The sequence below is a fragment of the Schistocerca americana genome, chromosome 1 (genome assembly GCF_021461395.2).
Source record: "Schistocerca americana isolate TAMUIC-IGC-003095 chromosome 1, iqSchAmer2.1, whole genome shotgun sequence".
Classification (NCBI taxonomy): Eukaryota; Metazoa; Arthropoda; class Insecta; order Orthoptera; family Acrididae; genus Schistocerca; species Schistocerca americana.
The window spans coordinates 1120581461-1120725639 of record NC_060119.1 but is presented as its reverse complement, the minus strand read 5'-3'; the positions used below and the strand labels follow the sequence as shown (position 1 = coordinate 1120725639).

General features: G+C 41.3%; 1 protein-coding gene across 1 annotated transcript; it reads left to right on the top strand.

The window, feature by feature from the left end:
- The first annotated feature begins 42849 nt into the window (after positions 1 to 42849).
- LOC124596861 (putative inorganic phosphate cotransporter) lies at positions 42850 to 128497 on the top strand. The gene is made up of 10 exons (XM_047135900.1): positions 42850 to 42889; positions 66551 to 66690; positions 76605 to 76835; positions 88679 to 88766; positions 91248 to 91471; positions 91556 to 91705; positions 111205 to 111337; positions 119995 to 120239; positions 124228 to 124363; positions 128472 to 128497. The coding sequence occupies exons 1-10, from the start codon at positions 42850 to 42852 to the stop codon at positions 128495 to 128497; spliced, it is 1413 nt and encodes a 470-aa protein (XP_046991856.1).
- The last annotated feature ends 15682 nt before the right edge of the window (positions 128498 to 144179 follow it).

Here is a 144179-nt window from a genome sequence, read left to right as displayed (position 1 = left end):
ATCAACTTTAAATTGCATAACGCAAACATTTTTAACAGACGCGAATTCCTACCCAGCATCTATTGTCCCTGTTAACGAACTACGAGAGATGTTAAATATTGCTTCTTCACAAGTAACTTACTTGTAATGCCGTGAGGTAAAGCTTTGTGTTGGACACGGATTCGAACCCAGAACCTAATCGGATTGCTATCTAAGCACAGTCAAATGTGACATACCGGATTTTCGCGGCAGTAGCTAAATGTTTTAACTGAAATGACGAGACAAAACATTAATTTTTTCCTTCCCAGGCACCAACCCGGCACCTATCGTTGTTATATTCTAGAGAAAACGAACGTTAAATATGGGTTTGTTGCACCAGCAGTGACATGTGAGCATGTTTGAACTAGAAATAATATGACGAAGAGTTCAGCGCTCACTGGGAATAGAGCCCCACACATATCTGGTAACCCGTGCAACGACAGAGGCGCAGCTGATTGAGATGTCGACGCACCTCACCAGAGGCTCCCAAAACCAGATACATAGCGCGGCCGAGGCAGCGAAGAATGCGCCCTTCGAGTCAACGCCATGAACCTCTATAGTTGCCATAGTATACAACGTCGCCTGGGGCAAAAGCAGGTGTCTGCCGCTGCACAGGAACCTGATGCGGCGGATGTAGCAAAGACATCAAGGTTCGATGAGGACGACTGTGGGGAAACCTAGCCGGCGAGCGACCATCTCGGGGCTGAGAGCGATACGAGGACAAAAAGAGCAATAACGCGTCCTCCCGAGAATGCGACTCTTTCAACTTCAACATCTGGGACTTGAAAGTCCTGACCAATCGTTCAGCGGCACCGTTTCACTGCGGCGAAAACGGTGCGGACGCCAGATGTTGAATACCATTTGCCTTGCAGAATGACTGAAATTCTGTGGACATGGGAATTGTGGGCAATTGTCGGAAACAATAGTCTGTGGAAGACCGTCAATGCAAAAGATAGCGAACAAGGCTTGGACGGTGGCAGAAGACGTTGTGGAAGACATCCGGACAACAAAAGGGAAATTACTGAATGAATCGACAACAATGAACCATCGAGCATTCCAGAATGGACCAACAAAATCGATGTGTAAGCGTTGCCAAGGGGAAGTGGCTTTTGGCCATGTGAAGAATTTCCGAGGTGGTGCGGATTGTTGTTCGACGCACGCCATGCGAGAAGAGCACATATTCGTAATCGCAGTATCGATTCCGAACCAAGTACATTGCTGACGAGCAAGTTGTTTCGTTCTCACTATACCCCAATGTCCTTGGTGGAGAAGCCGTAAGACAGAGGAGTGTAACGAACGTGGGACCACGACCCTGGACTGATCATTATCAGAACGAAACAGCAAAACACCACGTCGTACAAAAAGTCTCTCCTTGTGAGCAAAAAATCGGCGAACCAACGGATCCTCCATCCGTGACTTTGACAAGGGCCATTGCGTAGCAACAAAACGCAGAACGGTAGCAAGGACAGGGTCAGCCGTTGTGGCTGTGGCTACACGACGAAAATCAATCGGAAACGATTCGACCACGCCATCGGTTTCCGCATCAATGAACATGCAAGCAAGTTCGGAAGAATCGAATGCTCTATCCTCAGCAACAGGCAAACGGGACAACGCATCGGCGTTTCCGTGCTTAGCAGTGGACCGATACAAGATATCGTAGCGGTACTGCGAGAGGAAAATTGAGCAGCGAATGAATTTCTGCGCTCTACGTGGAGGTACAGGCTTGTTCGGATGAAAAAGGGATGTCAAAGGTTTGCGGTCTGTGATGATGGTAAAGTGGCGACCATACAAGAAATCATGAAACTTTGTAACACCAAATACGAGAGCCAAAGCTTCTTTCTCGATCTGTGAATAATTTCTTTGCGCAGACGAGAGCAATTTGGACGCAAAGGTAATAGGACGATCGTGCGATCCATTTTTGTGCGCAAGCACAGCACCGATCCCGAAATCCGATGCATCCACCATCAACAAAAAGGGCTTCCGGGGATCGAATGGCGGAAGGCACGCATTGGAAAGCAACGCCGATTTCAACTGGCGAAAGGCGCGTTCACATTCCGTCGTCCAGACGAACGGAACACCTTTACGGCGTAAGCGATGAAGCGGAGCTGAAATAGAAGAGGCGTGGCGCACATAGCGATGATAATTTATTTTTCCCAGCACACTCTGTAGCTGCTTCAAATTCTGCGGCGAAGGCAAGTCTTGTATGGCACGGAGGTGCTCTGGACTGGAATGTATGCCTTGGGCATTGAGTACATGGCCCAGATAGGGTAAGTCATGAGCAAAAAACACACATTTGTCCTTCCGCAAGCGAAGACCATTTTGTCGCAAGACCTGAAATAATGTTCTGAGATTGGCTAAATGTTCTTCTTCTGTCTTTCCGGAGATCACAATATCGTCCAGATAGTTTGCTGCAGTAGGGACTGACGCACAAACAGTTTGCAAATATTGCTGAAACAATGCAGGGGCGGATGCACACCCGAATGGCAGTCTTTTGAATCGGTACAAACCAAGATGCGTGTTAACCACCAAAACGCACTGGGATTCTTCGTCCACCGGTATTTGCAAGTATGCATCGGCTAGGTCCAATTTCGAAAAATATTTACCCGGGTACAGTTTGTCAAAAAGATCTTCCGGGAGGGGTAAAGGAAAAGTTGCAATCACTAGTTGTGGATTCACTGTGGCCTTGAAGTCCACACAAAGTCTCAATTTTCCGGAAGGTTTTGGCAAAATTACTAAGGGTGATGCCCAGAGAGAAGCCTGCACACGTTCAATTACACCTTGTGATTCCAAATCGTTTAATGTTCTTGCGACCTCATCACGCAATGCGTGGGGAACATTGCGCGCTCTGAAAAATTTTGGTTGCGCGTTTACTTTCAGTTCCAAATGTGCTTTATAGTTCTTAGCGCAACCAAGGCTCGGTGCAAAAATGTCTGCAAACTCTTCACATAGACGAGAAACACTGTCTGAAGGCACAGTCTGGTTCACTGATAGGACCTGATTGACTATAGACAAGTTAAACAACTGAAACAAATCGAAACCAAACAAGTTCACTGCAGAAGAAGAACGAAGGACGTACAACGACACAAGTTTTGTTTGTCCCTTGTATGTTGCAAGAAGGCTGCACTGTCCTAACACAGGGAGCACGTGACCTGAATATGTAGTTAGCTTAACATTTTCGGCATGCAACGGAGGTGTGCCCAGCTCTTTGTACGTGTCTTGATTGATCAGTGAAACTGCGGCTCCGGTATCGAGCTGGAATGGTATCACTTTGCCGTCAATGTCCAAGTCCACAAAAAGTTTATTGTCCTGCTGACGACAAGAGCGACTGTCTCGTGCAACGTGAACTGACACTGGTACAAAATCACTTGTGACATGACGGGATTTCCGTCGATGTCGACGCACACTATTTGTGGGACAAACACAGTCACTGTTAGAGAGAGTGGCACTGGGCGGAGTGGAATGAACTACATGAATTTCCATGGGCGAAGGTTCATGAGCCTGAGTATTCTGGGGTCGATTCCGGCGCGAAGCAAAGGGCCTGGAATGGTTGTGAGTGTCTGTTCTGAGCTTTTTCTGGCAAACACTTTGAACATGTCCTTTTTTATTACAGCCTGGCGTGAAAGGCAATTCTCACGCGAATGTCTAGTAGCACACCACGGGCATGATTTTAGCACTGCATTTGCTTGCTTGCGCGGCACACGTGTCTGAGGGCTTGACGGCAGCTGCGTGGACAGGCGCGAGGGCTGTTTACTGTTCTGTGCAGTGCTCCCGGTGGGCCAGTGAACCTGACACACGAGTGGCGAAGTTTGAAATGATTCCTGAGCAAAGTCAAGTGTGTCCTGCCGATCCAATATGTCCATCACTTGTTGAAGGGAGGGATTGAATAGTTTCAAAATTTGTTCCCTTGTACGAACATCAAAAACGTTCTGTGCAATTGCATCACGTACCATAGTATCTGAATAAGGGAGGCCACATTCACACTCAAAAGCACAATCCCTAGTAAGGCCTTGCAAAGTTGCAACCCACTCCCTATTAGTCTGACCGGTCGTACGTTTTGTACGAAAGAAGGTATACCTTTTCGCAACTACATTGACTGATTCTTTGAAATATGCACCTAATGCAGACAAAATTTCGTCGTAGGACAGAGTTGCTACGTCGCGTCGGGGAAATAACTTCACTGTCACACGGTATGTCTGGACGCCTACGGCGGAAAGGAGAAAAGGCTGCCGCTCATTACCTCGAATTCTGTAGGCGGCGGGATGGAATCCAACTTGGCGTGACCACTCCGTCCAGCTTTTCAGTGCCGCATCAAAAGGACGAAAAGTTGGTGCAACAGCGTGTTGTGGCTGCGGTAGCGGTGGAGCGGCGGCTGCCGCATCGTTTTGCTGTGCACGTTGACCCTGGACGAGCTGTCCAAGGGCATCCAATAAGGCCTGCGTCTGCTGATTCTGCAAGCGATAAAATTCGGACAGTACATCTGGAGATTGTGGCGAAGCCATGACACAAGTAAATTAGGGCAACAGCAAGACGAACGCAAAATCCTCGTCGTCAACTTTTATGGACTGGCAAGACAGCCAATCCACGAGGACGGGAGGCCAAAGGGCACGCGTTTAAGCTCACGCAGGCTGGCGTGAGGTCTGGAACTGGTCAAGGTCTTATAGTAGCAAAAATAGTACGTAGCTTCTGGAATACTTAACTTTAATCCATAATTGGTGAACATCGATCTGACGATACATGCATCACAAGATAAATAGCAAATGATAATGGCGCCTTGCTAGGTCGTAGCAAATGACGTAGCTGAAGGCTATGCTAACTATCGTCTCGGCAAATGAGAGCGTAATTTGTCAGTGAACAATCGCTAGCAAAGTCGGCTGTACAAATGGGGCGAGTGCTAGGACGTCTCTCAAGACCTACCGTGTGGCGGCGCTCGGTCTGCAATCACTGATAGTGGCGACAGACGGGTCCGACGTATACTACCGGACCGCGGCCGATTTAAAGGCTACCACCTAGCAAGTGTGGTGTCTGGCGGTGACACCACAGGAATTATGTTCAAAGTTCCATTAGATTAATAACTTCAGCAGACAACAGAATTGCGTTTTAAAAAATGTAGCACTGAATGTATTCGAACTCGCGACATCTTATCTACACTACTAGCTGACACGTAGCTGCAACAGCTCCAGAGCTCGACAACTATTCCTCCAGAACTTTTGGATTCCACAGAACTGTGAGATTATGCATATGGCCAGGTCTTGACTTTTGAGAGATAAACAGTTACAGCTTTTCTTTTGGACTGAACGACGTTTTCTACAAACAGACAGCGCAATAGAATAGCTCAAGTAGAAAGGAACACTTCCTATTTAAACTTCTGCATCCTACACTGTTGGCAGTTCTGTGTAGGTGGCAGTTACGTGATTTTATTTCGGTGATTACAAAATAGAGTCGAATGTATGCACTGGGTAGCCGAGGTAGCTAGTTCATGGTGATTCGGTCAACCAAGTAAATGAATTTACTGAACATGCTGCAAATTACTACAGGGAGCCAGTGTGTCAGAATTCTCATCCGGTGTGGCGCAACGGCGTTACGATAGAAAAATGAGGCGCAGAGAAGAGGATTTCGTGGTCTGTTGGACGGCGCCGACACGGTGGCTCAGCGTGTTCGGACAGAGGGATAGCTGCCCTCTGTAACAAAAAAAACTGAGTTAATAGATCAACAACGAACTTAAAAGGGTGTCTTACGACGTCCGCCCCGAGCAGATGCAACGAACAAAAACGAACAAAATGAGATTTTTAAAAAAAAAAAAAAAAAAAAAAAAAAGACGGATGGTAAATTGTTATACCTATGGTCTGGGTTCGATTCTCACTTCTATCAATGAATTTAGATAAGGAGAGACAGATTCCATTCTCTCCTGGCTACACCAAGTGAAGAAGATATAATGGCAGTGTGGTCTGAAAATTCACATTAAAGATGATATTCCTTCTCTACCAAGTAGACGGTAGGTTGAACCACAATAAAGTCTGGAGTGGCGACATGTAGAAACTCTATCACCAGTAACGTTTCTTATACTAGTTATTTATTTCAAGTGACGAAACAAACGCTATGTATGGTCACAGGACACTTATTACATCTTTTATCTGAACTTCTGTATGTCGATAAAATTGGTTCTGAACTGCGAATGCAACTCAGACCGCCCCTAACGCGGAATTTGATCCCTTCGTGACAATACAGCTCAGCTACAATTTGTTGTTTGTTCAAAACTGCAGATTCCTCAACATCTCCACAATGGGATCGAATCCTGGCCCGACACTAAAAATTTAATCATGCATTATCAAGCTCTAGCATGAGAACACCTATCTGCTGGTGGATAATTATTTTAATTTTTAATGTATTTTCATTCGTTGTCAACACTAACGATATCTGACGTTTTTAACTCCCAGTGAGACACAGAATTGTTTGCGAGATGACTGTAAGTTCAAGATGTTATTCTGAGCAGCTGGTGGAGAAAAATTCGGTAGCTGACGTCTCATTGTGTGGGGCTCTATTCCCAGTGAGCGCTGAACTCTTCGTCATATTATTTCTAGTTCAAACATGCTCACATGTCACTGCTGGTGCAACAAACCCATATTTAACGTTCGTTTTCTCTAGAATATAACAACGATAGGTGCCGGGTTGGTGCCTGGGAAGGAAAAAATTAATGTTTTGTCTCGTCATTTCAGTTAAAATGTCTAGCTACTGCCGCGAAAATCCGGTATGTCACATTTGACTGTGTTTAGATAGCAATCAGATTAGGTTCTGGGTTTGAATCCGTGTCCAACACAAAGCTTTACGTCACGGCATTTCAAGTAAGTTACTTGTGAAGAAGCAATATTTAACATCTCTCGTAGTTCGTTAACAGGGACAATAGATGCTGGGTAGGAATTCGCGTCTGTTAAAAATGTTTGCGTTATGCAATTTAAAGTTGATATTTGCTAACTGATACTGTCTAAAATCGAGGTATATCACTCTCTGTATGCCTAATCAGGAATGACAGTTTCCGTCAGTCACGAAATCTTTGCTTAGTCTGCATGAGCTGGGTTTGAATAAATATACGGAACAAGACGGTTCGTCGTGTCGTTTGAAGTTCATACATATTCTCAACTAGCTGCTCGTGAATAACTTAAGTTTTTAATGTCATTTTGTGTTAAATAGTAAGTACGGAATGTTACTTTGAAGAGGAAATCATTAATACGACTAACTTACCACGTGCATTACCAATCTGATGTAATAATGAGAGTGGTAACATTTCAGGTATGTCATTTATTGTAATAAATGTGAGCTTACAAGCCTTAAGGACAGTCTTATCTGTGATAAGGTGTTCCCTGATATTTGTAGTATCGTGGTATTACTTTACATCTTGAGTTATTGCGATACAGAGCAGTGTTTTCTAGTGGTGACTTGTTGGAACCATTTTCAATAGTCAAACAACTGTACCAAGGAGCGATTAGAATGGCTCTGAGCACTATGCGACTTAACTTCTGACGTCATCAGTCGCCTAGAACTTAGAACTAATTAAACCTAACGAACCTAAGGACATCACACACATCCATTCCCGAGGCAGGATTCCAACCTGCGACCGTAGCGGTCGCTCGGCTCCAGACTGTAGCGCCTAGAACCGCACGGCCGCTCCGGCCGGCCAAGGAGCGATTAGAGGACCTGCTAGACAGCTACGTTATACCGCTTGCATGCGAATCAGGCGAAATGCAATTCAGGTCGTTCGGATACTTTTGAGCACGACTGTACATCTCGAGGTGAAAACGTACGAAAGTGCACAACTGCACTTTTGCGAACTTCTGTTTTATTTTCGCATCAATACTGTTGTGAACCCACCATCTGGTATCAATGCATTACATTATCATCCATTATATATAATCATTTTGATAGTACACTTGATATTATAGATGAGTAGGACACAAGACAGGACATAGATAATGTCCGTTTGACGTCAACAGTGTGTAACATTTTACTTTTTTTGAATAGGACAATGTTCCTCTCCAATAATTTTTAGATTAGTTACAATAAGCTTACTCTGCAAGAGAATTCGCTTGTATTTTTCAATATGTGGTCTGTTGTCGGTTTGAAGGCCTTCCATTACATCGGCAACGTAGTGCAACTCCACCGAGGGCTGTCTGGAGTAGGGTGGAGATAGCAATGTGAAAGTTGCGAGCTGTCGAAGACGATCTTCATATTCCTAATGCGATTAGGACGTCGTGTACTCTTGACGACGTTCAGCACCTGTGCGGTCAGTCATCCAATTTCAGAATTCATGTTGAGTAATCCTGCTAAATTCCCATAATATTGTCTTTTTATATTGATGAGTAATACGGATAGTCGTCACGTTCATGTGCCGTCTACAACGCAAATTTAATGTTACTATCCTAGGAACTAACCTGCAATACGTTTTGTATTTCATAATCGGAACTATTTGCATTAACCGTCATCAGAGCAATGTCAGGGAACAGAATGCAGCAGTGCCTTGGTACCTACTTGGGGGCCTGCTTGAGTCGTGTTCTAAGGAAAGGGTAGTTGCTGGTTCACATTATATTACACTAGCGAGGAGTACCGACTTTTCCTTTTCTCTGCAAACATCCAGAACTAAATTTAGTAACTAAATGCTAAGAATATAGTTGCATTGTGCCAACTCAAAGATCAATAGATATGGATATAGATATAGATTTTTATTTTTAAAGCCATTTTCGTTCTGCGTTGGAATAAACATCATTCATTATTTGCTTGTTCTGGTTACGATTATTATTGTCATTCTCTCACTTTCAAGAGTTTTCACATCCCTATTTAGTATCGGTGCACATGAAGAGCGGCTATGAAAGAAGGGAATACTGAATGTTACGTCATGCGGAATACACTCATTTACTTCGGCTCCTCGTGATCAACGCTACAGGAGAAGTGAGATACATAAAGTTGACAGTGTGAGGACAGACATGCTGGCACAACTCTGCAACTACACAGTGTTACCAGATAAAATGGTGCTGCAGAATCGAAAGTGTAGTGCGGATTTTGCCACAGTAGCAGACAGCTGCAAATTTCGGACCATGACCGTGGATTACACTTCGGTTAGTGCTGGTTAGAGTGTTGCAACTGTAAATGGAAGGCTTTGTTCGATAGTTTTGTGCTGAAGCTGTCTGAATAAGTTATGCCATTGGATAAAAAGCGGTTTAGTTTTGAGACCTAACCCACGAGGGGGTAACGCACAGTGGTCTGCTTCAGGAATTCCAAGCAATAAAACCCAAAAAACAACCCAGGAAGGGTTCGAACAGCTACTTTCATGCAGAGACATGCATTTGGAATCTGTTCATCGTTACGGGGTCAAACAAGAGGGTAACATCACTGAAACAATGATCAGGCTACTTAGTATATAATAGAGCATACATATTTCAAGGAGGAAACGTATGAAAGCGCAGACTTCCTCGTTATCAATATGTGCGGCATATCTTTCGTGTTAACGAAAGTAATATCCCGCTTTACCTCTTCTTACGTCTCAAATGAAATGAATGTCACGAGAAATCGAAAATTTTTTGACTGCGTGTCTTCTTGCTTCCATCCTTACCAACATATTTCTTCATTCTCGTGGTAATCATGACATTCTATGTGTATGCTGCAAAAGATTGCACGTGGACAAATTCGACATAGAGGTGCAAAGCGTTTGGTAACTTACATTATATTCAATTCGAATAAGCTTCCGATGTATTTTTACTTCGTTTGTACTTTTAGATGATTATGAACGTTACGGAAAATTATCTCACGTGCTTTATGTTGAATGAGAAACATTGAATGACCCGTTTTGCTTTCTCTACGTTGAAATGGTATAATGTCGGAGTCAACAGCCTTCTTCCACGACGGCAGCGGAAACTTGTACCATTCTGGATTAATGATAATTGAATGTCTCAAATGTATACATAGCCCACAAGGCGACGTCAGAAACCATCAGGGGAGAACGCCGCATAAAAACCAAAATTACGCGCGCGTCTCCACTCTGAAGAACCGTATCGGAGAATCACGGCAAGCATTTAGCTAAGTTCACTTGACATTCGTTTTCCACGTCGAAGACTCGTACGATATAATCCACTGTAAGATGAGACACTTAGAAAGTACATTTAATTTCTGGACTCCAAGAACGGCGTTCTTCACATAAGTAACACCTGTTTGTGTGTTTTAAGGTTGCGTTTTGAGGCTCAGGCAAAATCGCAGTGACTATAGTCCGTCTGTTGTCGCCAGTGTGTCGTTAGCTCAGAGGTTATTCGTCGTATTGTGGCTTTTCTAACGCAGGGCATTCTGAATCGGAATACTCCCTTTTCATTATTAGTTCTGGGACGTGACTATTTTCCTCGGACAAAGACCAATGCTGTGAAATGGATTCGCAGACATGCCATTCACTACCTATTTGGACAAACTGTAGAGTGTGTACTCGATTTTTGGACATACCTCAACGACCGTCATTATGCCGTTGTCCATCACCCAAAATACACACAATTTTTCTCGAACTTCCTTGGGAATGCTTTCACGACCCGCCTCGCAGCTGGAATGTGTTAAGCCGAGAGTGAAGAACGCGTCCTATTTGAACCAATGAACATTTCTGAACTATTGAACGGAATACATCAATTTCGAGAATACGTGACTCAACATATTACCAGCGGGGCGCAGAAGGCGTCTGATCAATCACACAACAAAAATAAACAAACAAAAAAAATGAAAATAAAAATAAAATTCAGAAAAAGGAAGATTTTGTTTTGTTTGTATGGATAGCCCTAAGCTTGAATTCCCATATTTCCCCTGATATATAGGCAGCTCTCTGGGGTACGTTTAGTCAGGAGCCAACGCCGGAAGTGGACCAGATTTTGTTTTTTTTTGTTATAGGTTGAAAAGTGGCGGTGGCACTTAGTTTCTTTTTTTAGTGCCATTTACCTAAGGGGCTTTAAAATAAGAGAGAAAAAAGAGATAATCGTCAAAAAAAAAGTAAAAGAAAAAAAGCAAAATTGAAAAAAAAGAGGTTCCCTTGTGCGTTGCGGTGCTCGTACTATATGACATAGCAGTTCCAATCTCGGTGGAAGCCGCTGACTACAACCTTTTATTTTCCATTTTAATTAATGGACTTGCAAACTGCTAGTAAAAATTCCTTATCCGAAATCTGAAGAATGCCTTTAAACATCAATCTTCGTCCGATTTCGACTTAGTAAATTAAGTTAATATCATGGATGTCTGCTTTGCAAATGCCAAGGTGCTTCACTGTAAAATAGCTCCTGAAAAGATTCAGACCGACTGTCAACGATATAAATTTGAGCTTAGTTCGTCATATAGGTCTAACATGTCACGAGGTTGTTTATGAAGTGCACATGTTGATTAATATAGTTCCCTTCTTCTAAATTTTTGCAATAGCATTTAACTGTAGACGTTTTCTAACACTGGCGTTAGCAATTCCTTTCCGTTCTCTGAAACCTCCAAAACGACAAATTTTTCTGGTTTAAATCTGATGACCTTAACTATCACTTCCGATCAACATTAAATACTTCATGAACCCACACATGGAACTCCAAATGTGCAGTGTTCCTGCACTGCTACAGAGCATGCATTGCAAAGTATTCACACAGTTTATCGCACAGACTTACCATAAGGAATGAAACAAGCACTGTAATACACTTTACACCACAGACGCTCACTCTGGCTTGACACCGAGCGGGGTGGCGCAGTGGTTAGACACTGGACTCGCATTCGGGAGGACGACGGTTCAATCCCGCGTTCGGCCATCCTGATTTAGGTTTTCCGGGATTTCCCTAAATCACTCCAGGCAAATGCCGGGATGGTTCCTCTGAAAGGGCACGGCCGACTTCTTTCCCAATCCTTCCCTAATCCGATGAGACCGATGACCACGCTGTCTGGTGTCCTTCCCCAAACCAACCAACCAACCAACTGGCTTGACGAAAACATCCGAACATTGACCAAAAGTTGCACAAATAATCGAATTTGAAAGGAAAAGAAACGAGGTATGAAGCATTTATAAATTCATCGAATGTAGCGAGATGGTTTAATTTCATGCCAGTCTATAAAATTAATTTCGGGCCATACTCAGCTCTTGCCGATCAATGTAATATAATACCCGGCTACCAATCAGAGCGTCTGTCTCCGTTGCTTTTGAGCGTGAATGGAAATTGTAGAAATTTTCTGTGGAGCAACATTTAATAATAAAGCGTTTTAAATCATCAAAAGCGATGAGCGGTAGCAGGCGTTTTCGATAAAGAACGGGGGAGTGCAGCACCGCTGCTGTCGCCACGGCCGCTGCCGGTAGCCAGCCAGTGGATCCAGGAGCTTTGCCGCATACGGCGGCCAGAGGAGGACAGTCTGCAGGCAATCTGACGCAAATTTGTTACTGGATAAAATTTTGATATCGGTGTGTCAGAAAGCGAAATACATTGAATCTGCGCTACCATTAAATTCACGTCTCCAGCATTCAGACAGAAGAGGCTATAAAAAATTTTTGTGCCAGCTGTTTTCGATCCACTGGCGATATGAACAGAAACAACGCATGGTACCGCTAGACCACAGGCGTACTCAGCCTAGGGTTTCTCTATCTTGGGACAAGTTTTCCTCCAGGAAGTGCCGCAGTCTACAGTGTTGCGAGATTGTGCAGATCACCGGACTTAGAGAATTAGCGAGTTGGCCAGTTTTTTTGTCCCATGTCGCGATCGGCGCGGACTTAGCCTCTGAAGCGGCCGGCCGCCGGTCGAGTTTTATGTCAAAGAGTGTACATATTGACACACAAGAAACTTAAGTTTGTCTTTATAACTGAATATCCAGTCCTTCAATCCAGCGCACTGCATCTGGAGTTGCTAGCAGGAAGTCCTCTTTGGCGCTGTGATAGGCTCGAATCCTGCATTCACTGACAATGTGGTGAACAGTCTGGTATGGAGCCCTGCAGTCACAAGCTGGATCAGGCAGCTTCTTCCACTTAAAGAGAGCATCCCTGCATATCCCATGGCTGGTACGGATTCTGTTGAGAGTAGTCCAGGTCTTGCGTGGTAAGTCGAATCCACTTGGAAGTTTAGCACCTGAGAAGAAGTTATGCAGGTGCATATCTGTCACTGCTTCCCACCGATCTTTCCATTCTTCAAGAGATTTGAAATTCTTAGCAACCATGTCAGTAGCATCGCACAGAGTTTGATGGCGTGATTTCAGTCTCTTGCGATTTAAAAGTGGCAGGTCGCTATGCATGGGTAGGTTAGAATTCCTGGAGATCTTGTGGAATTCTGCGTGGATCAGCAGGCATTATACCGGTTAACAGTGGAAGCCAATAAACTGGAGTAGATCTGATTGCGCCAGATATTATGCGCATTGTCGTATTTAGCTGGGTATCAACAAGCCTTGTATGATGACTGTTCATCCAAACAGGTGCACAATACTCAGCACTTGAGCACACCAAGCACAGAGCTGAAGATCGCAGGGTGGTTGCTGAAGATTCCCATGTAGTTCCTCATAGCTTATGGGGGATGTTGTTTCGAGTCCTCAGCTTTCGAGCTAAGTTAAGAAGGTGTTGTTTGAAGCATAGTGTACGATCCAGGATGACACCAAGATATTTTGGGTTCCAATTATGACGAAGCATTCTGCCTCTGAAACTTACTTCCAGTTTTACGTTCGCCAACCGGTTATTTAGATGGAAGCAACACACTTCTGTTTTACTCACACTGGGTTGTAGTCTCCAGATTTTGAAGTAATTATCTAATGCAGACAGGTCATTAGCTAGAATCTCTTCTGTTGTCTTCATTTCCTGGTGTTTTACGGCTAGAGCCAGGTCATCGGCATAGCAGTATTTTCTGGACGAAGTGTCAGGTAGATCAGATAGATATAGGTCGAACAGTAAGGGTGAGAGAACTGATCCTTGAGGCAATCCGTTGTTCAGCTTCCTCTCCTTACTTATGTTGCTTCCACTGATTACCTGGAACTTCCGATCACTTAGCATGCTGTTAATCAGTCGAGCCATTGTTCTGCAGGGTATGATGCGGAGAAATTTGTAGATAAGGCCTTCCCTCCACATAGTGTCGAAGGCGGCAGTTAGATCAACAAATGCCACAGATGTTTTCTGCTTCATTTGGTATCCTGACTCTATGAAGGATGTGAGAGACAATACTCGGTCGCAGCAGCTGCGCCCTGGTCTGAAGCCTGCCTGATCAACTGGAACGTTCTCCAAGATACCGCTACTTATTCTGTTATATATTAGCCTTTCAAAAAGCTTGTAGCAGCAGCTGAGTAGGGAAATGGGGCGATAGTTTTCTACCCTGTTGCTGGGTTTGCCAGGTTTCAGAACAGATATTATCTTCGCCTTTTTAAACTCTGATGGAAGTTGACCAGTCAGCAGGATGTCAGTGAAGAATTCTGCCAGCCATTTCTTAGCTTTTCCTCCCATATGGATCAGGAATTCTGGATGGATACCATCGAATCCAGGTGCCTTAAGAGGTTTGAGGTCCTTCAGTCCAGAGTCAATGTCTGAAACTGTGAAGGGATGGGTATACTAAGATGAGGGAGATGCCTTCTTTTTCAAGTCACGAAGCTGTCGTCTGATATGCCTTTATGTTTCTTGTCATGAGGTACTCTTGAGATAGTAATGATATGGGAAGCAATTCGGTCTGGTGTTACTTCGGAATTTTTTCTGCGTGCTGGTGCACTTCCTCCCAGTTTTCTCAGGAGACTCCATGCTTTCCTCCTCGAGTGGGTAAAGTCCATATTTTCGACTGTTTCTGCCCATTTCTGCCTCCGAGACATGTCCAAGCTGGACAATAGTTTCGTAGCTATCTCTGGGTCACCACTTTGCTGGAAGTGTTGGTACAGTGTTTCACTTTCATCATCCATGCCAGATAGTCTGGCTGCCTGTAATCACTGTTGCTCAATTAGCACCACCCAGGAGGCACGTGTAGGGTATTTTAAGGTTAAACCTACGGACGTGAGCAACGCTACCTCCCATTGTTTTTTGGAATAAACTAATATTTAAAAACAGAATCGACACCGTTTTTTGTACTTACTTACAGTTAATACACAGGCATGTGTTCTACGAATAAATAAGGAATGGATGAGATTATACAAGTGAGCTTATATGTAGTACTACTTCCACATATTTTGCATTCTTCCTTTCCTTCTTCTGCCTTATAACCTGTTTCGGTCTCACCATCTCCTCATATTTTCCGTTCATCTGTGTAATTTTGAAAAATCCAATATCATGGTAAAATAACTCAAAGGCAAGCAAAACAATAACGAGAAAAATGTTCGTAACTTTATGCATCCAAAGTTTGATGTATGAGTAAGTATGTATTTCTATAAGCTTAGCTGTGCCTCGTTTAACGATATTAGAAAACTATTACAAAGGGGAGCGTGCTAATATGACCCTTGCTGAAGATTTCAGTGAAATTGTATGGAAAGAAAGGAATGTGAACATTGGGTAACGGGACAGAATCTGTATTGCATGGCTGTTAAAGCCACCGAATTTAGTCCATTAGAAACCTTTTTTTATTTTATTTGTTGTCATTCAATTTCAAAACAAAGATCATATCACTACTGCTAATACATCTTTCAAGAGTGCTCGAAAGTACGTTTTTCTATTGCAGAAATATAGTACAGAAAAAGTGTACAACACAAGTCGCATTGCAAGATACTCGCTCAGCTGCGTACTCGCAGTGGTCTGAGATCCTGTTATAACGTCTCTCGCAACCTTAGTCTGAGGAGTAAAAAGTTGGGTTTTGTACTGTTCATTACTCTGTCGCGCGAATATTATAAGAAAAAGTATAAATGATTATTTCTTTTGAATATTTTCTTTGAACCAAATTCGTTATTATTTCTTTTTTTAACATTTTTCTGGGCGTCTAGTTTAGTATCACTACTAGTCGCTAGCTTCTGCCATTATTCTTGCAAGTGGAGCAATGGGAGGACAAATGTGTACGTCTGTAGCTCTAAGCATTCAAGTGTAGCGAATCTGTGTGTCTTATGCTCCGCAATATGGCGAGAGTCAATCTGTAGTGAACACATCTTAGATTACTGTTCGATTACGTTGTCAAGTATTTGTTGGCAGAGTTTTAAAGTTAGCTTTCCTGACTTCTTGTTGATGTTAAATAGGGATACGTTGTGAGGTGATCTCAACACTCAGTGTTTGTTTGGATAAATCGGGTGCATGCCCTATTCTATCTTACAACATACTAACCAACGGCTAAGATGTCGTGGCTCCTCTTAGTACAGTCGGTGTCTAACGTTTCTGTGCCATTAAGCTTTGCTTAAAGACATATCAAATTACTGGCACACAGAAGGAGATGTGGCGTAGGTGACGTGAGCCAGCACTGTGACTACAACTGACTTTTGGTGCAGTACGGATAAAGCGGTGGTTAAATTAAGTTGCAGGTTAATGCCGCTCCTATTCGTTTCCCCCAACTGAGTATGACAGTGATACGTGGTTGAGAACCATACAGGCTGCATGAGTGGGCTATTCAGTTTTAAAGGTAGAACAAGGAAAAGGAGGAATCATACACCTCTGAGAGAATGATTGGTCATTGCAGGACCGAGCCAGTATCGCAAGGCCGGGTCAGTATTCCGGAATTCTACACTGTTATATACAGGGTGATTTCTTCCACCGTGTACAAACTCTAGGGATTGATCGATGAGAGGATGCGGAACAAAAAAGGTTTAGCGAATTTATGTGTAGAAATGCTAAAGACCATTTATTCAATCATACATCGTTACAGAGACTGCGGTCTAATACGCACTACACTTTGCAGCCACAGTTACAGCATGTGTTGAAAATAGTTTCCATGTGCCTCAACGAATGCTTGTTTGCGCCGTAGCCTGTTGTGTCTCACACGTTCACATCGGCCAGGCTGTAATCGAACAGTGCCAACGGTAGTATGAATACGCTGCTCCAGTGTCTCCAAATCTGGAATGGGCTCTGCATACACGATGCTTTTCAGATGGCCCCATAACCAGAAATCGCACAGACTGATAACCGGTGAACGAGCAGGCCATGCAACTGGACCCCCTCGTCCGATGCATCAGTAAGGGAAGATACGATTGAGGTGCGTCCGAACGTTTACGGCGAAGTGTGCTGGAGCAGCATCACAGCATAATGTAGCAGACACATAACCCTTCGAGTCATCAGTGGGACTTCTTACAGCAGGGGAGGCAAAGTCACCCACAAGAAATGCCGACAGTTCCGGCCTGTTAGGCGAGATGGAAGGAAGACTGTTCCCAAAATACGGTTGCCAGTTATCCCGGCCCACACATTCCGGCTGCACCTATGCTGGTAATTCGCTGTCACCATTCCATGGGGGGTCTGCATACTATCCTACAAACATTGCTGCTCGCCGCACTTACCGAGCGAGTTGGCGCAGTGGTTAGACACTGGATTCGCATTCGGGAGGACGACGGTTCAATCCCGCGTCCGGCCATCCTGATTTAGGTTTTCCGTGATTTCCCTAAATCACTCCAGGCAAATGCCGGGATGGTTCCTTTGAAAGGGCACGGCCGACTTCCTTACCCATCCTTCCCTAATCCAATAAGACCGATGACCTCGCTATCTGGTCTCCTTCCCCAAACAACCCAACCCCAACCCCGCCGCACTTCGTCATTTGTCTTTCTGTAAAGAAACACCACATCGACAAGCTCTCAATTCGAGTACAAAACCACTGTGTACAACGCTGTATCACATCCACTACAAGATAAGTCAGCAAGAGAAGTGCATCGTACACAACATTACCAATTATTGCGGAAGGAGAGGGTGCAATGGCATGACGTATGAGGAACAGTGCCACCCTCTAGGAGGAAACCAGGAATGCTGTATCTGTGGCTGCATCGTAAAACGCGTAATAGACCGCAGTCTCGGTAACAAAGTGTAACTGAATAAATGATCTCTAGCATGGAAACCATGCATTTCCAGACATAAGTTCATTAGACTTTTATGTTCCGTATCCTATCGTCGATCAGTCCCCAGAGTTTGTACACGGTGGAAAACCTCATGTAGTATAGCCCAGGTGGTCATAGCTGGATTGTGACCTCACACAGCCATGGCCTGTACCTCAATCTCGGATCATATGTCGGGAATTTACACTATTATAAATATCGCTACAGGTTTATGAGCTGCACTGAGACATAGAGCTGCACCAGTATGAATCGGTTACCATGTTCGATCGCCATCTTGTATTCCAGGTCGGCCATCTTGGATTCTGACATTATCGACTGGTGCTTGCATTCCAAGTGTGGGAATGTGACATCATATAGCCTGTCCGAATACTCCTTCCATATTAAACGCACTAACACAATTGGGGTTTTTTATTTTTAATTTCCTGCCAGAATTTGAGTTTACTGCCAGTTTATCATAGGGCAATTAACCTTTGTTAGGGGAGGGAGGGCTATGGTGGGTGGGGAAATCCCAAGACTCATTGTTAACATCATCAATGAAATTATCAGTTGTACACATACTGCCTGAATGCTCAAAACATGTCTAGTGGCAGTAAGTGTAGATTGTGATAAACTCCGTTTTCCTTAAGAAAGTGAGATAAGTATGTTAATTTACTCGTTTTATCACATGTTGGCTCTGGTTACTTAAAAGTTGAATATTAACAGAGAGCAAAGCACGGCGTGAATTAGGTCGGAGTAGTGTTGAATTTCACTGTGTTCTGGAGCTGCATGACTCGGTGGGTTCTTGTCAGTCACAAGACGAACAGGGAGTTTATCCTGCAGAGCAATCAAGCCCGGTAAGTGACTCACATGACGATAACGTAGCGAATAACAGCCAGTTTGCGAATAAACTCAGTTCAGCGAGCAGCAGTATTCGATAGAAACGGCTGACGTCAGACCACAACAGACGAGTCAGTAGTAATGATCCATAATTCGGAAGAGAGACGAGGATCGAACCAGGGTGCACAAGAGATTGATCCAATACGTTCCAGAGCAGCGTCACGAGAGTTAGTAAGTCAGGAGCTAATGAATTGAACATAACTGTATTTTTAAAAGCAATGAGGAAAGAAAATAGAGAGGTAGGTCAGATGATCGGACAGGAAATTAGACATGAGAAAAGAACATACGGTCGTGGGGGAGAGTTTACGTAACGAAATTCGAGAGATACGGAGCGAGACTAAGGAATTTATTAAATTGGCATAGGTTTCTCAGAAAAGGCTGTTAAAGCGATAGACAAAGCGGAGGAAGCAAAAAGGGTGGCAATGAGGCGATAACAGCAAGTAAAACAACCGACAAGAATAGTAGTAAGGCCATATCTGAAAGGCACCAAACAGCCGAGCACACTGAGCAACATATCAGTGTAAGGTTAGAAGAAGCTGCGAACTTCCTTGCGAACGAAATGTGGTGCAGAATGAACAGTACGTTTCAAGTACTAAGAGCGGGATTACATTCTACAAATCCGGCACCACTAGCAGAATCAGAGGAAATGCGTGCACTAGTAACGTATAAAAAGCAACAAGAGAAAATCGATTCGAAGATGAAGAAGACGATAAAAGAAGCGTTCATGAAGTAGATCCAACAGCATGGAAAAATAGGACGGTTACTGCGGGCGAAGTATTGAACGATTCATGCAACTGCATACCACTGAGTAGGAGCCATGATTAGACTATCAGTGATATTAGGCAGTAAGACCTGCAAAAGGCAGAGGCGAGCGTCTGGCCGAATGTGACAGCAGAAACACCGTTCGATTTCAAACATTTTCTGCCGGTCAGAAATTCCCAGAAGTACAAGGACGAGGGGAATTCACTTCACCCGGAAACATGGATATCCCTGTTTAACTTAGTGTTTGGCGGCTATGATATAAACTTTATTGTTATCTTTAGAAAACATGTACAAGAAAAATCAGTTTCTGGACGATATAAGCAGACCAGGGGAGATACACGAAAATTCCGTCTCACTACCTACAAGTATTAGCAGGGAGATGCGACATCGATATTACTATTTTCCAATACACGCTGTACAAACTGCGTTTGATATGAGTCATCGCTGCAATCGTGAATACCAAGGACACTTTAGCGGACTGCTACGTCATCAATGTACGACACTTGCGACAGAAACTGACGTTTAGGTAAGGGGCACCATTCGTCGAATACATCAGGAGGAGCAGGCTTTGGAACGAAAAGGCCAAATAATAGTGACTGGAACGAAGGAAGGAGAAATACTGACAGACGTCGAAACAGAGGATGGTACGTGAAAAGAAATTACGACAAAGTACCACAAAGTGACAGATGACACAATTCGGAAAATACTAACAATGGAAAACGTGTCGGAGCTAATGACCGTGGTGGTGAAGTCTCATCTATGTGGCCACAGCTCTCCTAGGCATTGACGTTCGGAAAGTGAGGTGGAGACAAATGTAAGGCCCCCGTCACCAATCAGACCTAGCCTCATAAATGTTATTCAATATGACGACATCTGAGAAGCCTTACTTAACGAAAGGAAACTAGAACGGCAGGGGACATCCATCTGGTACTAAGGTGGCCGTAGGTGACGGGGAAACATTCGGAATTATGGATAGTGAAAGCAAGATTTCGGCTATAGAGAAATGACGTTGGACAGATGTAAGAAGAATCATAGTTGACTGGGGCTATCAATAATCAAAATCAAGATTAAGTTGCAGTTGCAGTTGCAGGTGTAGGAAAAACCATTGAGGTGGACAGGTGAGACATGAATTAATGTCTCAGGGATACTTGTTAACAGTTGTAAGTAGGCTGTTTATGTTTTCTCTATGTAAGTAGGCTGTTTATGTTTTCTTATTGGCAACGTTACGTAGCGCTCAATATGAAAATCACTGGCTGTGCTGAGTGCAGTCTGTGGCTAGTTTACATTGTTGTCTGCCATTGTAGTGTTGGGCAGCGGCAGCTGGATGTGAACAGCGCGTAGCGTTGCGCAGTTGGAGGTGAGCCGCCAGCAGTGGTGGATGTGGGGAGAGAGATGGCGGAGTTTTGAAATTTGTCATGAACTGCTATATTTATATATGATGATATCAAGGTAAATACATTGTTTGTTCTCTATTAATATCTTTCATTTGCTAACTATCCCTATCAGTAGTTAGTGCCTTCCATAGTTTGAATCTTTTATTTAGCTGGCAGTAGTGGCGCTCGCTGTATTGCAGTAGCTTGAGCAGCGAAAATTTTTGTGAGGTAAGTGATTTGTGAAAGGTATAGTTTAATGTTAGTCAGGGCTATTCTTTTGTAGGGAATTTTGAAAGTCACATACACCTGATTATGACTACTGTCTCTCTAGTTGAGAGATTTTTCTACTAACTTATGAAATGCCACATGGCTATTGAACGATGTTCTTATGCTTTGCTGTGTACACAGTTGCTTATTTCATTTGATATCTAGTTTCTAGCTGCACTGCTGCATTGGTTCAAATAAAATTTTATAGATGTACTAATATAAATATTTTCTGTCTACAGATCCAGTAAATAATAGTTTTGTGATATATTTCAAAAAAATGAGGGAGCACAAAAAGATATTTCCCTTCACAGGAACTGCATACATAATTTTCTTTACAATATTTGGTAATTTATTTCATAGAGTAAGTTATCGTGATGCATCACCTTAGTGTTAAGATGTGACATAGGTATTAGACATGGCCATTTTTAGTGTAATATTTTTTCTGCTTGAGCTTTGTCATGTTTAGGTATATCATTTTCTGCTGCTGTTTGCCAGGCATAGTGTTGCTGAATTTTAATTTGTGTTACTCTGCTAAGCCAGATTAATTTTTTCTTTTTTTTTTTTTTTGTGCATTGCCTCATATTAGTTGTAATGTTGAATTGCTTGGTAATTTAGATTTACTGTAGCTTGCTTTGCAACTTTCCATTTTTTTGTCATTGCTGTTTGTGTTAATTGTTTTGTGCTGCTGCATTGCCTCGTCCCTTAGTTTAATATCTGAGCTTAGTAGATTTAAGTTAGCTTATGAGGGGGTAGACTATATAAGAACCTAACTATGGAGAATAGGGAAATAATGCTTTGAAAGTTATATGAAAACGATTTGGGCCTAAATGAGTATTGTACAATGAGCAATATTTATTTTGAAAGAAATATGGTTAGAATACAGAAAAGAGGTACAGATAGGACTTTTTGGGAATAATGATGAACGAAGGGAGATCTCCAAGAACAAAAAAGGTTTTGTTCGCAAAATACTGCAGTACCAAATGTTACACTGAAAACAAACCCTGTCCTTTTCTCCTGTGTTATTCTGGTATGTGTATATGTACCCTTGTGTATTTGTCTTTTTCCTGTCTTTATGTGTTTAGCTAATAAGATTTATGTTGTAGAATTTTTCAAATACTATGTTATTCTCTTTGTAAAGATGTTTAGACATTATTTATTCTGTTCTGATTTAATGCTCATGTGTGAAATTAATGTTTCGAAAACTATTCTCATTATTTTATATATTCACTTATGTCATAATTCCTGTAACACTGATGTATATGTTATTTCGATTCTTTTGTAAAGTTTGTTACTACAAATGTTATCTGAATTGTTATGTTCTTTAATGATGTATTTTGTACCTTTGTAATTGTATTCTTATGTTATAAAATTGTAATTGACACCATTTCATCATATTATTAACTTGTAAGTTCCATTTCACTGCACACGTTTCTGTTGGTCATAGTATATGGACAATATGTGAGAAGTTGGGACTGTTAGTGTTTGCACGTGTGTTACTAATTCAGCAAGGGACTGGATAACAGCATTGCTGGTTCTAAGGACAGTTCCGAAAACTTTGTGAGTGCACAAGTGGTGGTTTATGGACTTGCTATATTATCCACAAGACTCTGCAATGGTGATTGTGCACCTGCACAGTCACAACAGATGGCTGCTGGCTATCTGTACAAGGACTACAGTGGGTCTGCATCTATGATGACCCACCAACGCCATTATTTCTACAAGGACTACAGTGGGTCTGCATCTTTGATGACCCACCAATACCATTATCTCTACAAGGACTACAGTGGGTCTGCACCTCTGGTGGCCCACCAATACCATACTCTCTACCAGGACTACAGTGGGTCTGCTCTGTGATGACCTACCTACCAATATTCTTCCAAACTACGACTGACTCTGCTGTGGGTTTGCTCTGTTGTGGCCCATTATCTGTCAGCATGTCAAGAGTCAGCACTGTCTTTCCGTTGGAAGGACAACGCTACTTCTTCAAGACTGCATGGAAATCCACTACTTCCGTGTGCATTTTCTTTTACTGCTCAGACTTTGAGAAAAACACTGCTATTCTACTGTTATGTACGATTAGGACTGTCTTTATGGACTGCGAGAAAATTTGAGCTTTTGACCAACGTTGTATCAATAAGTGTGTGCATTTGATATCTTTGTTATTGTAATTATGAAAAATTTTTTCAAATCTGTATTGGGCACTGCCCAAACCAATTTGTAAAATTTTTTGTGGGGAGCATGGGGCTATGTAAGTAGGCTGTTTATGTTTTCTCTATGTAAGTAGGCTGTTTATGTTTTCTTATTGGCAACGTTACGTAGCGCTCAATATGAAAATCACTGGCTGTGCTGAGTGCAGTCTGTGGCTAGTTTACATTGTTGTCTGCCATTGTAGTGTTGGGCAGCGGCAGCTGGATGTGAACAGCGCGTAGCGTTGTGCAGTTGGAGGTGAGCCGCCAGCAGTGGTGGATGTGGGGAGAGAGATGGCGGAGTTTTGAAATTTGTCATGAACTGCTATATTTATATATGATGATATCAAGGTAAATACATTGTTTGTTCTCTATTAATATCTTTCATTTGCTAACTATCCCTATCAGTAGTTAGTGCCTTCCATAGTTTGAATCTTTTATTTAGCTGGCAGTAGTGGCGCTCGCTGTATTGCAGTAGCTTGAGCAGCGAAGATTTTTGTGAGGTAAGTGATTTGTGAAAGGTATAGTTTAATGTTAGTCAGGGCTATTCTTTTGTAGGGAATTTTGAAAGTCAGATTGCGTTGCGCTAACAAAATATTGTGTGTCAGTTTAAGGACAGTCGTGTAAGAATTGTTCAAAGGGGACGTTTCATACAGTGAACATTTTGGTACTTCCAAGTACTGAGTCTATAATAGGTATGGACGTGCTGAATGATTATGGCGCCTTATTAGACCTGGAAAAAGGTGAAGTAATCATGCAAAAAGCAAAAGATGCGTCACCAAACACCTCATATGCAGATACTGGGGAACTGTTTACGACTCTATGTGTATGATGTAAAGAGGGAGATCGAGAATACAATGGGGAGGAAGATGATGATGCTGAGCAAAGAGACAAGGAAGTGGAATGGAGAAGGGCAATCGAAGTAGCCATCCAAGAATGTGGGAGCAGAAGACAGAGAATTACACAGACTCCTAAAGGAAACCGTGATATTTTCCTGATGAAAGGAGATGCAGTCGACAACTTCAAATTGAGAGAATGCAAGAAAATCTTTGTGCCTTCATATGCTATCCCACTGATTTATTGCTAAAGAATGGGACAGGAAATTGGTGCATGTTACGAGAGGGCATAATAGAACATGTGACGTCGAATTCTGTCAGGCATTGTTGGGAAGAAAGGCAGATCTGTACGCCTGGTATTGGACTCTAGACAAATCAGTTCAATAACAAAAACTGAAGTGGACAGGATCCATGAGGCTGGATATAACAGCGAGTACCGGCAGAAAAGAAGGGCTGAGTGAGGGAGTACCATGTAGCACAGAAGGCTGTGGTCAAGTCTTTCCATCTGACAGATAAACAAAAGAAACTGTGCCATTATTTCTTTTCTGTCTATAACGCAGCTATACATATGCACAGCATCACACACGCAAATACAGGGTGTTTCAAAAATGACCGGTATATTTGAAACGGCAATAAAAACTAAACGAGCAGCGATAGAAATACACCGTTTGTTGCAATATGCTTGGGACAACAGTACATTTTCAGGCGGACATACTTTCGAAATTACAGTAGTTACAATTTTCAACAACAGATGGCGCTGCAAGTGATGTGAAAGATATAGAAGACAACGCAGTCTGTGGGTGCGCCATTCTGTACGTCGTATTTCTGCTGTAAGCGTGTGCTGTTCACAACATGCAAGTGTGCTGTAGACAACATGGTTTATTCCTCAGAACAGAGGATTTTCTGGTGTTGGAATTCCACCGCCTAGAACACAGTGTTGTTGCAACAAGACGAAGTTTTCAACGGAGGTTTAATGTAACCAAAGGACCGAAAAGCGATACAATAAAGGATCTGTTTGAAAAATTTCAACGGACTGGGAACGTGACGGATGAACATGCTGTAAAGGTAAGGCGACCGCGTACGGCAACCACAGAGGGCAACGCGCAGCTAGTGCAGCAGGTGATCCAACAGCGGCCTCGGGTTTCCGTTCGCCGTGTTGCAGCTACGGTCCAAATGACGCCAATGTCCACGTATCGTCTCATGCGCCAGAGTTTACACCTCTATCCATACAAAATTCAAACGCGGCAACCCCTCAGCGCCGCTACCATTGCTGCACGAGAGACATTTGCTAACGATATAGTGCACAGGATTGATGACGGCGATATGCATGTGGGCAGCATTTGGTTTACTGATGAAGCTCATTTTTACCTGGACGGCATCGTCAATAAACTGAACTGGCGCATATGGGGAATCGAAAAGCCCCATGTTGCAGTCCCATCGTCCCTGCATCCTCAAAAAGTACTGGTCTGGGCCGCCATTTCTTCCAAAGGAATCATTGGCCCATTTTTCAGACCCGAAACGATTACTGCATCACGCTATCTGGACATTCTTCGTGAATTTGTGGCGGTACAAACTGCCTTAGACGACACTGCGAACACCTCGTGGTTTATGCAAGATGGTGCCCGGCCACATCGCACGGCCGACGTCTTTAATTTCCTGAATGAATATTTCGATGATCGTGTGATTGCTTTGGGCTATCTGAAACATACAGGAGGCGGCGTGGATTGGCCTCCCTATTCGCCAGACATGAACCCCTGTGACTTCTTTCTGTGGGGACACTTGAAAGACCAGGTGTACCGCCAGAATCCAGAAACAATTGAACAGCTGAAGCAGTACATCTGATCTGCATGTGACGCCATTCCGCCAGACACGTTGTCAAAGGTTTCGGGTAATTTCATTCAGAGACTACGCCATATTATTGCTATGCATGGTGGATATGTGGAAAATATCGTACTATAGAGTTTCCCAGACCGCAGCGCCATCTGTTGTTGAAAATTGTAACTACTGTAATTTCGAAAGTTTGTCTGCCTGAAAATGTACTGTTGTCCCAAGCATATTGCAACAAACTGTGTATTTCTATCCCTGCTCGTTTAGTTTTTATTGCCGTTTCAAATATACCGGTCATTTTTGAAACACCCTGTACATATGAGCTGGAGACCACAAAATCTGAGAAGTCAGGCGGTGTGCATCGTATCTGCCACATCTAACCCTTTATTGAATAAACAGGCAAGAACATTGCAGCAAAAGTGAGAAAAGACAGAGTAACTTAATATGGACTGGGAACAGAAGATCATGTAGTATAAGCAGTGTGCATGCATACAAGAAGAAGGACTACTTACAAAACATCAACAAACAGCACGGAAAAGGAAGTCCGTAGGAATTGGTGCTGTTGGAAATAGCGGCCAATAAAACACACTAACAGTATACATTACAAAAGGAGCGACCAGTCACGAAATACATTATAAATGTTGAGATGACAATGTCGGATAGCTTTAGTAAGGGGTGAAAATACGGGGACTGTTCCTCTAGTCATGCACACATTTCTCTATTGTCGTTGACACTGTGTAGTTATCAATTTTTGGGGGGAATTTGTGGTTGGTATTTGTGCTCGTGTTTATTCCGTCGACACAGACCCGCGTCGTAGACGATGATTATTTGATTTATTGTTATCCTTACTAGTGAAGTGAATGGACTGTTTGAGGAGGTTAGTGTCCTATATTGATTTGACGTCAGAGAATGTTCAAGGGCACTGAATGTTCAATGTTTTTGTATTTTGTAGAAGCAGGTGGCGTCATGTTGGTATGACAGGCAATGTTGTTAGTTGACTGAAGGATAACTCGGATAAGAATGACGACAGGAACACGCTGTACAATACAGACCTTCCAACTGATGAGCGATCAGCAACAATCCCATAGCCAGTAACAGTATTTGATAATGTAGAAGTTGTGCTTTTCTTAGTTCATCTCTCTGTCAACAGCATTCAGGTGAATGGAGATTCCATGTACCAATGAATCACCAGGGAGGAAGTGATGCATTGAATAATTAAGAGGATGATCGAAAATGATGGGTACGATGGTATGAAAGAGTGGTGGACAGAAAGTAATTATAAATTCTGCATTTAGCTTTGCAAATTACTCAATGCAAAGAAAATCAATGTGCGTATACTAAAGTGTGATACACAGCGGTGCGTGAATGCTTTCTGCCCATAGGAGATGCGAGAAATTCGTGATAGAGAAAGAGCCTCTGTCAGGCTTATGGGTACCCGAGATATCAGAAATACTTATGCATTCGGTGTAGTGTATTTGCATGTTAAGATTTATTAGGTATATTCGATTGTTAGGGTTAAGTTAGATTATTCACATGATCGGATTGGTTAGGAATATCTGCATAATGGGAATGTGCATGTAAATCGCCCTGAATAATCTAGATATAAGGCCTGAATTGTATGGCATGATGACTAAGTATGACACTATGGGGAGAATTAACAAGAGATTAATCGTTTCTTAAGTGGGACTATTAGCATTAAGCAAATGATAAATTTTGCCATAATCAGTGTTACAGTGTGCAGAATCTATCTATCTATGATCTATGAGATATTAATTCGGATGCGAACCAAGCGCATGAAAGCACATCATGAAAGGTAGGTGTGGCCAAGTGGTTATTATCAACACATTAATTTTGATAGCAACTGCGCTATGTTAACTATGGTGTAATTCCCTGCCGTCTTGTGATGTTGCATGACTCTTAAATCATGTGATGAAGTTTCTTACCTATTGGAAAACGTAAACGTCACACGGCTGTCAAACAGAGATACATTTCCGTGGTACCACTTCCACGGTGCAGGTCGGTTGAGCATCATCGTCTACGAAAGTCCCATCTAGCGCGTCATGTCTTATGATGAAAATAACTTATATGTAACTATTTCATTATTAGTTACATCTTCCACTGTTTTATTTCAAAAAGGAAAGGTATTCCCAGTATCAAAATTTATCAGATACAATGAAAAGATATCGAATGAAAAGAATCACCACCAAAAATCGCACATGGTCCATCGGTTTGGAATCCTAAGTACTTGACCACTTTTTTCTTCCTCCAACTACGCTGATCACTTTTTTTACTCTTGATCAGTACTAGTTCTATACATACTTTTCACAAGGAACAAAATAAAGAACATTACGAAATACAATAAAAGGCAGGAAATTATAAAACAAATACGATACTTTTGTTAATTTTTTCACAAACAGAAAACCGAATGTGTCTGAAGCTTATTCCACATTTTAACAAGGAACCACACAACAAAAAATTAAAAATACTGTAACGGAACAAATTTGTAAGACGAATATGATTTTTCCATGTTTTACAAACAGAAAGCAGAAAATATCTGAATCGTTTCCACACTATTCACAAGGAAGCACAAAAATATTGAAAGGTCTCTGTTGGATTCCTTTCATGTTAATTTCTTAAATCTGTTTTCATTTACGGCATAAATTCCTCTTCTAAATTTACTGTGGTGTTTCGGGCTATCTGGGAGAAGACTGAGCACTGGAACCTTTTACTTTTACACGTAAACAAGAACGATCTGTCACACTACTACACTTTAAAACACAGTTTATATTAATTCATGTCACACAGTCTCATACGGAACCTACATCCGCTTTCTTTTATATACTGTATATGATAAGATACTGTCATCCCCCTTCCCATCTGTGTGAGAGGATGAATGAGCAAATGTATTTCTAGTTGCATGCTTGATGGTAGCAGACAAGCCTGTCTGCTAGAGAACAGTAGGACCAACGTCGAAACAGGTAACTACGCTTTCTAAAAGCAGAGAGGTTTCTATTCTTAGTATGGTCCAGTCTGTCCCTTGTCATGTTGGTATAGGAAGCTGCCTCTCTGGTCACTTCCGTTTGTATCTGTTAAGCACCTTTGGTAGGGGCCCAGGCAGTCTGTGCGCGGCGAGCGTCTGAAGTTGTAAGATCTCCGGCTAAGCGCGTCTCTACTTAGTCCGCAGGACAATGGATTTCTTAAGTTCAGCCTAAATGAATATTTAATCACCTTTATTTCAGGTTTGGATCTAAAATATCTAATGTTATCTTAAATTGCAACGCAGTGTAATCCGAGTGTGAATTTCAGAATATCTTCCGGGGGTAGTTGGTTTGTCACTACTTTGTGGGTAAAGTGGAACCACGTGTGGATGATCCATAACTCTAACTAAGATCATCAATCTTAAATGCGAACGTGCGTGAGATTATAACGTCTCGTCTTGACAATATTTTTCAATATAGCAACTTTTCCTTATGTTCAACCCACGTGGGGTGTACTTTGTGAGACCCGTACCACGTTCTTATACAGTTGTTTGACCCATCAGGTTAATAGTAAGACGATAGTAACCAGTTCGAGGTTTTTCTTTTGTAATTTGTGTTTCGATGTAATTTATTTTAATTATCAAAATTATTGTGGAGCTACACTCTTTGTGTAAACCAAATTGACCACGTGAAGCATGTAGTGTAATCATCAAAGTAGCCCTCAGCTTTTCTTTTCGGGAAGATTTCACAGAGAGTTAGTATGAATTCAGAATACTAGTGCGTGGCAATTTCATGACGGACAGGACTGCGCTACAAACGTAACTTCTTTGGGTGAAAATTGAATCGATTGGTTGTGGTTAATTTCCTCTTGCATATGTTTCAACCTTCTTTGTGTGTTGTTTTATGAATGCAGTGTTGTATGCAGTTTCCCAATCTTGGCTCCATATTTGATGTGTTCCGTAAGACTACAAACTCACATCTTCACAATCCTAAATAAGGCACTCTTCAGTTATGAATCAAGTTTAATATGCTGAAATTTCAATGATCAATGTTAAAATAAATGTCCAACCATAAACTGATTTGTTTCTCTTTATTTAAATTCTCTTTATATATATATATCACCGGTTGTCGTATGACTATTAAAAGATTATAATTAATGTTAGTCTGGTAGGGGAATTTGGTAAGCTAGACTGGATACCTGGTGAAACAGTTGCTCAGTAATTCATGGTTAACTTCCCGAGATAGCTCACAGCTTTTAACCCGCTTTTATTGTTGAATATCAGCACCGCTTTCAGAACCAATTAATGCATCAACATTACAGATGGCGACCCTGTTCTATGATTCCGCTAGACTCTGTAATATCTGAAGCGTTAGATTGCGAGCGTTGTATAATCTTAATTTTTCCCCCTGTAGCACTCAAACAACTTCTGCATTTTTTCTGAGCAGACTTTCAAAAGATTCCCGATGTTGTTCAGCGGTGTTGTGTTGTTTGTCTTGTTGTTTTGTTTACTATATTTGTGTGTTTTATATGTGTGTGTGTGTTTTTTTTTTTTCTCGCTTGTAAATTGCACTGCTTCAATCAAAGATAAAAATTTGTTTTGCTTGTGAAAAATTGCCTACTAGGTTGGGTACCTTTCGTGTAACTGTCGTAATTTTTGGGGGATACATTTATTGTGATTGGTGTGTTGCGTACCGGGTATAAATTGAACTAATGCAGGCACGTAACCAAGCTAAACACAGGCGGTCCAACAAGCAATATGGACCAAGGGGATAATTTGATTTCGAAAATTAACGCGTCGGACGTTTCCGAAAATGCAATGAGGAATACTTCAGACGAAATGCAAAACAGGATGAACAGGCTCACAGCAGAGCCAGAAATTAATTTGCCTCCTACTAACCAAATTGATTTGGCAGAACTCATGAAAGCCTTATTGCAACAAAATAAAGAAAACGCAGAGAAATCAGAAAAGTCGTTCTGAGAACAAAAAGAATCATCTGAAAAATCGATCCGAGAGCTAGGCGAACAAATGACGCAGAAATCTAAAAAATCGATCTGAGAGCTAGGCGAACAAATGACGCAGAAATCTGAAAAATCGATCCGAGAGTTAGGCGAACAAATGATGCAGAAATCAGAAAAATCGATCTGCGAGCTAGGCGAACAAATAGACGAAAAACTAATCCAGCAGACCAATAAAGTCTACAAGTCGATGCAGAGAGTGTCCGATGATATCTCACAAAGAATAAACCATCTGGCAAGTGAAATAAAAAGTGATATTATGAAAGAAATAGGCCGTACATTTGAACAAATCGACGATCGTCTGCAAGCCTTAGAACAGGGCAAGCGGAGTCGCGATGCGTAATCGAAAGAGAGAGAGGGACAGCTACTTAGGAATTTCTAAGCGCCGAGAGAAGAATGCCAAAGGGAACACCAGCAAGTACTCTCCAGGGTCCAGGAGGTGGAAACGCATTGTCCCGCGTCCGTTAGCAACACAATAGCGGACAACAGTCAACCGATTCACGCACTCGAACAGCAAGTAGAACAACTGAAGCAGACTGGGGCGGAGGACAACAGACAAATACATGATAAGATTGCGGCATTAGCGGACATCGTAGGCACGATGAAGGTGATGGAGAGCGATAACAATACTACACTGGTAGTGGTCACAGAGACCGAAGAAGTGCGTTCGCTTCTTAGATTTGAGAAGGGACAGTTCAAAGTGAACAGGCGGCACAAAACTGTAATAGGCGAATTACAAGAACCCGTGGCGCATCTGGAAAGCCGCGTGGGATGTGATTCAGAACTCGCCAATAGCACTAATAAGAGCCGTACAAACAGTGCAGAGGGGGACTCCGGCCACGAGGGAGATTTTGACAACAGGAAAGAATCTATTTTGAGGGACAGACATGAGGAAATGCGGGGATTTGATTTCAAACATTTCCTTACGGTGAGAAAGTTTGAGATATTTCGAAATTCGCAAAAAGGAATACATCCACGAGCATGGCTCGAGCAATTTGAATTCTGTCTTCCCCCCAACTGGGCAAGTTTACATAAGATAGAATACATGTGTGGCTATTTGGAAGGCAAACCGGCGACTCGCATGAGGTCGGCAGCGCGTCACTGCAACTCCACTCGGGAGTTTCGACAAGCCTTTTTGTCCGCCTATTGGTCGGAAGTGGCACAAGATAGGGTCAAGCATGGCATAATTATGCTGCCAAATTTGAACCAGTCTGGTTTCGGCAGCCCAGCACGCCTATTCGACCACATGCTGCAGGCAAATCAATTTCTATACGATCCATACAGACCTGCGGAACTAATTAGGATATGCATCACCAAATTGCCGATGCACTTGCGCCACGAAATTGTTGTGGGGCGATGCAGAGAGGACGTGGAAATGTTGAAGACACTTGTCCAAGAGTTGGAATATATTACAGGAGGATGCTCATCTAATCAGGCACAAAGTTATTACAGGGCACAGCAGCGCGACCACAGTCGTGGCCGTAGTACTAATCAATGGCGTGACTGGTCGTCGCGACGCGAACGGAACAAATATCGGGACTGGCCGTATAGAAACTGGGGTAACAGTCGCGAACACAGGTGGAACAACGGAAATGATCGAGGACGTGGACAAGATCGTGAACACAACAGTTACGGCAACCAGAATCGATACTATGGTGAACACGGTGGGAATAGGATTGTAAGTGAAGCACCACATAATGTTGAAATTCGGCCGGCTAACCCTAGACGTAATCCAGCAAATGGAAATGAACAAAACCAGCAATGACAAATGATCAGCGCAGAAGGCGCCCAATCGGAACAAATGAGCGACATGGCAAATGAATACATTGAGTAGAAAGGACAGTGAGGAGAAAGAATTGATTAGTTTATATTTGTGATATATGCATTTTGAATAATGTGTGGGTAAAAATAATGATAAAGATGTTTCTATGTGATTGACTGAAGTGCTGTTTGTGGGTTTTTTTCCTTTCCTTGTGCAATTAGGATTTAGGCTGGTTCAAATGTGAAGATAAAAGGTTTCTTTGTGAACGAGTGAAATGCTGTTTATGGTTTTTTTGTGCAAATTGAAAAGAGTCGCTCCTGAGGGAAGCAAGATCTGTGTTGAATTAATGCAAAACTCGGGGGAATATCCGATCTGTGGGTATTATAGGTCTGGCAAACCCAGGTCCCCAGCTGTTAGCAGCCTTGTTTCCGATTTTCTGCTTTCAGTGCTACTATCTATCTATTACTATTATATATCTGTCAGTATAAATGAGGGTCTCTTACTATAGTATGCGTGCTGTATGAATATTTTAAGATAGGAGAACTCTGAGAAAGGAATGAGTAAGTTTAGAGTTTTGAAAACAGGATGCAATAATACGATTGTTTAACAATGGCTTCCCAATATGCGATGATATGTTAATATTGATGATATATGTCCTTTTTGTTCTTCACAGTTGAGTACGTAAAGTGATATCTGTGGATTTCGTAAGTGGATTGATTCCCTTCAAGGTGAAAGAAGAATTGTGGTTTGTGTAATTTACGTGGCACTAAAATATTATTGTGGAAGTCAAATACGAGCAGTTTTTTCAGCAAATGGAGAATGGAACAGAAATATGGATCCTTTCTGTAGTCTTGACTGATGTTGAGCCAGAGTCTGAAAAATTGTTCTGCGTTAATACTTGTCCTAGAAAAGCGACGTTTATGTGTTTTGCTGATGCTGTGAGCATTACAGCTTACTGTTTCGCTGGTGCGGGATGCACTGCTGCCTATATGAGTTGAACTGAAGAAATTTCCATCTCGAAGGTAGAGAAAGATTAAATAATTTTGATTATGGGACCGAAGGAAAGTTTGGTTTAATGTAATAAGGATGGTGCAAAACATTTGTCATTTAAACTACAGGAGGATTCGGATCTTTTGTGTCTGTTGTAAGTTCAATATGTTAAGATGAAACTGTTTTGCAGAATAGAGGAGACCACAATTTTGCCATTCGTGAGAAATGATTCCAGAATAACCACCACAGGCGAAATAACTGATCTGGAAGCAAAAGGTAACTTAAAGAAGGAACGCAATTGGGGCAAAATGGGTATGAAAATGTAGTATAATCTGTATGATAAAAATATTTTTACCCTTCTCAGAATCATCTGCGTGATTAATTCTTGTGATAACGTAATTTTAGATGAAATTGTCTTACTGTTTTATGTATAAACATATGAGTATGATAAATGTATAATTGCGAGTCTCTTATCAGGTTTGTCAACTGGTATAAATGTTTTAGCGTGTAAATAAACATTGTTCTTTTTACTATGCATGTTTAAGCAAAGTTTCTCCATATTTATCATGTGACAAGACATATGCCGCGAGCGTCAAGAAGAGGACGAATCAGAACAATGTTGCAGTGGTATAAACACTGTGCTGAAGTAGCATTGAAGTAGCTTGTTGGATTAACTAGTAGTGGATTGAAGTAAAATTTTGAGTAATTCATGTTTATGGGTAGTTAGTTTGTAGAATAGACGACAGGTGTGCATGTGTGTGTAAATAACATGTGAACCCTATGCTGTCCTGACCTATACTTGCACAAGGCATAATCCTATTCATTTTAGTGAATTAATAAGTAGCATTTGAATTATTAAAACGGAAATGAATTCTCTAAATTTGAAGCATACCACATCAGTTATGTGGATTTAGATATTATATTGTCAGTTCATTTAACTTTTATTTTTATACTGTCAAGTCATTTCACTTTTATTTTTTTTATATTGTCAAGTCATTTAACTTTTATTTTTATATTGTCGATTCATGTAACTTTTTTACAAAAAAAATTAAGTCTCACTTTTGTTCTTAAAATTGTGAAAGACAGTACTAAGTGGTATTATGTATGACATTTTGTAATCACTTAACCAGGATGAACGTTTTCTGTGAATGCAGTTGAGAAAGTGAAAGCGAACCGGCTAAACTCTTACAAGACAGTGGGAGCAGCGAGGAGGACTAGTTGTACACAGGCGGGTTTCCCAGCAGGACACACTGTCAGCGGGGCCACTTCTGGAGCGCGCTCGACAACAAAAGAAGGGTGCGGGGCTAACACTTTCCCTTGCACCCGGAGCTAATGGCCGGCCACACCAGTGAAACCCATCATGGAGGCGATGACCTAATATGGCCGAGAGGTCCACCGCGCGGAAATCTATCTGTTGGCAACGCACCACCCGCATGTGACCGTGATGAGACGGCTGCGGTGAAACGACAGAAGACAGGGGAAAAAGGGGAGTGGAGCTTCGTGACAGGTACTGTCTAGAGTAACCTGCAGGCGTCAACGACGACTATCAACATATCTTGGCGGAAGCCCATTGTCAAGCGACAGTAAATCATGGTTCGGTGTTCTTTGGTTGCTAAGGTTGGCACAAAGTAGAGCCACTAAGTGTCATCCTTGCCCAGGAATATCAAACCAGTGAGCCAGTTGAGGATAACTCAAGAATTTAACAACACAAGGGGTTTGGAGCCTTTTGACACATACTGTCCAGAGAAACTGGCGGACTTCAACAACTTCTGTCAACATTTCCTGGCGGATGCCTACTGTCAAGCTACAGTAAATCGTGGTTCGATGTTCTCTGGTCGCTAAGGGTGGCGCAAAGAAGAGCCATTAAGTGTCATCCTTGCCCAGGAATATCAACCTGGCGCGTCAAACGAGGATACTGCACGATTTGACAACACAAACATGGAACCAAATCGAGATGTACGTGAAATGGGCCACTAAGAGAAACTTCCTGAGAGGGCAGAGACGGCGGGATTGCATGCAACAGATGGACAAAAATCCTTACTGACAGCTGCGGCGAGGACCCCCCCCCCCCCCCACTCTTATATTGTGCCTCGTTGAGTATTGAACTTTCAGAGCTGTTTTATTTATCAATGTTTGTTTTTGTGTGATGTATTAGATTTGTGATTTTGATTCGTAAATTCATTCCTGTGGCATTGCTTCTTTTTTCAGTCAGATAGCTATCCATTCTCATTGGACTGTAATCGATTAGCCTTTGCATGGGGCATATTTATACTGAGGAACCCCATAAGGGTAACAATCACATAATTGATTGTAGTTTCAGTATAATGACAAAGTAATCATTGTTTGCTAACTAACTGAAATATAGTGGAGTGACTAAATTAGTGCCACAAACTTATTTGAATTCCTGAAATTATTAGTTTTATAAGACATTGAATTTTTTTGCGATAACCACTTTGTAATATACGTTTTTTCTCTTATCATTTTTTTTTTTTTTTTTTTTTTTTTTTTTTGCTTTTGCGGATTGTGCATTGTAATGTTCTACTTTATAATACAAAGTCTATTTTCATGGATTTTTTTTTTAATTGCTGTGGCACCTTTGCTATTTCCATACATGTTACTTGTTAATAAACAGTCATAAATTTTCCTGTGATCAGTTGGCTCTTGCAGTGAGCAAATACTAGTCAACTCCATAATGGTAACAAACAGAAATTGTTTTAATATTAATGACACAGGGACCATTGTTTTTACTTGCTGACCGAATTAGGTCTACACTGTCTTTTAAATAAGTGTCACAGATTGTTTTTTTCTCAGCGAAATTGGTAGATTCTAAAGATATGTTGAAATTATTGTGTTTTAGCAAGTAGCTGGTGACTTTTTGCCTTTTCTTTACATTTTTGGTTTAAGTTGTGTGTGAGAAGCCTGCTTGGGAATGTCCTAGCATGGCCAGAAAATTCCCTGCACAGTCTTTTCCCAGAGCGTTGGGGTTATGAAAGGTCTCTGTTGGATTCCTTTCATGTTAATTTCTTAAATCTGTTTTCATTTACGGCATAAATTCCTCTTCTAAATTTACTGTGTTGTTTCTGACTATCTGGGAGAAGACTGAGCACTGGAACCCTTTACTTTTACACATAAACAAGAACGATCTGTCACACTACTACACTTTAAAACACATTTTATATGTAATTCATGTCACACAGTCTCATACGGAACCTACACCCGCTTTCTCTTATATACGTATATGATAAGATACTGTCATCCCCCTTCCCGTCTGTGAGAGAGGATGAATGAGCAAATGTATTTCTAGTTGCATGCTTGATGGTAGCAGACAAGCCTGTCTGCTAGAGAACAGTAGGACCAACGTCGAAACAGGTAACTACGCTTACTAAAAGCAGAGAGGTTTCTATTCTTAGTATGGTCCTGTCCGTCCCTTGTCATGTTGGTATAGGAAGCTGCCTCTCTGGTCACTTCCGTTTGTATATCGGTAGGGTCCCAGGCAGTCTGTCCACGGCGAGCGTCTGAAGTGGTAAGATCTCCGGCTAAGCGCGTCTCTGCTAAGTCCGTAGGACAATGGATTTCTTAAGTTCAGCCTAAATGAATATTTAATCACCTTTATTTCAGGTTTGGATATAAAATATCTAATGTTATCTTAAATTGCAACGCAGTGTAATTCGAGTGTGAATTTAGAATATCTTCCGGGGGTAGTTGGTTTGTCACTACTTTGGAACCACTAAATTGGAACCACATGTGGATGATCCATAACTCTAACTAAGATCATCAAACTTAAATGTGAATGTGCGTGAGATTATAACGTCTCGTCTTGACAATATTTTTCAATATAGCAACTTTTCTTTATGTTCAACCCATGTGGGGTGTACTTTGTGAGACCAGTACCACATTCTTATACAGTTGTTTGACCCATCAGGTTAATAGTAAGACGATAGTAACCAGTTCGAGGTTTTTCTTTTGTAACTTGTGTTTCGATGTAATTTATTTTAATTATCAAAATTATTGTGGAGTACACTCTTTGTGTAAACCAAGTTGACCACGTGAAGCATGTAGTGTAATCATCAAAGTAGCCCTCAGCTTTTCTTTTCGGGAAGATTTCACAGAGAGTTAGTATGAATTCAGAATACTAGTGTGTGGCAATTTCATGACGGACAGGACTGCGCTACAAACGTAACTTCTTTGGGTGAAAATTGAATCGATTGGTTGTGGTTAATTTCCTCTTGCGTATGTTTCAACCTTCTTTGTGTGTTGTTTTATGAATGCAGTGTTGTATGCAGTTTCCCAATCTTGGCTCCATATTTGATGTGTTCCGTAAGACTACAAACTCACATCTTCACAATCCTAAATAAGGCACTCTTCAGTTATGAATCAAGTTTAATATGCTGAAATTTCAATGATCAATGTTAAAATAAATGTCCAACCATAAACTGATTTATTTCTTTTTATTTAAATTCTCGTTATATATTTATTTATCACTGGTTGTCGTATGACTATTAAAAGATTATAATTAATGTTAGTCTGGTTGGGAATTTGGTAAGCTAGACTGGATACCTGGTGAAACAGTTGCTCAGTAATTCAAGGTTAACTTCCCCAGATAGCTCACAGCTTTTAACCCGCTTTTATTGTTGAATATCCGCACCGCTTCCAGAACCAATTAATGCATCTTCAGTACAATATTACAAAATGCCATAAAGGCAGAAAATTGCACGAAAATAATCAGCTACACGCTCTGGCAATAAATGAAAGTAACTGTCTTGCAAGTTTACTTCAAATAAAGGTAAATCTGAATCTCCGACTTTCGAACACAGGAGAGAGGAATTCTCAGAATCCACTGTCCGTAAAGTTCAGAAGTAATAACTCAATGAAACTCCTCAGAACTGGGACGTCCCAGTTTTTCGGAAAACTTATGAATACCTTTCTTAAGAAACTGGCATAATGTGTTTCATACCTCGTACGGCGATTAACCTTTTTGTGTTGTTCGAATTCCAAAATTGCAGCACAGCCATTCCATTGCCGTCAAAGATGGGACTATCTAAGTGGTACGGCTAGGAAAGGCTATGATATGACGTGTCAGAGTCCATCACCTTTCCACACACTAAACAGTGTTGATCTCTGTCCATCAGGGCGCAACATGTGCAATCGCCGGCCGGAGTGGCCGAGGGGTTCTAGGCGCTACAGTCATGAACCGTAGTTGTGATTATTTCGTTTGGCAATGGATAAATATGTTTCTTGCTTTGTACCTGCGGTAAAGTTTGTAAAGTTCTCTTTTGGAATATTATTAATTGTGAAAAATGCAGTCAATAACATTTATAAAGATTTATGTAATTTACGATAACGATATATCTATAGACAGGGGACAGCGATAGGGATATCGATAGTCGAAAGGTTGTTGTGTAGTAGAGGGGATGGTGGATGGTGTGTCTGTGAAGCGTGCGCGGAAAAATAGTACTGGGTTTTATGAAAAACATACGTAATTGTATGGACAGTGATACCGAACTATCAGATTGTTAATTCTCTTTACCACTGCGGTATGTAATGCCATCGCCAGCGAACTTTAAGAGCAAACAAATCGGACTGTGAAAGTGCCGCTAACAATACCTTTTTGTGGCCGACACGAACAGTGCTTTTATGCGAATGAACTTTGCTGGTATTGGTTTTGGGTGGTGGAATGTTGTCTGTCACATTCTATCAAGCCGTGAAAGTGAAGACTTTAATTAACTGTGCAATATAAATGACTTTCAGTGACGTTGTCGAAGTTTGAAATGCGAGAACAGAGTGGACATTGTTTACCGTGTGCTTCACACACAACAACAATTCTATGAACTGTGTATTTGTGGCTAAGACTACATGCATGTGACGAACTGTGTAATTATGGACGATAGTGTCACGGACAGTGGATAAAGCGTAAAAACGAGCGATGTCTACGTCATGTACTTTGAAAGAGAGGACATGTCATCAACGGTCGTATACTGGCGTCTTGTGGTTTGTTAATCACCACGTGGTTAATGATACAGCTGTGCCGGAACTTTATTTGCGTTTCGCCGGAGAAGATTAACCAGCGGAACTGCCTGTATCCTGCTCTCATCATCGTAACCCGCCGACATCGTGCTGCCCAACGCAACGCTTCGTATGCAACAAAAAGTTAAGAGATTTCGCCGAACGCTATCCCCTGACCTAGAAACTTTTTTTCTCTGTTAAAAGTATAAGAATTACAGACTCTATTCAAATAAATTCTTTGTTTAGCTTATGTTTGCTTTCTGCTAACGAAAATAAAATTACAATCAGTGAATTAAAAGTTGCCTGGTAGTCATTGTTGAAACACCAGTAAATATAAACTTCTTCCTCTCATGAGAACTAATTCTCCTTGCATATCAAAATTATTGTAGTTATTTTATGTAGTTTTATGTATTGTTATGAGACTAGGTATATGACAGTGACTAATAAGAGTATTTTGTCGCGAAATATGGCATCGCACGAAAATTACGGCGACCGCCATAATTGCTTGCGTTCTGACCAAAAACGTAAAAGCTGTTATTCCCGTATTGGTGCATTTCCTGACGTGAGCCTGAATTATAAATGTTAGCTGTCAAATCACATAGGGAGTGTTTACCCAGTAATAAAAGTTTTTTATATTGTATTGCTACGAGTCGTAGTATTAAGAGACACTGGTTATACTCAAAAGTGGGTAGATGTATGGTGACCCCCCCCCCCCCCCCAACCCCCCCAGTGTTCATGCAGTTATTAACAGTATTGTGTGTGATTCACGAAATTTTGTCACTTTTCTAATTCCTTTCAGACATTGTCTTAGATGTCTTTGAATTTTCAGAGAATATATACACAATTTTGTCGGTTCAGGTTAATTTCAGAGCAGTTTCTCGTGAATATTAGAGTTTTCAGTTCATAAACAAAGTGGGATCGTGACCAATTGAGAAGTATAACAAAGAGTGTGGTTTTCCAACTAGAATTTTGGATGACTTTACAGTTCAGATTTTGATAATTATTTTTCCTGTGGGTTGAGGTCATCACAGTTTCTCGGCTGAGAATCTGTGGCACATACAACCCGATCGAACTGATCCCACAAATTCTCTATTCGGCTTAAGTCTGGAATTTGGTGACCAGGGCATACGGTAAACTCGTCCTGATGTCTTCAGATCACTCACGTTCACCGCGAGAGAGGAAACACATTGCATTGTCCTGCTGGTAGATGCCCTAGTGCCGAGAAACCAACTGGATATGGGGTGGACATGGTGTCCAAGGATAGATGCATACTTGCGTTTATCCACTGTGCCTTCCAGAATGACTAGATCATCAAGGGAATGCCACAAAAACGTTCCCCAGACTATAACACTCCCTCCTCCGCTGCTTTGAGACACTTCACGCCGTACTCGCCAACGACCATCTGTCAGGTGAAGCATAAAATGGAAGTTATCTTAAGATGCAACCTATCGGCACTCAATGTAAGTCCATTTGCGGTATTGGCGTGCAGTTTCCAGCATTTGTGGCCAAGAAATGTTCACAAGCAGTCGTTGAGCAGGAGTCACTGTATGGTCAATTGCTCAACAGTTGCACATCTATTGGTCTGTTCGCCCGCACACGTATCCGCATCCGTCGTTTGCCCTGTTATGTATGGCCCGTGGTGCACCACAGCTGCTCCACCGCCACAGTTTTGGATAACGCCCTTTTGCTGTGTACAGTATACTTTAACCAAGGAAGCATGCGAACAGTTTACAACCTTAACCATTCCGGAAAAGCTGCCATCCTTGGCCCGAAAGCCAATGGTCATGCCCTTTTGGACGTCTGGTAAATCGCTCCGTTTCTGCTTTACGACAACGACTGCACTAGAGATGGGCAAAGTCGTTCATCCTTGGGAACTAGTTCACTGGTGATCGCTCTTATTTGGGAACCGTTCATTTTTAGTCCTTCACCGTTCATTGTGCTTGGTATATGGTTCTTATGAAAAACTGAAAATCAGTAGCATAGGTGACTGAAGATGGAAAGCGCCACTGAAATAATATTGTAGGGCTTATCATATTCTCTTTACAAAATGTGACACCATACACTCGATTACGAAGAGCGGGCTCCATTCTGTTGTAAGTCGGTCTACCTCCCATAACAATGAAAATGCTCTCTTTCCTTAGATAAAAAAAGACGGAAAATTTCCACTCGTGTGTGCCGTGCCGACGTCCTTTGCATGTGTAATAACAAAAAAATCTTGGATTTTTACAAATATTTCTTCTTGACAGAAGCCAACAAGATATTTGTCAAGAAGTGGCAACGAATGCCGTAACAATTTCTTTGACAGCCTTGGTTTCAGCGACTGAAAGCACATATGAAACTACAGCAGGAACAAGGGAATGATCTGTTCCAATTAGTGTTTTAGCTCCACACTCAGTACGGTATTAATGTTATTCACGACAACTGTCACTATCCGTATTACTTGCAAAACGTGCCGGCCTTGTTACCAAAGGGCTAGCTGTGGTAACCCTTTGGCGTAACCACTTTGCATGCCCTACTGAGAGTGGAGGTAAAACACTAAACAGAAAGACCATGCGCTCGTCACAAAAGGTAATGTTAGATATCCCTTGCCTAGTGAATCGCAACTAGATCTAGTCATACAATAAAAAAAAAATTAATACTAACAATATGCAGGGAGGCGGAGAGGAACTACACTGCCAAATATCTTTTATTTCCCTCTTTATGTGGCTGTACCTCCATTGTAACGTATTATCGACTGTATATACATTTTTTTTTTCACCTTAACTTCTCAGGTATCGTTTCCTGGAGTTAGTCGCCATTTAGCGAAATAGCCCTTTTAGAATGACTACCGAATATCATGGACACATCATTACAGCTCATATCAGCAAGCGCTTTAGTAGCCACGCTGTACCCGTTGATGTCCAGTACTCCAATAGGCACGGAACAAGTGGAGCTGTGTAGCAGATAGCGGCAGGAGTAGTTGTGTGGTGGGGAGGTGCGGACGATTGCGGTCGGATCAACCACACGCGGATCAGTCAGCTGCCATGGCTACGGCGGAACACCAGCCTGACCCAGCCGAACACCGTGAGTACTGCAGCATCCATCAAAGCCCGCTCCTACCATACGAGGCGTCTTAATGAAATCAGAAAACACTGCTGAAGAGTGGATTGCAATTTGACTCTGAAAAATCACACCAAACCAAATTAAAAGACACGGATTTTTTTGAGACAGCATAACCGATCATGAGCAGTCGTCTAATATCGTGGAGATCTACCTTCAGCACGCAATTCAGATCTACGTCTACGCTCTGTCAATCACTGTGAACTGCATGGCAGATGGCGCCTTCTATTTGAGCATATATTAAGGTTTCTCCTCGTTCCATTCACGGAAGGAGTGTGGGAACAAGGAATCCTGCTACATTCTTGATTTAATATGCACGAACTTTAGGTAAATATTTTTTGTGTGTGCAGAGAAGGTTTGAACGGTTGTGTGACATTTCTTTACACTATGTTGCCACTCAAACAATTTCCCGCCACAATTCTTTGTATCCGCCCGACGTCCCATTTTCGTATGATCTGATATTGGTCTTACACACTACAATAATAATGTGTTTCTTGGTGACACCACCCTTACTTATTATATTTGGACGTACTTTAAACAAATGTGCCTTATCACATTACAAACGCATGTATTCCGTACGTATGAAACTAACACTCACTATTATGTCGTATTAATTAGTTACAAGATGTCAGCTGTCTAGTAGTAGTGTTTGATTTCCTCTTTGTCTGCAGATCTTAAGATGGTCACTACTAACCGAAATTGAAGGTCTGAGGACACAATTTAGTAGTCATAGACTGGAATAAAAGAAACTAATTGTACACTTCCTGGATCACTGTTTTATCTCGCTACTGTATTGTAGCTTGAATATTAAGGTATCGGTTGTACAAGTGATTCGTATGCATTTCTTTTGTACACAGTTTCTATTTTCCCAGTATCCTTCCAGTGAATGGCGGACTGCCATCTCCTTTAGCTACAACTGAGTCTACAGTATCATCTCCTTGTTCTTCGCCTCCCTGCACATTGTTACTTCTAAATATTTGTACTGTGTGACTAACACTAGTTGCGACTTACTAATCTCGAAGGCAAAGGATATCCAGCATTTACATTTTGTGATGCGCGCACCTTTTTAATTTCTGAAAATTAAGAGCTAGTTGATAGTCTTTGCATCGTTACTGATATTTTATGGACGCCTGACTGGAATGGTACTGTAATTATTCCGGGAAAGATTTCTCTCTTCGATAGCTCCATCATTTGCGAAAAATCTGACATTACACCTAATATTGGATGCGGTTCAGTGTTAGGTGAACTCTACAAACACTTGCTACATGGTCAGAGTCAGACGACAACAGATATTCGGCGATTTTCTGCGTCAAGATAGAGATTGACATTCATAAGTGTTGTTGTGGTGTTCAGTCCGAAGACTGGTTAGATGTAGCTCTCAATGGTACTCCACCCTTGTGCAAGCTTCTTCATCTTCGAATAACTACCCCAACCTACATCCTTCTGAATCTGCTTACCGTATTCATCTCTTGGTCTCTACGATTTTCAACCCACGCCCCGCCACACTTCTCTCCAGTACTAGACTGGTGACCCCATGATGTCTCAGAACGAACGCTATCAAACGTTCCCTTCTTTTGGTCAATTTGTGCCACAAATTTCTTGTCTCTCCACTTCTCTTCAATACCTCCTCGTTAGTTACATGATCAATCCATCTAATCTTCAGCATTCTTCTGTACCATCATATTTCGAAATCTTCTATTCTCTTTTTGTGTAAACTATTTATCGTCCCTGTTTTACTCTCAGACATGGCTACAATCCAGAGAAACGCCTTCAGAAAGAACTTCCTAATACTTAACTCTTTATTCGATGCTAACAAATTTATCTTCTTCAGAAATGCTTTTTGTCCGTTGCCAGTCTACATTTTATATCCTCTCTATTTCGCCCATCGTCAGTTATTTTGCTGCCAAATACAAAACTCATCTACTACTTTAAGTGTCTCATTTATTAATCTAATTCCCTGTTCAAGACGTGATTTCATTCGACTAAATTCCATTATTCTTGTATTGCTTTTTGCTGATGTTTATCTTATAGCCTCTTTTCAAGATCCTGTCCATTCCGCTCTCCCAAGTATTTTGGTGTCTCTCACAGAATCACAATGTCAGTGGCAAACCTCGAAGTTTTTTATTTCTTCTCTCTAAATTATAATTCCTTCTCAGAACTTTTCTATGGTTTCCTTTACTGGTAGCTCAATGTACGGATTGAATAACGTAGAGGATAGGCTACAGCCCTGTCTCACTCCCTTCTCAACCACTGATTACGTTTTATGTCCCTCGAGTCTTATAATTGCTGTCTGATTTCTGTACAAGTTGTAAATAGCCTTTTTCTCCTGTGTTTTACACCTGCTAGCTTCACATTTTCGAAGAGTTCTCCTATCAACACTGTCAAAAGCTTTCTATAAGTCTACAAATGTTATGAACGCAGATTTGCCTTTCGTTAACCTGTTTCCTAAGATAAGTTGTGGTGTCACTATTGCCACGAATATTCTTGCGTTTCTCCGGGATGCAAACTGATGTTCCCTCATAACTACATTTTTTAAACAATTATAGAAATATTTTTGTATTGTTGCAAGATAGTTAGCGTGCTGGATAATGTGGTGCCCTATGGCGAAAGACGTAGAACATCATGAGATTCAAATAGTCAGTAAGATTATTGTAACTTCAGTTGTAACAGATCGAAAAGCACGCATCTGAATTTCTCCGACGTCTTCCTTTAACCTGATCTGGTGAGGATCCAAATCACGCCCAAACACGCGAGCAGTACTCAAGAAAGGGTCGCACTATAGTTCCGTACGTGGTCTTCTTTATAGATGAGCTGCGATTCTTCCGTTAAAGGAAATTCGATATTTTGTCTTACCTAACACCGACCTTACACCTCACACCGCTTTACCGAACAGGGTGGCACAGTGGCTAGCACACTGGACTCGCATTCGGGAGGACGACGGTTCGATCCCGCGACCGGCCATCCTGATTTAGGCTTTCCGTAATTTCCCTAAATCGCTTCAGGCTAATGTTGGGACGGTTTGTCTGACAGATCACAGCCGACTTCCTTACCTAATCCGATGAGTTCCATGACCTCACTGTTTGGTCTCTTCCTCCCAAATCAACCCAAACCAACCTCACACCGCTTTTGCACGCTGCCGCCTAGATATTTAATCGACATGGCTATGTCAAGAAACACACCACTACGAATGTATTTGATATTACAGATTTAATTTTCCAGCATACTGCATCAACTCACATTTCCCTACATTTAGAGCCCAAACCTATTCGCAAATCTACGAAGGTTGAATCTACCTGCATCTATTATTTGGAAGATGTGTGTGAATAAAGCAAGCTGTGTTTCACACTAGCGTTTGTTTCTGAACTGCGAGCTCATATTTTAAGGGAAGCTTGTTTCCGTCCTGGAATGTCATAATCTTTGAGATCAGAATATCCTCTAGAATCCTGTAACAGACGGACGTCAGGGATTCTGGTGTGGAGCTCTGCAAATCCGATCTGTTAGCCTTCTTTTTTTGTAGAAAGTAATGACCACCGCTCCTTTCCTGTCTCACACAACTTTTCAGTATTCGAGAGATTCTCGATACATGAGAACTAAAAAATAAGATAATTTCGCAGCGTATTTCATATCAATTGGACTTGGATTTCCGTTAGAGCGTGATCCTTTCTCCATTTCATATAGTCTTAATTCTTTTTCAGTACCGAACTAGTATTAAATTCAAACCCTGGCGTGACAGTATCTCCAAGCGTGCATGCATTTTAAATGCGAAATTGTCTAGGGCGCTATTCCACTCCTCTCTGTCATAAAAAGATAAAGAGTTACTTAAAAAGCTCGTGCCCCTAGTATGCTAATAAAATTAGGAAAAATCAATGTTATTCACTGATGTGAATTCTGAAAGTCGATGTCATTTTAAAACTTTCCATTACGCAGTTATTGTTAGTGTCAGCTTTGGAAAACTGTGGCCGCTTTTAGACAGCTAACTTGCCGCTATGGTTAGACTTCATTATGCTGTACTGTAGCTTCACGTAGCCGATAAACGATTATCATTTAACCTTTTCAAGAAGTATTTATGTGAAAATATTCCTGTCATGTGCCACAAGTGCTGAAATCTCCACGTGCATATTATTCAAAATATTGCTATCGTATTCGTTATCGTAATCATTGGTTCAAAGTCTACAAGTTCGCTGTTTGAGAACTACACGTTAGTTGGATTTTAATTACGCTTCATAAGAACACTGTCGAATTCTTGTTTGATAGTTTGTTAGTTTAATGATCTTTGGATGTTTAGTACGATTAATGGTGGTGATGTGTAATGAGTCATTTCACTTTCGCATTACACACCTATATGTAAGTATGACTACTATGTGATCATATAGAAATTATTTGTAGTTCCTACTCAACAACTTTTACATATTACAAAAACAGAAATTCAGCTACCAAACAGTACCGGATTGTCAAGGAGAAACTCTATGAGTTTGTTTTCAAATTTTGGTGGTCGAAAATTTTGGTGGCAGCATTGAGCACCCCTTTTTGTACGAAAGACAACCTTAAATGGAGTAATGAATGTCATACTTTCTTCTGGAATAGTTGTGAAGCAGTAGTGAAAATGTCAAACACCTTTAACAGATATGGATGTGGTGTCTGTTCTTTCCCAATTGATTTAAACCAATTCACACGCGCAGCAGTGTCTGTAGTTCCTTTGGGTCCTTAAATAGATGTCTACAAGATAGCGTGGACGAGCACCTCGTATTATTATAATATAATTTTCCAGCAGTGGATTTTCGTTCTTAAGAGTGAGTTACCACAGACCATTATCCTATACGGTATTACGAATGAAAATAAGCAAAATGTGTCAAATTACTGAATTGTTTTTCCCAAAGATTTGCAATTATTCGAAGGGAAAATGTGGCTGAACCAAGTTGGTTTAGGAGTTCCAAAATGTGTCTTACTTTCACTTTAAATTCTCATTAGTATGGACATTAGTTGAAATTACCACACAAGTTATTATTTCCTTACCATGTGTTCCGCTTGTCGTGGTATAGTTCCTCTTGACATGTAGAACTTGTTTATTTCCAAACGAACATTACACTTGCAGCAGAAGCCAAGTTTGCAGTCGACATTTGTTGTGAAAAATTTTCTAACAGACTGCGATAGCACAAACACAGTATGTCCGCAACTCGTGGTCTCGCTTTCGCGTTCTCGCTTCCCGAACGCGGGGTCCCGGGTTCGATTCCCGGCGGTGTCAGGGATTTTTACCTGCCCCGAGCTGACTGGGTATTTGCGTTGTCCTCATCATTTCATCATTATTCATGAAAGTGGCGAGATTGGGCTGAGTCAAGGTTGGGAATTTGTATGGGCGCTGAAAACCGCGCAGTAGAACGCCCCACAAACCAAACATCATCATCATCACCACATTTTGTTGGTAAGAGAGCTCAGGGACTACTGAAAGTTCCGCCTGAAGAGTTTCTGTTTAAAGACGGTGATACCTTCGTCATTAAGAGTGATTCAATAGACAATCTCACAAACATTACTTATGGGGGAATTTTTCTGCTTGGTTCCTTCCTGTGTCTCGAGAGCAAGAAAATTTGATCCTTCTTGGATCGATTTTAATGTTACAGAAAGGAGGGGATATCTAATTAATCCTGTCAATCAATGAGGAAATTGATACAACAGCAAAAATAAACTTCGCGTCTGATCAGCGGGTACCGTTCTGCTAGCAACTAATAAATTAATTTATTCTGTAGACATGACATAATAATGGATAAATGGGGAAACCTACACCTCTACAGTCAAAGAATCATCACTAATTCTCTGTTGCTTTGGATGCAGTTTTTATTGCTGTCCAGTCTACAAAAGGTTGGAAGAAGACAGTTAAACTACTACCTCTAACTTTGATGCGATATATTCTTTAGGAAATGAGAATAATATTTATGAGTTACACATAGCCGGCCGCTGTGGCCGGGCGGTTCTAGGCGCTTCTGTCTGGAACCGCGCGACCGCTACGGTCGCAGGTTCGAATCCTGCCTCGGACATGGATGTGTGTGATGTCCTTAGGTTAGTTAGGTTTAAGTAGTTCTAAGTTCTAGGGGACTGATGACCTCAGATGTTAAGTCCCATAGTGCTCAGAGCCGTTTGAACCATTTTTTTGAGTTACACATATTACAACAGATATGAATATTGAATATTGGTTAAGTCTGGTAGAGTACGTACATGTGCTGAGTAACTGAAATAGTTGTCGAAAAAAAGCATCAACTAGCCACAAGGGTAAGGGAATTATCTTTGCTTAAGCTTGTGCAAACAGAATTAAGAGGGAAGCTAGTAAGCGGTGGTCATATTACACGCGGAAATTCTGTCGGTAGGTCTTCGAATGTACTGGATAAAGTCTGGCATGCACTCTCTGGAGCAGCGTCCAGACAGCTTGCGCAAACTGAATTAAGAGGGAAGCTAGTAAGCAGTGGTCACATTACACGCGGAAATTCTGTCGGTAGGTCTCCGAATGTAGTGGATAAAGTTTGGCATGCACTCCCTGGAGCAGCGTACAGTCACGTGCACGATAAATCGGAAATCATTTTGGCTTAATGCCTATGATAGTTTCTAGACGCTGCTACCATTTCGGAACACCAAGGGTTGGTGTTAAATAACTGCGCTAACATGAAATCACATTGGGAGAACGTACATGGTCAAGACTGACCTAATGTCAGTTGGAAAGGATAAAAAATAATAGGCAATCAAATCATATTCGTCTTTTTATTGTCACTGTACTCCACAGTGTCTAGGTCCCATCACAACTGCCGAACAGCATGCGATAACACTCCTGTATTTCCTGTGGGAGTAGCCGGGGTGCATTCGCTTTCTAAAATTGGTACACAGGGCAAAATATAGACCCTATGGGCTTGGGGGCTTATTTGTTAGGGGGACGCACGTCACTTCTTTTTAACTTAAATCTGTCAGGAGATCCCACAGCGCAAAGGTCTTTCTGGCATGCCAAAGAAAAACAAGTCTTTTGAAATGAACTGTCTGCCATCCCAATTAATCTGTGAAACAATTTAAAATTAGCTAATAACTGAACAGAAACTCTTATGATTGTTCTCTAGTTGCTCGAGAGCATGCTGATGTGGCTTTCCGATTTTTAATCTTTTCAGCTACCACGAAATTAATTGGTCGATCTAAATGAATTAATAATTAAACACTTAACATCCCATTAAACACAAGCTGTAGCAGTAATAGTGGTAGTAGTGGAGTAGCAGTTTCATTCAATCGTAGATGTCTTTTACAAGGATGTTGAACAAGTCTTGTTAATACAGTTTATGGACAACAAAAATAAAGCATTCACATACACAGACATTTACAGGTTTGCGGACCTAGTATGAAAAGGATGGTCGTGATCTTATAGTGCTTCGTTCCATATCCGTTCCTGAAATGCATTATACAATAGTTAATTTCCAATCATGCTACGTTCTCTACATTTCTCTGAGAAATGAGGCTTTACGTGTTACTGACAACATACCAGATTCCAATATAAACAAGTAGAGTAGGACTTCGAATGGTGTCCATCACACATTGACAATTCTCTTTGTTTGGAATCACTGTTTGCAACTATCTGATTTATTTATTTTTGACAAAGACTATGGATGACACCTAAAAATAAAAGTAACAGCTTTTCCCCGAAAATGTAAAACCGAAAAAATAATTTACTGTTACATGTCGTGCACTCGCTATTCTATGTAAAGGTTCCTTCTGGCTTCGTAAACTTACTGTATGTTCATGTGTAATCAGTATGTTGACATGACTAAATGTATTTTTACTGGAGCATCCACACTCTCCCAACTCTTACTTCGTCCTACTTCAACATCGAAAGCACTGCCATACTCCATGTTCAGTCAGTTAACTTCTGATGCGAAGTCCTGGGTTCGATTCCTAGCAATCACACAATTTTTTCTGTGGTCGAAAGGTCATTCCCGCGTATAGAAGTAAAAGAATGGATACACGGAATTACAGGCCAGTGTCCATTACGGCAATCAATACTTGGATCCAAGAGCGTATATGTTCAGGAAAAATAGATAGAATTCTGGAAAACAGCAAGTTATATTCCCACGCAACATCTTTAACGTTGATTACAAAAATGCTTCAAATGGCCCTGAGCACTATGGGACTTCCAAGGCCATCAGTCCCCTAGAACTTAGAACTATTCAAACCTAACTAACCTAAGGACATCACACACATCCATGCCCGAGGCAGGATTCGAACCTGCGACCGTAGCAGTCGCGCGGTTCCAGACTGAAGCGCCTAGAACCGCTCGGCCACTCCGGCCGGCTATTGAATACAGCTGGGCAGGTACATTTCATCTTCATAGATTTACAAAAGCCGTTTAAAAAAACTGACATAACTATGACACAATCGTGTGAAGTATCTTAATAGTTCTGCAGTTGGCTCATAGTGCTTTTTATGAGAGATTTCGGTACCTTATCCCCAGTGGTGAATGTTCAACAGAAAGCTGATAGCATTGGTTCAGTCTGTATTTTAGAGAGACCTCAAGTCGACTAGAGCTTTCGTGGCAGTTTCCAATACAGTCTGGAGAGAAGAACTGAAGTTTAAGTTCGTTGATGTAATTTCAGATCAGAAGTTAGCATATTGATTTATCAACTTTTGAGGAAGAATGGATTGTCTTAAAGATCAACCTTTGCTCTCACTCTGTTTAATATGTATCTCCACGACATGTTAGCTACTAACTCCAAGAAAATCAGAGTACGCAGGTGACCTGTCACTGATTTGTGAGAAATTTTCTTTTGGGTATAACAAGCACGATATAATGATGACAAGATGATGGTCGAAACCAGTCATCATCTGTTATTAGTAAGTTCGATCAGTAGGCGAGTATTACGGAGTTGTTTCGCGAACTTAAATGGGAATCCTCGGAGGAAAGATGACGTTCTTTTTAGGACCCGCTATTGAGAAAATTTAGGGAACCGGCACTTGTGCCTTATTTTAAAACGATTTTACTGCCGACAACGTAAATTTCGCGTAAGGACCGAGAAGAGAAATTAAGAGAAATTGGTGCTTGTAATGAGGCGTATAGGTAAGCACTTTTTTTTCGTGAGAGATTTAAAAACTGAAATGGGTAGCAGTGGTACAAGATACCGTCCACGATGCACCGTATAGCGGCTTTGTGAGCATGTATGCAGGTGTAGACTCTCTACCGCAGCATCAACAGGTAACAAAGATTTAGTCGTACGGAGAATCTCCGCTATATGTAACTAACAGAATTAGGTACGTTGTACTGGACGGCAAGTAAAACGGGGCAATCAAAAGTTTTCCGATTGACAGGGTTGCTGCAGCTTATATACCACGTAGCGCGTCTTGAGCTGAATGTATATATGTTGTTGTCTTCAGTCCTGAGGTGGTTTGATGCAGCTCTACATGCTACTCTATCCTGTGCAAGCTTCTTCATCTCCCAGTACCTACTGCAACCCACATCCTTCTGAATCTGCTTAGTGTATTCATCTCTTGGTCTCGATCTACGATTTTTACCCTCCACGTTGCCCTCCAATGCTAAATTCGAGATCCCTTGATGCCTCATAACATGTCCTACCAACCGATCCCTTCTTATTGTCAAGTTGTGCCACAAACTCCTCTTCTCCCCAATCCTATTCAACACCTCCTGATTAGTTATGTGATCTACCCATCTAATCTTCAGCATTCTTCTGTAGCACCACATTTCGAAAGCTTCTATTCTCTTCTTCTCCCAACTATTTATCGTCCATGTTTCACTTCCATACATGGCTACACTCGATACAAATACTTTCGGAAACGACTTCCTGACACTTAAATCTATACTCGATGATAACAAATTTCTCTTCTTCAGAAACACTTTCCTTGCCATTGCCAGTCTACATTTTATATCCTCTCTACTTCGACCATCATTAGTTATTTTGCTCCCCAAACCAAATAGCAAAACTGCTTTACTACTTTAAGTGTCTCATTTCCTAATCTAATTCCCTCAGCATCACCCAACTTAATTCGACTACATTCCATTATCCTCGTTTTGCTTTTATTGATGTTCATCTTATATCCTCCTTTCAAGACACTGTCCATTCCGTTCAGCTGCTGTTCCAGGTCCTTTGCTGTGTCTGACAGAATTACAATGTCATCGGCGAACCTCAACGTTTTTATTTTTTCTCCATAGACTTTAATACCTACTCCGAATTTTTCTTTTCTTTCCTTTACTGCTTGCTCAATATACAGATTGAATAACATCGGGGACAGGCTACAACCCTGTCTCACTCCCTTCCCAACAGCTGCTCCCTTCTATGCCTCTCGACTCTTATAACTGCCATCTGGTTTCTGTACAAATTGTAAATAGCTTTTCGTTCCCTGTATTTTACCCCTGCCACCTTTAGAATTTGAAAGAGAGTATTCCAGTCAACGTTGTCAAAAGCTTTCTATAAGTCCACAAATGCTAGAAATGTAGGTTTGCCTTTCCTTAATCTATTTTCTAAGATAAGTCGTAGGTCGGCTTCTACCAGTTTTTAGATTCGTCTGCAAAGAATTCGCGTTAGTATTTTGCAGCTGTGACTTATTAAACTGATAGTTCGGTAATTTTCACATCTGTCAACACCTGCCTTCTTTGGGATTGGAATTATTATATTCTTCTTGAAGTCTGAGGGTATTTCGCCTGTCTCATACATCTTGCTCACCAGATGGTAGAGTTTTGTAAGGACTGGCTCTCCCAAGGCTGTCAATAGTTCTAAGGGAAGGTTGTCTACTCCCAGGGCCTTGTTTCGACTTACGTCTTTGAGTGCCCTTCCAAACTCTTAACGCAGTATCGTATCTCCTATTTTATTTTCATCTATATTCTCTTCCATTTCCATAATATTGTCCCCAAGAACATCGCCCTTGTATAGACCCTCTATATACTCCTTCCACCTTTCTGCTTTGCCTTCTTTGCTGAGAACTGGGTTTCCATCTGAGCTCTTGATCTTCATGCAACTGGTTCTCCAAAGGTCTCTTTAATTTTCCTGTAGGTAGGATCTATCTTACCCCTAGTGAGATAAGCCTCTGCATCCTTACATTAGTCCTCTATCCATTCCTGCTTAGCCATTTTGCACTTCCTGTCTATCTCGTTTTTGAGACGTTTGTATTCCGTTTTGCCTGCTTTATTTACTGCGTTTTTATATTTTCTCCTTTCATCAATTAAATTCAATGTTTCTTCTGTTACCCAAGGATTTCTACTAGCCCTCGTCTTTTTACCTACTTGATCCTCAGCTGCCTTCACTATTTCATCCCTCAAAGCTACCCATTCTTCTTCTACTGTATTTCTTTCACCCATTCCTGTCAATTGTTCCCTTATGCTCTCCCTGAAACTATGTACAACCTCTGGTTTAGTCAGTTTATCCAGATCCCATCTCCTTAAATTACCACCTTTATATATATATATATATATATATATATATATATATATATATATATATATATATATATATATATATATATTCCCGATTCTCGCACAATTTGTCTGCTACTGATGTGCGGATTAGCCGCGACAGCAGCTAAAACACCTACTTGGGCATCATCATCTGTTGCAGGTCGTTGTTTACGTTTCACATGTGGCTGAACACTTCCTGTTTCCTTAAATAACGTAACCATCCGGCGAACGGTTCGGACACTTGGATGATGTCGTGCAGGATACCGAGCGGCATACATAGCCCACGCCCGTTGGCCATTTTGATCACAATAGCCATACATCAACACGATATCGACCTTTTCCGCAATTGGTAAACGGTACATTTTAACACGAAGCAAATACCGTCAGCACTGGCGGAATGTTACGTGATACCACGTACTTATACGCTTGTGACTATTACAACGCCATCTATCACAAAGTGAAAAAAGTGGTCCATCTAAAACATTCATATTTATCACGAAAATGTGATAAAAAGGGAGGGTTCCTATGTAAAAAACGCAGTTGATATCCGTTTGACCTATGGCAGCGCCATCTAACGGGTCAATCATAGCCTCATCTTGTTTCCCCCTTCAAGCTAGACAAGTTTCGTTCTTTGTAGTTTATTCGTTTGACGCTTATTTCGTGAGATAGTTGGTCCTGTCATGATCAATGGACCACCCTGTATATACACTACTGTCCAATAAAATTGCTACACCTCGGAGGTGACGTGCTACAGACGCGAAATTTAACTCACAGGAAGAAGATGCTGTGATATGCAAATGATTAGCTTTTCAGAGCATTCACACAAGGTTGGCGCCGGTGGCTACACCTACTATGTGCTGACATGAGAGAAGTTTCCAACCGATTTCTCATACACAAACAGCAGTTGACCAGCGTTGTTTGGTGAAACGTTGTTGAGATGCCTCGTGTAAGGGAGAGAAATGCGTACCATCACAATTCTGACTTTGATAAAGGTCGGATTGCATTTTATCGTATCGCGACGTTGCTGTTCGCGTTGGTCGAGATCCAATGACTGTTAGCAGAATATGGAATCGGTGGGTTCAGGAGGGTAATACAGAACGTCGTGCTGGATCTCAACGGCCTCGTATCACTAGCAGTCGAGATGACAGGGATCTTATCCGCATGGCTGTAACGGATCGTGCAGCCACGTCTCGATCCCTGAGTCACATATGGGGACGTTTGCAAGACAGCAACCATCTGCACGAACAGTACGACGTTTGGAGCAGCATGTGATATCAGCTCGGAAACTATGGCTACGGTTACCCTCGACGCTGCATCACTGACAGGAGCGCTTGCGGTGGTGTACTCAACGACGAACCTGTGTGCACGAATGGTAAAACGTCATATTTTTGGATGAATCCAGGTTCCGTTTACAGCATCATGATGGTCGCATCCGTGTTTGGCGACATCGCGTTAACGCACATTGGAAGCGTGTATTCATCATCGGCATACTGGCGTATCACCCGGCGTGATGGTATGGGGTGCCATTGGTTACACGTCTCGGTCACCTCTTATTCGCATTGACGGCACTTTGAACAGTGGGCGTTACATTTCAGATGTGTTACGACCCGTGGCTCCACCCTTCACTCGATTCCTGCGAAACCCTAAATTTCAGCAGGATAATGCACTACCGAATGTTGCAGGTCCTGTACGGGCCTTTCTCGATACAGAAAATGTTCGACTGCTGCCCTGGCCAGCACATTCTCCAGATCTCTCACCAATTGAAAAGCCTGGTCAATGGTGGCCGAGCAACTGGCTCGTCACAATACGCCAGTCACTACTCTTGATGAACTGTGGTATCGTGTTGAAGCTGCATGGGCAGCTGTACCTGTACACCCCATCCAAGCTCTGTCTGACTTAATGCCCAGATGTATCAAGGCCGTTATTACGGCCAGACGTGTCTGTTCTGGGTACTGATTTCTCAGGATCTATGCACCCAAATTGCGTGAAAATGTAATTACATGTCAGTTCTAGTATAATATATTTGTCCAATGGACACCCGTTTATCATCTGCATTTCTTCTTGGTGTAGCAATTTTAATGGCCAGTAATGTATAAACAACTGAAAGTTCAATTGTATAGCCTACAGTGCAGAACGCAGGCATTTTGAGGTTAAAGCAGGGCCGGCAGAGACAGTACGAAGACACTGTTTTATATGTCGATGGACGGTACACAGCGGCGTCATTGGCTATTGTACTGATATACTAGGACGAGACCAGCAAGAATATAGTGTTCTAATATGTAATTAATATTTAATTTATATAGTGGTCACTTATGTGCTGTCGATCTCACCACCTACGATTTGTAATGGCATAGGTACACTGCATATGTCTAATGAATCATCAACTTTGCTCTGTATCAACATAAACAAATATACTTACACCATTACACATTGGGTCTCGATACTGTGGGACATAACACTCCAGATCTTAAATAACAGTAGTTCTCATCTCTTTGTTCTTATCAAGCTGTTTGAGAGGTTTCTCTTGGTTGTACGACAGCTGCTGAAACTAGAAATCCTCTCTCAGAGTTGTCCCAATTAAGACTCCCTCGGCCCTGCGGTGAGGTTGCGTGGCATTTGGCTGAACAGACTGGCTCTTCAATGGGTCTGTACTTGGTCAGACAGTTCTACCTTTACAGGTATAGAATAAAAAAGTTGAAGGAAAGAAAATAAATATACACCAGGCAGTTACCGAGCGAGGTGGTGCAGTGGTATCACACTGGACTCGCATTCGGGAGGACGACGGTTCAATCCAGCGTCCGGCCATCCTGATTTAGGTTTTCCGTGATTTCCCTAAATCGCTCCGGGAAAATTCTGGGATAGTTCCTTTGAAAGGGCACGGCCGACTTCCTTCCCCATCCTTCCCTAATCCGATGAGACCGATGACCTCGCTGTTTGGTCTCTTCCCCCAAACAATCCAATCCAACCAGGCAGTTAGTTACCACTCTACAATGGCCGAGGAGAACTTGGCTGGAAGGCCGTGGATGTGTGACCATTTAACGCTGCTAGAAGTCCAACAATATTTTATTCATTCGTATCGTGTCTAGACCATGGATTTGCACTTTACGTAATTATCGCAGAAATGCAATTTACACGCACCCTTGTACACATTTCTAGTCAACCTGGAATCCAGTCTGATAGAGTCATTCACATACAGCGTTGCACCTTGTTAATTATTCTGATATGAGGTTCTGACACAGAAAAGACGGTTTGTTGACGCAGCTATTTTGATCTGAACATGACACAGAAAGATCAAAAAATTAAGAATGTGCAACTCAGACTGTAGAATAAATAAGAACTGTTTCAAATATCAGTACCGTTTCTGATTCTCTCGGGGCGAATATAAAGGCTATAGCCGTAAGATTTTTGTTGTATGCCTGTGCCCATCATACTCATTACTCGCAGCTTTACCGCCGATTTCAGTAAGAGTTCGGGCACTGTCTGTGCATCCGCACAGAAGAAGAAGGTCAAATGGCCGGTGAGCCTTAACTATATATATATATATTAGGTTCAGCGTCCTGTGATATATACAGCCCGAATTGCAGCTTTCGGTACACCGTACAGCCACCTGGTGCATTGAGGTTGTTGTCAGGTATTTTGATCTCCATAGTTTGCTTTATTACCCTATCCCAGATCGTGTTAGACCTCCTTGCAATGGCGATTTCGTCAATTGCAATTTTATGTTCATTTTTCACAGAAGGTTCAGCTATAGCTTATTTCTCCGGGCAGTGTAGTAACAGACATCTCTCACCTTATACCCACCATGTAGTGTAATAAGAGACACCTCTCACCTTATACCTACCATGTAGTGTAGTAACAAACACCTCTCACCTTATACCCACCGCGTAGTGTAGTAACAGACACCTCTCGCCTTATATCCACTGTGTTGTCTCGTGTGCAAGCTCTACACGACGTAACATTATCCACACTCAGACGATATTTTGCTAACGCTGAGAGCTCCGAGGTCAACCTTATCGGTCACAGGCCTCTCGGTGTACTTTAGTTCGGAGACCGAAGACGACCCAATATTTTTCTTCAGGAGCACTGGACCATACAACGGAAAGAAGGTACTTTCCACCTCGGCGATGTTCTGCTTGCAGATATATTTGGGATATTTGTTGGTGGTTGTGACGGAAGTCTTCTGGTAGGTGGCTCAGTTCTCGTGGAAAATCTTCTGTATTAGAGGCAGCTTCCATTCGATGAACCCGACTCAAAAGCACACTTTTCTAAGGAAGTCTTATAAAAGGAAAGATATAGTATACTGTGCTTAAAAAAAAACATTCAACCTCTTTGACAAGACTATATCTTTTACATGAATGAAGGTACAAAGGAAGGGTAAATTTTGGTTTGCGCGTAAAGTTTTTGTTTATCAAAACAATCACACAATTTTACAAGGGTATTTCTTTTAAACGCTTGCGTATACAACCTTGGCGTACATTTTAACAATTACATTTAGGATCAAGGATCTCATTTACCTTACAGAAATCTTCGATATTCCCTCCATTGGACACACGACAAACACCAGACTATTTACATAATTGTGCGTGCTTGTCTGGTGTTACTGCTATCACTGCTGTTAGTATGTGTCGTCGAACTACACCGAAATTTGTTGGAAGGCGTGGCCCACATACGGAATCTTTCACAAACGCGCAGGAAAAAATAACCCACATGCCGTGAGATCAAGCGACCTTGGAGGTTAATGGTGCAACTCGAGTTTCGTAGGTCCCTTACGACCGATACATCATAAAGGCAGCTCATTGTTAGGAACTGATTTCAAGTAGAAGAATTAGTCTTGTGAAGTTAATCTTTCTGAGGTATCCTGAAGCTGAATACCGAAGCAAATTGCTCTTGAAAGATACACTCCTGGAAATTGAAATAAGAACACCGTGAATTCATTGTCCCAGGAAGGGGAAACTATATTGACACATTCCTGGGGTCAGATACATCACATGATCACACTGACAGAACCACAGGCACATAGACACAGGCAACAGAGCATGCACAATGTCGGCACTAGTACAGTGTATATCCACCTTTCGCAGCAATGCAGGCTGCTATTCTCCCATGGAGACGATCGTAGAGATGCTGGATGTAGTCCTGTGGAACGGCTTGCCATGCCATTTCCACCTGGCGCCTCAGTTGGACCAGCGTTCGTGCTGGACGTGCAGACCGCGTGAGACGACGCTTCATCCAGTCCCAAACATGCTCAATGGGGGACAGATCCGGAGATCTTGCTGGCCAGGGTAGTTGACTTACACCTTCTAGAGCACGTTGGGTGGCACGGGATACATGCGGACGTGCATTGTCCTGTTGGAACAGCAAGTTCCCTTGCCGGTCTAGGAATGGTAGAACGATGGGTTCGATGACGGTTTGGATGTACCGTGCACTATTCAGTGTCCCCTCGACGATCACCAGTGGTGTACGGCCAGTGTAGGAGATCGCTCCCCACACCATGATGCCGGGTGTTGGCCCTGTGTGCCTCGGTCGTATGCAGTCCTGATTGTGGCGCTCACCTGCACGGCGCCAAACACGCATACGACCATCATTGGCACCAAGGCAGAAGCGACTCTCATCGCTGAAGACGACACGTCCCCATTCGTCCCTCCATTCACGCCTGTCGCGACACCACTGGAGGCGGGCTGCACGATGTTGGGGCGTGAGCGGAAGACGGCCTAACGGTGTGCGGGACCGTAGCCCAGCTTCATGGAGACAGTTGCGAATGGTCCTCGCCGATACCCCAGGAGCAACAGTGTCCCTATTTTGCTGGGAAGTGGCGGTGCGGTCCCCTACGGCACTGCGTAGGATCCTACGGTCTTGGCGTGCATCCGTGCGTCGCTGCGGTCCGGTCCCAGGTCGACCACTGGCGACAACATCGATGTACTGTGGAGACCTCACGCCCCACGTGTTGAGCAATTCGGCGGTACGTCCACCCGGCCTCCCGCATGCCCACTATACGCCCTCGCTCAAAGTCCGTCAACTGCACATACGGTTCACGTCCACGCTGTCGCGGCATGCTACCAGTGTTAAAGACTGCGATGGAGCTCCGTATGCCACGGCAAACTGGCTGACACTGACGGCGGCGGTGCACAAATGCTGCGCAGCTAGCGCCATTCGACGGCCAACACCGCGGTTCCTGGTGTGTCCGCTGTGCCGTGCGTGTGATCATTGCTTGTACAGCCCTCTCGCAGTGTCCGGAGCAAGTATGGTGGGTCTGACACACCGGTGTCAATGTGTTCTTTTTTCCATTTCCAGGAGTGTATATATGAAAGTAATGACAGAGGCAATGATACGAATAATACTCTTCGTTTCGATAGCCGATGGTGAGGAGTGATATTAACTATCAAGACAGTACTGTAAGTCGCAGCGGTTAGACGACAGAACTTCCTTTCCAAACAAATCTTTCAAAAGTTTGCTCGTTATCGAACTCATTATCAGTAGTGGTCACTGGCCTTCTGATCTGCCACATACTTGAGCAAATATTATCGTGTTGGTGAAAAGCAGATATCAGACTTCGAAACTGCATGAGCTGAATATTCCGAAAGCTGCCTTGATGGCGTCGTTGTATCGTAAGATGGCGTGACGTAGGCTTTAATCTGGTTGCCCTTTAAGAAAGGTAAATGAAAGAGGTGAAAGAATATGAATAAAAGCAGAAGAAAGTATTACGAACACCAAGATACCATAGTTAATGCACAGTTACTGATCAACTCTTTATAGCTGACAGCTTTGGACGACACTGTAAAATCCGCCACGATTCAAATGGTGTAACCTTTCCCGTGACTTTTGGCCATGCTGGAAAGCTAGTAACTGACTCAGTTCTTTAGTAGGAGATCGACTGCAGTATTTTCCACGTTTTGGGGAACTATTATCCTCTGAAAACATTCCACAAAAGCATCGTCTCCCCATCCCTCATAGTGATCCATCAACATCTGAAGCTGTTCACGTCCCTTATATAGCCCACCAGACCTGGTAACAACATTAAACACGAACAACGCTAATCCTCTCTAGTGGCCATTCTACCTGTAACTCTAATCATTTACGTACTCGCGGATGATGTGCATATGTACGAAGTTACATTGAGATCCGATCATGTCTTCTGAGTGATTCACATTGTGTTGTCAGACACTATAGTAAGCTTGTCTACCTTCTCTTAGTAATGTACTACAAATCCACAAAATTTAATCGGGCAAGTGAATAAGCTGGCTCCAGAAGACAATACATCTTATACTTAATTACAGATTAGAACACTGAATGTGAATTATCTCAGCCTGGGATTCGTAGATTTTGAGCGAAACTTATGACTCAACTGCAACATAATCTACATAGACAAACCTTACGAAACAGGTACAGACTCAGCCTCTATTAGTACATACGTATGTCAATGCTAGACCTTTCAGTACACTTCATCACGACAGTGAGAAATTTAGACTTGAAAGAGAAATCAGGCAAGAAAACTGTAAATTAAAACTAATCTCAGCAGGGTCTACAAGACTTTTTAGATCCTTAAATCAAAGAAATAAAAATAATGAAATATATCTGCACCTTCTTTGTTTTGTTGATGACAAGTGCTGTTTGTATCTAATGCAGAAAAACTTCACCAAAGAATGGAGATAAGTACTTGTATGAGAAAAGTTTGGAAACAGGCCCAAAAACTACTTGCAATAAGAGTAACATACAAAAAATACGTTGATAATAAAACACTACAACTTAACGATGAGTTCCTAAAACTAGTTGCAGAGTTTTCGTATTCATGCAGTTGAAGACAAGAAATGAATGTTCAGGAAAAGAAATGAACAGAACAACAAAATGCCTGAATAGCGCTGAGTAAACTAAGCAGACTTTTCAAAACTAAGCTTCCAGATTGTCTGAAAAGGAAAGTATATAATCAGTGTGAAATACAACTTTGATTCATGGCAGACAGTCACAGTTTTTCATTGCTAAAACCATTAAAACTTGCAAGTTGCTCGTCAAGCAAGAGTTGCACAACTTGGGAGGGGCAGGAAAACAAAACAGTGTGTATGGGAACAGACTGAGGACGAAGACACAGCGGGTGTTTCACAGTTCATGTTACACACTTCTAGGGGTTTGCAGAGGGGACTTCGTAGATCAAGTTTTACACAGAAACCCATGTCCGGAAACGTCATCCAACGACGCTACAGAGCTTCAAAGTTATAGGAGTCGACGCCTGTTAATGTACGTATGTACAGGGCGATTCCGTGATGATGTTGCAAACTTTCATGGATGATGGAGAAGGATAAATGTATCAATCTGAGGTAAGGGTACCTGGTTCGGAAACGAACGTGTCGAAAGTTACAAGCGAACATCATTCTCATACCTTTGAAATAGCATCGGTACTGTTGTTGCTAAGATTGTAGGGTAGGCAACTTTCAGAGGTCGTAGTATAGACAAAAACATGAAAAAATCTCCAGTAAACACGGTCTCTAAAATGCATACCTGAGGATTATGAGCACTTGTTCATCTTCGTTAGTGTGAGACACAATTGTTGATATGTCTTAAGGTATGCATTTAGGATCCCGTTTCCTCGACTTTCTTCATGTGTTGGTTCATACTACCAGCTCTGAAAGTTGCCTACCCTACAATCGCAGCAACAACAGTAACGGCAAATTTATTACACTGTCAGACGTATCAAAATGATTTTGGCTTGTAACTTGCGACTAGTTTTTCCTAATCAGGACCTCTTAAATGAAACTGATACGTTTATCCGTCTGCATGATCCTTCAAAGTCTTTAACGTTATCACGGAATCATCCTTTGTATACACTGGGTCCAAATTTAAAGCAGCAAACCAAAATTTTGCAACGTTGTGTTTACTTTGCCACAAAACGGTATAATCAGATGATAGTTAAATAGGAATATAAGGAATGCAATATAAAGGATACAGATGTACACATTAGAGAAGAATGTTCTTCGTTTTTTCTTTTTCTTCAACTTAACGGATTTGCATACACATTACGACAAATGGTTACTGCTCTCAGTACGGTCTGCGACAAACTCTGGCAGCAATACAGGCCTGACAAACGACGGGCCGTTCTGTAAATGATATACCAGTCTCATGTTGAGGCAATAACGCCCATTTTTCCTGCAGCGCTGCTCGCAAGTCTTAGAGAGTGGTTGGTGGATACTGACGTGATGCAACCCGAGTCCCTAGTGCATGCCAGACGTGTTCTGTAGGATTCAAATAGACAGAGCAAGCAGGGAACGCCATGCCTGCAATATCTTCAGCTTCCTGGAAACCATCAACCACCCGCGCTCGATGTTCTTGTGGTCACCATAACTCCAGAACACACCATTACGGATCATCCTCGATATCAGTCTCTTTCCTCGATGGTTGGGTCCCGAAATAGTGTTCAACGTTCCCTCCAGATGAGAATCCGTACAGGATCATTGTGTCGACCAAATCGGGACTCACCTGTGAGAAGATCATTGGTCCATCGTACGAGCGTCCAGGTGGCATGTTGACGGCTCCAGTCTAGACGTTCCCTTCTGTGAAGACGCGTCAGAGGTACACTTACGGTGGGTCTCCGACAGTAAAGGTCACTCTTCAAATGGTTCAAATGGCTCTGAGCACTATGGGACTTAACGTCTGAGGTCATCAGTCCCCTAGAACTTAGAACTACTTAAACCTAACTTACCTAAGGACGTCACACACATCCATGCCCGAGGCATGGCAGACTGTAGCGCCTAGAACCGCTCGGCCACTCCGGCCGGCAAAGGTCACTCCTCCGAAACCTTCTGCACACCGTTTACCTCGCTACAACATGTTCAATGCATGCTGCGAGGTCAGATACTTGTTGCCACCTGTATAAAAGCCTTGCCCTTACAGCCAAATAAAGGTTCTTTATTTCTGATGCTACACGTGGTCATCCCCGCCCTGGTCTTCGGGATGCAGTTTCGGTCTCTACAAACTGTCACCATATCCTAAAAACAACAAAACGATTTACATTAAGCCATCGGACCACATCAATTTGCGACTGTCCTGCTTCCATTCTTCCCATGGCTCTTCACCACAGAGAGCCTGGTAGGCGTCTTCTCTGAGCCATACCGCACCGTCTGTGACTGTGTACACAGCGATTGTCGATGCGGGACCACCCGGCAAATACTATCCCGTTTGACAGGTGCGCTGACGTTTTCGCTGGCGTGGTTGTCCGTTGACCAGAATGGTATCTTCCATGCAGGACACGATCTTAAGGACATCTGTTTACAGTTTGTATGATTATATCGTGATATCGTGAATTACGCACAAGACGCATAGTGATTTGCTGCGTTAATTTAGGACACCAGTGCACATACCTTTACAAGCGCCGGCGCTTATAGCTTTCAAGACCCGTAGCGTCGTTGGATGACGTTTCTGGACGTGGCTTCCTACGTAAAACCTGATCTACTGAGTCCCCTCTACAACCTCTCGAAGTTCGTAATATGAGTTGTGAAACACCCTTTATATACGACCGTAATGAAAATGAAATTGAGATAGACAGTTCACGCAGCAGGGCAAGTGGATGTGATGTGGAAATGGAAACCTGTGATCGACCCTAAAGTGGGTTTCAACGTCACAGCAATTTTTCTGAGCATGGCGCTACTGAAAGCGATAGGTAATTGCATTCCTCCGGTCTGTGAACTGACTTATACATCTAGTTATAGGGGAGGACTTACTGTTTAATGTGTGCCGCAGCTTGGCGTTTCTCACATTAAATACATTAAATATCAATGCCAGAGGTAAAAGAAGTGGCGACTGACAGATAAAAGCTATGGGACTGGACCGGGATCGAACCCAAACTATTGTATTTCTAGTCTATCGCTTAACGACTGAGCCGCCAAATCATCGATACGGACCAAAACAGGTGTTAACTGCATTCCAATAGATAACAAAAGCACGAGACTACGACCTGTTAGATGACAAGTATTTGGCATTAGGAAGGAACTACATGGGTGTAGAGTTCATAGAGGAGATAGGGAAGATCCCACGGAGGGCAGCGCGCTTCGTTACAGCAATCGTGAAAGCGTTACGGAGGTAATAAACTCCACTGGAAGGCTCTGCAAGAGAGACCCTCAGTACCTCGGTGCGGGCTTTTGATGAAGTTTCGAGAACATACCTTCACCGAAGAGTCAAGCAGTATATTGCTCCCCCCTACGTATATCTCGCGAAGAGACCATGAGGATAAAATCAGAGAGATTAGAGCCCACGCAGAGGCATACCGAGAATCTTTCTTTCCACAAACAGTACGAGACTGGAATAAGGGAGAACCGATAGAGGTACTCAAGGTACCCTCCGCCACACATCGACAGGTGGCTTGCGGAGTATGGATGTAGATGTAGATGTTGATAACTGAAGACCACAACATTGGCGGAAGTCTGGAATAGCTTCCATCCAACCAATGATGTCAAATGACCGAAAGTAGAGGTGACGATCTATGGTCCAATGCAGAAAGCTAGCCAAGTTAATCCGTCAACTGTGAGTGGCTAGACGTTTGTCATTTTGTCCAGAGTTGACCCAGATCGTACATAGCACTGAATTGTAATCATCCTAATAGGCCGGCCGAAGTGGCCGTGCGGCTAAAGGCGCTGCAGTCTGGAACCGCAAGATCGCTACGGTCGCAGGTTCGAATCCTGCCTCGGGCATGGATGTTTGTGATGTCCTTAGGTTAGTTAGGTTTAACTAGTTCTAAGTTCTAGGGGACTAATGACCTCAGCAGTTGAGTCCCATAGTGCTCAGAGCCATTTGAACCAGCCATCCTAATATAAACATGAATTGCTTTAAAAATATCATGGGAAACCTTCTCGGAGTTCCTACTGCTGAATATGCATTCGTGTTCTCAAGTATGGCCACATTGTAGTTTGTTGAACCAAGCTAAACAAGTTTCACGCTACACTGATTGTCATCTTTGCGCCATTGGCTCCCTGACAAGCACACTCCTACAACTATGAGGATATTTGCACACATTATAATTAAACATACCTGCCATAGCGTACTAAGGATTTACTAATCTTCTCTAAATCCCTCTCGACACTGAACAGTGACTTTGGCGATCTCATAAACCAATTAAAGGAACTTGGCTGGGGAGATACTAATGCAGACAGAAATCTGGACATACATTGACCTTCCAATCAAGGGCGCACGTAGACACAACAATAGTCCATACGCTTTTGTTTTAGGACTCCCCGTGTTGGGCGTGAGGCACCTTCAAGCACTGCTGCTATGCGTCACCCACGTGCTGATCTTCATCTTGCGCACAGACATGTCGATGGGGGTCGTTGTCATGGCCAACAACACTGGCAGCAACCCTAACATCAAGGTGGGTACCTGCTGGCCGAACTGCTGGGCCATCACAACACTCACCTAGTGCACACAATTGGTAATTCCTATAAATAGGACTGATACGTAGTTTTCGTATTACTCATGCCCTTTGTAATAAGCTTACGTAAGTTTAGTTTAGCGTTTGTGCTCAATGATTCAACATCTTGACGGTACAGTAATGCCCTCTTTCTGTATGTGGTAGGATTCTAGTCCAATTGGTTTATCATTCCTCACACAACTGTATGAGCTCTCTGAAAAGTAGTAGTGTATGTTTTTAATTATATGTGACTACTGAGACTTGTCTCTGGTAAAAGTTGTGACGCTTTCTGTGTGTAGTTTCAGTGAAACCAAATTCTGGCTCCCGACTAAACGCTGCCACATATTCACCTTATGGACCTAATTAGAATATATGACTTAATAAACAGGCTGCAGGCCTTTCCAAGAGTCTGGCCTCAGAGTTCACTTGTCACTTGTGATATGAGCTATGTGCCATGTGACTACTAATAAGTCATAACATATCTCTATATCACAATGTTTATTACATAAAGACAACTCATAATAGTATTTCACAATAATAGCAGACACTGGTCATACTTTCCCATTGTTGCCAACCTATTATTGGATGGACTACACAGCAACAAGAGTGTTGTAGGTCTATATGACCTACCACAACGTCGCTCTGAACGCACTTTTGTCGTCTCTCTAACATCTATTTATAGACTTGCCCCTCCCTACCAGTCTACGAGAGGTGAGATCACAAAAACGAAATATAAATACATACTTTGTAGCAGAATGAAGCTGCTTGAAGGTCAGTGATATTTCAACTCATATTGGTATTAATTCAAAGGAAATTTTCTTCTTATATTAAATTAAATGGAATCTATATTAATGTGGTGTTTGAGCCAGCTGTTCTTTAATCAACCCATTCTGTCATATTAGCAAAAGTAAATGCTATATTTACGAAATTTAAAACGACTGAGAACTGATGTGTGAAATCTATCATCTTAAAGAAATTTTTCGTGCTGATTCCAAAATTAGTTTTAGATTTTGCGAGTCCACAATATTTCAGAAGTTATGGAGAATTTAATATTATGAATAATATTTTATTGAAACTAATCCAGCTGATGTCTTTCTGTAAAACATGATGTTTTGTCCTCCAGCATGAATGAACATTATTTTTGAAACAGTCGTTTAACTGAATTTTGTTATTGCACCAAAACTTCCTTTCTTAATGTGTGGAGAAATTATTTCTTGTTTTGTAAAGTTATTCACTCCACTATACGCTGAACGGTACAGCAATCGTTTTCCTAGATTTTATAAAGAAATGGTCTCAGTCGGGAACTTATTTTTATTACAAACAGCATGTTTCATCTGATTGAGACTTCATCAGATTTTATGAAAAACAGTCAGGAGCATTTCAAATGACCAGCTTGGAAGATGGCGGATCAGAACTGATAAACACTCTAAGAGATATTTCTGTTGCACTAGACCCACTTACAAATCGTGAATACCACCGAAAGAGCCAAACGTATGTCTTATAGACTTGAAAACTGGGTAAATAAATCTCGTGCAAGGTGACCACACTGGAACTATCCAGTTCCAACATTTTTATCTGGATTTTTGGGTTTATACAACGTATCTGTAGCTCTAGATTGCGCTTTGTTTCAGGGTGTCCATGATTTACAACTGTATCTAGTCTGACAGAAATATCCGCTGACATGACATTCTCTTGATAACTTTTCATAAAATCTGATGAAGACTTAACCAGGTGAAATGCGTTATTTGTAATAAAAATAACTTTGCAACTGAAACTGTTTCTTTATAGATATTCTATTTCATACAGGACCACCATGTCACTTGAGAACAGCCTAGAAGGCTAAAACTAGCTGAGAACAAACAAGATTAATGCAGCAAAAGTGGAAAACTCCAACATGTTTTAATAAATACATTGATTTGGTATCTGCTGTGAAGAAAATGTGTCTCATACGAGCACATAAAGATAAGGGTAAAATCCAATGTTATCAGCACATCAAAATTAAACTGTTGAAGACTATTGAAGCATCAGATTTAGTGAGCAGTTAAAAGCAATTACAAACTTTGTGAATGTAATTATTAAACTTCTAACACAAGTCGCTAAGAAAGTGAAAAAGTGCAGTGATATCATCCAGATGAAATATGAAAATCATGCTAAATTTCAACAGAAGATCCGGTTGAATCGTCAATTATGTCTAGCACACCTACAACTAGGAAAAACGTTCATTCTATTGCAGTGTAAATTAATAATCAGATTAGCTAACGAGTATGAACGTCTTGTGACTAAATAAATTAGGGAAACACATATAAACAAATTAACGATATCATAGTTCATGCTCAGACGAAGGGAACTTGTGAATGTGAACGAGCAGCCTACAATAAATTAACATTTTTCTACACATTGAGAGTTTGACAAATATTCAGTTTACAGAAACAGAGTTGAATCTCCTGAATAAAGAACTAAAATCTAACTTACTTTCCAAACTACAAAGTAGTATGACAAAAAGTCTCATAGTTCATACAAAAATATCGTTAGATGTGGCACATCTCCCCACTGTCGGCGAAAACAAAATTACTTATAAAATCTCTGAAATCGTTTCAAAGCAAATAAAATACTGTGATGAAGACAGTTACCAGATTTGGGCCAACCAAAATACAGTGTGACATATTAACAAGAAATTAAATAAACATGGTGCATTAGGCATAAAGGCAACACATTGGTAATATTATCAAAAGATGAATTTCTCAATAGGGTTCATGAGTTTTTCGTAATGAATGATATAAGTTAAAACATGAACTACAAATTTAATGCACAAATGAAGAAAATCCTTAAACTTGCAATTATCTCTTCACCGATAAAGAGATAAAGAAATGCATAGTTGTTAACACCTAAAACCAACATTACGAGCACAAACAAAAATCCATAAAAAGGACATACCTATCGACGCTATTGTCAATAGTGTTGCCAGCCGCTCCCATTTTTGTGAAAAAAATTAAGTTATTTAAACAACAAGTTATTTAAACAACATGGTTAACACTTGGTTCAAGAATCATAAAAGGTGGTTGTATACATGGAAGAAGCCTGGAGATACTGGAAGGTCTCAGATACATTATATAATAGTAAGACAGAGATTCAGGAACCAGGTTTTAAATTGTAAGACATTTCCAGGGGCAGACGTGGACTCTAACCACAATCTGTTGGTTATGAACTGCAGATTAAAACTGAAGAAACTGCAAAAAGGTGGGAATTTGAGGAGATGCGACCTGGATAAACTGAAAGAACCAGAGGTTGTAGAGAGCTTCTGGGAGAGCATTAAGGAACGACTGACAGGAATGGGGGAAAAATATATACAGTATCAGAAGAATGGGTAGCTTTGAGAGATGAAATAGTGAAGGTAGCAGACGATCAAGTAGGGCTAATAGAAACCCTTGAGTAACAGAAGAAATATTGAATTTAACTGATGAAAGTAGGAAATATAAAAATCCAGTAAATGAAGCAGGCAAGAAGGAATACAAACGTCTCAAAAATGAGATCGACAGGAAGTGCAAAATGGCTAAGCAGGGATGGCTAGAGGACAAATGTAAGGATGTAGAGGCTTATCTCACTAGGGGTAAGATAGATACTACCTACAGGAAAATTAAAGAGACCTCTGGAGAAAAGAGAACCACTTGCATGAATATCAAGAGCTCAGATGGAAACCCAGTTCCCAGCAAAGAAGACAAAGCAGAAAGATGGAAGGAGTATATAGAGGGTCTATACAAGGGCGATGTTCTTGAGGACAATATTATAGAAATGGAGGAGAATATAGATGAAAATGAAATAGGAGATATGATACTGCGTGAAGAGTTTGACAGAGCACTGAAATACCTAAGTCGAAACAAGGCCCCCGGAGTAGACAACCTTCCCTTAGAACTATCGACCGCCTTGGGAGAGCCAGGCCTAACAATACTCTACCATCTAGTGAGCAAGATGTATGAGACAGGCGAAATACCCCCAGACTTAAAGAATAATATAATAATTCCAATCCCAAAGAAAGCAGGTGTTGACAGACGTGAAAATTACCGAACTATCGGTTTAATAAGCCACGGCTGCAAAATGCTAACTCGAATTTTTTACAGACGAATGGAAAATCTGGTAGATGCCGACCTCGGGGAAGATCAGTTGGGATTCCGTAGAAATGTTGGAACACGTGATGCAATACTGACCCTACGACCTATCTTCGAAGATAGATATATAAAGGAATGGCAAACCTACGTTTCTAGCATTTGTGGACTTAGAGAAAGCTTTTGACAATGTTGAGTGGAATACTCTCTTTCAAATTCTGAAGTTGGCAGGGGTAAAATACAGGGAGCGAAAGGTTATTTCAATTTGTACAGAAACCAGACGGCAGTTATAAGAGTCGAGGGACATGAAGGGAAGCAGTGGTTGGGAAGAGAGTGAGACAGGGATGTAGCCTATCCCTGATGTTATTCAATCTGTATATTGAGCAAGCAGTAACGGAAACAAAAGAAAAATTCGGAGTAGGTATTAAAATCGATGGAGAAGAAATAAAAATTTTCAAGGTTCACCGATGACGTTTTAATTCTGTCAGAGACAGCAAAGGACCTGGAAGAACAGCTGAACGGAATTGACAGTGTCTTGAAAGGAGGATATAAGATGAATATAAACAAAAGCAAAACAGGGATAATGGACTGTAATCGATTTAAATCGGGTGATGCTGCGGGAATTAGATTAGGAAATGAGACGCTTAAAGTAGTAAATGGGTTTTGCTGTTTGGGGAACAAAATAACTGATGATGGTCGAAGTAGAGAGGATATAAAATGTAGACTGGCAATGGCAAGGAAAGCATTTCTGAAGAAGATTAATCTGTTAACATCGAGCATAGATTTAAGTGTTACGAAGTCGTTTCTGAAAGTATTTGTATGGAGTGTAGCAATGTGTGGAAGTGAAACATGGACGATAAATAGTTTGGACAAGAAGAGAATAGAGGCTTCCGAAATGTGGTGCTACAGAAGAATGCTGAAGATTAGATGGGTAGCTCACATAACTAATGAGGAGTTATTGAACAGAATTGGAGAGAAGAGAAATTTGTGGTGCAACTTGACTAGAAGAAGGGCTCGGTTGGTAGGGCATGTTCTGAGGCATCAAGGGATCACCAATTTAGTATTGGAGGGCAACGTGGAGGGTAAAAATCGTAAAGGGAGACCAAGAGATGAATACACTAAGCAGATTCAGAAGGATGTAGGTTGCAGTAGGTACTGGGAGAGTAAGAAGCTTGCACAGGATAGAGTAGCATGGAGAGCTGCATCAAACCAGTCTCTGGACTAAAGACCATAACAACAACAAACAACAAGCCCTACACATATGAAAATAAATACACAATATGAGCTGCACAGGGTACCCTCTAGGGCACCTGGTCACAGTTCACGTGGCTCCCCCTGTTGGAGATTCGAGCTGTCCCTTGGGTATGGGTGTTGTGTGTTGTCTTTCACATAACTTAGTTTAGGTTAGATTAAATAGCATGTAAGCCTAGGGACTGATGACCTCAGCAGTTTGGTACTGTAGTCCTTACCACAACTTTCCAATTCTTCAACTTCAAAAATACGCATAAATTTGTTCCTGATAACAATAAACTTGTTTCTTCTTTAGTCAAATATTCCTATTAAAGAAAAATTAATATAATTAAAAATAATGTAATTGTGTACAAGTAACTAATTCCAGCTGAAATCCACAAGTTCATTTAACTATTATGAATCACTCTTTTATGTAACTACTTTTGGTTTCAAGATAATATATATCCTCAACCAGACAGTTCAGCCCTGGGTAGCTGCATGGCAGGAATCCTAGTTAACATTCATTAAACATGTTAAAGCAGGAGATTTTGAGAAATTTAAACACACAGCAGACAAAACCTTTTAGTACAAACATTATGTCCAAGCAACGTAAATCCTACTACACTCCTGGAAATGGAAAAAAGAACACATTGACACCGGTGTGTCAGACCCACCATACTTGCTCCGGAAACTGCGAGAGGGCTGTACAAGCAATGATCACGCGCACGGCACAGCGGACACACCAGGAACCGCGGTGTTGGCCGTCGAATGGCGCTAGCTGCGCAGCATTTGTGCACCGCCGCCGTCAGTGTCAGCCAGTTTGCCGTGGCATACGGAGCTCCATCGCAGTCTTTAACACTGGTAGCATACTGCGACAGCGTGGACGTGAACCGTATGTGCAGTTGACGGACTTTGAGCGAGGGCGTATAGTGGGCATGTGGGAGGCCGGGTGGACGTACCGCCGAATTGCTCAACACGTGGGGCGTGAGGTCTCCACAGTACATCGATGTTGTCGCCAGTGGTCGGCGGAAGGTGCACGTGCCCGTCGACCTGGGACCGGACCGCAGCGACGCACGGATGCACGCCAAGACCGTAGGATCCTACGCAGTGCCGTAGGGGACCGCACCGCCACTTCCCAGCAAATTAGGGACACTGTTGCTCCTGGGGTATCGGCGAGGACCATTCGCAACCGTCTCCATGAAGCTGGGCTACGGTCCCGCACACCGTTAGGCCGTCTTCCGCTCACGCCCCAACATCGTGCAGCCCGCCTCCAGTGGTGTCGCGACAGGCGTGAATGGAGGGACGAATGGAGACGTGTCGTCTTCAGCGATGAGAGTCGCTTCTGCCTTGGTGCCAATGATGGTCGTATGCGTGTTTGGCGCCGTGCAGGTGAGCGCCACAATCAGGACTGCATACGACCGAGGCACACAGGGCCAACACCCGGCATCATGGTGTGGGGAGCGATCTCCTACACTGGCCGTACACCACTGGTGATCGTCGAGGGGACACTGAATAGTGCACGGTACATCCAAACCGTCATCGAACCCATCGTTCTACCATTCCTAGACCGGCAAGGGAACTTGCTGTTCCAACAGGACAATGCACGTCCGCATGTATCCCGTGCCACCCAACGTGCTCTAGAAGGTGTACGTCAACTACCCTGGCCAGCAAGATCTCCGGATCTGTCCCCCATTGAGCATGTTTGGGACTGGATGAAGCGTCGTCTCACGCGGTCTGCACGTCCAGCATGAACGCTGGTCCAACTGAGGCGCCAGGTGGAAATGGCATGGCAAGCCGTTCCACAGGACTACATCCAGCATCTCTACGATCGTCTCCATGGGAGAATAGCAGCCTGCATTGCTGCGAAAGGTGGATATACACTGTACTAGTGCCGACATTGTGCATGCTCTGTTGCCTGTGTCTATGTGCCTGTGGTTCTGTCAGTGTGATTATGTGATGTATCTGACCCCAGGAATGTGTCAATAAAGTTTCCCCTTCCTGGGACAATGAATTCACGGTGTTCTTATTTCAATTTCCAGGAGTGTACATGGTAAAGAAGAAGACATTGGCACCATCTATTCACAACTAAATCGTCTGCATGACAAAGTGAAATTCACTCATGAAATTGAAATAAATTACTGTATTGACTCTCTACATGTCACAGTGGAAAAAGAAAATTCGTTGTACAGATTTGGAACTCTTTGAAAATCAGCAGTTACATATCCACTAATCAATAATTAATCATGCCACACAGGACCCCATAGAATAAATGTTTTCACTCAATGAGACGGAGATAAATTTTCAACTTGAAGAAGATAAGTTGAACAAAGAATTAGCACTACTAGAAAATTTATATGAAGTACATTATTTCAAACTGCAGATAATAAAAGTATAGGCAGAAAAAAATTAAACAAAGCCCAAAAGTAAATGAAATTAATAATGGAGGAAGCTAAACAAAAAGCTAAGTGTGTTGCTCTGCAATTTTAAAAAATCGTTTCAAATGAAAAACCAAAACTTTTAAAAATAAAAATATCAAAGTTAGGTCCCTTACTGTTAAAATATTGGTTATGTGAGACATTCTACCAGTACAACAGACCCATTTAGATCCACATAATTTGATGTGATGGTTGCGACAGGGTATACATTGGACATATTAGGAGAAACTTTTAGATATATTTCAGAGAGCACATAAAATGTAATGATGACAGTACAAGTGCCTTTGCACTGCATCTCTGAAGCAACAAACATATATTTAAAATATTAGTGAGAAGCTCCAGATTTTACATTATGATAAGAACCAGAAGCAAATGAATATCTTAAGAAATCAAAATTTCCAGTCATTCATATGTCCACCTGATAACTTCTTAATCAGTAAACAGAACTACAGAACAAAAATTCCTGGACAATTTCCGTCTCATTCTGCTAGTTAACATTCAGAGATCATCTATAAAAAAAATGAAATTTAAAATAAAATCTCACTTCACCATACTCTTTAATATTTATTTTTATTTCATTTTTGCCATTTTTTCATATTAGTTAATTCCTCAATATATTTTAACTTTTATCATATACACACATAAATGTACAGTCTTCGTATTTGAAATCATTGTTCCAGTTATTCCACACACACAAACATACAGTCTTTGTATTTGAAATCATTGTTCCAGTTATTCCATGCTTAATATTCCCATTTGATCAGTATAATACTTTTGTAGATGACAAGTTGTCTAACCAAGAAGACAGCATTTTTGGACCAAAATGAATAGAAAAAATTCAAAGACAGTCTCATTTCACTTATGAGGCATAGTTTTCTGCTACAGGTAATGGTATTTAAAATACATTCACAGTCACATTATTAGATTTCTGTGCATGAAGGTAATATAATATATTCCGTTTTATACAGAGCCACAATATCACTTGAGAATGAACTAGGAGGATGAAACTGGTTGCGAACATATAAAGTTAGTGCCGCACAGGCTATGTAAAAACGTAAGGAAAAAAGTTTTTGAAGTAGCCAAATGAGCAGATACCTCATGAAACCTATTATCCTATTATCATCTCTAGGTGTTACAGTTCATGTTAATATAACATGGCGTGATGAATTTAACTCATTACAACATTAGAAATATGTTTTTTTACAGGTACCCTAAAACGCAATTTCGAAAGGATTGTATGGTATCGGCAGAATCAGCAAGAGCTTAACAATATTTTGCTGCTGTTATATACCTGTCTTACGTATAAAAAATTGAATTTACATGATGACAATTTAGATTACTGTCAAAGAGTCTGTCTCTACTTGTCGCAATCAACCTTGCTTCAGTTTTCAAAAATGGATTATAAAATTCTATCTGAAAATGGAATGTAGTTCTCCGATAAATGTTTGGAATGTAATAGTTGGCAGCTGGAATATGTAGTGACTAGATGCGCTTTGTCCAAATCCCTACTGCCAAATGCAACTTACTGGAATAAAGGTTTTCCGGAATGTCTGGAAGAACACAGACAGTTGTTTCAGGTCATGACGCATGTCAAGTTACTCTTGCATCAATGCACTGCTACTTGGACCACCAGATGAAGCAAATGGATCCTTTTTTGAAAAGATGTTAAATAAAACGTGAGTAATATAGTCGAATTAAATTAAGCGATGCTGAGAAAACTGGGTTAGGAAATGATGTCTATAGATTACCTTAGTTCTCAAACAAGGGCTTGGTCGTATCAAATGTCCAGATGTGCTTCTCTCAATATTACAGTAAGTACCTCCTTCTGTCCCTCCTGATACTTGATCACAGCTTGGGTCCCTTTCACACATTCAACTTAAATAAATTACAGAGATCTTAACGGCTCCATAGCTGTTTCGTCATTGGTGTATAGACTTTAATACTGTCTGGCTCGTCTTGTTTACCCTCTCAGCCTGAAGGTATGCTGACGATTATCCCGCAACATCTAGTAAGTCAACACCATAAAACCATTCATCTTCCACTTATCACATGTAGGGATAATACTCAACGCTCAAAGACTTGTGAATGGGTTTGTTTATTTTACCCAAAGGACTACGGCTGGAGCCAATCTGAGACGAGCACCATCCTGAGCGCCTTCTTCTGGGGCTATGTGGTGACGCTGGCTCCTGCAGGATGGGCGGCGGACAGGTTCAATTCGAAGAACTTGTTGTCGGCCTCGCTCATCCTCTCCGGTATCCTCACCATGCTCACAGAGGTGGCTGCAGACACTGGCGGTGTGGTGCTCGTCTGTGCGTTCAGAGTAGTCATGGGTATCTCTCAGGTACGTGGCTGTGACATCCTTACCAGGAAGACATTATTCGTGTAGTGCTTGTCCCGCTTTCAGCACACAGATTAACTACATTAACACACTTCACATTTTGCAGCCAACCTGACTCTCACTCATGCCAACATGATAAGAGATCCATGTAACAATATGAGGCACAACGCTAAGGTGTGGACGAAGACGTCCCTTAGCATCGTTGTGACACATGATATACAGGGTGTTACAAAAAGGTACGGCCAAACTTTCAGGAAACATTCCTCACACACTAATAAAGAAAAGATGTTATGTGGACATGTGTCCGGATACGCTTAATTTCCAAGTTAGAGCTCATTTTAGTTTCGTCAGTATGTACTGTACGTCCTCGATTCACCGCCAGTTGGCCCAATTGAAGGAAGGTAATGTTGACTTCGGTGCTTGTGTTGACATGCGACTCATTGCTCTACAGATTTTCTGTGAACGTTTAGGCAGGCATCGTTGGTGATGTCTTGATTGGTCCCCATGTTCTTCCACCTACGCTCAATGGAACACATTATCATGATTTCATACGGGATACTCTGCCTGTGCTGCTAGAACATCTGCCTTTACAAGTACGACACAACATGTGGTTCATGCACGATGGAGCTCCTGCACATTTCAGTCGAAGTGTTCGTACTCTTCTCAACAACAGATTCGGTGACCGATGGATTGGTAGAGGCGGACCAACTCCATGGCCTCCACGCTCTCCTGCCCTCAACCTTCTTGACTTTCATTTATGGGGGCATTTGAAAGCTCTTGTCTACGCAACCCAGGTACCAAATGTAGAGGCTCTTCGTGCTCGTATTTTTGGACGGCTGTGATACAATACGCCATTCTCCAGGGCTGCATCAGCGCATCAGGGATTCCATGCGATGGAGGGTGGATGCATGTATCCTCGCTATCGGAGGACATTTTGAACATTTCCTGTAACAAAGTGTTTGAAGTCACGCTGGTACGTTCCATGATTAATGCGATTTGAAGAGAAGTAATAAAATGAGCTCTAACATGAAAGTAAGCGTTTCCGGACACATGTCCACATAACATCTTTTCTTTATTTGTGTGTGAGGAATGTTTCCTGAAAGTTTGGCCGTACCTTTTTGTAACACCCTGTATATGTTTGGACACATTTCATGTTGTAAATCTGGACATGGGGCGCGTGCGGCAGTTACAGTAAGCCTGTAGCATACACAGTATCAATAGATATACACGATGCAGAACTATTTTTCATACAACAGATCAAGCTAACCAGCGCTGCGTGAGATTGTTGCAGAAGCATCCTGTTGTCGTCAGCAATGCATAAGTATGGTAGCAATCCTTGGGCATAGAGAAACACAAGTACCTCACGTCAGAAGTCTAGGGAGCACGCTGAGTGCTCAGCACTCTGCCCAAGTTGATTTGTGGAAAAATTATGCTTTGTGAATAGGCCTGAAATGTGGGTACTACCATAAATTTGATCTTCGTGATGCACCCATTATTACATGGAAAATTACATCTTTCTCATGATTTCTATAAATATTTACAGCAGAAACATTCTAATGAATAAACTTGAAATCCTTAATTAAAAAGTACGAGATGGGTCCAATAAGCAAGTTTCCATATTTTATAAAAAAATTACGCACAATTTATCATGTTGAAATAGTTTTAATGACATTATACAATGCTTCTGTTATTTTCTAGATAGTGAGATGTTTTGCGAAGCATTTTTGGTAACGTGACGGAAATTTTTCAAAGCCGGTGTTGTAACCAGGTTGGGTCCTGTGCTCCTGACCTTCTCTTCACTGTCAATGTCACTTCATCATGGATGTTGAAGCGCTTATCTTCAAGACGACTTTTGAGCTGAGATTGCATATGAAACTCATTTGAGGCAAAATCTGGCGAATATGGAGGATGTGGGAACACTTCCCATTTGAATCTTCCGAGCTCCACATAGGTCATTCGAGCTGCATGATGCTGACCATTGTAATGAAGGGAGAGAACTTTGTAAGACAAAAATCCACGGCGTTTTCTTTTGATGACAGCTCATAATTTCTCGAGACATTACAATACTTCTCAGTATAAATTGTGGTGTTGCGAAGCAGGTAGTAACAACCTCTGATAGCACCAAAAGAGAGCTAACATTACTCTTCCTGTGGAATGTACGACAATCGCCATTTTGGGAACTTCGTCACCTTTCATCCACATCGTGCTCTGACATTTTGCCTCAGTTGTCGAAAGATGGACTCAGGTCTCACTGCCATGCGAATGCTCACACAGCCTTGTCCACAAATAAAGCTTAAGCCACGATGTGTGTCGACAGTGGGTTGTTGTTTTGCTGGGGAAAACCGAATAACAGAGCGCAGATCACAAGTGGACAGACTTTGTGGTGGTAACTCCATGCTAACTGTCGGCATACTGGCAAGATACTGCTATAATCGTGGTAAGCCAATGTGAGTGGTGGCAACACATTTCAGTCAAACTCGCCAGTTCCCGCATGTCTTGGGTTTTTTATTTCGCAGAGCAGTAAATTAAGGAAACTTGCTATTGGATGACGCAGTAAAACCTTTCAGAAACACATCTGAAACAGATGCATACATTATGTCCAGCATGTTTTTGAAGAATACCTGTCTTAACTTCTATGTCTAAATTATTAAACTACTTTACTGGTTCAGCAATGACGAATTTTCATTTCTTTTCTTTCGAGATCTAGACTCATAGCTTCATCTATGAGAATACTCAAGTTTTTAGATGCTATTACAGCTATGCAAATTATCTCAGGTAAGATTATAACTATTTTCAAGTTGTTCGAACCCTTCTGGCCAGCTAATTATTCATTTTATATGCCAATACTAGAATATGTAAGCACACATTAATTGTACCAGTCTAAAATAAAGATTGGTGCTTTTCCTTAGGTGTTAAAGATTTTTGTGTTATATCTTCCAAGTCCTAATTTGCATGTGAAATCATTTACGATGAATCAAACATTGTAAACCAAAAATTACTACGAGTACATTTGGAAACAAGAAAAAAATTGTATTTGCTTTTGTGTCTTCCACGATTCAAAATTTTTTCTTAAAGTTGTTTCAGAGCCGTAATTGAGGGTTTGAACGAAGACTTTTTCATTCTGCGCTCGAAGTTTTTTTTGTTTAATAAAGAAATTTCTTGACAAATGTTGATGCTGTTGAGGCAGCAACCAACCACAAATTTATTTTCAGTTCCTTTATTCAAAGGGTACTGCTACCGGTTTCGAATCGTTGTGATTCACCTTCAGACGGTTTTCATGATTTCATTACAACGTTTTTTACTGATTAATTGTTCTAAAATATAAATAATACATAATTATAAGCACGCCACACAGATGGTCGCGTTACAGATTTTCATTGGATGTGACTTATGTGAAATGTCGGTTTGGAGTGGTTTTCATCACCAACAGATGTGAATCCATTCCCACTGCATTCTTATTGCCGCATACGTACATACGTGAATTTTTCTCGCTGAACACTTTAGATTTGTCACAGGAAAGGTTTCTAGCACACACCACGTGTTTTGATACAATACAAAGTGCTTACAAATATATGAGTGACAAAGATGCTATGATATATCGTAACATCATGAAGATGTATCATGTTTGGAAAAATATCACAAATTCACTTATGGAACTAAAACTCCTTTTACACTAGTACAGAGAGTCATTGATTTTGTGAGCTTTAGAGCGAATACTGTTACATTAATTACAAAGATGATCCTCTTTTTTAGTACTGTATAGGTAAGACAGTACATTATTTATTTACATTTAGCATCATGCTCGAATGAATCGAGTAAATGCGCCCCAAGGCATCGGTTGAATATACATTTACGCATCCAGTAAAATGTTTCATGTTTCCAACTTTGGAATTCTTTTCAAAATACTTGGTGTGCAATCTTAATGTGTCACAGAGTAGTTGGGTCACGTATTATTTCTAAGTCGTCATCCAGTCACGCTTATTTGTCCCTTTGTTGACAGCATCTTTAGAGGTATTTTCTCCATGATTTCAGTTAGTTATCCCGCTATGTCTCGCTGAGGTCTTATTACGGGCTTTTCTGAACCTCACAAACCTGGTGTTGCTTTACGTTTCCTGTGCTGGGATTAAACGTAGTTTTCCAGTTTATTGATCACCTTCCATAGATTATGATAAGCTTCTTCAGTATAACATTAATTCAAGGGCGCTGATGACCTAGCTGTTTAGCGCCCTCCAATATAAATCATCATCACCTTTACACTGACTGACTCAAAGCATCTCCATCGTATTGCCGTTTCGTTAATATGTTCAGTTGAATGCACCGTGCTTGGGTCGATTCAATGCTGGTATTCCTAATTCGTTCAACATCTTGGCGGCACAACTGGTTCAAATGGCTCTGAGCACTATGTGACTTAACGTCTGTGGCCATCAGTCCCCTAGGACTTAGTAGTACTTAAACCTAACTAACCTAAGGACATCACATACATCCGTGCCCGAGGGCATGATTCGAACCTGCGACTGTAGCGGTCGCGCGGTTCCAGACTGAAGTGGCTTGAACCGCTCGGCCACAGCGGCCTCTATAGAAGTCAACGCCTCGTTGTGCGTACAATTCAACTCCGTGATTCGGTATTGTCGTACGCAATCGACGCAGTATGTCTTCGGCCATATCGTCTTTGTATTTGTTCCACAAATGAAGTGAGTTCGATGAAAAAGACGCTGAATGATGACGGCAAAAAGTGATCGAATTTGATGCGCAGAAGACGAAATAACAGCATCAGCGGGTGTGTTACCCAAATGAATCTCATTCTCGAGCAAATGTAAACACTGACAGACTTGCCGATATATTGCGCACAACTTACCATTGACAGTTCTTAAAATTCCAAATGGACTCGGTTCGCGAATATTAACCAATAATAAACGCATATAAAAACATTCGACATTGCTCGAATGAATCGAGTAAATGCGCCCCAAGGCATCGGTTGAATATACATTGACGTATCCAGTAAAATGTTTCATGTTTCCGACGTTGGAATTTTCTTGGTGATGCGTTCTATGTGAAATGTCGCGGCGTCTCCGAGTAAAGCAGTGTTCTTGCAAATGGATCACTTGCGCATGTCGTGTAGAAGCTTATCAGCGCTGTCGCTAATGGTCGTTCAGCTCTCTTTGCTGACGTGAAATAAACTCGTAGTCCATTCTCCAGGTGCACACCTAAATGGCCCATAGCAGGATGAAGATCACGTATGGAGAATGAAAAGATTTTCCAAGCCTCATTGCTGTGCCATATGTACCCATCTGAAATTGTGAAACTTCATCGTTGGCATCAGGAGCTGCTATACCAAATACAACCATGACGCTTCTTTATTTGACGTGGTTTCAAACGTATTTGATGAACTTAGGATTGAAATACTCAACATAGAAGTGTGCTTTGAATGTTTTGGAAAGCAGCCGCAAATACGGAACAATCCAGCTACTGCCAACTACAACGTCCTTATTTCTGACTTTGGGCATTATAGTTATGCTGTTATCCTCCAAGTAGCCACTACGGTACAGGGGGTAACCGCCACTGCCTGTGATCGTGTCAGCCAATAAAGCACGTGGATAACGTTTCGGGCATTTGTTTTCGATCAAGGACGTTGAATCCCGGTTGTCATTGCCACACTGTCCATGAATAGTATTCGTAGTCACTACCTCGTATAACTCTGGATCCGTTTTGGGGATCAGAAATTTCTGCTCAAATGATGGCGACAAGTTCATCCTTCTTATCTTCTCGACCAACCACAGGAGAATATGTGCAGTCCTATTCTCTGTCACACCGAAATTTACGTCCAATATCACACGTCTCCGAAGACATAATAGTATTTCGTAATGAAACCCAACGGCCCTTGCATTTCTGTTTGAATAGTGGTGGTGTAATATCGTGGCGATCGCTAGATGAGTGACTGGGTAGTAGCAGTTGCTTGATTTCGATCCATTTTGCGTCGCAAGTGAAAATGATGAATAAATGTGGTCGACTGTATTGGCGCTTCTAACATACGTCGCTGACAATATGCTAAGTTGGCCAGCATTATTTGCGTTTACAAATCCATTTATGATATTAAGGGGGTGAATGTATTCTTCCGTACCTAATTTTTGCTTATTTAAACTTTATATGTCAGACGTCCCCTTTCGATTTTGACACACACATCAACGGTGAACTGATGAAACAATCTGCGGCATTCCAATATATGAAGGACTTATTTCAATAGTGGTACAAGTCGATTACCTCCACTTCTCTGCCTATAATTCTTCTGAAATTAATGATCCAAAGAAACAGAAAGAAAGGTTCATCTCTAGCAAGAAGCAATATGCTTGGATATTTCTGGTATTTCAACTGCAGATTTTTCAGCGTTCATTTAACTTTGTCTTCATTTCCACGAATCATCAAACGTACAGATGATCTTTTTGTTTGTTTTTGCAACTGTAAGTGAATCATGAATTTTTGTTGGGTATCGAATTGAAACATGAGTAATATCATTGCTAGTACTAGTTAATGGAAGATTCATGAATTCATCATCTTAATAAAAAATAATATCCATTCTCTCCTCGGCAAAATATCGGTGGGTACTGTAATGCATCATACGAACAACGGATTTTGCAGATACGCTGAAGGTTATCACCATCATGTCGTTGAACCAATATGTCGTGAGACACCAAATTCTCTTCAACAACCACAAAAGCAACTTCATTCAATGTCAGTGTATTGAAGCATCTTTCAAGTTCGCCTACAGATCTTTTGTCTGGTCTGATCACTATTTTGTGATCATCCGAAGGAATCCTTTCTAGTCCAGCATTGAACAATTTGACAAATTTATTGTGTTCATGTAAGAGTTGTAATTGCGTAATAATGTTTCGCTTTACCGTAAGGCTGATGGAACAATGCTGACTGATTTCATCATCAGGATTTCCGAGGAAATACATCTGAGGAAAATTGGGTCAGCATTCACTGTCTGCAATAATGCTCCTGCACGATGGTGAATTTGTTCTTGCATATGTTAATATGAAGAGAAATTATTAATTTATGAGCCTTGGTGAAACTTTGTGAATCGTTGATGTTTCTGTGATGTGTCTGTGTACTTGATCTGTAATTCAGTCGAAAAAGAATTTCCCTTAAAGTTGGGTTAAATCCTCATTCTTCGATAATATTCGCCCTAAATGATGTCATTAGGAATGAACTGTTGCATTTTTGCACTCTGATCAGTCAGAACATTATGAAAACCGTCGTACTACCGATATAAACCCTTGCAGGCGATAGCAGCATCACCTGAAGATGAATGACTGCTAGTCACGCACGGTTTAGTATTTTTCCATCTTCAGCAACTATAGCCGTATATAAAGAAATAATAAGTAACCAGTTGCGCATAAGAAATTTAATTTCTTGTCTGGTTTCGGGCACTTAGTGCCCTTCTTCAGAAGGCAAAACCTTCTGAAAAACAGTCAATAAATTAAATTTTTAATGTGCAACTGGTTGCTTATTGTTTGACTGTTTACACACGCCCAATGCATGTAGTATCAGTGATCGTGCTGTCAATGTGCGGAATGGGAAGTTTGACCGAGGGCAGATTGTGTTCACCCGGAATCTCGGCACAAGCATTTCGGAAACTGCAGGACTTGCCGAGTGTTCGAGGGGTGCTGTGGTGAGTGTATTCAACAAGTGAAAAACCACATCCAATTGTTGTGGGGTTGGGCGACCACTCCTCATTACTTATGTCGGACGTCGTAGGTTGGGCAGACTGGTAAAACAACACATTTTGGCTAACTGTTGCAGAACTAACAACAGACGTCAAGGCTTGTGCCAATGATAACACCACGACATCGGCAACTACGACTGAAATGAGGACGTGTCTATCAGAACTGGGCGTTGCCACAGTGGCATTGCGTTACATGAACTGATGTATCCCGATACCTTCTTCATCATGGTGATGGGAATGTGCAAATACGTCATCTTACAGGGGAACAGCTCCAAGACATCTGTATTGCGAGACAGAGAAAAGCAGGTGGAGACTCCATTATGCTCTGGGGAACAATCATGTGGTCATCTAAGGGTCCAGTGGAGCTCATGGAAGCCACCGTGTCGGCCAAGGAGTATCGCACATTGTTAAAGTCCACGTACACCCCTTCATGACGATCATGTTTCCTGCAGCAGTGGAATTTTTCAACAGGATAATACATCATGTCACAAGACGCAACCCAAAATGCAAAATGTCTTCATTAAAATGTTCACAACAATTCTGGTATCACCAAATGCAACAAAGGTATCATCTACATGTCCAACTAAAGATAAAGAAACATCATCATTATTTAGAGTAATGTGATTAATTTTATCTTTTACGTGTCAAACTTTTTTCAGTTCTTATAAACCTCTTTCTAAAAGTAACACAATTAAAAGAACATACCATTGCAAATTTGTTTCCTAAGTTATCTTCATTTACAAACCAACCTTCTTCTTTTAGTTACATAAGAAATTAGAAATTTATTGCATTTGAGTAGAAAGAGCGGAAATGACAGAAAGTGATTATTAGGAAAATGAGATCTAAGGTATCTGATCATTTGGATTTCATTCAGTTACTTACCAAAAATTTGCAGTACATTCATACAGTTTTACTGGTCCACAGTAAAATCAAATGTGAGAAAAAAATAGAAAAATCCCATACATTATAATTTTTAAAATTATTCATGCAAATTTCAATTTGTTGGTGCATCTGCAAGAATTCTGAAACTTCTGTCGTTAGAAAAAATTAAATGTCAGTTGAAATTCAATGTCATTACCTCAACTTCTTTGTCCAATAATTAATAAAAATTAAAAACATTCATACATTATTTCTTAATAATTATATTCTATTGTATGATTCTTTACATAATAATATTTATATTAAATCATAGCTACCTCCATTCATTTTAACATTTAATTCGTATGTAGGCCTACTACCAAAACAAAATGCAACTTTTGTTGATGACCTAATTCAAAGATGTAGGACTTAAAGTTTGTGTGATACAATGTGAGCATTTCACAGTAAATCATTTTATGTGATATATAATTATTTATATTAATACTACAAGAAGGAGGAATCATTATCTTTAGTGTCAATGACAATGACTAGAGATGAAACGGATATGCTACAACTATCCATTATCAGCCCTATCCGACACAGTTTACTATCTGACTGGGTCCAGATAGTACGCCAAAATCTGGGGAATACTAGATTTTCAATAAATTATGGAAAATTTACAAAATCTACTTTATTTAATTCACATATAAGATACTAAACACAGAAAATTGGAATTACTTGACACAAAACATTGAGAAACAAATTAATTTAACAAAAGATAAAATAGTGTTCATACTATTACTGATACTGACAGTGTTTCTAGATACTCAAAGATAAATTATGGAAGCTCCATGAGATATTGGCAGTGAGTCGAGCTGCGAATGATTCGGCTGTTTTCAAATAATGCCTAATTTCACTTGTAATCATGCTTGTTTCTTGTCCATCACGCTTACTATTATTATTTTCATTTACCAACTCGTTAAAGCAATCCCCAAAACGTGTCGTGAGCTTTGCGAGAGATAGTTGATTCAGTCTTGTCTCCTCTGGTGGAAAATTCTTCGCAAAATTCCTATGAGATCTTCTGCTGACTTCTTTCAGTCTCAACAATCTCCAAACAATCTGTGTCGAATCTTGGGTTTAAAAAGTTGGCAGTCGAGTAATTTGGATCTTCATTTAAGAAGCTGAAACGACTTTCCAATCCAGCTACCAATAAGGCCCTGTTGAAACTCATAGGCCCTTTCTGCTGTTTCTACCTTATCTTAATACTTATTTAATACCACAACATGTAATTTTACTTTGGATATGCAGGAGAGACGAGAACTTATTTTCTCAATTTCTTGAAGGACTTCAAAAGCTTAACCCACTCCTCCATCAAACCCCACTGATGTGACATCAAATGTCTAAGCTTATCATGAACAGCCACATGCAGACATTGCCGGTTTTTGTTTCCAGAAGCGTTGTACCATACAAAAGGTGGAAATCCGTCTCATGCTGATAATTGCACCAATGATGCTTTGGTAAATTTAGTTCCTTCTGGACTTTTTTTTTTGTGAGTAAAGCTCGAAACATTGAAGTGCGTACGAGGTATATACCAGAAGCGATTATTCCTTCTTCTTCAACCAGGGCCTTGAATGGCTACGTTATAGTCATCTGAAGCAAATGGAACATCTAGATGAATTATACTCAATCTCTTGAACAGCTTTCTCCATGTTAGCGCCTGTGTCATTAATGAGTAAATGCGTTTGCTTTGGAAAATTTCCCTGCGATCTGCGACGGAATTAAGTCTCTTTGTGATGCAAAAGGAGACAGCCAGAGTTGCAACCAGAGGGATGTTTATTTAGTCGGTGACCGGTTTCGGGATGCGGCGTTCTCAAATCAACCAATGTTTTCCTAGTAAAATGTCCATCAAAGAGGAAGTAAAGAAAGTGAGTAGTATGCTTATGGTCGCAAATAACGTTCGTTAACCAATGTTAACTTTAACTAACGTTAGTTGGGATTATAAGCTTATGTACACACCTCGGTCACTGCTATTTAGACATTTTATTTGGCAAACCTTGGTTGGTTTGAGAACCAGTCACCGACTAAATAAACACCCGTTTTTGTTGCAACTCTGTTGTCTTTTTTTGCGTCACAGTTTAAAAATGAGTTGCTTCCCACTATACCCAGCACAATGGCGTCATGTACGCTTATTTGCTGTATTTTCTTCATCATGACAACTATGACAAGATCTCACTGCAAGAGCTCCGTGTTCTAGCTGAGTTGTAAAGCTTGTTCTAGGACTGTTGTAAGTCCAGTCGTTTCTGATAGATAATAGCTCATTGTCTAGTGCAGTCAAATCTGCTATTAAATAATAAAATTTGTCCCTCATACGTGGTGTATGTCCCAAAGCAATCGCTATTCAACTTTATTTTTTCTATGTTGAAGACGGATTTGTCTTGGGGGCAGGTGAAGATGATGGACCGCCATGGGCGCCTGTAACTTTATTAATAGCCTGAGATTTATTTCGATGTTTCGTTGTCAAATGTGTTTTCATAGTTGAAGTACTAATTAGAGAAGAACTATGTCATTAGGCTTAAGGTACATTAGATATTTTCTGTTAGTTTAAATGGCTTATTATAACTACATTTTGCAAAAACATCAACGTATCTCAAACAAGTTTAAATAAATATTCAATAAATGGGTAGCTACTCAATGGTATCAGAGTAATAAAACAAATCAAAACAAAAGAATAGAAAACAAACTAGGGTATTGGTACATATCAGCTTTTTTTAGTTCCACACTATGAAAAATTTCAATTCCGCCAACAACAAGAAATCAAACTTTTTATAGCCACTCTTTATATCAAAAACTACAGAGATCTCATCTTTACTGATGATATTTTTTGTAATTTCATTTGCAAATGAACAAATTATTTTCAGATATAACATAAAATAACGAGAAGTTAAATAGGTCACATTTCGCAAGAAATCGAATAGTTAAGTCACACAATCTTTCGCTTCACTCATGAATGATGATGCCCAGATTCAGCGGAATCTGCCCGATCGTCCGCTCCTGACCTCTGTGAGCTCGCTCACACTACTCTTTACGACATGCTCTGTGAAAATGTTCAGCCGAATATCGGACCGATGAGTAGCCAGCCATTCAGCTGTCTGGACATCTGGTATCCAGTCAAACAGCTATCCGTTTCATCTCTGGTAATGACAGTACCGCTGTATTGTTTTCTTTCCTAAATTTTGGATTACCATAAGTTTCCTTGCTATTTTAGGGTTTCGTATACCCATGCACACATTCCTTGCTGGCAAAATGGATCCCACCCAAAGAAAATGCTGTTTTGGGAACTGCTGTTTACTCAGGTGACTTATGTTCAGTACAGCCTTCTAATTTGCCTGTAATGGCTCTATGTGTATATAGTTTCAATGCAATGTATGGATAGTTCTGAGAAACCTCTTATTAGTTCAGAGAAAAGTTTGAGAAATATTCCACTATTGTGCAGTTGCAAAATTATAGAGTTCTATTTTCTTGAATGTCTCAAGCATTGTATTCTTAATCTCGTGAAGCATGGTATGCTTTGTGAATAAGAAACTGTTGAGAATCAAAACTGGATGAAGATAGCAGAGGTTGAAAATACCACTTCAGTTGTAAATTACTTTATTTTCACACGACCTGTTTCGGACTGTTATAAGCCCATCCTCAAGAATCGTACCGGAAGTGGCAAAAGATGGGAGATAATTTTCACACGCCGCAACACACATAAAAAAGAAAAATCCATTTTTTTCTAAAAAGTTTTCAGAACTTTTAAAAAACATTCCGAAACCGCCGTCAGGTTAGGTGCTATGAAACCTATGTCAATGCGCAAGTGGCACCAGACATTACTACAGACAACTGCCTAAGTAGGAAATATATGAGGGCATTTCGAAATGTAAAGGTACAATGGCTCGCAGTCCTTAAATAGAACATTTATTTAGAAAATGTCAGTAACATCTTATTAACTGGATTATTTGTTATTTTTCGACATAATCACCCCCGTTATCCAAACATTTGTTAAGTCGGTGCACAAGCTTTTGTATCCCACAGTCATAGAAGGCTGCTGCCTGTTGTCGGAACCACATTTCAACTTCATCTTTGATCTCTTCATCATCGTGGAATGATTTTCCACCAAGATGTGACCTCAGGTAATGAAAGACATGGAAGTCGATGGGCGCTAGGTCTCGGCTGTATGGCGGATGGTCCAATACGTTCCATTTGAATTGTTTGAGTTGTGCTTTGGTTACAAGTGCAGTGTGAGGCCGTGCTTTGTCATGAAGCAAGCGGACTCCACTTGTCAGCATTCCCCTGCGTTTGTTTTGAACTGCCCTTCGAAGACGTTTCAAAGTCTGGCAATATGGAGCAGCATTAGTTGTCGTTTGAGGAGGCATAAATTCCAACAGAAGAATGCTTGTCTGTCCCAAAAAACAGAAGCCATGATTTTCTTTGCTGAAGTCGACGTTTTACATTTCTTGGCTTTTGGTGAATTCGAATGGCTCCATTGCATTGATTGTTGCTTGGATTCAGGTGTATGGTGATAAACCCACATCTCGTCACCTGTCATAATGTGTTCAAGGAACTCACCACCTGCTTCAGCATAGTTTGTGAGGAAGTCGAGTGCAAAGCCCATCCTTTTCTTTATGTATTCTTCCGTTAACAGTTTTGGAACCCAGGGCGCACACAATTTCCTGTACCCTAACTTGACAGTCACAACGTCATAAAGAGTTGTCATTGACACATCCGGTATGATCTGATGCAATTCTTTCAATGTGAGACGTCTATTCGCACGAATTGCTTCCTATGTTCACCGAAGAAGGGCATCAGAGATCACAGATGGCTGACCTGTTCTTCATTCGTCATAAACATCAGTCCTACCTTCAGAGAAATGACGACACCATTTCGTTACATTTTGTCGATTCATAATGTTCCCATAAACAGAAACAATTTCTTTGTGAATATCCGCTGGTCGCTGACTGATTACATGAAGAAAACGTATGACGGAGCGCACTTCGCATTTGGCGGGTTTCTGAATCGGCGAAGCCATTTTAAACACGACCTACTCCAACTAGAAGCAACGTTCAACTGCCGAACGACCGTGAGGAGAAAGCTAACGGTTCAAGGTTAACAGCAGTGTTGCCAACTTCCTCGGCAAAACTCTTCTGTTCCTCTGGCTTACGGTGTATCTTTACTTTCCGAAATACCCTCGTATGCAAATGACATCACGATACTTACGCTGTGCTGAGGTCCCCGACCCCTGCGTGTACCAGGTGCGGTGTGCTGCCTATGAGTGCAGAACAGGGAGTAGCGGATGTGAACGAGGAGTCAAATTGGTAAACCAGAGTGGCAAAGGTGCTGCCACCTATTGACAGAGAGAAGAACACGGGGCCACTAGCCCGTGTGTTCACAATTGAATTGCTGTTTCCAGTACGACACCTGAGGATGGACTTATACGAGTAACAGTCCGAAACCGGTCGTGTGAAAATTGAATTGCTGTTTCCAGTACGACACCTGAGGATGGACTTATACGAGTAACAGTCCGAAACCGGTCGTGTGAAAATAAAGTAATCTGCAACTGAAGTGGTATTTTCAACCTCTGTTATGATGCTCAGTTGCAGATGTTCTGCCAATAGGATTGTTTGTGGTTGAAAATAATATAACTTTGCAACCACTTGGTTACAACGGCATCATGATTTGAATAAATATTAATCTGTTTAATTTATTTAGTTTTGTTCATGGAACTTTGAGAAACGATCAGCTTTTCTCTTTAAAAATGAAGCTATAACCACATTGTTTTCTCGACGTTACTGTAGGCGATCAGCTGGGCACAGTAATAGGAATGATGACATCAGGAGCATTAGCTCAGAGCACCGTTGGGTGGCCATTTATCTTCTACTTCTTTGGTGGACTTTCCATCCTTTGGGGAGTGATCTTATTCTGGTTTGGAGGGAATACCCCATCTGAACACAAGCACATTTCTAGAGCAGAACTTACTTATATTGAAGAATCTTGCAAGGATGTCTCACATGAACAAAAGGTAAGATACAAGTTGTTTCTTAAGAACAACGTATTTTTGTTGTAGATGTTCTTACTGAGACGGTTTTGTGTGTGTTGTTTACAGAAGTTTCCAACGCCGTGGGTATCGATTTTCACATCACTACCCGTATTTGCTCTCATAGTAGTCACTATGACACAGAACTGGGGAATGGACACGCTCTTCACAGAATTACCAACGTATTTCAGCAATTTCCTTGGATTTGACATTGCATCTGTAAGTAAAGCGGCTTACGTCATTAACTGTATTTGGGTGTAAAATGTGTGGCAGAGGTTATTAACTGAGAAAATAATTGTAGAGTGCTTTCCTCCACTCTGATCCATTGCAGATATCAATATTCTGACGTGCTTTCGACTTTGCTGGTAACTTTATAAACGAGTCTGGAAAAATTATAGATGTTGTGTCGATTATCGAAACTGTTACAGATAATCAAAGAATGAATCATTGTGAAGCCAATCCGGCCCATCAGCGTTTGGCAGCCCATATCACAGATGTTCGTCTAACGATGAAGTGAAATAAACATGTCCTACATATAAACAAATTTGCACGCCTTTTTGAGAGATAAAGCCAGTTTGATAAATTTCAAAAAGTTATAATTTCTAATTCTAGGGTAGTTTATATGTTTGTGGATGTATCGCACGGTAATTACGCATAGTCCTCAGCATTCCAGTCGAATATCAGAGTTTCCCAGAGTCATACTGCAAGTACCAAGACATGATAAATATGTTATACTGTTTCTACGTCTACAACTACATATATACTCCGCTGGCCACCAAGCGGTGTGTGGTGAAGGGCACAATACACGCCGAAGTCATATTCCCCTCCTTCCCCCCCCCCCCCCCTGTTCCACTCACGTGTCGCTCGAAGAGAAAACGACTGTCTGAACGCCTCAGTACGAGCTCTAATTTCTCTTATCTTTTAGTGGTGATCATTGCGCAATTTGAAAGCTGGTGGTAATAATATATGCTTTACATCCTCGGCGAAGATCGGATTCCGGAATTTAGTGAGCAGCCCCTTCCGTTTAGCGCGCCGGCTATCTGCAAATGTATTCCACTTCAAACTTCCTATGAGATTTGTGACGCTCTCGCGATGGCTAAATGTACCAGTCATTAATCTTGCTGCTCTTCTTTGGACCTTCTCAATCTATTGAATGAGACCCAACTGGTAAGGGTCCCATACAGTTGAACAATACTCTAAGACTGGATGAACTAACGTATTGTAAGCAATTTCCTTTGTTCAAGGACTGCATCGCTTCAGGATTCTACCAATAAACCGCAATCTAGAGTTCGCCTTGACCGTTACTTGTGTTATCTGATCATTCCATTTTAGAACATTTCGAACACTCACACCCAGATACTGGACTGTCACAGCTTCCAACGACTGGGCATTTATTTTGTACTCGTATATTAATGGGAATTTTCGCCTTGTTATAAGCAGTAGCTTACACTTACTAATATGGAGAGATAACTGCAAGTCATTACACCACGCATTTATTTTCTGCAAATCCTCATTGGTTTGTTCATAACTTCCTTGTGATACTTCTTTCCTGTAGACTAAAGCATCATCGGTAATCAGTCTAATGCCGCTGTCAATAACATCAACCAAATCGTAAAAAGCAGCGGACCCATTACGCTGCCCTGGGGCACACCTGAAGCTACAGTTGTTTCTGTTGAAGTCCCCCCATTCAGGACGACATACTGCTCTTTATCTGTTAGAAAACTTCCTATCCAACCGCAAATGTCATCGGATAGACAGTAAGCGTGCACTTTTTGGAGCAAGTTACAGTGCGGAACGCCTTTCGAAAGTTGAGAAATATGACATCAACCTTGGAGCCGGTATCTAGAGTCTGTTGTATATCATACACAAAGAGGGCCATCTGTGCCCCGCATGACGGCTGTTTCCTAAAACCGTGCAGATGAGCTTCTTAGACTCTAGAGAGGTCATCATGTCTGAACACAAAATATGTTCCACGATTCTACAACTAATCGATGTTAGTGACATTGGGCGGTAATTACGCGCATCCGATTTTCTACACCTTTTATAGATTGCTATGACCTGGGTCTTCTTCCAGCCCGTGGAACTTTGCGCTGTTCCAATGATCTCTGACAGATGATAAGAATGGTGCTATATTTGTAGCATGTTTGTTGTTGTGGTCTTCAGTCCTGAGACTGGTTTGATGCAGCTCTCCATGCTACTCTATCCTGTGCAAGCTTTTTCATCTCCCAGTACCTACTGAAACCTACATCCTTCTGAATCTGCTTAGTGTATTCATCTCTTGGTCTCCCTCTACGATTTTTACCCTCCACGCTGCCCTCCAATACTAAATTGGTGATCCCTTGATGCCTCAGAACATGTCCTACCAACCGATCCCTTCTTCTGGTCAAGTTGTGCCACAAACTTCTCTTCTCCCCAATCCTATTCAATACTTCCTCATTAGTTATGTGATCTACCCATCTAATCTTCAGCATTCTTCTGTAGCACCACATTTCGAAAGCTTCTATTCTCTTCTTGTCCAAACTATTTATCGTCCATGTTTCACTTCCATACATGGCTACACTCCATACGAATACTTTCAGAAATGACTTCCTGACACTTAAATCAATACTGGATGTTAACAAATTTCTCTTCTTCAGAAACGCTTTCCTTGCCATTGCCAGCCTACATTTTATATCCTCTCTACTTCGACCATCATCAGTTATTTTGCTCCCCAAATAGCAAAACTCCTTTACTACTTTAAGTGCCTCATTTCCTAATCTAATTCCCTCAGCATCACCTGACGTAATTAGACTACATTCCATTATTCTTGTTTTGCTTTTGTTGATGTTCATCTTATATCCTCCTTTCAAGACACTGTCCATTCCATTCAAATGCTCTTCCAAGTCCTTTGCTGTCTCTGACAGAATTACAATGTCATCGGCGAACCTCAAAGTTTTTATTTCTTCTCCATGAATTTTAATACCTACCCCGAATTTTTCTTTTGTTTCCTTTACTGCTTGCTCAATATACAGATTGAACAACATCGGGGAGAGGCTACAACCCTGTCTTACTCCCTTCCCAACCACTGCTTCCCTTTCATGTCCCTCGACTCTTATAACTGCCATCTGGTTTCTGTACAAATTGTAAATAGCCTTTCGCTCCCTGTATTTTACCCCTGCCACCTTCAGAATTTGAAAGAGAGTATTCCAGTCAACATTGTCAAAAGCTTTCTCTAAGTCTACAAATGCTAGAAACGTAGGTTTGCCTTTCCTTAATCTTTCTTCTAAGATAAGTCGTAAGGTCAGTATTGCCTCACGTGTTCCAGTGTTTCTACGGAATCCAAACTGATCTTCCCCGAGGTTGGCTTCTACTAGTTTTTCCATTCGTCTGTAAAGAATTCGTGTTAGTATTTTGCAGCTGTGACTTATTAAGCTGATAGTTCGGTAATTTTCACATCTGTCAACACCTGCTTTCTTCGGGATTGGAATTATTATATTCTTCTTGAAGTCTGAGGGTATTTCGCCTGTTTCATACATCTTGCTCACCAGATGGTAGAGTTTTGTCAGGACTGGCTCTCCCACGGCCGTCAGTAGTTCCAATGGAATATTGTCTAGTCCGGGGGCCTTGTTTCGACTCAGGTCTTTCAGTGCTCTGTCAAACTCTTTACGCAGTATCGTATCTCCCATTTCGTCTTCATCTACATCCTCTTCCATTTCCATAATATTGTCCTCAAGTACATCGCCCTTGTATAGACCCTCTATATACTCCTTCCACCTTTCTGCTTTCCCTTCTTTGCTTAGAACTGGGTTTCCATCTGAGCTCTTGATATTCATACAAGTCGTTCTCTTATCTCCAAAGGTCTCTTTAATTTTCCTGTAGGCGGTATCTATCTTACCCCTAGTGAGATAGGCCTCTACATCCTTACATTTGTCCTCTAGCCATCCCTGTTTAGCCATTTTGCACTTGCTGTCGATCTCATTTTTGAGACGTTTGTATTCCTTTTTGCCTGTTTCACTTACTGCATTTTTATATTTTCTCCTTTCATCAGTTAAATTCAATATTTCTTCTGTTACCCAAGGATTTCTACTAGCCCTCGTCTTTTTACCTACTTGATCCTCTGCTGCCTTCACTACTTCATCCCTCAAAGCTACACATTCTTCTTCTACTGTATTTATTTCCCCCATTCCTGTCAATTGCTCCCTTATGCTCTCCCTGAATCTCTGTACAACCTCTGGTTCTTTCAGTTTATCCAGGTCCCATCTCCTTAAATTCCCACCTTTTTGCAGTTTCTTCAGTTTTAATCTACAGGTCATAACCAATAGATTGTGGTCAGAGTCCACATCTGCCCCTGGAAATGTCTTACAATTTAAAACCTGGTTCCTAAATCTCTGTCTTACCATTATATAATCTATCTGATACCTTTTAGTATCTCCAGGGTTCTTCCATGTATACAACCTTCTTTCATGATTCTTAAACCAAGTGTTAGTTATGATTATGTTGTGCTCTGTGCAAAATTCTACCAGGCGGCTTCCTCTTTCATTTCTGTCCCCCAATCCATATTCACCTACTATGTTTCCTTCTCTCCCTTTTCCTACACTCGAATTCCAGTCACCCATGACTATTAAATTTTCGTCTCCCTTCACAATCTGAATAATTTCTTTTATTTCATCATACATTTCTTCAATTTATTCGTCATCTGCAGAGCTAGTTGGCATATAAACTTGTACTACTGTAGTAGGTGTGGGCTTCGTATCTATCTTGGCCACAATAATGCGTTCACTATGCTGTTTGTAGTAGCTTACCCGCATTCCTATTTTCCTATTCATTATTAAACCTACTCCTGCATTACCCCTATTTGATTTTGTGTTTATAACCCTGTAGTCACCTGACCAGAAGTCTTGTTCCTCCTGCCACCGAACTTCACTAATTCCCACTATATCTAACTTCAACCTATCCATTTCCCTTTTTAAATTTTCTAACCTACCTGCCCGGTTAAGGGATCTGACATTCCACGCTCCGATCCGTAGAACGCCAGTTTTCTTTCTCCTGATAACGACATCCTCTTGAGTAGTCCCCGCCCGGAGATCCGAATGGGGGACTATTTTACCTCCGGAATATTTTACCCAAGAGGACGCCATCATCATGTAATCATACAGTAAAGCTGCATGCCCTCGGGAAAAATTACGGCTGTAGTTTCCCCCTGCTTTCAGCCGTTCGCAGTACCAGCACAGCAAGGCCGTTTTGGTTATTGTTACAAGGCCAGATCAGTCAATCATCCAGACTGTTGCCCTTGCAACTACTGAAAAGGCTGCTGCCCCTCTTCAGGAACCACACGTTTGTCTGGCCTCTCAACAGATACCCCTCCGTTGTGGTTGCACCTACGGTACGGCTATCTGTATCGCTGAGGCACGCAAACTTCCCCACCAACGGCAAGGTCCATGGTTCATGGGGGGGATTTGTAGCATAGTCAACATATAATCATACGGGGATGCGGTCTGGGCCAGGTGCCTTCCTGGCGTGTAAGGATCTTAACTGTTATACAATTCCAGATACTCTAACCACTATGTCAGCCATCCTTGTGTTTGTTCGAAAATACTTCTCTAGCACTTGGTGGACAATACCTTTAAATTCCAACCAAAGATGCTCAATATCTGTGTGTCCCGCGGTGAATGCTTGGAGCTGACTATGAAGATATTCATTAATCACACTTTTATTTGCTTTCCCAAACAAGAAAACTCTACGCTGTTTCTATGATTTTTCTTTTTCTTTTTAACTTCCACTGACATAGAAGCCATAACGACATTATGGTCGCTAATACCTTCTTCTAGATTAACTTCGTCAAAAAGATCAGATCTGTTTGTCGTCAAGATATCTAATACGTTCCCTCTCGATTTGGTTTTCCAACCAATTGCTCAAGGTTGTGTGTTGAGAACGCTCCTAGAATAACTTTACACGAGCTTTCGCTTCTGTTCCCTGTGATAAACGTGTAATTTTCCCATTCAATGGATGCCACATTAAAGTCTCCGCCTATAACTAATGGATAATTCGGATATTTATTTCCTATATACTCAAGACTTACCCTGAAACGTTCTGCGACGTTTGTTGCGGATGCTGGTGGTCTATAAAATCATCCTAATACAATGGTCAGTCCTTCTCTGATTGACAGCTTTATCCAGACTATTTCACAGTGCGACCCAGCATCGATCTCAACTGCGTTTAAACAGATTTTAACTGCAATGAACACACCACCTCCCATAGCATCAGTCCTATCCTTCTTAAACATTATCCAATCCGAGTTCAAAATTTCACTGCTATTTATGTCTGGTTTCAACCAGCTTTCGGTACCTAATACAAAGTTGGCATTGCTACTGTTTATTTCGGAGAGTAGCTACAGACACTTCGACAATTTACTAACATGAGATTTAGCGTATTTAAATTCTTTGGAATGACCTGTTTAGGTGAACTAACAATTTTTACAGTTGGCACACCCACATCAGTTTCATGAATCGGTAATTTTTCAGGCCAAGGGTTTGTTTCCCGTAGGGAGGAACCTCAATTAAGAAAACCTCCATGTGCACGCCAAAAGTACTGTGTTACCCATGTAGCTGCTTCCTGTGTGTAGTGCACCCATCTATCGAGGGACGTCCTACAACCTCCCACTTTACAGTCGATGAATGTACAACCATTTTCGTCACAGAGTCGACGTAGCCTCTGGTTTAGATTCTCCACTCGACTCCAAACCAGAGGACACCAGTCCACCCTGGGTATGATGCTGCAGATCGTCAGCTTCACTTCCACTCCTCGAGAGCTGGAGGGCGCCTTCGCCAATTTAGACATCCGTCGAAAGGATCCAAGGATCTCCTCGGATCCCCAACGACAGGCATCATTGGTGCCGACATGTGCAACAATCTGCAACAGGCCACTCGCCGCACTCTCCATATCCGCTGGAAGAACCTCTTCCACATCCCAGACAAGGCGCCCCAGCAAGCATACGGAGTGAACGTTAGACTTCTTCCCCGTCCTAACCGTTATGTGTCTGAGGGGTTCCATGACCCGCCTGACATTGGAGCTCCCAATAACTAACAAACCCCTACCCCTCGTGCCTGTCCGGACCTTGCTGAAGGAGCAGCCACTATCCTGGCAGAAGGTGCATTCTGAGCCAGCTCAGCCTCTCCTTCCCCCCCCCCCCCCCCCCCCCCACAGCACACTGAATCTATTAGCAAAGTGCTTGGGATTTGGAAGGCGCCTGCAACCCCCATGCAGCCTTCGCCTGGAAGCTCGAGACCTCGACACAGTCCGCACCTGAGGTCGGTTCAGTGACAGAGAGCTGTGACATCCCCCCCCCCCCCCTACACACCTAGTACAGCAGAGGCTGCCCCAGGCACCCCATCCCCACCACACCTTAAGGTGGCACCCTGGAGCTTGTTGACTGTGGCCAACAAAGCTTCCAGCTGCGTTTGGACTGTGGCCAACTCCTTCTGCATCCTCACACAAAAGACACAGTCCCTATCCATCTAGCTAATAACTTATTTACTATAAGAAACTTAAGGTAAGTAACTGCCACACAAGGTTAACAGCTACACTCTAGCTGGCAGAAAGGACACTCAACAATGAAAAACAATAAAAATGTATGGTAGAAGCTAGATTTGGTACTTATTTTCCTGCTAGGGGCTATATAGTGAATACTAAAGAATAAGAGAGTCTCCTACAGTAAAATGCTATGGGCTGTGTAGTGAATATTATTAACGAATTAAACAGTAACCTACGGTAGGCTACAGCTATTGATTATCTCACGTATTTATAAATTAAACAAGCGTTTACGTACACGTGAATATGAACTAATAAAACTATAAAAACTGCTACCTGAAATGTACCGAGTCTAAATGACACTGACACTGACAGATGCAGGTGCAAAATGAAACTTTTAGCTAGCAGTAAGAGTTCAGAATGTAAAGCACAAATACGAACTCTACTTTATATAAATCGATGGGCTTACTGTACTTACGATCACTAATGCCCATAGCAAGTGGCGAGGTGAGTTTTAGCTTACTGCTAACTAAACCGTATGTACGAAGGGCTCAGAAGTTATATTATAACACTGATTTACTGAGATATTGTAGTTTAATTTTTAACACTAATTTACGAAGTAATTTTACGTTTGTTTAACTGTTAACGGTCGCAGGTTGCGCTGGTCAAACGTATACAAGTGAGGTTAAAATTCACTGTCAGTGTCACTTTTCCTAACAAAACATATAAAAATTTCTACCTTCGATGTATCGAGTATAAATGACACTAATAAACGTGAATACTGAGTATAGTCCACTATCTTAAATTGACTAACCCTCGTATTTGTAATGCAAACAAACAAACGTTTACGTACCCGAGAAAAATGACCTAATAAAACGTATAAAAACAGCTACCTTCAAAGTATCGAGTCTAAATGACACTAATAAACGTAGATACTGAGTACTGTGCACTGACGTAATTGATAATCCCACTTATTTAACGTCAGTTAAGAATGTAAACAAACGTTTGTATACACGCGAAACTGTCCTAGACAGAAACATCGCTTATCTTATTCGGACAAAAATAAAAACTGAAACCTTCAATTTATCACGTCTATCTGACACTAATGCACGTAAATACTACAGAATATACAGCAAAAACGATTACTAGCTAAATTTTGCCACAATTGAGTCAGTTGTGTTAAATGGCTCGAAAGGAGATGTACCCTGAGACGGATAGCGATATGCACCCACACTAATGGCGGCAGTATTGTGGACACAAGGTATGGAAGGGCAATGGGTTGGCGGAGCTGTCATTTGTACTTCAGGTGATTGATGTGAAAAGGTCTTCGTGGTGATTACGGCCGCAATAAGGGATTGTTATTTATAGCTAGACGCATGGCATATTCCATTTCGGAAAACGTTAAGGAATTTAATTTTCTGAGATCCGCATTGCATTCCAGGCATTACCTGTCACCACAGACAACGCGGTGGGGGCTTGCCTTCACTTAAGGACAGAAAGCAGCGGTGTTTGCGTAGATTTGTTAGTGCTAACAAACAGGCAATTCTGCTTGAAATAACGGTAGATATCAATATGGGACTTACGACGAATGTACCCTTTAGGACAGTGCAGCGAAATTTGGCGGTAATGGGCCATGGAGAAGACGACCAACGCCTGTGCCTTTCAAACGGTTGAAATGGCTCTGAGCACTACGGGGCTTAACATCTGAGGTCATCAGTCCCCTAGACTTAGAACTACTTAAGGGGGGGTAGGATGTCAAACGGGCCGACTTGGAGCAGGAGAGGCACTACAGGACATTTTAATTTCCACTGTCTATACTTTTACAAATAAATTCATAAAACTTGGTGTCAGCATGACCAGCAAGGATTCAGAATTCACACTCATAGCATGGAAGTTCGAAAACATAATGAAGTAATTTTTTTTACATGTGAAATTTCATCATTTTTTTCACTTACTAATGGCAGCATTTGTTGCTATAGGTACACTTTTCTTCATAATTAAGAGAGATAGTTCGATGAATTTTGCACATCATACAAACCATACTTAAAGGTGTATGCAACTCTAGAATTTCCCAAATCTATTAAAACTGTGGTAAAAATTGAGGTAATTAACTACAAAATTTGTGTTTTTTCTAAACATGAAGCTTAAAACACAACAGCTCATTCGTCTTTACATAAATTAAATAAATTGTAGAGTTTCGTACACCTGTAAGTATTGGATGTATGCTGTGCAAAATTCATCCAAGAATCTAATGTATGAAGAAAAGTGTACCTATAGCAACAAATGCAGCCATTAGTAAGTGAAAAAATGATGAAATTTCACACGAAAAAAAATTATTGTTATGTTTCCGAACTTCCACTGCAATGAGTGTGAATCCTGAATCCTTCCTGGTAATGCTGACAAAGTTTTATGAATTTATTTGTAAAAGTATAGACAGTGGAAATTAAAATGTCCTGTGATGCCTCTCCTGCTCCGAGTCGGCCCGTTTGACGTCCTAGCCACCCTTAAGTAGTTCTGCAAACCAGTGGCCTAGGCAGATGAGTCTCGATTTCACTTGGTCAGAAATTATGGTAGGGTTCGGGTGTGGCGCATACGCCATGAAGCCATGGACTCAAGTTGTCAAAATGGTTTAAATGGCTCTGAGCACTATGCGACTTAACTTCTGAGGTCATCAGTCGCCTAGAACTTAGAACTAATTAAACCTAACTAACCTAAGGACATCACACACATCCATGCCAGAGGCAGGATTCGAACCTGCGACCGTAGCGGTCACGCGGTTCCAGACTGAAGCGCTTAGAACCGCACAGCCACACCGGCCGGCTGACTCAAGTTGTCCTCCAGCACTGTGTAAGCTGGTGGTGGTTTCATAATGATGTGGGCTGTGTTTACTTGGAATGGACTGGATCTTCTGGCCCAACTGATACGACCATTGACTGGAAATTGTTATGTTCGGCTACTTGGAATCCATTCGCAGCCGTTCATGGACTTCATATTCGCAAAAACCCATGCCACGTCACTGGCCACAATTATTCGAGATCGATTTGTAGAACATTCTGGACAATTCCAGCGAATGGTATGGCCATGCTCATGTAATAAAACCTGATGGAGGCGACACTGCAGGTTTCGGTTAATTGCTTCTAGTAGGTGTTGCTGATGTAACTGTATCGTCCACATCTTGATTCCATGAAGTTGTGGTGGTGGTGGTCTCTGAAAGCTGCTCGCCCGGTGGGATTTAAATTGGGGGAGCTGTGTGTGCTGTCTTTGAAGGACCGCCGTCTATAACGTATGCGGGCTTCACGCTCTCTACAGTGTTGTAGTTTTACTGTCTTGAAGTATTAAAAGTGAGCGAACTGCGGTGTAGTACGCGATATGGTCCCGTGTAGCGTCAACACGTAAGCAAATGTGCAACAACTGTAGAGGTCCTTGTGTAAAACTGTTTACTTGATGGCGTGATGGGCTGCTGCTGCTGGAATGAGTCGCTGCATTGAGCACCGCAGTGTTTGTGCGAACTCTTGCAAGACGCGGTGGGATAGTATCGTCGCTTCTTGGTTCTTTACTAGGTCGGCGGGAACGCGAATTTGTTGTTCATGCATTAAATGACTCAGTACCAAGTCAATATCTATTTTTACGGACTTCCAGCATGCTGGAATAGCTGTGAGACAGCAATTTCTGTCAATCGGTACAACGAAAAACCAGTCCAAAGTTGCAATTTCATTTTTTTTATTCACTCAATGACTAATTTGTGACTGGGACCCATTTTCAAATCGCATACAGGTACCTCTTATCTGTATGCGCTGTACTGTTCGTTTGCACATTCTTAACATAGTTCTTGCATTTTCCGAAATACCATTTTTGACTATGTTGCGATGGATCGAAAATGGATCATGGCTCGAAACTAGTCATTGAGTGAATAGAAAAAAGTGAAATTTGCAACTTTGGACAGGTTTTTCGTTGTACCAGTATCTATTTTTGCTGTTATCCTTAACTCCAGTAATACACAGGCAATGTGTCGGTCCAGGTACTTTCTTGGCCAATGAGTGCTGCTTACAAAGGAACCTCCCCATCGCACCCCCCTCAGATTTAGTTGTAAGTTGGCTACATCAAGGATACTACGAGCTCAGGAGTGCCATGGTCCCGTGGTTAGCGTGAGCAGCCGTGGAATTGGAGGTCTCTGGTTCAAGTCTTCCCTCGAGTGGAAAGTTTAATTTTTTATTTTCAGACAATTATTAACTGACTAACTCTTATGTTTTCATCACTTTTTTGGGAGTGATTATCACATCCACAAGAAAACCTAAATCGGGCAAGGTAGAAGAATCTTTTTACCTATTCGCCAAGTGTACAAGTTAGATGGATCGACAACATATTCCTGTCATGTGACACACATGCCGTCACCAGTGTCGTATAGAATATATCAGACGTGTTTTCCTGCGGAGGAGTCGGTTGACCTATGACCTTGCGATCAAATGTTTTCGGTTCTCTTTGGCGAGGCACGTCCTTTCGTCTACTAATCGCATGGTTTTGCGGTGCGGTCGCAAAACACAGACACTAAACTTATTACAGTGAACAGAGACATCAATGAACGAACTGACAGATCATAATTTTGCGAAAATAAAAAAAGTAAACTTTCACTCGAGGGAAGACTTGAACCAAGGACCTCTCGTTCCGCAGCTGCTTACCCTACCACGGGACCACGGTACTCTCGGGCTCATACTCTCCTTGATGTTGCCTATCTTGCGCGTAGACTACTCAGTTTGTATATTTTGCTTATTTTTTTCGTAGTTCCAGACAACTTCTTCCTGTTTTCTCGATTGATCTGTGTTCAGTTTTCCAAGGCCTATCCACTGTGCCAACTTATAACTAAATCTGAGGGGGGTGCGATGGGGAGGTTCCCTTGTCAGAGTGTTCGATACAGTCGTTTCACGATGCTGTTACTCGCTAGTACTTTTTAGTTAGGAGATGTCAGATAACTTTATGAGCTCGGTAAATAGTGAGCAGTCAAACTAACAAACGTGATCTGTAGTTACTGTTAGCAGAACACCGAATCTGCCGATACATACTCTTTTAGCACCAGTAGCGTCAATGAGAAATTGCGGTTTGTTGCTTTATGTAACACCGCCACAAACCGGAGAGTCTGGCACTATTCCTGTTGTAGCGCACATATATTGATTAAGTGCCGCAGAGAAAGAGTGGAAAATTGCGTCCGCCTCCTCTATTCATGCGGATAATGGTAAATTATCATGTGCTGCCAAACCACACTTTGTGTTGATGTCATATCGTGCGTAATGGTTCTCAGAGCAGCTTCTGACACACCAGTTTACGAAAGCGCCGCAACAATTCCGTCAGGCTTCTGTTTTCGATGGCCTCTTCATTCAGGATTAGTTGCATACGTTGTCACTTAGGTACTGACTGGCGCTTCATTATTATGTCTCTAAAGTTTTGGTACAGCTGTTCCGAGGTGCGCTGCAATACTGTGTCTCGTACCACTCTAACCAATTAGTCATCCATGTTGGCGAAGATTGGGTTCAATTTGTCTTTGCTGTTACATACGCCACTTTGCTGGAAGATGACGAACCATTATGTCGGATGTGCTGTTTAAAAAGTCGGTAGCCGTACTGAAGCTGTTGTAGTTGGTGACGATGCACCTGGACTGTCAGGTAGCGAAGAAATCGTTGGAAAAACCGTGAAAGTGTGATTACGTGGATGTTGGTTTTCTTCTTGTTATCAGGTGGCCTGGTATGGTTATGAGTGTTATTTCTCCATTGTCGTGACGGCGTGGTAAGTTACGCGATGCGGAAGAACTAGGTTTTGTAAAACAAGGTCACCACTGTAGTACTACTCACTTTTACCCCACTATTAGTGACAGAAAAACAATAACAACTAATGACTTTTATTGAAACTTACAGGACACATGAGAGATACATTGACTCACAAAATGCTTGTTTTTGCAATGCTCTTCTACATCCACATCTACGTGGGTACTCTGCAAATCACGTTCAAGTGCCTGGCAGAGGGTTCATCGAACCACCTTCACAATTCTCTATTATTCCAATCTCGTATAGCGCGCGGAAAGAATGAACACCTACTCGTATATCTGCCGGCGGTGTGGCCGTGCGGTTATAGGCGCTTCAGTCTGGAACCGCGTGACCGCTACGGTCACAAGTTCGAATCCTGCCTCGGGCATGGATGTGTGTGATGTACTTAGGTTAGTTAGGTTTAAGTAGTTCTAAAATCAAGGGAACAGGTGACCATAGATGTTAAGTCCCATAGTGCTCTGAGCCATTTGGACCATTTTTTGAAAACCTATATCTTTCCGTACGAGCTCTGATTTCCCTTATTTTATCTTTGTGATCATTCCTCCCTATGTAAGTCCATGTCAACAAAATATTTTCGCATTCGGAGGAGAAAGTTGGTGATTGGAATTTCTTGAGAAGATTCCGTTCAATGGTTCAAATGGCTCTGAGCACTATGGGACTTAACGTCTGAGGTCATCAGTCCCCTAGAACTTAGAACTACTTAAACCTAACTAACCTAAGGACATCACACACATCCATGCCCGAGGCAGGATTCGAACCTGTGACCGTGGCGGTCGTAGGGTTCCAGACTGAAGTGCCTAGAACCGCTCGGCCACACGGCCGGCGAAGTTCCGTCGCAACGAAAAACGCCTTTCTTTTAATGATGTCCATCTCAAATCTTGTATCATTTTTGTGACACTCTCTCCCATATTTCGCGATGATACAAAACGTGCTGCCTTTCTTTGAACTTTTTCTTTTGCAGGTAACACACACTCTAAATCATTCTAGTCGACCTGTCGCACTGTCGATGTGTTGTTGTTGTTGTGGTCTTCAGTCCTGAGACTGGTTTGATGCAGCTCTCCATGCTACTCTATCCTGTGCAAGCATTTTCATCTCCCAGTACCTACTGCAACCTACATCCTTCTGAATCTGCTTAGTGTATTCATCTCTTGGTCTCCCTCTACGATTTTTACCCTCCACGCTGCCCTCCAATACTAAGCTGGTGATCCCTTGATGCCTCAGAACATGTCCTACCAACCGATCCCTTCTTCTGGTCAAGTTGCGCCACAAACTTCTCGTCTCCCCAATCCTATTCAATACTTCCTCATTAGTTATGTGATCTACCCATCTAATCTTCAGTATTCTTCTGTAGCACCACATTTCGAAAGCTTCTATTCTCTTCTTGTCCAAACTATTTATCGTCCATGTTTCACTTCCATACATGGCTACACTCCATACGAATACTTTCAGAAATGACTTCCTGACACTTAAATCAATACTGGATGTTAACAAATTTATCTACTTCAGAAACGCTTTCCTTGCCATTGCCAGCCTACATTTTATATCCTCTCTACTTCGACCATTCAGTTATTTTGCTCCCCAAATAGCAAAACACCTTTACTACTTTAAGTGCCTCATTTCCTAATCTAATTCCCTCAGCATCACCCGACTTAATTCGACTACATTCCATTATCCTTGTTTTGCTTTTGTTGATGTTCATCTTATATCCTCCTTTCAAGACACTGTCCATTCCATTCAACTGCTCTTCCAAGTCCTTTGCTGTCTCTGACAGAATTACAATGTCATCGGCGAACCTCAAAGTTTTTATTTCTTCTCCATGAATTTTAATACCTACTCCGAATTTTTCTTTCGTTTCCTTTACTGCTTGCTGAATATACAGATTGAACAACATCGGGGAGAGGCTACAACCCTGTCTTACGCCCTTCCCAACCACTGCTTCCCTTTCATGTCCCTCGACTCTTATAACTGCCATCTGGTTTCTGTACAAATTGTAAATAGCCTTTCGCTCCCTGTATTTTACCCCTGCCACCTTTAGAATTTGAAAGAGAGTATTCCAGTCAACATTGTCAAAAGCTTTCTCTAAGTCTACAAATGCTAGAAACGTAGGTTTGCCTTTCCTTAATCTTTCTTCTAAGATAAGTCGTAAGGTCAGTATTGCCTCACGTGTTCCAGTGTTTCTACGGAATCCAAACTGAGCTTCCCTGAGGTTGGCTTCTACTAGTTTTTCCATTCGTCTGTAAAGAATTCGTGTTAGTATTTTGCAGCTGTGACTTATTAAACTGATAGTTCGGTAATTTTCACATTTGTCAACACCTGCTTTCTTTGGGATTGGAATTATTATATTCTTCTTGAAGTCTGAGGGTATTTCGCCTGTTTCATACATCTTGCTCCCAGATGGTAGAGTTTTGTCAGGACTGGCTCTCCCACGGCCGTCAGTAGTTCCAATGGAATATTGTCTACTCCGGGGGCCTTGTTTTGACTCAGGTCTTTCAGTGCTCTGTCAAACTCTTCACGCAGTATCATATCTCCCATTTCATCTTCATCTACATCCTCTTCCATTTCCATAATATTGTCCTCAAGTACATCGCCCTTGTATAGACCCTCTATATACTCCTTCCACTTTTCTGCTTTCCCTTCTTTGCTTAGAACTGGGTTTCCATCTGAGCTCTTGATATTCATAAAAGTCGTTCTCTTATCTCCAAAGGTCTCTTTAATTTTCCTGTAGGCGGTATCTATCTTACCCCTAGTGAGATAGGCCTCTACATCCTTACATTTGTCCTCTAGCCATCCCTGCGTAGCCATTTTGCACTTCCTGTCGATCTCATTTTTGAGACGTTTGTATTCCTTTTTGCCTGCTTTACTTACTGCATTTTTATATTTTCTCCTTCATCAATTAAATTCAATATTTCTTCTGTTACCCAAGGATTTCTACTAGCCCTCGTCTTTTTACCTACTTGATCCTCTGCTGCCTTCACTACTTCATCCTTAAAAGCTACCCTTCTTCTTCTACTGTATTTATTTCCCCCATTCCTGTCAATTGCTCCCTTATGCTCTCCCTGAATCTCTGTACAACCTCTGGTTCTTTTAGTTTATCCAGGGCCCATCTCCTTAAATTTCCACCTTTTTGCAGTTTCTTCAGTTTTAATCTACAGGTCATAACCAATAGATTGTGGTCAGAGTCCACATCTGCCCCTGGAAATGTCTTACAGTTTAAAACCTGGTTCCTAAATCTCTGTCTTACCATTATATAATCTATCTGATACCTTTTAGTATCTCCAGGGTTCTTCCATGTATACAACCTTCTTTCATGATTCTTAAACCAAGTGTTAGTTATGATTATGTTGTGCTCTGTGCAAGATTCTATCAGGCGGCTTCCTCTTTCATTTGTTACCCCCAATCCATATTCACCTACTATGTTTCCTTCTCTCCCTTTTCCTACACTCGAATTCCAGTCACCCATGACTATTAAATTTTCGTCTCCCTTCACAATCTGAATAATTTCTTTTATTTCATCATACATTTCATCAATTTCTTCGTCATCTGCAGAGCTAGTTGGCATATTAACTTGTACTACTGTAGTAGGTGTGGGCTTCGTATCTATCTTGGCCACAATAATGCGTTCACTATGCTGTTTGTAGTAGCTTACCCGCATTGCTATTTTCCTATTCATTATTAAACCTACTCCTGCATTACCCCTATTTGATTTTGTGTTTATAACCCTGTAGTCACATGACCAGAAGTCGTGTTCCTCCTGCCACCGAACTTCACTAATTCCCACTATATCTAACTTCAACCTATCCATTTCCCTTTTTAAATTTTCTAACCTACCTGCCCGGTTAAGGGATCTGACATTCCACGCTCCGATCCGTAGAACGCCAGTTTTCTTTCTCCTGATAACGACATCCTCTTGAGTAGTCCCCGCCCGGAGATCCGAATGGGGGACTATGGTACCTCCGGAATATTTTACCCAAGAGGACGCCATCATCATTTTATCATACAGTAAAGCTGCATGCCCTCGGGAAAAATTACGGCTGTAGTTTCCCCTTGCTTTCAGCCGTTCGCAGTACCAGCACAGCAAGGCTGTTTTGGTTAATGTTACAAGGCCAGATCAGTCAATCATCCAGACTGTTGCCCTTGCAACTACTGAAAAGGCTGCTGCCCCTCTTCAGGAACCACACGTTTGTCTGGCCTCTCAACAGATACCCCTATCTGTATCGCTGAGGCACGCAAGCCTCCCCATCAACGGCAAGGTCCTTGGTTCATGGACATAAGATGTGTATGAACTACAATTCGCCACACTTACACATTGGGCCTAGACAGTTACAGAGTGAGTGTCGGGTACCTCACATTTCCTAAATCAAGACGCATTTCCCCTCTCTCTCTGACGTCACGCCCCAGTCTGGTTTTTCTGCTGCTGTTGCCAAATGGTCCGATTTTCTGTCATTTTGCGTACATCTAACCGAATTTCTTTGCTGTCGAGTGTACGTGTTTCTCAGTACTTTTGCGACTGTTTATAAATTATTTATAAACTGGCGGATGAAGGGAAATATTTCTCCTTGTGGGACAGCCACAGCGGTACAAGTCCATTTTGAAAATTGAAGAAACCACAGAAGATGGTGGATTTAGCAACAGATCTATGGTTTCTTCATTTATCAAAAAAAAAAAAAAAAAGGGAAATACGAAGTTATGTTTCTCAACAAGTCCGTCCGATATAAAATTAACTACAAATGAACACTTTCTGGTGAATTATGTAATACTGTTACCAGTTTGAGATCCCTAACCCTGGTAGTAGTCACTCTAAGGTCTGATCTCTTAAAAGTTAAGATGTTTGTAGACGTTGTAACTTGATGTTGTCGCTTTGGGAAGAAGATGAAACTTTTCTTTGGTGACTTGCCATTGGTACACAATATTGGTGTTTGTACTGGTATGTGCTAAAAGAATACATCCTCAAAAAAAGACATATGGGGTAAACTTTTGATAGGCATACAATTATTATCGTTTCAAGCTAAACTCATCATATGCAACAGAATTCTTGTAATGTATTGTAGCTTTTGGACGCGACTCCATTTTTTAAAAGAGAAGTACTTCAATAATAATGTAGTTACGCTCGTTAACAGTACTTCACCTCCGTCTACCAATGAAGCACTATCTCGTGAGAGTGAAACGCATTATTCACAGATCAGGTGTCTGAGAGTTCATACACTGATCACAAACCTTGAAGGAAAGCTCAGAGGAAGAACAAGGTTTCCAGGGACGGCATTTAGCATAATCTAAATGACCAACGGATGGTAATTTTAGAACTTCTTTCAATATTTTCACGGATATAACCTGCAGATCAAGATGTCGAAGATATGTAGCTCCATGATAAACACAGGATTAATTATGTGGGATGTAGAGCCACTTACATTACGGGTTTATCCAGTATGCAAGAGGCGTTCGGGGCCAAGTCTAAAACATTGATGAGGATGAGGACTACCTCATCCCTCACAGGTGAGCAACAGGAATGTATAGCAGAGGTAACGTGTAAGCGCCCTCTAAGATAAGTTGTCTACCGTGGTGAGATAAATCTCGCCACAATGAGTACATTAAGTACTGACGTGTGAATTTCCTTAGACATTCGTTGAGAAACTATTGTAACCTAAACTCAGAAGTGAATAGTTCGGCCAACAGGGATCACACGTGCGCACTCATTGTACAGATGCGTCAGCAGTTCCGTCCCTATGTGGTTCCCCTTGACAACAGGTCAGCGATGTTGCTACTGCTGGCTCTTGCCTCAAGGTACTCCTCTTGAGAGTAACGAGCCACAAATAGAGTAATTATTCTTGACTAATTTCTCGGACCCTGCTTGGAACTATTGGTGGGTACTCCTACATTTGGGTACAGTAGACTGGTTCACGGTCGACAGATGAAATATGCCTTTCACTGCGAGTTGTTTAGTCTCTAGACACTGCTTGGACGAACTAAGGACCAATGCGAATAAAAAAAAATGGAAGAGTGTCGAATGTAAACCAGAGTTTTATAAACGCAAGACAGAGCTGATTCCCATTCATTTATAGAGATCGTACAAGATGACTGAGTGGCTTGACATCTCTTTGAGGCTCCATAAACGTTAAACACCAACAATGGACTGCATTACTTTGTGCTTTGCGACAATTTTTCCGCGTTCTTCAGCAACCATCAGTGTTGAAAATGTGGATTATCTGCTACAGTAATAATAATAATAATAATAATAATAATAAAGTATCTCCGTTCTTTCAGTGTGATATGTTACGTAAGTACACAGTTCCTTATGGTTTTGTATCGCGCTATCAACAGGTTTTGACTTATGATGTACTCTGTGGAATGCAAAAAGAATTTTCCCATTCTACAGCTGAAATTTTCTGATGTGTGTTCTCGCAGAACGGGTTACTTTCTGCACTGCCGTACATCGCTAACATTGTGCTGAGTGTTGCCTGCAGCTGGATCGTCAACAGTGTAGAGAAGAAGCAAGTACTCAGCAGGGGGGCCTTAAGGAAGGTGATCAACTCCATTGGTAAGAATGTATGTGCAGATAAGTATGTACTGTTTTTAGCACAAGCAGTCATTAAATTACAGGAAAGAAAGTCGAAAAGTTTATTTACTTATCTAACCTCCTCTGATTAGAGCCATCAGGCCCTCTCTTATATGGGAGCACAGTTTCACATATATAGTACCTTTTTTACATCATAGTTACCTTAGAAACAACAATTACAGTTACAACAAATAGTATGAAAATATTCCAATATCTCATATGTTTGCAGCCTGGTGGTCGTCGACAACCACCGATATTTCAACTGGAGCACACCCTGCCATTTTCGAGGCATTACTCTACCAAGCAAGTGATACGTAAAAGAATCTACATACTTTTTCTCGGGTTGTGAGTAATGTTCGTGCTTCGACATGTTGTGAAGAAAAGCACCTTGCTACTCTCTTGAGCACTGTAGTAGGTCGGTGTGAGCATCACATTAAGAACTCGATTGATTTCTTAAGTCGATTAGAGGAAGTGCGATTAAATGAATATGATATTATAGTAAGTGTGGATGAGGTCTCTCTCTCTCTCTCTTCACTCGCATTCCTCTGTCTGATTCGCTACGGTCGATTGAGGCTAGCTTTGGTGTTGAAGTAACGAACCCATTTCGACATGTTTTGACTTCCATCCACTTTTTGTTGAATGACCATAACGTGAGCCGACAGATGAAGTTGCGATGGGAAGCCTATTGCCTCCTATCATTGGCAATTTGTTTATGGAGGAACGTACCTCGGAGTCGCAGCTTTGAAACCTGTGCATTTTTTTTGGATATTAGGTTATACTTTCGTTGTTAGGCCTCATATTAGTTAGAATTTCAAAGACTTTTTAGCGCACCTGAGTTACATTCGCCAGAATATTTGTTTGAGGATGGAGGTGGAATAGAATGAATGCATTCCCTTCTTTGACGTGTTGATCAGGAGTAAGGCTGATTGTATGTTAGTACATGCCATAATAGGAAGCCTGCTCACACTGACTTCTATCTACAGGCTCACCGGTGACGCTGTCCGGCTCAACGTGAAGGGGTGTTTCGGACCTTGGTTCACTTGGATGTGATGTCGGACCCCGAGAGTTTATCAGCTAAGTTAGCCCATCTTGAGGTCATCTTCCGCCAGAATGGTTTGAGTGAAAGACAGATCAGACGTATGTTGCGATGTCGACCAACTCTTCACCGAGTGAGTGATAATACCCAGGTGCCACCGAAGTCTACAGCCTTTTTGCCTTGATGATGATGAGGTCCCATACTCCGAGGTGCGTAGGGAGCGATGCGGGAGACCCGCGCCGCCGACTAAGCAAGGTCCTAGCGGAGGTGGTTTGCCATTGCCTTCCTCCGACCGTAATGGGAATGAATGAGGACGATGAAGGCAACGCAAGAAAACCCCGTCATCTCGAGGCAGGGAAAATCCCTGACCCCGCCGGGAATCGAACCCGGGACCCCGTGCCCGGGAAGCGAGAACGCTACCGCAAGACCACGAGCTGTATTTCGAACAAGGCTGGTCGTATTTTCGGAAATTATGATGTGAAATGTGTTATTCGACCACCATCTAAGACAAGAATCCTATTAGGTTCCATAAAGAATGTTCGTGGTTTGCGTAATACTGGTGTCTACCGTATTCCAAGGTGTTTTGGCATGTCATGTATTGGTCAGAGTATCAGAACTATGGAGAACCGGTACACTGAACATAAGCGGCACAACAGCCAAAAAAAATCCGCTCTTGCAGAATACTGTCATGGCACCTTTCATCCCAAGGAACAACACGAAGATTCTGGCACGCACTTCCAGCTGTTGAGAAAGTGTCATTAAGAAAGCAGTTGAAATAGAATTAGCATGTAACCTTATAAACAGAGGTGGTAGTTTTTCTTTAAATTTTGTTGGAATCCTGTCTTCTCCCTTGCCATAATCAGAGGGACTGAGTTAATGCTATCTACTCGTTGCTGATTAATTTCACTATCGGTAACTTCTGACGTCAGTCATCTTTGGATAGTGTAATGGCGCTAGTGTTTACAGGATGTGTGTGTTTGTTATCTATATGGAGTTTCTCTGAAGACCGAGCTTTTAAATTCCATTGCACAACTCTTTTTTGCTGCAGTTTTGCCTCGAAAATCGTAGCATGCGCTCCTGTCGAAATACCGGCGGTTGACGACGATGCCACCCGGCTGCATTCCCCTAAGTTATTTGAACATTGTATGCGCCGAGGGAAATTCAGAAACATATTAAAATGATTTGTATGTCTGCAGTGGTAGTATGAGTAATATGTGGTTCTACCAAACACATACGCTGAGGATGTTATAAGGAAAGGTGTAAAAAATAAATGAAATGGTAGTTAAGGACACATTTGAAAATACATTAGCAACTGCAAGACCAGAAAGCGTAGAAATAATGAAAATTTTTGTTACTTTGTGTATGCAGTACAGTAAGAAGAATACATGATTCAATTTGTAGGTGATATTTAGGGTAGAAATTGTGCGCAACTTAATACTTGGAACTACGCAACAGCTACGTCTCCAACCCGGCTGGCCATCATGTCGAAGTGAACTTTGGTGACAGATGTGGATAAGGTACTGCTTGCCACTTCAATCAGTGGCTGGCTAGTGGTGGTGAGCCTGTCTCTCGCAAACCCACGACCAGATGTTTTCAATGGGCGGGAGATCTGGAACAATTCTTAGCTCGGGAAACAGTTGAATAGACTCTGCAGGTCTGGCCTCAACATTTTTTGGATTTTACCTCCAACCAGGGGTTATCGCCAAGTGTACCCAGTGGTATTCAGACCCATCGCGTCAGGTGCTAGACCTGTATGACGATGACGCGAGCAGTCAAAGAAACTTAGTTCTCCTTGAAACTTCCACAAACTGATACGTCCATCGCCGGCCAGAGTGGCCGAGCGGTTCTAGGCGCTACAGTCTGGAACCGCGCGACCGCTACGGGCGCAGGTTGGAATCCTGCCTCAGGCATGGATGTTTGTGTTGTCCTTAGGTTAGTTAGGTTTAAGTAGTTCTAAGTTCTAGGGGACTGATGACCTCAGCAGTTAAGTCCCATAGTGCTCAGAGCCATTTGAACCATTCGATACGTCCATCGTGATGCTGTGCACGTAAGTGGGGTTCTTCTTAAACGTGGCGCCATCGCTGCCAGCGCACTTTTCACTGCTGTCTAATCAAGGGAAACTGCAACAATGGTGACCTTGTTGTCAGTCTGTGGTGTTCCAAAGGTAGTCGCACTGTCAGTGAGGATATTCGCCAGGGGTGCCCTGCTACTTACTGGAATGGCTTAAGCTGATGGCTGGGTTTTTGGCCTTGCCTGATGACTGACAAGGCGTGCAAGTGGGAAGGTGCTACGTCGGGCCTGCAGTTGGGTCTGTAGGCGGCAGACAATAAGGCGTCCTCTCACAGTGTACCTTAGGGACTGGGTGAAGAAGGGTGCTCAGATGTTTGAATAAGCTCCTGCAGTACATCATCCGTGCAGTCTCCTCAGGAACCTGGTTTCATTGTGCCGCCAGGTGACTGACTTCAGATCATCAGCATGGCTGTGCCTAGCGAGGTGCAACTGGGTGAGGATCAGAGGACATCATCAGGTGCGCTGCCTGAGGTTATGGATGAATATGTTTTTTACCCAATAACTCCCCCCCACCCATGAGGGACCAGGGTAAGCGGCCAGGGTCATCGTTTGGGATGTTGGGCCACATTACTCAACGTGGGAGTCACTAGTAATTAAATGCCGTTGTGCAGTGTCCACGTGGTCACCCTTTCAACTGTGCTGCGACTACCCTTTAAACTGTCTCTTATCTACTCAATCGTCAGATTGCTAGAATAAAAGGTGGTCTCGACAGAAATACCAGTGTAGTAGAGGCTCATGTTGAAGATCTCGGAGGTTACTCACCACATGCAGAGAGAATTTGAATAGTGTGGTTGGTAAACACCATCCGAGCAAGTGGTTAACACTGTAATAGCTGTTAGAGGTGTCGGTTCATGAGGTGGCATGAACCAAAATCCACATCCTGGGTGTCCGCAGCTCGTGGTTGTGCGGTAGCGTCCTCGCTTCCCGCGGCCGGGTTTCCGGGTTCGATTCCCGGCGGGGTCAGGGATTTTCTCTGCCTCGTGATGACTGGGTGTTGTGTGATCTCCTTAGGTTAGTTAGGTTTAAGTAGTTCTAAGTTCTCGTGGACTGATGACCATAGATGTTAAGTCCCATAGTGCTCAGAGCCATTTTCAGCCACATCCTGTGCTTTTTCGCAGTATTTGTAAATAATTTGCGTTATTCATATTTAATGGCTGTATAATATATATGATTAATTCTGCATTTGCAGTATTTGTCTCTGGCAAGGGAGTCATGTGGTAACTGCTGGGGTAGTTGTCTGAGTTATTGGTCCTCATGTGGTGTACTACACTCGTATCCAGGAAAAACAGAACACCTTGAATAACTGTAGATTGGACGTTCATACAGGATTACCGTTTCAGTCACCTCTGTGAGCATGTGTCCTGTTGCCCAGTAGGGTTAGCATCCACCATAGGCTCTGATAAATTGCTCCGTGCATCATGGCACCGACCCCTATAAGGTGCATATACATCCAGTGCTATAGCCATCCATGTTGCATTCACCATGTTCCAAAGTTGATCTATGGTGGTTCGCATCTGGGTCACAGCACTGCACCTACAATTTCACCATATCCCACATATTTTCGGTTGAGCTGGCGGTCCAGGGCAAAAGGCTGACATCCTGTGACACCAAGAAGGCGCGAGTTCGTGCAGCAGCATGCTGTAATACATTGTGTTACTGAAAAATGGCGTCTGGGTGTTGTGCAGAAAGGGTATGGCTATGGGTCGCAGGATGTCTTTCAAGTATGTCTCACTGGTCACAGTAACCTGGATATGCACTACGTGTGATTTGTGGTTGTACAAATAGCACCGCACACCGTAAGGTCTTGAGTTGCTGCTGTGTGTCTTGGGGGAATGCAGTCACTATCAAACCTTTCCCCTGTCTGCGGCGAACAAAAATACGGCCATCATATTCAAACAAACATAACCCGTATTCGTCCAAAAACACTATCTGATGCCATTCCTGTCTTCAGTGCCGTCGTTCCATACACCATTGCCGTCTAGCATGTTACTGCACATTCGTCAGAGGTACGCGGAGAAATGAACGAATCACACGTACCCGAAGCCGTAATAAACGGCGACAGACTGTCCCGCTGATAGTGTACGATGTGTTCCACTGTTGCACCAGAGTCGAGGAGGACGCAGATCTGTCCCACAATGCCATTCGCATGACGTGTCGATCATCTCAGGGGTTGGTGTGGGTGATATGACCTGACCCATCTCATCATGTTCTAGAGCCTTCCGTGAATCATTCTGCACACACCCGTTGCACTGCCGAAACACTTCGTCCCACACAAGCAGCAACTTCCCAGACGGGTGTACCACATTCTCTCACGCCAATAATGCATCCTCTTTCAAATTCACTGATTTGACGGTACGGTTAGCGCATTCGCCTGCAGCGCATCCTGCATCTCTCTTCAAGGCACATTGATCCATTACCTTCGTTTTATAGCGACAACTAGAGCCGTAGGCACAATTTACCGATAGGTGCTGATGGCCGCGATCTTGATGTTGACCCTAAACCCGCGGGACGACACTGTTCAAATACTATTCATTTCTGCAGAGCGTACTGATGTACATGTCTAGTGAATATGTAAGTCCTGTCTCTAGGCGTTCAAGGTGTGCCGTTTTTTCTCAACGTGTGTGTAGTGTCTGAGTTTTCTATGAGAAATGCAGTGGTTCAAATGGTTCAAATGGCTCTGAGCACTATGGGACTTAACATCTATGGTCATCAGTCCCCTAGAACTTAGGACTACTTAAACCTAACTAACCTAAGGACATCACACAACACCCAGTCATCACGAGGCAGAGAAAATCCCTGACCCGCCAGGAATCGAACCCGGGAACCCGGCCGTGGGAAGCGAGAACGCTACCGCACGGCCACGAGCTGCGGACAGAAATGCAGTGAGCACCTTTGCAGTCTACATGGCAGTTACCATAGACTGCCTGAGACTTCCCTATCACTGGTTTCCGCGTAACGAGCATTCTCAGTCACTATGAGATGTGCACTGGAGGATCTGAATCAAAATGTGCTTGGCGGCTACTTGTCAAATGTGGTGGGACCAAACACTGACACGAGTAGTAATAGACTCAGTTCCAAGTTAGGCCCGTCCGGGGCATCGCGCCATGACTAGAACCTGTGGTTAAGTTAGGCATAGCTGTGTAAAACTAGTGACCCTGAGGGTGCCTGCGCTCGGCAGTGAGTAGGCCTGACCAACTGTGGACTCAGCTTTCCACAGGCTACACATTCAGTCACGTTGGGCACTGTACAAAGCTGAGTGATCGCCTACATGACGCTCCGTCATCATCGGCACTCGTGCGTGTTGTTCTAAAAGCCTCTGCGTGGCAACACGCACTCCTCAATCCACAGTCTGAACCCCAAGGAGTGAGATTAGTTTTTCTGAGCCCTGACCTACCGTTCGTGGTGGAAATAGATAAGTGGAGTGATTTCATACTGATACTATCAGAAGCAACAAATACGGGCTATCTACTGTATGACAGTCAGCTGACTCATAGCTGACTTTTTGATGATGAAGTGCCATTCCCTAAGGGGATGCAGTTGAATGTCTGAAAGGATACTTGTCTTGCTTGCAAAACAACGTACGAGTACCTGAAGTGTCTGTATGTCCTTCAGGGCCAAGTGTACAAGATGTCTGTCTTCACGGTCGCTGGTTGCGTGGGGTCGCTGAGATCGTGCATGACACTGAGCATGGTCCACGTGAATCAATCATTTCCACTTTCACATAACAGACGTAGGATCCCAACAACACGAGAAGCAATATCGCAGAACGATAAACCGACTTTACGCTAATTCCGACACGAGCCATGTTCTCGTATACAACCAACATGTAAATGGAGTTAGAAACCTGCTATGTAATCTTCCCTTATTTGTAGAGCGTAGATGATGTTATTCCCACCTACTTCACGCAGTAGCTCTGAGACGTTATCATTTGCACATCCAAGCATGCAGTATGCTTTCTGTACATTTTAAATATGTTGTGCGTCTTCTCCATGATGCTGTTGTTGTAATGTCCAGTGGGTACACGCAAATCAGTGGTTGGCAGCATTGCACTGGAAGGATAGTGTAAATAGGGTAACTCGATGTTTTTTATTCGATACTTCAGATTTGGAAAGGATTATAGAACCACATAAAGCAACGGATGCTTTAGACTGCCATAAGCAATTTTTTACCGTTTTCTGCAGTTTCTATTGTTGTTGGACATGAGGTTGTCTTTTGGGCAGCTTTTGTAAATATGTATCTTTATACTCATTTGAGTGCTGTACAATATATTAAAGCTCTTTGGAATACATTGTTAATTCTTTAGGTACGGAATTTTATTGTGAGTAAAATGATACGTAGTTTTAGAGTTATTAATGTAACATTCTGACAGCTAAGCCATACTTCGTCGATCATGCACCATCTTGAACCTTGAAACAGATTTCCTTTTACCGTGGAATATGAAGTACTTGCAAATGAACTGAAAATTTTTAATACCTTAAGAATTTTACCTGTCTTGAAAATGGAAATTGGTTATGATTTCCAATAGCTTCTATTTTAAAATTTACCTACTTTTAAGCTGTATCTCGTATTTGGTAATACTCAAACTTAATTTGATTTAATGGAGTGATTATTGGTGTGTAGCAGAGTAATAATGCAACAGATATAGTATTAACTGAATAAATTTTCTCGAGTGTTGTGCTTTTAAAATTCCACCGAATATTTGTTCATAGCCATGTAGTACCTTGGAACATATTTTCACATTTGGAAAAACCTTAATTTTCCGAAGCAATTTTTGTAATTTCAGAAAAAAGACTGGAGCACGTACAAAGTGAATGCTTTTTTTTGAAATTGAATAAGAAAACATAATAAACTTCTATTATAGGGTTGGCTAGAAGCAAAAGTCAGAAATGTGACCCACATTAGAACATACCCCCTATGAATCCGTTTTATGTGAGATGTTATGAATTTGCTGTAAACAAAAATGTGAAATAAAGTTTAAAACATTGACACCTCCAAATGTAGAGGTAGATGACACAAGTAAAACAATAAAAATAATAAATGAATTATTTAAAAGATCAACAGGTGATTCAAGATAATGCTCAATAAATACAGTGTTCGACTCTCAAATAGAGCCGGCCGTGTGGTCGAGCGGCTCTAGGTGCTCAGTCCGGAACCGCGCCGCTGCTACAGGTTCGAATCCTACCTCGGGCATGGATGTGTGTGATGTCCTTAGTTTAGTTAGTTTTAAGTAGTTCTAAGTCTAGGGGACTGTTGACCTCAGATGTTAAGTCCCATAGTGCTCAGAGCCATTTGAGCCATTTTTTTAAAATCTGAAATAGAAACAGCTCCTATTTTACAATATCCGTGAAATATTGTATCGTGTTATTTCACCGACAAGGAAGTCAGCACTAAAGTAAATCAAGAACTCTACTTCGAGAAGTTGCATCTCATATAAATCACTTATTGCTTTCCGTAAGAGCCATCGCTTATTTCTTTAATAAGGTCATATTTATCTTTTCTGAAATTCGAAAATAGTATTCGGTGTATGTTCCAGGTCACTGGTTTCCAGCCGCGGCTTTGGTAGCCCTCAGCTTCATCCCAGTGGAAGACCCAACGGCAGCTGTGATCTTGCTGACTGCCGCCATCGGTTTCAATGGCCTCACCGTCATGGGTATGATGATGAACATTATCGACATCGCACCGAACTTCTCTGGCCTGATGATGGGTGTTACTGACTGTATCGGGACACTGACGTCCATCGCTGCGCCACTCTACGTGGGTGCTATAGTCAAGGAGAACGTAAGTACAAAGGGCTTCATAGAGTAAAATTCAATTTCGGCTCCATTTCGGAATCAGTTTCTCAGTTCAAATATTTTTAACCCTATAATCGACAATATAGTTCACGAGCAACACCGCTTTCCATCAGTTACTGTAGGAGCGCTAAGAGTCCCAACGTATTTAAAATGACATTGTACTATCAGTCATCCGTTAGCTTGGCACAGTTGGCAGCAGCTCTCTTCTTCGTAGTGCGGCATATCGTCACAAGATGGCAGTTACGGCAGGTTGCATGAGAACTGAGAGATTTGTAGGTAAAGTAATATTTTACGCTATGCTAGCATTTAACTGCATACAGACAACATCATACATATTTTTAAAACAAATAAGAAGAAACTTATATGAGGTCTTAAAAAGGTGTAACATATTCCAACATCTACATAGATGCTCCGCAAGCCACCATATGATGCTTGGCAGAGGGTATCCTGTACCACTACTTGCCATTTCCTTTCGTGCTCCACTCGCAAAAAGCGAGGGAAAAACGACTATCTGTATGCCTCCGTATGAGACCTAATTTCTCCTATATTATCTTTGTGGTCCTTATGCGCAATGTGTGTTAGCAACAATAGAACCGTTCGGCTGTCAACTTTAAATGGCAGTTCTCTAAATTTTCTTAATAGTGTTCCTCAAAAAGTACGTTGCTTCCATCGAGGGATTCCCATTTGAGTTCCCGAACATTTAGGTAACACTTATGTTTTGTCAAACCTACCGGTAATAAATCTAGCAGCCGACCTCTGAATCGCTTCGACGTCTTCCTTCAATCCGCCCTGGTACGAATCCCAAATACTGGAACAATACTCAAGAATAGGTGAACCACAGTTTCCTAAAAATCTTTCAATAAACCGCAGTCGACCATTCACCTTCCCTAGCACAGGTTTCACATGCCCGTTCCATCACAAAGCGTTTTGTATCGTTATGTCCAGATATTTAAACCACTTGACTGTGTCAAACCGGACACTGGTAATACCGTATCCGATAATTACAGGTTTGATCTTCCTACTTACCCACATTAACTTAAATTTTTCCACGTTTAGGTCTAGCTGCCGTTCATCACACCAACTGATCTTACAGTTTACCAAGTGTGGTCTCCTATTTCTGTTTATACCATGCAACTCTGACACACGCTCCCAGCCCACCTATTGTATTACAATCTGTCGATAAAATACATGTACAATCGTTGTTATTCTGTTGTAAACACAGCTCAGTTATGCTATTTCACGTGCTGGTTTAATATACAGGAGCCCCACGCCCTCTCCCTCACTTCCCGAAGCCGGCCGAAGTGGCTACGGTCGCAGGTTCGAATCCTGCCTCGGGAATGGATATTTGTGATGTCCTTAGGTTAGTTAGGTTTAACTAGTTCTAAGTTCTGGGGGACTAATGACCTCAGCAGTTGAGTCCCATAGTGCTCAGAGCCATTTGAACCATTTTTCACTTCCCGAAGGTGTTCTGTAGGATTCAGACCAGTCCATTACAGGGATGTTATTGTCGTGTAAACACTCTGCCACAGGCCGTGTATTATGCACAGGTGCTCGATCATGTTGAAAGATGCAATCGGCATCTCCGAATTGCTCTTCAACAGTGGGAAGCAAGAAGGTGCTTAAAACATCAATGTGGGCCTGTGCTGTGATAGTGCCTCCCAAAACAACAAGGGGTGCTAGCCCCCTCCATGAAAAATTCGACCACACCATAACACCACCGGCTCTGAAATTTACTGTTGGCACTACACACGCTGGCAAATGAAGTTCACTGGGCATTCGCCATACCTACACCTTGCAATCGGATCGCCACGTTCTGCACCGTGATTCGTCACTCCACACAACGTTTTCCACTGTTCAATCGTCCAATGTTTACGCTCCTTACACCAAGCGAGGCGTCGTTTGGCATTTACCAGCGTGATGTGTGGCTTATGAACAGCCGCTCGACCATGAAATCCAAGTTTTCTCACCTCCCGCCTAACTGTCATAGTACTTGCAGTGGATCCTGATGCAGTTTGGAATTCCTGTGTGGTGGTCCGGATAGATGTCTATCTATTACACATTCCAACGCTCTTCAATTGTCGGCAGTCTCTGTCAGTCAACAGACGAGGTCGGCCTGTACGCTTTTGTGCTGTACGTGTCCCTTTACGTTTCCACTTCACTATCACATGGGAAACAATGGACCTAGAGATGTATAGGAGTGTGGAAATCTCGCATACGGACGTATGACACAAGGGACACCCAGTCACCTGACCACGTTCGAAGTCCGTGAGTTCCGCGGAGCGCCCCATTCTGCTCCCTCACGATGTGTAATGACTGCTGAGGTAGCTGATATGGAGTGCCTGGCAGTAGGTGGGAGCACAATGCACCTAATACGGAAAACGTAAGTTTTTGGGGGTGTCTGAATACTTTTGATCAGACAGCGTAGATGCAACTGCTGGTGTGGGCGATGCGTTTGCAGGCGTCTCCCAGTCGGCGCGTCCATGACTCTCTGGCAGTCGGCAACTGCAACTGCAACTGCGAGTTGGTGCAGTCGGAAGGTTTTTTTCGCTGGATATGTTTAGTGGAAACATTGTGATGGCGGATGGTTCTTGTGTTCTCAAATGTTGGTGCATATAAGACCTCAGACATATTTAGCTCTATGATCTACTTGTGGCAGATATTTAATTACTTGATTCGTAAAACGTTTGTGTGTGATTCTCAAACAATGAAGATATGTTTTATTGTGAAGAAGAACCATCGTAAGGTGGTGAGTGTTTTAAACAATCTGTTTGACTCTTGTAAACTGTTAAATAATTAGTGTGATATGGTGGTGTAAATGGACTACTTCCCACCATTTTTGGTCTCACAATTGTGTCAGGTCTCCTGTCCTGCCCAGATATAGTCAATATGAACACGAAAACCTCTGTCTGCTTGTTTAGTCGCTGTCTTCACACAAGCAGGAAGCAACCACTTGAGAACGACAGAGGCAAGTAGTGAGTATGGACTTTTTTGATCAAAGGAAAGCCGCTACCTGGTGTTTGGTTCAGATGCCACGGGAACAAATGTAGGTCCCTCGTCTACAGATTTGAGATTCAGTTGTTACAACAGGAAGTAGCCAAGTGAGAGAAAGCAGATGTAAGTTTACTGGATATTTCATATGAAAGGACACCAACTTCTGGTCCACAGCCAGTGGTATTTAGTATCGAAAATGGCATATAATATACCACACTTCATCCCATTCCTTGGTGCTTACAATTATTAGATGAATAGAAGCAGGGCTAGGGGGTGCAGATGAGAGCTCTGCCCAGGAGGGGGAGCAATGTCTTCCATAAACCGATTAAACAAAGAATATGCAAATTGAATTGAACAATATATTATTGACACTGATTTGAATTTCGTGTCGTGTAATCCTCTCTCTCAGCACAGACTTTTATTTCCTGCCAAAGTGCAGATGGGAGTGAGGAGAGGGAAAGTGAGGGAGGAGCGAGGGGGGAGGGGGTGGGGGATATCATCATGAGAGGGTAAAGTGGCTCACAACTGAACTGAATAGGGGTGAGAAAAAAATGTCTCTTTTTCTAGAAGGATAGGGGAGTAGGAGGATGAGAGGGAGAGATTGTGGGTTCTTCGGAAGGATGGATTATCCATAAGAGGTCATAAGTAATTATCATAACAATAGGTTTCTGTATGGAGTCATAAATCAATTTGCACAACAATAGGTTAAGCGGAAGGGGGAATTAATTGTCCAATTTAATTAATTAGCATATCAATTTGATTTCAAAAGTGCTCCAGAAAACTCTATACCCCAATACTTGCGTATGTACCACAACTATGTCTCTCGATAAATTAGTGGGAAGCAAATTTTATTTACTTTGGCTATGACATCAGAGCGGTTAGCTAAGGTATAGTACGTAAACTAGGGACTAAAGATATTTATCATCAACTTGTGAGATGTTCTCTTCCATTAACTTTGAGCTTTTCTTAATTCTATCAAACAGACCATTCAAGAGTGGAGAATTGTGTTCCTCACAGCAGCAGGAATGTTGTTTGTGGGCAATCTGATTTTCGTTATTTTCGCTAAAGGCGAAGTTCAACCTTGGAACGACCCTAACTATTCGAGAGGAAAGAAAACAGGTGAGTACCTTGAACAGTTTCTAGTACTAGTTGTCCTACTTGAAGCTCTCTCAGATTTGTAAATGTATTCTCCTTACACAGTCAGTATCTATCATCAGCTGCCGAATCATGATGTTTAGTAACATGCATCTGTATAGCGGGTTTTACGCAGACGTGTTTACGTGCGCCAGGTACGTTTAACTTGCGCTAATGGAAGTTCACACGGGCATGAAAATTTTCAGTCCAATCACGTCCGGTTTAGCTTTCCAACATAGCGATAACTGGATTAATACGTGCATATGTTCGAGTCGTCTCTTTAACTGCAGTTCAGAGAGTTACAGAACGCTTGAATAGCGAAATGAGAAGACATAGTTGTATTGTTCGTAAGTGGACTGCGAAGAGAAATGAGTTGAGAGCGACTAGAATTCTAAGTAGGGAGCTGGAAAACGAAGACGAAGTTTCCTTCGAAAAGCATTTTCGACGAACAGATTTAGTTCCAAACATTTATTGAGACTCGTAATTACTCCTATACAGAGAAAAGATTCTCTAATACGGGATGCTTACTAAACAGTTTTTTGCTACTACAATGTTCATAAAAAACGACTAGCAATAGAAAAGCACGGCGTTGTTGGTTTATATACTTCTCTTGCAGAGGATCCACTCCTCACTGAATTCTTAACCTTGTTTTTCTGTCTCACGTATGCATTTCGAAAACTTCGTATTTTTGCTTTTACTCCATTTTCATTAATATGTGGTAATTTTCCCTAATTCCGCTTACAGTATCTCTTAAGGCTACCTTTACTTTTACTTATTAATTCTTCAGTCTTAATATTTCTGCTTCTGAATGTAAACTAGCTTACTATTCGGCGAACGCACTCCATCTTCAGGCCACAAGTGGCCCATCGGGACCATCCGATCGCCGTGTCAGCCTCAGATGAGGATGCGGATAGGAGGGGCATGTGGCCACCACACCACTCTCCCGGTCGTTACGATGGTTTTCTTTGACCGGAGCCGCTACTATACGGTCGGTTAGCTCCTCAATTGGCATCACGAGGCGGCTGTGTCGTTCGCTGTGTTATTCAGTGGTTTGGTATTTAACTAATTTGTAAATGAAAATGATAATCTTACTTCATCACAGTGAGTAATTACTAAATAATTTTTTCTCTCAGCTAAAGATTTGGTCAAATTGCTAAAAAACTTCAAGTTAACGTTGTGTTAAAGTGTTGTCTGTAAGATGTGTAAGTGTCACTAAATCACAGTTCATACACCAGATTCTATACAACTATTGATTAGGATGGAAACAGTTATCTTCAGCAAAATGATCATTAAAACCACCGAATATCAGCCGGGAACAACACTGACGTGTTTTACCTGAAATAATATTCTTCGCAACTCGTGCGTAATTAATTTCGGCTCCATACATCAGCAAGAAAAGTTTGTTATATGGATCGTGCTATGAGCACTGTTTTTAAAGAACCAATCCGATTCGAATTATTTTCATTTAAATGAGTTCGGCACCATCGGTGCACATTTATTTTTACACATTTTTATTACCTTCGGCATTTATGTTGCAGAGTTGCGTAATTTGAATTTGCCGCTGAGATAATTGTTAAGATGTCGGCAGACAATTGATAGAGACTTTCTATTGTTAGAGCAAATTTCCTTTTAACAGGAAAAGTATTTGAAATGCTTATTAAACTTTACTTTCATATTGTGAACTATGTAGACTAATTTTCATCAGGCAAACCTTTGACACTTTCGTAAGAAACACAGACAAAACGCGATACAAATCGCTATCATCAATGACTGCGCTCCTTGCAGCGGAAAGAAATAATTAACACAGAAAATGCTTATTGAGAGAGGAATTAATGTTACAAATAATTATTCACTCATATTTATAATAATAATGAACTCTATTCTCAAGTAATAATTAACAAATAATTACAGCCGGCCAGAGTGGCCGAGCGGTTCTAGGCGCTACAATCTGGAGCCGCGCGACCGCTACGGTCGCAGGTTCGAATCCTGCCTCGGGCATGGATGCGTGTGATGTCCTTAGGATAGTTAGGTTTAAGTAGTTCTAAGTTCTAGGGGACTGATGACCAAAGAAGTTTAGTCCCATAGTGTTCAGAGCCATTTGAACCAACCAAATAATTACAATTTCTTAACAGACCTCAGTTTGATATGCGTCTTGCGTCCGCAACCTACAAAAGCCAACCAACAAAAGGTAAAAACAAAGGAAGACAAACGCAGAACATAAAAGGAATTTACAATTATTATTGTCTTTGTATGATACACATCGATATGTCCAATTACATCATAAAATATTGTATAAATAATTAATATTTATCATCGTTTTCTTTCACTGTTTTTCCATAAGTTGGATAGATAAAGTTTATAACTGTTAGAGGCATAATTTCCTCTCGTCGCAGTGTAGCTAAAATTTTCCTCTTGGATGTTACATTCGTTGTCATCACTGCATACTGTCAGATTTTCAACGTTTTGATTTTCAGAGTTCAGTACCCTAGCTACTTCTGTTCGGACTTGCTTTCGGATTTCCGAGGGAATGTTCTCCTGCATTGTTTCCACAGCGGTAGCCAAAGCTTTGAATTGGTTCTCTAGTCTATCTACTTCAGTTTGAAGGCTATTAACCTGAACTGGAATGTTTGTTAACGGTTCAATAGTGCTTTTTACTGCAAACGATCTCCTTCATTAATATGTGGTAATTTTCCCTAATTCCGCTTACAGTGTCTCTTCAGGCTACCTTTACATTTACTTATTCATTCTTCAGTCTTAATATTTCTGCTTCTGAAAGTAAACTAGCTTCCTATTCTGCGAATGCACTCCATCTTCATGCCACAAGTGGCCCATCGGGACCATCCGACCGCCATGTCATCCTCAGCTGAGGATGCGAATAGGAGGGGAATGTGGTCACCACATCACTCACCCGGTCGTTATGATGGTTTTCTTTGACCGGAGCAGCTACTATTCGGTCGGGTAGCTCCTCAATTGTTATTGCGAGGCTGAGTGCACCCCGAGAAATGGCAACAGTGCATGGCGGCCCAGATGTTCACCCATCCAAGTGCCGGCCACGCCCGACAGCGCCGCACTTCGGTGATCTGACGGGAACCGGTGTACCCACTGCGTGAAGGCCGAATAGTCCGTATTTATAACGCTACGTATCGAAGATTCTCTGTACAAGAAAACAGTAGAATACTCGGGACTTTTCTCGAACAAACACCAGACAGAATAATGTATCGAGATCACTAGAATGGCCACGACTTTTCTCGTAGGCATGTTTTAGCTACCCATGTGCCACACAGAAACGTGTAAAATACGATGACGCGGACTCGGGTGCTACATAGGAAGGTACAACTACTCGATGTTTCGATTCAATGGAGTCGACTGACGAAAGAAACGAACGAATAGCGTGTCTGGTGTGACGTCTGTGTTCAGCGCATCTATCCTAAATAGTGCAACACTTCTGGCCAATGTATGATTTCCTCCACTGGCACGGGATATTATGCATCCCTCGTCTCCTCCGATTTAGGTTATCTTTAACAGAACCTAGCTGGAGGGGGCAGGCACATTTTATTTGCTGTTTCTTGAACAGCCCGCGTATCTTAAGTGACCCACACCAACATCGTATAAAAAACCATCCTCGTGGAATTCTCCGTTCCTTCTGGTAGTTGCTGAGGATCAATGCGTGCCGGTTGAAACGCATTTCGAATCTGTTTATCAGAGTGCCCGTACTGCACAAATACAAAGCGAAGACTGATAATCTCTCTGGAACTGATATAACTCTAGTTCTGTGAACGAGAGTCCGTAATATACCTCTGCGTTAGGATCGGTGACGGCAGTTCGTATCTTGCAGGTATAGCTCAGTGTGAGTTGGTTTACGGAACACACTGTGACCCACGAAACGGCCATCTTTTTTGCTGACCCACACATCTAAAAACGACTTCCTTCCACTTCCTTGCTGAAGCAAATGCTTGGATGTACCACTTGTGAGTGCTGAGAACTCTGCGTTTAAATTTGTGTTTTCTGGAAATACATGAGAAGCACTTTTAAACTCGTGGACCATATTGTTATTTCGCAACTAACAAATGAAATTTCTTTTTTTCTTTTCCAGAAACTACAGAAAAGATTGCTGTGTGAGCCAGTTCAAATGACGCCAGTCTTCGCATGAAGTATAGTGAGAGATACAGATCACTTCGTCACATATGTCTAAAACTCAAGATTCTTCACAATAGAACTTTGTACATAAAGAAGAAACGGGAAAGCAAAACTCTGCTAAACATCCACCATCTCCGCAGCTTGAGTGACTTGCCAACATTGGCTAGAGGGAAGATATTTGATTTTATTCGATACGAAATATATAGATGCTAATTAAAAATGTAGTATCCACATCATAACATACATGAACTTATACTCCTACAACAGAAGGTTGACAGTTATGATGCAAGAGAAGTGCCTGTGAAACTATAACTTAATCTAACTTAACATGAAGTATTATCAGACATTCATGTGAATTATCTAAGGAATTTTGATGAATGAGGATGTGATTCCATCGAGACCAAGAGATCTGAGGCATTCATAATTATATCTGTGTAAGTGTGAGACGAGGGTATTGTTTTCGTATGGCTTGTTTCTGCTTCTGTTTTGAGAAACGTCTCTCCAGAAGCTGTAACAAGAGTCTGTAAGTTTTTTTGTGATAAAAAAATTAATAAACCTCTCTTCAACAGAAATACCTTTATATTTAATGCGTCTGTCATATACAATATTGTTCCGAAAAGGTTCCGCATTGATATTAAATAGAAACGTTTGCATATGACCATAGCCACTTCAATATTTTTGATTCTACATAGAAAAATGCCTTATAATGCCACATTCGCAATGCGCATCACTTGCTTTCGCTTTCATTCAGATATGGATTCCATGTTTCATTCATTCGTTGTATACCGTAGATCGCATCATGAAGGAGAGTCGTTAAGAATGCGGAAAGACTGTGCATGAACCGAGAAACTCTAAATCCAAATTTGTAGATTGTATTGAATATTAACTATCATGAAACACCTCTGTATTGGATATGCTTACATGGACTGTGTGATACAGATTGTGGGATCAACACAAAATGAATTAGACTGAAAGAAACAGTGTACTACTTTCCCGTTAAGCTAAGAACTTGCTGTTTTAATATTTGCACTGCTAATAACAGTTACTTACAGTCCTTACGAACGGTGATCTATCTGCAATGAACAATAATGTTTGCGGCTCAAGTTCTGGGACATAACTGAATCAACAGCTTCACTAACGATTTGTCAATCTCATGTTTTTCATGATAAATTTAACTTTGATTATTATTTTACTGTCGCTTTCTAATAGTTTCTTGATGCTGTGGACCTGCTATGCAGTGGCACTAATTTTACCGCGTGAATGTAAGAGAGCTCTCACCTGTGTCAACTAGCTACTAATTTAGGTAACCACTCTTAAAAAACTCTTCTGTAATTTGCTTCTCTCATAAAACAATTACAATGTCGGGTATACAGATTTCTATTCGATTACATTTACGTAGCAAAGCTCGGGACAAAAGCTGTCAGAATGTTATCACAGAAGTAAGTGACAGATTACAGAACACTCTTCATTTGTTTAGGTATGTGGCTATTGTCGCCAGCCCCTCTTGTTCTGTGAATTTCCAGAACACCTCAAAGCCGTGAAGCCGAGGTATAAAGGACCCTTCCCTCCTATGTTGAGACATTTCATCGCTCCATCCTTGTTGGATGCTTTGCCCTCACATGTCCCTCTGCATAGCTGTACACAGATAAGATGCACACAGTAGGTAGTCCTATCTTTACACTACTTACCTAAACAAGTTTTCTCCTCGTCAATATTTCTTCATTTTAATAGGAAGAAGTGAAACATCTCGTTACATTTTAACAACATGTACCACTACGGATCCCGTTACAAAGATGAAACACAATTATTTTACAATAACTTAATATGTTCATTACAATCATAGCACTGCCTGTAATGTTTAGTAAATTATTATCATTGCTCAAAATAATGTGTCGTCTGAATGAATTCAATTTCATTTCCCGACACAGCAAATGTCCGATCAATTATATTCAGACAGTCATTTTTAAACTAATAGGGAATATTGATTAAAACATTGAATTGTTTCCTTTGTTACAATATAATAAATGACTTTTTCATTGCTTACTTTACTGCACTATTTATTTGCTCATACATCATTACATTGTTAAAAGAACTCATGCGAACCATTTGCCATGAGTAATCAGCCTCCATCATGATTACGTTATTCCTAGTCAGTGGTAATCCCATGTGATTAGCTTGTAACAACGTAACTACCTTAACTTTATTGAGCTATAAAAGTTTCAACCTTTATTTACCATAAGAAGTTAAATGCTGATATTTTAATTTAATCTTCTTTCTACTATTTGAAATCTCAGATTTATATTTTATCCAACGTGTACAGAACCGAAGATTCACCGAATGAATGTCATATAGGTAAGTCTATTCGCTCATAACTGTTTTGGAGAATACTCCATTAGTGTTACTCATAGCCAGTTTACAACTTCGTACCTATGTCCTAACCGCGCTTATAACTTATTCATTGGGCAGACATTGTGTACATACATTGTCGTATTTTCGATGTAAGTGTTCCTTCATTTTTTTCTTCCTAACAAAAAGTGTTCATGTCGTTCCTTCCATGGAATCACCTGACCACGGACTAGACTATTCCTTCTGTGGGTTCGCCCATCTATCACCTCTCCCCTATCTAAAAGACGTCCGGATACACATCGTCTTATAATTTTTCACTTATGCCTTATACCTGTCATCGCACCCTAGTACCTTTACAAAGGTAATTAGAAGACAGATCTCCTGCCTCCCACTTTTATATCCTTTTTCTTATAATTTTCGTAGGGCCATTACACATATATATGTATATAGTATCGAAATATTTAATATCGAGCCTTGTTCTCAGGCACTTACCTTTAAGAGCTGCGTAGAACATATTCATTATTACTAGATTTTAAAAAAATTTATTACTAACGCGGTTGTCTACCTCTCACTTTTCATCAGTTAACCGGTACAAAATCCATACTTAGCATCTCTTTAACTCTTCTAACATAGATTAAGAGCCATAATATATTAATAACATCGCATTTTTTTTATATTTACATAAATCTTTTATGCACTAGAACACTCTTATAGGAGAGGTTTTTTAGAATAGTTTCGATCCTTATTTGTTAAAACATTTATTAGCGCTTTCTCATAGGGGATAACGCTAATGCCATTTATCATAGCACCGCCCAAATAATTTCCGTGCCATGGCATCCCAGTTTCACGTATATATTGTATCAGTATGTCACCTTCTGCTTTAGTGGATAGTGTTAGTACACTTCCTTTACCCCCACCTCCGTACAATCGACGTCGATAAAATGTGCGTTTTATCATAATATAAACGATCTTCTCTATTACCATGCATCAAAAAATTGTTTTTCGTCTGCACTTAAGTCATATGTGCGGTTGCCTCCATATCATGAATAATCTCTCGCAACTTCCAAAATAAAGCTCATTCGCCTATCGTCCACATAGACTATTCTTCTGGTAGTAATATTGCAAACTGAAATTGTTGTCGCTCTTCTTTAAAATATTCATCTGTCTTTACATCTTGTATAGGCGTAAGGATAACCTTACTTCGTCGTAGGTAGAACTTAAACCAAGAAACTGATGAAAAAAATAACTCCTGGCACTCCAGTTCTAGTCATTTTATTCTTGTCTGAGGGTAACCGTGACAGTCAATCTGGTACTTTATTTTCTGAACAACGTTTTCTATAATTAATTTGTATTTGATGAAGGAATAACACCCATCACATTAATCGGCTATGTAGCAATCTACATTCCGTAAGGAAAGCTAAAGCCCGATTTCCTGTACGTGTGATCATCTTATAACGACACATTAGCGTTCGAAACATTTTTATCTTCAATACAATGAACCATGGACCTTGCCGTTGGTGGGGAGGCTTGCACGCCTCAGTGATACAAATAGCCGTACCGTAGGTGCAACCACAACGGAGGTCTATCTGTTGAGAGGACAGGCAAACGTGTGGTTCCTGAAGAAGGGCAGCAGCATTTTCAGTAGCTGCAAGGGCGACAGTCTGGATGATTGACTGATCTGGCCTTGTAACACTAACCAAAACGGCTTTGCTGTGCTGGTACTGCGAACGGCTGAAAGCAATGGGGAACTACGGCCGTAATTTTTCCCAAGGGCATGCAGCTTTACTGTATGGTTAAATGATGATGGCGTCCTCTTGGGTAAAATATTCTGGAGATAAAATAGTTCCCCATTCGGATCTCCGGGCGGGGGCTACTCAAGAGGACGTTTTTATGAGGAGAAAGAAAACTGGCGTTCTACGGATCAGCATGGAATGTCAGATCCCTTAATCGGGCAAGTAGGTTATAAAATTTAAAAAGGGAAATCGATAGGTTAAAGTTAGATATAGTGGGATTTAGTGAAGTTCGGTGGCAGGAGGAACAGGAAATTTGGTCAGGTGAATACAGGGTTTTAAATACAAAATCATATAGGGGTAATACAGGAGTGGGTTTAATAATGAATAAAAAAGTAGGAGTGTGAGTAAGCTACAACAAACAGCATAGTAAACGCATTATTGTGGCCAAGATAGACACGAAGCCCACGCCTACTACAGTAGTACAAGTTTATATGCCAACTAGCTCTGCAGATGACGAAGAGATTGATAAAATGTAGGATGAGATAAAATAAATTATTCAGATAGTGAAGGGAGACGAAAATTTAATAGTCATGGGTGTCTGGATTTCGATAGTAGGAAAAGGGAGAGAAGGAAACATAGTAGGTGAATATGGATTGGGGGTAAGAAATGAAAGAGGAAGCCGCCTGGTAGAATTTTACACACAGCATAACTTAATCATAGCTAACACTTGGTTCAAGAATCATGAAAGAAGGTTGTACACATGGAAGAAGCCTGGAGATACTAGAAGGTATCAGATAGATTATGTAATGGTAAGACACAGATTTAGGAAACAGGTTTTGAATTGTAAGACATTTCTAGGGGCAGATGGGGACTCTGACCACAATCTATTGGTTATGAACTGTAGATTAAAACTGAAGAAACTGCAAAAAGGTGGGAATTTAAGGAGATGGGGCCTGGATAAACTGACTAAACCAGAGGTTGTACAGAGTTTCAGGGAGAGCCTAAGGAACAATTTACAAGAATGGGGGAAAGAAATACAGTAGAAGAACAATGGGTAGCTTTGAGGGATGAAGTAGTGAAGGTAGCAGAGTATTAAGTAGGTAAAAAGACGAGGGCTAGTAGAAATCCTTGGGTAACAGAAAAAATATTGAATTTAACTGATGAAAGGAGAAAATATAAAAATGCAGTAAATGAACCAGGCAAAAAGGAATACAAACGTCTCAAAAATGAGATCGACAGGAAGTGCAAAATGGCTAAGCAGGGATGGCTAGAGGACAAATGTAAGGATGTAGAGGCTTATCTCACTAGGGGTAAGACAGATACTGCCTACAGGAAAATCAAAGACCCTTTGGAGAAAAGAGAACCACTTGTATGAATATCAAGAGCTCAGAATGAAACCCAGTTCTAAGCAAAGAAGGGAAAGCAGGAAGGTGGATGGAGTATAATGAGTGGCTACACAAGGGCAATATACTTGAGGACAATATTATGGAAATGGAAGAGAATTTGGATGAAAATGAAATAGGAGATATGATACTGTGTGAAGAGTTTCACAGAGCACTGAAAGACCTGAGTCGAAACAAGGCCCCGGGAGTAGACAACATTCCATTAGAACTGCTGACAGCCTTGGGAGAGCCAGTCCTGAAGAAACTCTACCATCTGGTGAGCAAGATACATGAGACAGGCGAAATACCCTCAGATTTCAAGAAGAATATAGTAATTCAAATCCCAAAGAAAGCAGGTGTTGACAGATGTGAAAATTACCGAACTATCAGTTTAATATGTCACAGCTGCAAAATACTAACGCGAATTCTTTACAGACGAATGGAAAAACTTCTCGGGGAAGATCAGTTTGGATTCCATAGAAATGTTGGAACACGTGAGGCAATACTGGCCCTACGACTTGTCTTCGAAAATAGATTAAGGAAAGGCAAACCAATATTTCTAGCATTTGTAGTCTTAGAGAAAGCTTTTGACACTGTTGACTGGAATACTCTCTTTCAAATTCTGAAGGTGGCAGGGGTAAAATACAGGGAGCGAAAGGCTATTTACAATTTATACAGGAACCAGATGGCAGTTATAAGAGTCGAGGGACATGAAAGGGAAGCAGTGGTTGGGAAGGGAGTGAGGCAGGGTTGTAGCCTGTCCTCTACGTTATTCAATCCGTACATTGAGCAATGAGTAAAGGAGTCTAAAGAAAAGTTCTGAGTAGGAATTATTATTCGGGGAGAGGAAATAAAAAAAATTGAAGTTTGCCACTAACTTTGTGATTCAGTCAGAGACAGAAAAAGACTTGGGAGAGCTGTTCAGCGGAATGGACAGTATCTTGAAAAGTGGGTGTAAGATAAACATCAGCAAAAGCACTACAAGGATAATGGAATGTAGTCGAATTAAGTCGGTTGATGGTGAGGGAATTAGATTAGGAAATGAGACACTTAGTGCAGTAAAGGAGTTTTGCTGTTTGGGGAGCAAAATAACTGATGATGGTCGAAGTAGAGAGGGTATAAAATGTAGACGGGCAATGACAAGGAAAGTGTTTCTGAAGAAGAGAAATTTGTTAACATCGAGTATAGATTTAAATGACAGGAAGTCGTTTCTGAAAGTATGGAGTGCAGCCATGTATGGAAGTGAAACATGGACGACAAATAATTTGGACAAGAAGAGATAGAAGCTTTCGAAATGTGGTGCTACAGAAGAATGATGAAGATTTGATGGGTAGATCACGTAACTAATGAGGAAATATTGACTATAAATGGGGAGGAGAGGAGTTTGTGGCGCAACGTATCTAGAAGAACGGATCGGTTGGTAGGACATGTTATGAAGCATCAAGGGATCACCAATTTTGTGTTGGGGGCAGCGTGGAGGGTAAAAATCGTAGAGGGAAACCAAGAGATGAATACACTAAGCAGATACAGAAGGATGTAGGTTGCAGTAGGTACTGGGAGATGAAGAAGCTTGCACAGGATTGAGTGGCATGGAGAGCTGCATCAAACCAGTCTCAGGACTGAAGACGACAACAACAACATACAATAGCTAACAACTCTTTCTCTGTAGCTGTATAGTTGAGTTCATGTTTATGTGGACTTCTACTAGCGAAGGCTGTGATGTTATGTTCTCCTGTTTCGGAATCCCATCCATCTTGGAACAGTTTACGAGCTACACCATATTTGGAAGCGTCTGTTGCTAATATAAATGCTTCATTTATTAATGGCGGTTTTAATATGGCTGCATCTACTAATCCATGCTTAAGGTTCTGAACAGCCTCCGATGTCCCTTTATTCCATACCCATTAACTTTTTGTTTTAATAACAACAATAATCTGTGGTCGTTCATTGGCTGCCCCTGTATGTAGTGACAGTAAAATCCGGCTAACCCTAGGAAAGAGCGTATTTCAGTGCAGGACAGTCTTTAATCACCCTTATTCTTTCTGGATTTGGTCTTACTCCTGGGATTCCTACTAGATATTCTAAAACTGAAGTACTTCTCTTCCAAAATGTGATTTTGGTAACTTAATTGCAAGGCGTTTTTCATAAAACTTGTGTAAAATTTTAGTTACCAAAATACAATATTCTTCTCATGTCATGGACATTAGTAAGATATCTTCTATATAGATAATTAACTCTTGTAACAACTCCTTACCTGAAGCTTCACCTAGTGCATGAATACTGAGACAGAAATATTGAAGCCAAAGGGTAATGCCCTAAACTGATTTGACTTGCCATCAAAACAAAAATGCGGTATAATTTCGTAAACTCTCATGTAATTTTACCTGTCAGTATTTATTTATTTATTAGTTATTAATTCCTTTAAATCTTTTTTGGAGCATAGGGCTGCAATAAAAGGATCGTCATCTTGTTCTTGTTCGTCATCTTGTTTCACTTCTTCTCATACTATTCCTGCTGTTGACCTTCTGTCTTCTGCTAGTATGTCCACTACTTCCTATCCTGTTCCATTCTGTTGACCTTCTGCTTCAACTGATTGTCTCCACGTCATTTTAGGCCTGCTTCATCTTCATCGTCCCTGTTGGATCCAATAGTGAGTGTGTGTGAATTCCTAAGGGACCAAACTGCTGAGGTCATCGGTCCCTAGACTTAAAAAACACTACTTAAACTAACTTATGCTAAGAACAACACACACACGCATGCCTGAGAGAGGACTCGAGCCTCTGGCTGGAGGGGCCAATAAAGGGCTTCTTTCACAATGTGAAAATTTGATCCCCTAAATGTATGTCCTAAGCATCTCCACTTCCTGCTACTTATTTGCAGCTCAGTTGGCTTCCGGCTGGTTCTTTTGGTTCTTCCTCAGAGTGTTTCGTTAGAGATGACATTTTACCAATGTATCCCCAGGATACAGTTGCCAGTAAGTGGCAGTCAAATCCATCGAGCAAAAATACTTCCCTTGGTCAGATTTAGACCGCAATTTGTCTCTACTCCGTACATATACGTTCTTCTCTTTCTACTTCCGCAAGTATATTAAGTGTTTGTGCTTCTAACACTAAGTGCACACCTCCTATTGCTTTCTTTATTACTAATATGGAATTGTTATATAAGTTAAACTTCTTTCTATTACATTATTTTCTAGCATTTTGTTTATTTTTTTTCTTTTAGTGCAGGTCTTAAACTTATTGGAGCAGAATACAGCTCGCAAAAGCGTGGTTCATTGTCCTATATTTTAAATCCGCAGATATACTCACCAATTAACCGATCACTGGTTGATTGGAAAATACACTAATATACATCAGTAATATATTATACAGATCGTACTTTTTTCAGTTAGCGGATTATATTCATAGTCTTTAATCCTTCTTTGTTCACTTAATTAATCGAAAGCATTATTTGCTCACTACTTGAGCAGTAGCAACTAAATGCATTTTATCTGGTAATGTGTTAGAGCTGTTTACTTAATGATTTATCTTAAATGGCACTACATGTTTAGAACCTCCACGGTTCGAGTATAATACTTTATCATTTTACATTATATGCCCAGAAAGATCCATTATATACCAGTAACCAATCAATGCCTGTAAGTAAGCTGTTTAGGTTTTTATGTTGGTAACGCCACATAGTGCCCTGTATGAAAATTGATGGCTGCGCTGTGTGCAGTCTGTGGCTAGTTGGACTCATTGTTGGAATATTCGCTTGTGTAGTGTTAAGCAGTTGGATGTGAACAGCGTGTAGCGTTGGGCAGTTGGAGGTGAGCCGCCAGCAGTGGTGCATGTGGGAGAGAGATGCCAGAGTTTTGAGAGGTTACTATGAGCGGACAATCTGGACGTGTGTCCGTCAGAAAAAGGAAATTTGTTTAATTCGATGTCACAAAATTTTATATATATATATATATATATATATATATATATATATATATATATATATATATATATATGACAGTATTGGCGCTCGCTGTATTGCAGTAGTTTGGGTAACGAAGATTTTTGTGAGGTTAGTGATTCAGGAGAGGTATAGGTTATTGTTAGTAAGGGCCATTCTTTCGTAGGGATTATTGAAAGTCAGATTGCGTTGCGCTAAAAATACTGTGTGTCTGGTTAGTGACGATCAGAATAGGTAAAGAGAGAACTGTCCGAGTCGGTTCAGTTTTGCTCAGCTGTTTGAAAACCAAATAAGGTAGGAGTTTTTCCAGCTCTGTCCTTCTTTGCATGCAAAGGCCAAGTTTCATACGTCTACCCTTAGCCAGCCTACCGGTACCTCACTGGAATCTTCAGATTTTTTTCTTGTAGTTTCAGAAATTAGTGTAGTTATTGTTAATTGGTAGCGCACAATTGTAGAGAGAATTTTTTTGTAGTTGTAGTTTTTCATTGTTGTACAATAAAACAGTTGTGACGTGTATGTAGATTTGCACCAAGTATTTCGAAGCCGCGCTTGCAATTAATTGGATATTATTTTCAGTGCTATTATAATGTATTTTCTTATTTTGCTCTTCAAATTGTGCTTTTCTGTGTTATGGTGTGAAATATTTTGACAATTATGACATGTGAAAAACGTAAAACTAGGCTGCAATGGAAATGGAGAAATGACAGTGAACACGAGAGTAGTGTATTAGCGTCACCGTGTAATCAGTTAACAAATATTCAGAATAGTAATTTGGTAATTGTGCATAGGGAAATGGACCAGGCAATAAATAATGGTGTAGACAGTGAAACAGCTAGTGAACAGGATAGTATTGTCGATCGATCAGTCGGCAACAGCTCGCCCCAGGAATCCGAAATGACAGGACGCAATCTTGCAAGTACTGTAGATTCAGGTTTTGCGTCACTACCCTTTTCTCAGTCAAGACAAGATACATTTTCTGCTTTTCAAAATACGAATGCTGCCGGTGCAAATGCACTGCCGAAAAGCACAGAGGAACAGATTCCAGACACTAATACATTATTATTGCAATTAATGCAACAAACGAAACAAAATCGAATATAGACGGAAAAAAGGCTTCAAAAGTTAGACACAATGGAACAAAATCTTCAGAAGTTAGACACCACTCTTGAACAAACAAGTGAAGGTTTAATCGCTGAGTTACTTAAAATCCAACCAAAATGTCAAAAAGTTTGTAATGATGTAGAAACACAAATTTGTGAGCATTTTCAACTTATTTTTTTTCGCGTCATGAAAATGCATTACAGAATTACGAAGCAGCCATAACAGAACTGCAAACTATTGTTCATGAAAATCACGACACCTTGCAGGCTAAAATTGACTCTGATGCATCTACCGATTCGGTAACGTAACTTGTAAAAACTCAGGAAAACAGAAAGACACAGTGGATACGCTTTCGACACAAACGGGCACTGAAACTTGGTTCAGAGAAACACACGGAGGAAATCGGTTCATTATCGGAGAAAGTAGCCGAACTTTCGGATCAGCTCACTAACTTATCTACAAAGGATGATCTGGATGACACAAGACCAGTAGTCTTCACTGACACAGAAGGGTATGAACAAATTAAGAAATTTAAACAAAGTCAGAATATAAGCAATACGCAGTACAAAAGACAAATCCTGGAAGTACAAGATCAGTTGACACACGTAATGCAAGAATTACGTATTTCAGAGGAGACCCGTGCCCCAACACGGGAAGAAGGATTCAGAAATAAGGAAAAGTCACAAAGCAACAACACAGGGTATTTTGGAAGAAATTGGCAAGGTGCACAAAATTTCGAGTTGGAAGCGCCGATATGACGTAACAATGACCGCTTTTAAGAATTCTGGCAACGACATTCATCCACAAACGTTGCTTCATCAGTTCTCTCATTGTTTTCCTCCCAACTGCTCATTAGAGTATAGATTAGAATTTATTTGTGGGTACTTAGAGAATGAACCAGCTGTAACAATGAGATCGGTCATTCACGATTGTCACAGTGAAGGAGAATTTTATCATGCCTTCCTCTCAGCATATTGGTCTAAAGCTACTCAATATCGAGTAAAACATAGCATCATAATGATGAAACATTTCGAACAATCTGAATTTTCCAGTCTTGTAAAATATTTTGAAGACATGTTGCACAAAAATCAGTATTTGACAAATCCGTACAGCCCCTCAGAACTTATTTGCATTTGCTTAATTAAATTGCCGGAACATATGAAACATATTGTTTTGACAGGACGTTGCAAAGACGACATCGAAGCTTTTCAGGGACTCTTACAAGACTTGGAAATTGACACTGACAATCGCGGGACGCGAAACCAGGAAAACAACAATTACAAGTCACATCTGTCACAATTCCGTGACGACAGAAATAATAACTGGACACGACAAGGCTATTCTTAGAACGCAAATCGTGATCAAAACAGACACCATCCGTATGACAACCATTGGCAGAATAATAATAAATACAGAGGAAAATCAACTCTCTGAAGTAATGACTATAAGAGAGACAATCATAGAAACAGACAGTATGGGAACCAGAACTATTATTATCAAGCGAGACAGAATAATTTCAGACGCAACAGTCCACCATGCAGTTACGATTCCAGGTGGAATTCTCCACCACGTGACCGACAAGAAAGAAATTAAAGAAATTACCGACATGACGACAGACGATATAATCTTAACAAGACACCAGAATTTAACCAAAACTGGCGGGATTCAAACGGGGCAGGGCCCTCTCGACAAGTTGAAATTGTAGATGTTAGATCTTCAAATCCCAGTAACGACACGCGACAACAAAGAGGTAACAGACAATGACCTGCACAGCAAGTGGCCATGTGCACCGGCTGGACTTGAGAAAAATAACATAAGCTAACCTTGAGACAAATTCCAGCACTCTTTACCGACGTATCCCACGTGATAAATCAGGTTCAATTTGAAATTCTGCATACTGAGGGAAGGTAGACGATTACACCACATTTCACATGTAAAACCGTTTATTGAGAGATAATCTGCTTTTTAACTTAGTGTCTGCTATAAAATTTTTCACTTCACATTACTAGTATGCTTTGTCACACTTAGAAACTGTTAATATGCAACAATGTTTTGAAGTTAACTATCCAGGCAAGAACCTAGGGAACTTATTTAGACAGTAATTACGAATGCTCTTTTATAGTGAACAGACATCACAGTGTTATTGTGTGTACATTCTTGCTTGTTAGTTGCACAATTACATAACGACTATAAGACTTACATATTTGGAACATATATTGTTAATGAGATTTTGATGCAACATTTTGGTTTACTTGAAAAGACATTCTAGATTTAAAGTACTTTCTGAGAGATTACGGATGACTTAGTATTTGGTTTGTTGGCAGCTACATGAGTATATCATGAGGCTACTAATGAGTGACACAATTTACATTATTGCTTTTGCGTTGTATCTGTTTTATGTCTGCACAGTTTTTCTACATTCTTATGGAAAGTAAAGCATGTTTTAATAGTAACTTTTGTGGTATAGCTACAATGAGACATCCTTTACTGTAGCACAACATTACATTACAGTACAGTACTTTCTTGATCACAGCAATGTATGTAATAACTACGATATCTATACGCATATCATTTCATTTTTGCTTATGACGAGGTAGGTACGTTGACTTCTGCAGAACTTTGCTTATGGACGATGATAATTACGGCACTTGGCACATTTTTATCGTTAAGTGATGACAGAAATTATCTTACAGCAAGACACACAATTTAGCGCTACAGGATACGCATTTGAGTGATTTTTGAATTACAAAGATACAAGGAAGGTTTTTGGTGATACATTTCATTCCATTGCTGTAATCTGTAACACCTGAGAGTGTAATTACATTAATCCTCAGGGGTACATGCCTACTTTGTGTACCACGTGTGTGGCAAGCGCAAGGAGCCCTAGCTAATATGATATTTGCTAATACAACTTTACACACCGGTACCATATTCCTCTAACACAGAATTACACACCTACCTGATCATTTAACTGAGAGAGATAAACTTTTTTTTTTACTATGTCAGTGAATTCACACGTACAAAATTGTATTTTATCTGTACTTTGGGCACTGTTCATATTTTTTCAGAACCATTATGATACTATGAGAGCTTTGAATGATGTATTTGGTGTGAGATCACAATTTTTGAAGTACATTTGAGGTAGATGACACTAGTGAAATGAGAGAAAAATATTTTTTAGGTTTTGAAATTACTGAAAGAAGCTATGAGTATTTTGAGATGTGATTGATCTGTTATGATGATGTTATTATGACAACGATGTGCATTATGCTGTTGAAGTGTGTTTATGATCAATGAGATGATGCTATATGAGGAATTTGATCATACTATGTATTTTATTATGATGAAATATTGAAGATGTGTCAAAGACTATGTATATGTGTAATAAGGTAAGGAATAATGAGTAGTGGTTAGGGACTCTGGTTTGTGGAAAAGGATGTTGGAAACCGAGAACCATACTTTATGAAATGTGTGTACATGTATGAATGTAAAACAATGCGGAGGGAGATTTTTAGATACTACTATTCATGAGATTTAGTTTCTCCACATTTCTACCATAATTTTTCCACCTGTGAAATTTTATTTCTATCAAACTGTACTATAGCGGAAACTGCTGTCGCAGTTCGGGAAGGAAGGTAGGAGACACTGACGTAATGCGCTGTGGGCGCCTCACTACGCGACAGTCGCCTCAAAAAACAACCATTAGTGTGTGCCTTACAGAGGCACAGGTGTAGAAAAAAGAGGCCATGGACATCGCTACTGACATTTCTTTGTAGAAAGCATCGAAAATACAACACTCTCATACATGAAAATATATGATTACACTTTGGAGCTCATAATTTCTGATATTTACTAAAATGCTTATGGTATCATGAGAAGTATTTTTACGTCTATACACCTGATTATGACTACTGTCTTTTTAGTTGAGAAAGTTTTTTACTGCTTTATGACATGCCATAAGGCTAGTGAATGACATCTTCATGCTTTGCCTTGCATATATTTTCTTATTTTGTTTAATATCTAGTTTCTAGCTGCGCTGCAGCATTGGTTATAATAAAATTTAGTGGATGTACTAATGTAAATATTTTATGTCTACAGTTCTATTAAATAACAATTTTACGATCTATTGTCTTATAAAAAAGGGAGCACTAAGAAACAAAAAAAGTACAGGAAGGAGAGCTGATATAGACGTTAGGATGTAAATAGACATTTCCCTTCACAGGAATTGCATACATAATTTTTTCAACGGCTTGCTAACTTGTTTAGTAGAGTAAGTTATTGTGATACATCACTGTAGTGTTAAGATGTAACATAGGTATTAAGGTGTAAATAGACATTTCCTTTCTCTGTATTGCTATATTTACTGTAACATTTTTTCTGCTTAAGTTTTGTCATATTTAGGTATAGTTTATTGCATTTGCTGCTGCTGTTTGCTGGCTTAGTCCTATTGAATTTCACTTTGTATTATTCTGCTAAGCCAGTTTTACTACTGACTTATTCTTCTTGTTGCTGCACATTGTCTTATATTAGTTGTAATGTTGCATTTTCTTTCCTAATTTATATTTATTGCTGCTTGCTTTGCCACTTTGCATTTTTTTCCTCGTTCTTGTTTGTGTAATGTTTGTGCTGCTGCATTGTCTCGTCCCTCAGTTTATGTATCTGAGCTCAGTAGACTTCATTTACCTTAAGAGAGTGTATACAATATAAGAAACTAAGTATGAAGAATAGGGAAAGAATGCATTGAGAAGTTATATGAAAAAGTTTTGCTGAAAAAGTGGTGAAAGAGGATATGAATTGAATATGGAAAGCATGCTTAGATAGGTCCTTTTGCAAAAAAAAAAAAAAAAAAAAAAAAAAAAAAAGTTGAAATAAGAGGAAATATCTATTGACTAAAGTTTTGAGTTGAACTGCAAATGTTACACTGGAAACAAACCCTGTCCTTTCCTTTTGTGTTATTGCCAGCTGGTGTGGCCGTGCGGTTAAAGGCCCTTCAGTCTGGAACCGCGTGACCGCTCCGGTCGCAGGTTCGAATCCTGCCTCAGGCTTGGATGTGTGTGGTGTCCTTAGGCTAGTTAGGTTTAATTAGTTCTAAGTTCTAGGCGACTGATGACTTCAGCAGTTAAGTCGCATAGTGCTCAGAGCCATTTGAACCATTTTTTTGTG

Coding starts and splice junctions, on each gene's coding strand:
- LOC124596861 (XM_047135900.1), top strand. CDS start 42,850: ATGGCTACGGCGGAACACCAGCCTGACCCAGCCGAACACC. Junction 120,240..124,227: donor GTGCTATAGTCAAGGAGAAC/GTAAGTACAAAG, acceptor TCTATCAAACAG/ACCATTCAAGAGTGGAGAAT. Junction 124,364..128,471: donor TTCGAGAGGAAAGAAAACAG/GTGAGTACCTTG, acceptor TTTCTTTTCCAG/AAACTACAGAAAAGATTGCT.